Source organism: Anolis carolinensis, chromosome 4 (genome assembly GCF_035594765.1).
Source record: "Anolis carolinensis isolate JA03-04 chromosome 4, rAnoCar3.1.pri, whole genome shotgun sequence".
In the NCBI taxonomy this organism is placed as follows: Eukaryota; Metazoa; Chordata; class Lepidosauria; order Squamata; family Dactyloidae; genus Anolis; species Anolis carolinensis.
The window spans coordinates 237,199,109-237,321,004 of NC_085844.1; the positions used below are offsets into that span (position 1 = coordinate 237,199,109).

Here is a 121,896-nt window from a genome sequence, read left to right on the forward strand (position 1 = left end):
CCGCTAAAAAAAATGGGGCACCGATATGAACAGAATTTTCGTCTTGCTAACGAAAAAAACTGAAAATTTTCGTGCCATTGGCGGCAATGTGAGGACTTCATAGGCTCACCCCCTGCTCAGATATAGGGCTAGAGGGGTGAAAATCACCACACACAGAGGGCATATCGACCCCTTTTAGCCCACCAACTTCTAAAATGTTTATGTCTTACTCCGATTTCTAACTATTTTTTTTCTTTTTTAGAAATAAAACCCCCCATAAAAGCATTCCCCTTTTCTCCCATCTGGCCAGGCCCTCTTTCCTGATATTGTTATTTTTTAAAATTATTAAATTGTATAAATTTTAAAATAAGGGAAGAGCGAGCTCTCTGCAGCCAGCCAGGCAGAAATCACTGTGCCCCAGCAAGGCGAAGCAGAGCAGTGCACTCAAGGGTTGGGGATAGAGCCCCCGGTGGCGTAGTGGATTAAAGCCTTGTGACTTGAAGGTTGGGTTGCTGATCTGAAAGCTGCCAGGTTCGAATCCCACCCGGGAAGAGTGTGGATGAGTTCCCTCTATCAGCTCCAGCTCCATGCGGGGATATGAGAGAAGCCTCCCACAAGGATGATAAAAACATCAAAACATCTGGTAATCCCCTCGGCAACGTCCTTGCAGACAGCCAATTTTCTCACACCAGAAGCAACTTGCAGTTCCTCAAGTCGCTCCTGACACGGAAAAAAAAAAAAGAGTTGGGGATTACAAACCCCAAAAATGTATTTGCTTTCAGAAATGTAAAATAAAACACCAAAGGAAATGGAGGACCAAGGCAGAGGCAGCAGGCAGGCAATTCAGCCAGTGAGATAAATGGAGATGGGAAAGGAAACCCAACAAGGAAAGGAATTTTTTAAAAATAAGACAAGCAGCATCCAGTCCAAATCCCCCCCCCCCAAGCTCCAAATATCCCAGTAGTCCTAGAAGTGCCCTCACCACAGGCAAGCCAAGGCAAGGCAAGCCCAAGTGACACAGCCACAGCACAGCAGCAGCTCAACCCAACCCAACCAGCCCCAGTGTCCAGCAGCGGCAGCAATGGCTCTTTGGGGTGCAGTCCTCCCCTATATACACTCCCTGCCCAGCTCACTTCAGTGATTCCTTGGCCTTCTCTGACACATGAGGAAGTGAATTGCAGGCATGGAGGCCATGTGGCTGAAAACAAAAGCCAGCACGATGACTGTTCCGCTTTCAGTATCGTGTCGCCTATTATTTCATACAAAAATGTCGTCTATCGTTTCGTATAGATGAACAGTTGACATGAAATGATAGCACTAAGGGAATGAAGGAAATTTTTTCACGCACGTCTACTTTTTTGGCACGATTTATTCAGAGGGGGTCTAGCCTTCCTCTGAAGCTGAAAAAATGTGACTTGCCCAAGCTCATCCAGTGGAGTTCCATGGTCGAGAGGGATTCACATCCCGGTCTCCAGAATCCTAGTCTAATGTTCCAACCACTGCACGATGCTGGTTCTCATAGCTTATTCCCCAGTAAGTGTATATCGGATTGACTGCAGACAGCCTTTTTCAGTCGTGGGAGGACTCAACTACAACAGCTGTCCTAAATTATGTGTGTGTATGTGTGTTTGGTCATTTAACACACTCATGATTGGCAATTTCTGAGACAGCTTTATTACATTGGAGTCTTGAGATTCACTTTCCTTGATCAGCATCATCATTAAAATATGGATCCCTACTTGAGTACTGGAATTTCAATTGTCCTGTAAATTTTGTGGATCCTGTAAGCAGTTTTTCTTTCTGGCTTAAAAAGTGAAAAGAGTGAGAATTCCCAAACAGAGATTGCAGTTAGGATTCCTAAGATGTAAGGTGGTTATCCTAATGATATGATGGCCCTACACACACACGTACAATTTTCCACTGAAGATCTGGCTGTAGATGTGTGATCATCTCTCTGATTTTGTGTCTTCAGGTCAACTGTAGAATTTTACAGGCAACAAATATCAGTGGTAATTTGCTCTACATTCTTCTGAAATACAGCCTGCGGCACTTGCTTAGCACTGCAGTCCTTCAATCAAGTACTAACCTGGCCAGACAGGCATAGCTTCAAGATCAACTTGGATTAGGTGCCTTCAGGATATTTAGGAATGTTACTATTGTAAGTATTGAGTGCAATAGGATAGAATATGCATGACGATTTAGAATAATCAGCAAAGACGTGTTTGTTTAGATAAGGGAACAGTGGGACAACTCTGAGATACCCGCTTCCAATTTTTTGAAGATGGGAAGATAGGCCAGATGTGAGAAACAGCTGTTAAAAATATTGCAAATCCAACCCAGTGCCATTCTTTGATATTATAAATATAGAATCTGGAATGTGTTGAGGTCACTTTTCTTAGGGATTCCTTTTGCAAACTCAGTTTGGGAATTCTAGTGTCACCGTTCTCAGCTGTTCCACATGCCAAAGTGTTTCCATGAGTATTATTCCTCTCTTTGCTTTAAATGGAAACTACTCCTTACTTCTTTCTTTTGTGTTGTTCAGTTGACGGAATGAGAACAGACCCAGGACTTCCACCCGGGAAAGCTCCTACCATCTATCAATTCAGGAGTCTGAGAAATGAGTCTGTAATACTAGGCACTGATTCTGGGAACCTAGCATGTCATATTCCTTTGTATGAGACATCTCTCAGTTGAATGTGCAAATACTGTATTGTAGGAATGGGGGATGTGGGAAGCCTGAAGTTGGACATAGTAAAGCAAGAAATGGGACATATAAATATTGCAATACTTGCAGTGAGCAAGCTAAAGTGGGCAGGAATGGGATGTTTTGAGTCAGATAATTATGCAAGAAATGAAAATCTAAGGAGATATGGGATGGCAATAACAGCAAGGAGAGATATAGGAAAATGAGTCAAAGGCTATACAGTGTTCCCTCACTACTTCGCGTTTCACTTTTTGCGGATTCACTGTTTTGCGGTTTTTCAATTAGCTCTAAAATACTATTATAAATCATAAAAAATTACAATTTACAGCCTAAGGAAGGGAGCAAGGAGAAGCCGAAGGGAGAGAAAACGAGCCCAAGTGGCAATGGGAGGAGAAGGAGGTGATTTATCAACACACAATTTGTTGATAAAGACTTAAAATAGTGTATAACTACTAAAATAATATATAAATATTAAAATAAATATAGTGCCCCTACTTTGTGGATTTTCACTTATTGTGGGTGGTCCTGGAACGTAACCCTAGCAATAAGTGAGGGAACACTGTAATGTGAAATTTAACTGATTCATATCAATAAGATTTCATGGAAAACATATCAATATAACCAGAATCCAACTTAATGCTCCAATTACAGAAGAATAAATTAAAAGTTTCTATTCTGGAACCCAGGAGGAAATTGATTACACACCAAAATAGGATTTGTTACCCAAAAGCAACTGGAATGCAAAAGTAAGAGACAGTGAGATCAAAGATTGTAAGGAAATTTGGCCTAGGATCAAGGAATGAATTAGAAGAGTGACTGATTGAATTTTACGGGACCAAAAATTTGTTCATCACAAACAAGCAATGAAAGAGGTTACTGTGTTTATGGTTATCACCTGATCTCCATTACAGAGAAATCACATAGACTCCATAATTAGAAGCAGAAGACAGATAAACCCCATTCCCTCTGCAGGAGCAGATTTTGACACAGATGAACTCCCAGAGAATGAGAGTCTACCACACTCCGAGGAAGCAATTTCCACTCTCGAATAGCTCTTAACATCAAGAAATTTCCCCGAATGTTTAGGTAGAATCTCTCTTCTTGCAATTTAAATCTGTTGTTCACAGTCCTAGTCACCTCTAGAAATATATGTCTCCACTGGGAAAGACCATGCAGATCCAAAATAGGTCACCACCAAGACTCTATCCTTGGAAGATAATCATACTTGGCCACGAGCGATTGCCTACGATGATGAGTCTAGATCACTAGGAAACATGCTTTCTTCCTTCTTAATATTACATCAATCCAAATAATTTAACATAGCTGTCATGCGCCCTCTTAACCTTCTAAATATAGCCAGCTCCATAAGCCACTCCTCATAGGGCTTGACTTCATGATGTTTTACCATTTTCTCTTCTCTGGACACATTCTAAAGGTAAAGGTAAAGGTTTCCCTTGACGTTAAGTCCAGTTATGTCTGACTCTGGGGGTTGGTGCTCATCTCCATTTCTAAGCCAAAGAGCCGGCGTTGTCCATAGACACCTCCAAGGTCATGTGGCTGGCATGACTGCATGGAGCGCCGTTACCTTCCCACCGGAGCGGTACCTATTGATCTACTCAATAGGCCCGGGCTGTGGCGCAAGCTGGTGAGCAGCCAGCTGAGACCAATCACTCTGACCAAGAGGTCATGAGTTCGAGGCCAGCTCGGAGCCTGCATTTGTCTTGTCTTTGTTCTATGTCAAGGCATTGAATGTTTGCCTATATGTGTAATGTGATCCGCCCTGAGTCCCCTTCGGGGTGAGAAGGGCGGAATATAAATGCTGTAAATAAATAAAATAATAAATACTCACATTGGCATGTTTTCGAACTGCTAGGTTGGGAGGAGCTGGAGCTAACAGCGGCTGCTCCCACCGCTCCCGGGGTTTGAACCTGGCACCTTTCGGTCTCCAGCTCAGTTCTTTAACACATTTCGCCACTGGGACACATTCTAGTTTGCCAATAATCTTCTTGAATTGGAAGGGTCTGACCAAAGCAGAATAGAGTGAAACTATGGCTTCCTTCAATACAGATACTATACAGACAGCCCTCAAACTACAAACAACTGACTTACTAATGACTCATAGTTAAGAACAAGATTGAGACAACAGGAAGTGAGAGAAATCTACCCCTCAGAAGGGAAAATCACTCCTGAAAGAGTTATCATGGGGAAATGTGTCTCCACTTAAAGTTTCTCACCAGTCCTTGTTTTCACAGCAAACTGTCCCCCCCCCCCCCCAAAAAAAAAACAAAAAAAAAACAGGTCTCACGGGGACAGAAACTGAGGTGAAATCTTCTGATCAGAGGTAAAGACAGCAAAACAAAAACCACAGGGTTGGTAACCCTTTCCTATGCTATCCAAAGCTGTCTGAAACAACTGAAGAGCCAAAATTTGCCCATGCCTGCTGTAGTCTCATGTTCAGTCTGTGATCTGCTAAGACTCCTATGACCACAGTAGTAAAGCTAAAGGTTTCCCCTGACGTTAAGTCCAGTCGTGACCAGGGCCGGCCGGAGATATTTTTTGATGTGAAGCGGGGGTGCTGAAAAGCGCCCCCGCCACCGGCGCCCTGGCCCCGCCCAGCGTGCCCTGGCCCCGCCTCCCACGCTGCGTGGGAGGCGGGGCCAGGGCGAATAGTGAGGGGGCGGGGCCAGAGTTGGCCCCGCCCCCCGCCCAGCGTGCCCTGGCCCTGCCTCCCACGCAGCGTGGGAGGCGGGGCCAGGGCACGCTGGGCGGGGGGGGGGGCGGGGCCAGAGGTGGCCCCGCCTCCCACGCTACTCCCGCTCGCCCGTCTGGCCTTTTCTAGAAGGCCAGACTTCAGCGGAGGTCCCTCCAGGCCACAATCGCGGCCTGGAGGGACCTCTGCTGAATTCTGGCCTGCTAGAAATGGCCAGACGGGCGAGCGGGGGTAGCGTGGGAGGCGGGGCAAGCTCTGACGCCGCTCCCCCCCCCCCGCCCAGCGTGCCTTGGCCCTGCCTCCCACGCAACGTGGGAGGCGGGGCCAGGGCACGCTGGGCGGGGGGGCGGGGCCAGAGCTGGCCCCGCCTCCCACGCTACCCCCGCTCGCCCGTCTGGCCATTTCTAGCAGGCCAGAATTCAGCGGAGGTCCCTCCAGGCCGCGTTTGCGGCCTGGAGGGACCTCCGCTGAAGTCTGGCCTTCTAGAAATGGCCAGACGGGCCAGGGCGCACTGGGCGGGAGGCGGGGCACCGTCAGGGCGGTGCCCCGCCTCCCGCCCAGCCTGACGGCGCCCCCCCGGGCCTGCGCCCGAGGCGGCGGCGTCAGGTGCCTCAATAGTGGGGCCGGCCCTGGTCGTGACCAACTCTGGGGGTTGGTGCTCATATCCATTTCTAAGCTGAAGAGCCAGCGTTGTCTGTAGACACCTCCAAGGTCATGTGGCCGGCATGACTGCATGGAGCGCTGTTACCTTCCTGCCGGAGCGGAAGCTATTGATCTACTCACGCTTGCATGTTTTCTAACTGCTAGGTTGGCAGAAGCTGGGGCTAACAGCGGGCGCTCACTCCGCTCCCCGGATTCGAACCTACGACCTTTCGGTCTGCAAGTTCAGCAGCTCAGTGCTTTAACACACTGAGCCATCAGAGGCTCCGTTGCCTTTGAAACAATGGAGAAAATCTGGGCAGCAGATGCTTCCCCCTGTGAGCTGAATCCAGCAGCGAGCTGGGCAATGTGGGGCGTGGGCTTTCCATGTCTCCTGCCCAGGACTTTGTCATGATGCCTGGCAAATCCTATAGCCAAATTGATATGGTCCTTAGAGCCCTTTCACATGTATGGTTTTCAAGCCTGGAATCACTCCTCCTGTATCTCTGCGTTTAATTGCAATCTTTGGTAAGTGATTACAACTTGTCTGTTTAATTATCTGCTCTAGAATCCTTCCTGCTATTGATGTCAGGCTGAGTGGATGATATTTGTTTGGGTCCTATAATTGTTTGGGGAATCTTTATTAATATTTCACATTTGCTGTTTCACGTGGATTTTTATATTTGCTTGGTCTTCTCCCTCCCAACCAGCTCCCCTGTAATTTGGTCACCAAAATGGAAATTATAAGAAAGATAAAGGGTGAACAAAAGCATCATTCCTTGATACATTTCAGAAGAAGCCTTCAAATAGTCTCTAGAAGATTCAAAGTATTTTTGCTTGTTTATGGAAGTTTTACGGGCTCAGTTGTTTCATTTCACATGTGTGTATTGTTAGTTTTGAATAAAAAGTTTGGGGAAACATGTGGAACTGCTCTTCTTCTTTTTTATGTGATCCAGGAATCTTTTCCTATTTTTTCCACATTATTTCTGCTTCTGGTATGCTTTGATTGTGCTTTTCCTGCATAGCAGGGGGTTGGACTAGATGGCCTTTGCGGTCTCTTCCAGCTCTATGACTCTATGATTCTAAGTTTTCTGTTGAAGAAGTAATGCACAGGAGCACAACTTGGTTTGCTAAGATATATTTTTACAAGATGCAGAGCTTGGAAATTATTCATTTTGGAATTCCCTAAACAGAATCAGACCCGGAGTGGGCCGATGAAAAGGCAACCTGGCAAGGTGGCACTACCTGGATGAATCCTCCACCTTGTGTGACTGTGGAGCAGAACAAACAACTTTCCATATGTATGCTTGCCCTCAATGTCCTGCCTCATGTACAAAGGAGGAGTTGTTTAAAACTACGGACAATGAGGTTGCTGTTGCCCGCTTTTGGTCTAAAACTTTTAGCTGCTTGTGATTCCTTTATTTTATCACTTTTAAACTTATTTATTATGCAATGCTTTTGACATGAAATAAATAATAAATAAGTTTTGGATTACACTTTCCAAATTTTCTAGCTCACATCACCTCTTCATAACTGAGTAAAACAAGGGAATGGATGGATGCATGATTACATCTTCAAAACTAGGAGATTTTGTCTGAGATTTTTTTTTTTTTGTAAATCTGACTTCGACAGTCAACCATTCCAATGAATACTAGTTCATTACAGGATTAAATACATCAAGAAGCTTAAATTTTGCACTCTTAGGGAGGGCAGACTGTTGTCATAACAGAAAAAGACCCAGTTCTGTTGCTGGCTTTCCTGATACAAATAAGGAAACATCTAATCCCTGAACACATGGAGATGGGGATCACCATTCCTGGGGGATTTAATAGTTCATCAGCTACTTGGAACAACTGTTCATAATCAAATCAAGCAAACACCCCACCTCCTTGGAGATAAGTATGACCCTTTCTGGGAGTTGTCACATAACCTATGAAATTCAGGTAAATTAAGAAACAAAAGTAAAAAACCCCAACAACCTGGATAATGTCAATAAATGGTTCTTTCTGTGAAAAATTAAATTGTTAAATCATACACCTTTATTATACACATGTGTGTCCATCCATTGTGTGGATGAATTACTTAAAAACTCCAGGCAAGGAGCAGAACTGCATCTGGTGTGAATGGGCAAAACATTGTAGAAAGAAAATCGGTAGCCAGGCATTGGTGTTTCATAGGTTGATGAAAATCTTGTAAACAAAAATACATATGAATCATTGGAGGTGTGTTTGGGGTTACTGTATTGTTGTTCTGGGGAAAGATTTATTTCATAGTTATCTAAAGTTACTCTTTTTGGACCAAAACTTTCAAAATGCCCCAGGTAGCACGGGCAGTGATCATGCTGACTGGAGGATTCAGTTGGATTTTTAAAAATATGTTTTGTAAGCTCTGAATGCAGTTAGGTATTTATAGGATCAGTGAAATCAGAGGGGACTGAGGATGCTGCACAATCAGTTGAAAAACATTGCATGGCAGTAACAATCTACAAACTCAAGCCTTTTTGGGATGATGCAAAAAGGGGAGCCATAGTCTCCAGACCCAAATCATTGGATGCTGGGAAGATTCATAAATTGATGAATTTAGTTATTGTCCTCAAACTTTTTAAGCCGAGGGCCGGTCCACAATCCTTCAGACTGTTGAGGGGCCGGATTATCATTTGAAAAAAACAAAAAAACAAATTCCGATGCCACTGTACATGTCTTATTTGTAGTGCAAAAACAACAATGAAAGAACAATACATTATTTAGAAATAAAAACAATTTTAACCAACATACATTTATCAGGATTTCAATGGGAAGTGTGGCCCTGCTTCTGGCCAATGAGATAGTCAAGTTAATTAGGGTTGTTGTTGTTGTTGTTGTTGTGTGCCCTCAAGTCATTTCAGACTTTGGGTGAGCCTAAGTCTAAAATTTATTTATTATTTATTTATTTACTGCATTTATTTACTACATTTGTATCACACCCTTCTCACCCCAAAGGGGACTCAGAGTGGCTTACAAATTATATGTACATACAATATATTATATTATTAGCATAGCACAATATTAGCATTATATATTACTATATTGAACTATACCACTATACTGTAATATTATTAGTAATATTATATGTAATATAGATTATATAATTAATATTATTATATGGTATTATTATTAGTGTTATATTGTATTACATTATAATATTATTATCAGTATTATATGTATATACAATATATTATATTATAAAACTGAGGGCGGGGGCCAGGTAAATGACCTCGGAGGGCCGCATCCGGCCCCCGGGCCTTAGTTTGGGGACCCCTGCTCTAACCAAATGTCTTTGAATCAACAGTGAAATGAGAAATGATGACTTCACAATAAATTGAACACAGATTACTTACACAGTAAGAGCCGTGGAGGTGCAATAGGTTGAACCCTTGTGCCAGCTGAACTGCTGACTTGAAAGTTGGGTTGCTTGCCTGAAAGTTGCTGGTTCGAATCTGCGAGACAGGGTGAGCTCCCATCTATCAGTTCTAGCTTGCGGGGACGTGAGAGACGCCTCCCAGCTAACACATCTGGGCATCCCCTGGGCAATGTCTCTGTAGACTGCCAATTCTCTCACACTTGCAGTATGTTTGCAAGTCACTTATGACACGATAAAAGAAACTTACACAGTGGTTCTGATTTTTGCCCTTTTACAGTTTTCATTTTTCTCTCCAAGCCATTGATACACATTTTAACCCAAATCTAAAGGCTGGCAATTTGTGATTGTTGGACTGCAGCTTCCATCAACTATATCCATCAGAGCTGATGGTGTGGAATGATAGGAGTTGTAGTCTAACAACAGCTGATGGCAAAGCAAGTTACAGTACATATTCATGACTCAAATCATCATATTTTAAATAGGTGTGGTGTGTATTTTTTCCTTTAAGAAGGGAAAAAACCTAGTCCTAAGACCCACCTGATGTAAAATAAATATTTAGACAAAAAGAGTTCTGAGAGCAGGGATTTGTTTTGAATATCAGAACAGAAATGAGCTCACAGTCCGTCAACATTAAAAGCTGCTACTTTTTAATTCAATTCAGCACAGCTAAGATCCTTCATGATCTGCTCCAAATCACCCAGAGATGTACCAACAGAGTTCTGTCCACTCTGTCCTAAATAACACACTCGTACACAGTTTTTATTCCTGGGTTATAAATGTCATTCCCTAATTGGTTCTGACATAAAAACATGGAGAAAATTTATTAAATTGCAAAAATTGTTTTTGCAAGATAGCCTGCAGCACATTTTGCTATCGTTTTTCAATGAATATCTCACAGAGTTTCCACCAATTCAACATTGTTTGTGGCAGCCACAAAAAAATTCTGGAGTATAACAACTACTTTTAAAGTACATTCTGCACGATTAAACAGAAATAACACTTTCAAATCAGGAACAGATTTTTTTTTCAAATTTTGTTACATAGTTTAATATAACTGTGAATAAAGATTCTTTGTTTCCTACAATTCTATGGTTATTGATACAATTCATTCGAAGTTAAGCTCTTTGAAGTCTTGCTGGTTTCGGTGGAAGAATGAAGCATATGTTCAAATTTCTCAAATTATGGTGACATGGGCACAGCTTCCAGGTGCTAAACTTTGGCTGAATTATTGCTCGCCTGCTTGATGTTTTGTTCCAGCGGCATTTTTCCTAAAGAAAAAGCTGTAGTTTTTGTCATTTAGTTCTCTGCTTCCCTTATCCAAAAAACACTGATTATGCATGCTATTTGTGGGAGTTATATATCAGAAACTAGCAACCTGTTAACAGACAGAGGTAGAAGGCACAATCTGAGCAAAACGTAGCAGTTGATCACAAAAGGGGAAATCCCTCCACACTTCAATCAGCAGTGCAAATGGATCCCACATGCCTCTAACCGTTCCCAAGCTGCGGTTCACATTCATCTCCCAATAAGCAATCTAAGATCCCTGTCCCTTAAATGACATTCAGAAATCGGCTTTGATTTAAAGCAGCTGCCAATGTTTTATATTAAAATGTGGCTGGTTTATTATACCGCCCCCCACCCCGTCCCCCAATTCAGGCTCCATTTAGTTAGGATTAAATCAAATTGAATTGAAGGGATGAGACTTTTGAACAGACATGTGAAGGATTTGTCCATAAATCCATTTGCATTAGATATCAAAAAGGATGTTGCCAGATAAAAGCCTGAGCTTTGGATGTTTCATTTTGAACTTTGGTTGCTGCAAATTAGGTGGAAATGCGTTTTATTACTGCATGCATTGGCTGACTTTGCACTTGGTGCAATTAAGAAGTGTTCCTGGTCTCTTAGGTATATGAAGAAACATGTGCGAAACATTTATTACTTTATTAATAGTTTCTTTCTTAAGTTTTTTTCCGTTCCTGCCCCTTTTCTATGGGATTCTGGACAGAACAGAACAGTATTCAGCAGAAAAATATTATTCAGCAGCAATGTAGTATAAAAGCATAACTACAACTTAATTTTAATGAGAAAAAATTGTATATAAATAACAAATAAAACCAAGAACAACCTTGTGTCTGTGCAAGCATGATATAGAATGATGGGCTATGTTTTTGTGTATGAACTAGTGTATATGGTGCAAGAAACATAATTTTCTACCCCAAGGCAGAAAAACTTGTGTGAATGAATGTCCCTGTCTTAAAGTAATGAAGTGTAAAGAATCTTTTACTTGCTTTTCTTTCACTGCACAATTTCTTCGTGCCCGTGTTCTGGACACAATTGGAAGCACTTTTTAAATTATCAATTAATCACATATTCTCCAATATCTTACAGAGGAACACATCACAGAATAGTAGTCTGAAAGGAAGAGCAATTTCCATCATTTTGCATTGCCTGAACCTACTGGGAAAGGCAAGATTGCTCCTCACCAAAGTATTATCTGGGACGTCCCTTACCATACTGGGACAGTTAGAACATATGGACTGTGTTTGCCAGATAAATTTTATCTGCATGAAGTGGATTCAAGTCTATGAATGTTTATGCTTCAATAAATGTAGCCGGTTTGGATCCCCATTTACTCATACTTGAAGGAGAACTACTACAATGAGTCACACCAACTAAAAACTACCAGGTAAAGGCATTTTTATTCAATCAGGCCTTTTGCATCTAACTTGGTTTTCATTTTTTTTTAAAAAGGATACATTTTGAAATGTATTTTAACCTCTTCCCTGTATCATGTTTTAATTGTATTTCTTGTTTGTTTGGATGTGATTGTTGTCTGCTGCCTTGAATATCCTTTTCTGGCACAAAGAGAGGAAATTTACAGCCCTCTTATGATTTTTTTGCACAGCGCTAATGACTAATGAACCTATTCTACTGATTTCTATAGGTCTGCTCTCAATGTGACTGATCATATTTGTTGTGTTATAACAGTTTAAAAAGCCTACTCTTCAAGAACTGAATCAACAAGCGTATACAAGAAAATGATAAAGTGGCTCTCAGATTATTTTTATTGTGACTACAAGGGAATGAAAAGGCTCTTTTAGTGTGATGATTGCTTACTTACTTAGGTGATCCCTCGTTGTCAGAGTATGATGGCCTTTCAAGTGCAGTGTTTTGGCAGTGGATATGTAGGTGACTGTGGGGCCCTACTCTTGACCCTCCATTCGTGCCTCTTCAAATTCCACAGCACTGCTGGTCACAGCTGACCTCCAGCTAGAGTGCTCAAGGGCCAGGGCTTCCCAGTTCCCGGTGTCTATGCCAGAGTTTTGAAGGTTTTCTTTAAGCCCATTTTTAAATCTCTTTTCCTGACCACCAATATTCCGTTTTCCGTTCTTGCATTGGGAGTATAGTATGTGATGATTGCAGAACCTTGTTAGCCATTAGAATCACTCACAAGGAAATCTTGGAAATTTCTTTAATGCTATGTTATGAATGAAGAAAAGTTCTTAGCTCAATCTCCCCAAAAGCCCCATCCCCTCAACTCCCAAAAGTCCTTCCATACAGCCTCCAGGTCTTCCAGTCTGAGCCAGTTCATATTATCAGGCTCTTTCCCACTCAAAGCTCCAGATATCTCCACTCAGTTTTCATTCCTCAACTTTGGCAGTGAACTGATGGCATGGAGGTATTCTAGTGTCTTGAACTTGCTAGATAGAGAGTCCATGACACTTAGAACATTTGAAAAGAACATTAGATTCATTCCTAATTTTAATAAAAATGTCTCATTTCCTGCAGTGATGAGTTATATCTGGCTATTATCTTTCATAAAGAAGTGATCTTTCTTGAAGCTGCAGACCACTACATCTTCATGTAAACTGGAAATGATATGAATCAGTGCGGTCTGGCTTGTCATTGGGATATAAAGCGCAATGACTTTGGGTCTGGGAAGTTCTCCAGACATTTCCAAACATGAAGTCTGGTGAGAGGTGTTGGCATGCAGCCTGACAACTGCGAATAATATTGAGTGCTGTTTAAACAAGAGCAACACATATATACAGATTGTTCTTAAGCAAAAACTCTTAGAGGTGAAATCTATCAACACCACTTTTATATAGTGTAAATGATTTACCAGCCATGGATGGCAGTTTATTGTATTATTGCTTGCAATAATTCCTTCAAGCCAAGGCAGCCATTCTCATGTCACACAGACTTGTACTAAGTGAAATCTTATTAACTACAACAGTTATAGTTGCCGCTTCTCAGTTTACATAGATGTCAGTTTTAATTTATTCATTGCTGTGCTATGAGCTGTGCAATGGTCCAATATTTTACTCCCAGCTTTACAGAAACATCTATTTTTCTTACCACAATGTACGAGTTTAGAGCTTCTTCATATTTTATCTCCCCCAAAGAAGCAAAAAAGGAAGGGTGTCCATCAGCCAACGTATCATCAGCCTTTCTTGTGATTCCTTTTGTGTTGAGATGTACCAAAATGTTTTAAATTGGTGCTGAGATATTGCTTTTCAGCCAAAACAAGGAGGCAGTAATGCTGTCAGACTGTCTTGGAGTTTTTCAAAAATCCTTTGGGAATACTAGCAACTATAATTGGTTCAGCAGACCCTAGCAAATGGGGCATTGATTTATGGTGTATAACAGATTTATAGCCTAAACGTTAAGTATAGTAGGACCTAGCCTAGAGGTAATGATCATACTTTTGCTTTGACCACCAACAGAGGTTTCTGCCTTTGACTGACTCTTGACCTATTCCCCTCACTGTTTGGAAGCAAGACTATTGACTTCAAAAGCAATTACTTGGTAGACACCATTTGTGTGGGGAGAAAGGGAAGCTAAATATATCAAATTTTTAAAAATAATAAATACAATGAAAATCTGTAGTTAAGAGCATCCCACACAGAACATGTTCTGACTATACAATCGACCCTCTGCATCCACCAGTTCAGTTAACCATGGTTCAAAAATATTTTGGGGATGGGGAAAAACCAAAAACCAAACTTTGATTTTATTGTGTGTTGGCCATTATTTAGGCAAAGCTTGTTGAAACCTACTGCTAGTTCATAGATCCCATGGCTCTTTCCACCCATTTTACATAAGGGATGCCAATTACTACACTATTGTTTATATCCGAACTTGAACATCCATGATTTTGGTATCTGAACCCCACTGGATACTGAGGACCAACTGTACATATTTTTTTAAAGGAATAAAGTATTGTTCACTCCAGTAGGCAATATCATATTACAGTGGATTACATGCTAATTCCATGCTAGATTGATGCAGCCTTATTTGCTGTCTCTGGCTGCCCAATTCTGACATCTTTGGACTATATAGTCTTGGATGTTATCCCTGAAGCCAGAAGCAGAAGATTGGGATGCTGTAGTATATTTTATTTGTGCATCTCTTTGTGTGTTTGTGTTGAACTCTGCTTCTGGGGATGGCAGGTTTGTGTTTCAGTAAATGGTGCTTGGCAGTGTTGCCAGGCCATCAAAAGCCCTCCTTATGGCCAGAATCAATCCCTTTCAGGTCTGAGGAGCCTGGTGGCTTTGAGCATCCCCCTGGTGTGTGCCCCAGTCTCTGAGGCTATGACCCAACCCACCACCCTCTTCACTCACTCCAGTCACAGAAAATTAGCTGGAGGAGTGGTAAATGCCCCTATTTTCCAGGGGAAAGTGGTGGTCATGGGGAGACTTCTGCAAGCTTGTTTGTTCTTCCTCCTTAATAAGCTTGGCCATCTTGACCACACTCTTGAGGTTGCTTAGTCACATACTTAGTCCTGGTTTTCACCTCTGAAACACTGGAGAGTATAAATACCCTAAAGGCATCAGATCCTCTCAAACAGACAAGAGTTCTTTCTCCCACCCTGGACCTTCCACAGATATATAAACCCCACATGCCTAGTTTCCAACATACCTCACAACCTCTGAGGATGCCTTCCATAGATGTGGGCGAAACGTCAGGAAATAATGCTCTTGGAACATGGCCATACAGCCCAGAAAACTTAACAGCAACCTTGTCTGTCCTTGCTCCTTAATAAGCTTTGCTATCTTGACCACATTCTTAGGAATGGTGGGAGTTGGAGTCCAAAACACCTGGAGGGTCCAAGTTGGCTCATGCCTGATGTAAATGCACCTTGTGTTTGTATGTGGAGAGCTTGGAAGGCACAAGTCAATAGACCAGGCGTAGGCCAACTTGGGCCTTCCAGGGGTTTTGGACTCCAACTCCCACAATTCCTAACAGCCTACCGGCTGTTAGGAATTGTGGGAGTTGGAGTCCAAAACCCCTGGAGGGCCCAAGTTGGCCCATGCCTGGTCTACCGACTGTTAGGAATTGTTGGAGTTGGAGTCCAAAACCCCTGGAGGGCCCAAGTTGGCCCATGCTTGGTCTACCGGCTGTTAGGAATGGTGGGAGTTGGAGTCCAAAACCCCTGGAGGGCTCAAGTTGGCCCATGCCTGGTCTACCGACTGTTAGGAATTGTTGGAGTCCAAAACCCCTGGAAGGCCCAAGTTGGCCCATGCTTGGTCTACCGGCTGTTAGGAATGGTGGGAGTTGGAGTCCAAAACCCCTGGAGGGCCCAAGTTGGCCCATGCCTAGTCTACCGACTGTTAGGAATGGTGGGAGTTGGAGTCCAAAACCCCTGGAGGGCCCAAGTTGGCCCATGCCTGGTCTACCGACTGTTAGGAATTGTTGGAGTTGGAGTCCAAAACCCCTGGAGGGCCCAAGTTGGCCCATGCCTGGTCTACCGACTGTTAGGAATTGTTGGAGTTGGAGTCCAAAACCCCTGTAGGGCCCAAGTTGGCCCATGCCTGGTCTACCGACTGTTAGGAATTGTTGGAGTTGGAGTCCAAAACCCCTGGAGAGCCCAAGTTGGCCCATGCCTGGTCTACCGACTGTTAGGAATGGTGGGAGTTGGAGTCCAAAACCCCTGGAGAGCCCAAGTTGGCCCATGCCTGGTCTACCGACTGTTAGGAATGGTGGGAGTTGGAGTCCAAAACCCCTGGAGGGCCCAAGTTGGCCCATGCCTAGTCTACCGACTGTTAGGAATGGTGGGAGTTGGAGTCCAAAACCCCTGGAGGGCCCAAGTTGGCCCATGCCTGGTCTACCGACTGTTAGGAATTGTTGGAGTTGGAGTCCAAAACCCCTGGAGGGCCCAAGTTGGCCCATGCCTGGTCTACCGACTGTTAGGAATTGTTGGAGTTGGAGTCCAAAACCCCTGGAGGGCCCAAGTTGGCCCATGCCTGGTCTACCGACTGTTAGGAATTGTTGGAGTTGGAGTCCAAAACCCCTGGAGAGCCCAAGTTGGCCCATGCTTGGTCTACCGGCTGTTAGGAATGGTGGGAGTTGGAGTCCAAAACCCCTGGAGGGCCCAAGTTGGCCCATGCCTGGTCTACCGACTGTTAGGAATTGTTGGAGTTGGAGTCCAAAACCCCTGGAGAGCCCAAGTTGGCCCATGCCTGGTCTACCGACTGTTAGGAATGGTGGGAGTTGGAGTCCAAAACCCCTGGAGGGCCCAAGTTGGCCCATGCTTGGTCTACAGACTGTTAGGAATGGTGGGAGTTGGAGTCCAAAACCCCTGGAGGGCCCAAGTTGGCCCATGCCTGCAATAGACGAACAATCCCTCTCCTGAAAAAGGAGGCAGCCCCGCTCTGACCAATGAAAGGAAAGGCAAGAGTCCGCGGGGAGACCCTCGTGGAACCTGGACCCTCCCTCACTCCCCGCTCCCTTCCCAGCAGTCACCTACGAGCCAATCGCTGCCTCTCTTTACCTCGATATGCAAATCCAAAGTGGGTGGGGAGCCAATGGGGGCCAGGACCGTGTTGTCTGCCACGCCTCCTCCTCCTCCCCGCAGGGACCCCCTCCCCTCCCATTAAGACCCCCGGCGAGGGATGGCTCGACTTGGCCGGAGTCGCCTCGCCTTGCTCGGCTCCTGCCCGCCTTTCCCAAGCGGCGCCTTTCTCCTCCGGCTCCTTCCTTCCTCCCGGTCCACCTGGGACACCATGGGAGAGCCAAGCGATAACGGATTTAGCTCTGTGCAAGAGCAGACGCAGCGAGGCTAAAGCGAGGCATGGACCCGGTGCTGAGCCTGCGCCCCTTCCTCCTCCAGGACTAAAGCTCCACCAGCAACAGCAACAACGACGTTATTAGCGCCTTCCAGACGCCCGGAGTAATTTTGCAAACTGCAGAGTTTTGTTCCTTCTCGAGTGGACGGGTTTTGCCTCAATCAAGGTGGAGGAGGCCATTTGGAGTTCATGGAGCCGGGATTTCTGCTGTTTGTTGGACTTTCCATTTTCTCCAGCACAGGTAAAGGGGGAAAGGAGGCCCGTTGGGCTGGGTTCGCGGGTACAGAGGGATCCCTTTGGGCGGAGTGGGATTTCTGTGACTGGGAACACGTGGATCTCCCAGCGAATTCCCCCAGAATGGGAGGAAATCCAGCCCTCAAGGCACCAGGTTCAGAGTACATTTGGGAGCTAAGCAGGGCCGGCCCTGGGTAGTGCTAGGATGGGACAACCAATCCCAGGTGCTGTAGGAATTCAGGAATTTTATCCACATTGTGTAGCTTTGGGACAGAGATAAACACAGGAACTTTCTGCACAGAATATCAAGGCAGAAAATCCCACAGTATCTGCATGGATGGGAGGTGGACAACCAATCCCAGGTGCTGTAGGAATTCGGGAATTGTATCCACATTGTTTAGCTTTGGACAGAGATAAACTCAGGGCCTTTCCACACAGCCATATAACCCAGAATATCAAGCAAAAAATCCCACAATATCTGCATGGATGGGAGGTGGACAACCAATCCCAGGTGCTGTAGGAATTCGGGAATTGGATCCACATTGTTTAGCTTTGGACAGAGATAAACTCAGGGCTCCTCCAACACAGCCATATAACCCAAAATATCAAGCAGAAAATCCTACAATATGTGCTTTGAACTGGGATATCTGAGTCCATACTGTCATATATTCCAGTTCAACGCAGATTAAAGGTAAAGGTTTCCCCTGACGTTAAGTCCAGTCATGACCAACTCTGGGGGTAGGTGCTCATCTCCATTTCTAAGCCGAAGAGCCAGCGTTGTCCATAGACATCTCCAGGTCATGTGGTCGGCATGACTGCATGGAGCGCCGTTACCTTCCCACCAGAGCAGTACCTATTGATCTACTCACATTGGCATGCTTTCGAACTGCTAGGTTGGCAGAAGCTGGAGCTAACAGCGGGTGCTTACTCAGCTCCCGGGTTTCGAACCTGCGACCTTTCGGTCTGCAAGTTCAGCAGCTCAGCGCTTTAACACACTGTGCCACCGGGGCTCCATTCCACACAGCTATATAACCCAGAAAATCAAGCAAAAATCCCACAGTATCTGCATGGATGGGAGGTGGACAACCAATCCCAGGTGCTGTAGGAATTCAGGAATTCGATCCACATTGTCTAGCTTTGGACAGAGATAAACCCAGGGCTCTTCCACACAGCCGTATAACCCAAAATATCAAGCAGAAAATCCTACAATACCTGCTTTGAACTGGGATATCTGAGTCCATACTGTCATATATTCCAGTTCAACACAGATAATCTGGGATTTTATTCAGCCTCAGTTTTGAGGTGCTTTGCATCTTCAGGAGGAGAATCCAAATATCCCCTTGCAACACCCCAAAGGAAAATGCAGATGCCTCCTCTTGCATGCTGTCTTTGCTACCCTGCTTGTCCCATGAAAAAGCCCCTGAGTCTTGAAGATCTATCTCACGTATGGGCAAACTTTGGCCCTCTGGGTGTTTTGGACTTCAACTCCCACAATTCCTAACAGTAGGCTGTTAGGAATTGTGGGAGTTGAAGTCCAAAACACCCAGAGGGCCAAAGTTTGCCCCTGCCTAGTCTAACTTGATGCATTTTGCACAGGGAACTTGAAGGGCAGCCCTAAAGAGTAGTCTGGCAGAGACATAGCACCAATTGCATGCCATGCCAGTAGCTTCAAGGCAAGTGAATATCTGCAGATTTCCATGCAAAGCCTGACATTTTCCTATTTTGGATTACAACTCCCAACGATTGTGGCCCACTTGGCCACTCCATGCATCTGACAAGGTCAGAATTGCCATCTGGGAAAACCTAAGTGTGTTTGTTTTTAAGGTGCCACAAGACTCCACCATAGATTTAACAGTTTTAAGATCCCCATTCCTGGTTAAAATTGTAGCCGCCCTGGTTTAAAAAAGTATCCTTCCCAAGATCTGCTTAAATGCACTTGCCTGGGAGTCTAAGTTGAAGAGCCGGCATTGTCTGTAGACACCTCTAAGGTCATGTGGCTGGCATGACTGCATGGAGTGCCATTGCCTTCTTACTAGAGCAGTACCTATTGATCTACCCACATTTGCATGTTTTTGAACTGCTAGGTTGGCAAAAGCTGGAGCTAATAGCAGGAGCTCACCCTACTCCCCAGATTCGAACCGCCAACCTTTCGGTCAGCAAATTCAACAGCTCAGCGATTTAACCTGCTGCATCATTACGGGATTAATGAAAATCAACTGGGTTAAGATTGGGATTTAAATTGATCACTCAATCAATATATCAATCAAATAGTGGGTGATCTCTAGTTTCCGATAGATCCACGCTGGTTGCTTATTCTCAGCTAGTGATTCCAGAAAGGAACAAAGAATAAACAACCCAGTGGGAACACTTGGGGTGGGGTGGTGGTGGTGGAACCAGAAATTGATTTTATGCATCTGTGAGGATTTTTCAGTTTGGATGTGGTGCAGAATAGCAGCCCTGCAAGACAGTTTTGTGCATGCCATTGGCCTATGATGCTCGACAACGATCTTCTTGAGCCATTACTTTGGATCTAGCTTCTCTTAGTGGACTTCAGGGTGGTGAAGCAACAACAATGGTATATTTCACAAGACTGAAGTCTATCCAACTTTCTTGGTCAGTGTTGTGAAAAATGCTGGTAGATCCAGAAAGTCTACTGCTTTGCTTTTAATAATGCAATTACTTAAATTGCATTATGTGTGAAAAACAAATTTTTGTACAGTAGAGAGTAAGATAAGAACAACAAAACCTTAGTTCAGGCATGTCATTTCTGAAAAATGTGCATCTCCTGTCTTAAAAAATACTTTGGTGAAAAAAATTGTTAACATATTGGGCTGCAATGGTTATTTATCTTAAATAAAAATCTCCATAGAGTTTTTTGTAGTCCATGAAATAGTGTCAGTCAAAATACAATAAAACTTAGGACATTTTTGAGACATCTTATTAGACAAGTGTCTTTTAGTGGAGTTTGGTATTTTCAGGGCTGAACAGAAGCGAATCAATTTTTTAATACTTGGCTGTGATATTCAGGAATGACTCTTGTCCAAGTATAATCTCTGGCAAAAGATTGTGTCTCTAGAAAAAGTAACCCCCCCCCCCCCAAGCTTGATATTGGTTAGAATGTGATATTGGGACATTGTCCTTTACCAGATATGGGGATTAGCTTTGGAATGATTTTAAGCACTTTAACGATGTAAAAAAGCCCCACAATATTAAGCCCAATAAAGATGTCACATTTGGCACAGTGTAAAAGTTGCACACAGGTATTATAGGGTGCAGTGTCTCAGAGAAGAAGATGCTGGTGTGTTGCTTCACTGATGCACTTAAAAATATGGTTGCAGTTTTTCTTGTGTAGATAAGCTGTCTCGTTTGCTTATTTCCTCCCCTTGCTGATTCTTTGATTAACTATTGCCATTGTTAAATAGGTTGACAGCTCCTGATTTGTTATCTGTTGAGGCTGTCACTCTATATGTTAAGTGCACAGATGCACAATTTATTTTCAAGTCCACATGCTGAGGATCATGAGCTTCAAAGTGGTGGGGTCATACTCCAAAAGGCAGGTGGTCTGTCTTTGAATTTCTCCCCAGATGTGGCCCATTTTCATCCGGAGCTGCCCCTTTCTGACTCAGTGTCTTTCCCTCCTTGACCTTTAGGCTTCTTGTTGCCCGTCTCTCGACCCCTGCTGCCTCCCAGCGGCAACGGCAGTGGGCTGAGGTCACCAGGGCTGCAGGAGAGAGTTGGCAAAGAAAGCGAGGCAACAACGGCAAGAAGGCTACTCTCGGTGACAGAAGCTGGCCCGGCGGAAGTGCACCGCCGACCCAAACGCTGCACTTGCTACACCTACAAGGATAAGGAGTGTGTATACTACTGCCACTTGGACATCATCTGGATCAACACCCCAGAGTGAGTGCGGAGATGTTGTTCTTGGTTGAGAAAAGTGGCCAGTGTTAAGTTCAGTGGAGCAGGGGAAGGCGTTGCTTGGGTCGAATCCCATCCAAAGGAAATAGCAGAACCTCTTTCCAGCTTTGAAAGTGCTTTGATCTTCTATGATTGACGTTTGTTTTTTGCTGTAGTTGTGTGCCTTCAGGTTGTTTATGATCTATGGTGACCCTAGGGTGACTCGTATTGGGTTTTTTAAGGGCTGAGTGTGTTTGACTGCTCCAAAGTTTCTTAGTAGGTTTCCATGGCTGAGTGGGTCATTGAACATAATAACATGGACCAATGTTCAGACACAATTTATCACAGAATAGAAGGAGAAACAGTTACAGGGTTGATTTGATTGCTTTCTGGAAACAGTTGGCTACCACTGGAAACAAAGTACAGTAGAGTCTCACTTATCCAACATAAACGGGTCGGCAGAATGTTGGATATGCGAATATGTTGGATAATAAGGAGGCATTAAGGAAAAGCCTATTAAACATCAAATTAGGTTATGATTTTACAAATTAAGCACCAAAACATCATGTTATACAACAATTTGACAGAAAAAGTAGTTCAATACATGGTAATGCTATGTAGTAATTACTGTATTTACGAATTTAGTACCGAGATATCATGATGTATTGAAAACATTGTCTACAAAAATGCATTGGATAATCCAGAACATTGGATAAGCAAGTGTTGGATAAGTGAGACTCTACTGTACTTGCTTAGGTGAATCTTTGAGGTGTTTGCAGTGGGTTCCCGATTTTATGTGTCCAAAGGGTATGTTCAGCTATTTTCTCTGTTCCACTGTTCTACATTATTGATACAGTAGAGTCTCACTTATCCAACACTCGCTTATCCAACGTTCTGGATTATCCAACGCATTTTTGTAGTCAATGTTTTCAATATATCGTGATATTTTGGTGCTAAATTCATAAATACAGTAATTACTACATAGCATTACTGCGTGTTGAACTACTTTTTCTGCCAAATTTGTTGTCTAACATGATGTTTTGGTGTTTCATTTGTAAAATAATAACCTAATTTGATGTTTAATAGGCTTTTCCTTAATGCCTCCTTATTATCCAACATATTCGCTTATCCAACATTCTGCCAGCCCGTTTATGTTGGATAAGTGAGACTCTACTGTATTTGTCTTATTTTTATTTATTTTATTCTATTCTATTTTTTGTGTTATGAAACAGTCAGAAAGAGCAGGGAGAAATGTACAAGTGGGAAACTTAGTTATTCCTCTATCCTTCTGTGTAATATTGTTGCAGTGCAGCCACGTCTCTGCATGGTTAAAGCTGTCCTTGATGCGCAGTTCATCAGATCTAGAATAATAATGCACTTGTGACGAATAAGAAAATATTGTATGATCAATTATTATTATCATTTCAACATTATTTCTTATTATTTCAACACTTTCTTAAAACTTATAATTTAAACACTTTTTAAAAACATGTCTCATTTAAGCATCTGAGGGCAAACAGATGTAAATTCCTGTAGTAATATTTTGTAGGGAAAAATGAGGCAGTTCTGAGCTCTATCAAAGTGCGGTATGTTCAGTAGCAGAATAGGCATATGAATACAGTTTTCTAGTTATAAGGCAGCGACAAGCAGACATAAGGCTGGCAAGATTAAGTTTCCTTTTGGCTAGAACCCCAAGGTTCACTAGCAGAAACCGAATTTGCAACATGACTGCTGGCTTTTTAATGACTGTTATTACTTCTGGTGTTGCAATTTAATTTTGTCACTCATTTTTAATGTCATTCTGTAATTATTAAATTTTTAAAATTGTTGTGGGGATGTTTGGCCACTTTTTATCTTCTTGGAGTATTTTTTCAAAAATTGAGTATGCCTCCTTAAAACCACTCGCTAGTGCCTCTAACAGTATATACTCATGTATAAGTCAACTTCACGTATAATTCAAAGGCAGGTTTTGGGGCAAAAATTATGGATTTTGATATAACCTTTGGATAAGTGGAGGATCATTCCCAGAGAGGAGATAGCACCAATGCTGCCTCGGGGAGCCAGCCGTCCCTGGCGGTTGTCACTGTCATTTCCAGCCATTCCAAAAAGCCAGAAGTGACACCACCATGGAGAGTGTAGAGCAGGGGTCCCCAAACTAAGGCCCGGGGGCCGGATGTGGCCCATCGAAGCTATTTATCCGGCCCCCACGGCACAAGGGCAGAAGCGGGTTGGACTAAATGACCCAAGGGGTCTCTTCTTCTCTTACAACCCTCCTCGTCCTCCTCCTCCTCCTCCTCCTCCTCCTTCTTCTTAACATTGAGGCTGGGTGGCCATCTGTCAGGGGTGCTTTGCTTGTGCTTTTGGTGCACAGAGGCAGAAGGGGATTGGACTCAATGGCCCAACGGGTCTCTTCCAACCCTCTTTGATATTATTATCGTTGTTGTTGTTTTTGTTTTATTATTATTATTATTATTGCTTGGTGGCCAACTATAGTCCGGCCCTCCAACAGTCTGAAGGATCGTGAACTGGCTCCCTGTTTTAAACGTTTGGGGACCCCTGGTGTAGAGTGTATTGGGTGATTCTTTCAGGTTCTCCAGGGACAAACTAAGCTCTTGCCCTTTTTTGGCTGTACTCAGAGAAGGGAGTGGTTCTTTATTCAATAGGAATTAGGTACAGTACTCACAATTACCTGTGGATAAGTCAACCTAGTTTTTTGGTTGTTTTTTTTGGCTAAAATGTCTAAACTTCTTCATGAGTATATAACAGGCTTAGGAATGGCCTGAGGCTCTTAGGAATTGTGGGAGTTGAAGTCCAAAACACCTGGGGAGCCAAAGTTTGCCCATGTCTCCTATATAGAGTAGTTCTCTAAAGCTTTTCTCTCTTGTCCTTTTGAAAACTTTCTCCACTTTTTTTCTTCCTCCCAACACTTTTCCTGCTTTTCTTAAGCCATATGAGTTGCCAGTGATACATACTGCTGTCAATGGCCTGTATTAGCAATGAGAAAGAAGCTGTCAAGTCCTTTAGTATACACCTGGTTTATAAATGTTTGAAGAGGTAGATGCAGCGGTGGCCACTTGCATGCTCCGTTGTGTGAAAAATGCATGGTGTGTACATTGCTGAGTTGTTCTCAAAAGCCAACATGTTTGTCATCCATACCCTACTGCCCTTCAAAGGAAATCTGCTACAAATAATAATTGTTATACTAACAAATTACTTGCAAATTCTAAGAACCAGGTGCAGTCTCATGGTGGCAGGTTAACTTTTGCTACAAACTGAGGAGGAAAGTGCCTCTAAATGCACGTTTTTGCCCAGGGATTTGTGACTAGTACTGGAATGTAATGGTGAGGTTCTTTTAATGACAATCTACATGTGTTGTTTCCCTTTAGCAATTCTGCAAATATTGAATTTCCACAAAGCCTGCCAATTCCTTGTTTGTACATGGAGGGTGTCCTTTTGGCAATATGGGAGTCAATGTTCACCTGTTAGTTTCAGAAGCAGAGAGAAACAGTTGAGTTCTGACTGGTGAAACTTTATACTTAACCAGATCCATCTAGAACCTCAGCCATCACATATTAAACATGTATCTGCAAATGTAACATTTGAATGTAGATATATCTCACACTCAGGCTAATAACTATAGTTGGTTATATGGCAAATGGGACTGTGAATCATCTTCCATCCTCCCCACACACATTTTTTCAATGTACAGTCCGTTGTGGAGTGCATACTTTAATCAGCATTAGAATACTGAATCGGGAACCGGCTATTATTCCAGAGGACTGAAACGGGAATAAGATATTGCACTAATTCCCATGCATCTATTCTTTGGTGTGTTCTGCAAACTCAGGTCTCATCTGTATTGCCGTAAAATGTAGATGCAGAATGCATTTAACTGTGTTGAACTGCGTTATATGGCACTGTATACTCAAACATCCAAGTTCAATGTAGTTAAATTGGGGAAGTTACTTTTTGTAGCACAGTTGCCAAATTTTGGGAATAGCAGGAACTGTAGTCCAAAAAGTAACTTCAGCTCCCATCTCCTTGTATGAATTTAATTTTTCATTTGTTTTCTTCTCAAGGGAGGGAATGTCTTCAAAAATTACACAGCCCAATACAGTAGAGTCTCGCTTATCCAATGTAAACGGGCCGGCAGAACGTTGGATAAGCGAATATGTTGGATAATAAGGAGAGATTAAGGAAAAGCTTATTAAACATCAAATTAGGTTATGATTTTACAAATTAAGCACCAAAACATCATGTTATACAACAAATTTGACAGAAAAGGTAGTTCAATTCGCAGTAATGCTATGTAGTAATTACTGTATTTACGAATTTAGCACCAAAATATCACGTTATATTGAAAACATTGACTACAAAAATGCGTTGGATAATCCAGAACGTTGGATAAGTGAGACTCTACTGTACATTTTTTCTTGATGTCTTGGTTTTTAGGCCTGTTCCTGGGGTTATTTGGGATGCCGATGCAGAAAATTGCATTGGATAGACCACATTAACTCTAATTTCTTAGATATGCGTATCATTGTTTTCTATGGGTGAGCAGACGATGACTGGTATATGGCTATATCTCAAAAAACTAGAGCCGATAGGGGAAAGCTAGTGCCATTTTTCGGAACCAGCTGATCAAATATACCCAGAAACAGGGCTAACATTTGAGGCACCAAAATGTGTGTTGGCCAATTTTATAGTTTTGAAAGCCTATTTGCAATTCAGGACATTTTCTATTCACAAATTCACACTTTTTTCTTTCTTTCTCAATAAGAAACGGCATGTCCTGTGCAAAAATGCTGTTTTCTGTTCAAAGCAGCTGTGTGTGTTTTTGCACCTAATTAAGTTTCAGCTGTGAAGGTTTTCAGAAGTCCAAGATTCTTGAAAATGTTTGAAAAACTTGTTTTTTTATTTCAAAACCTATTTTTCAAATAACGTCATCCACCCTTTCCATCCCTGGTTCCCATATTTACTCGTATCTATTGCTCACCTTTTTTGGTTAAGTTACATAGCCAAAAATGAGGTGTGCATTAAATTTGATGGCACATTAGGATCATGCATGTAAGCTCACCTGTGCCCCTCCAGGGAAGCCAGTCTTCCCAACTGGTCCCATTCATGATTCCTTCAAAACCTCCCAGCAGGTTTTTGAGGCGTACTGAATGAAGGCTTAGTTGGGAAGATGTCATCCGTCTGTCAGACTGAGACAGGCAATGTCACCATCCTCGGCCTGACTGAAGGGCACAACTTTCCCTTACCTGTTGGCCGTTCCAAGACTGGCAGCAAAATGAGCAATAGGCAAGGGGAAACCACGCATTACATTTGATAACAAATCTTTTTTTTGCAACATGCACCAAGGTACACATTATAACTGATGATGCATCATACTCGAGTAAATACGGGTGTTTGTGTTGATGTTGTACGGACTTTGTTGATACTTTGACTTTGAACGTTGTGCTTCTGTACAGATGTACATAGTTGTCTGGGGTGTGTGTACCTGTGTAGACACAGCCCACATTGCCTCATCCAGGTGGAGTGTGCCAAAAGCAAGTAGCAGAATCAGATAAGATGAGCACACTAGAGGGAAACCTACAAGGAACGAATGGGTAAAAGAATCCCTATGACGGACCATGTACATCAGCTGGTTTAGGAGGCAGACTTTGAGCAGTATAGGTAATCAAGATGACTAGTGTGGGAATTCTTTCTAGCCTTAGCAATGCAAATATTTGCTTTTCTTATCTGGTGCTATATTCTCCATATGTGTGAAAGGCCTTAGGGAGAGTCAGTTTCTCTGGTTTTTACAGTGGTTTTGAGAAGATAAGAATAACAGAGTATAAGACTTCTTTGTGCACATATTGCATTGCGCTCTCTGTATGGAAAGTGGAGATGTATGTCCTTGGTCATTCCATCTTCTCATGAGATCTATTTTTGTCACTGTATTCTCCTCACATCTGAACACCGCAAGTGTTTCATGGATTCTTTGCAGAAATCCACATTTTTGTGTGCATAAATACATATATGTGTTTTCAAAGGCTTTCATGGCTGGGATCACAGGGTTGTTGTATGTTTTCCGGGCTGTATGGTCATGTTCTAGAACATGGCCATACAGCCCGGAAAACATACAACAGCCTCCAATACATATGTGGTTTTATGTTTAAAAGTGTTCTTTATGAGGAGAGATTCTTTTTGTGTGTGCGGAAAATGTTTTTTTCTTACAGAAAACATATGCATCTAGCAATGTAGAATAATTACTTTAGGATGTTAGACTCTCAGGAGGAAACTCATTGCTCTGTAATCCTTCCTTTTGTGGCCAGTAAACGGATAACAGACAGCATTCTTTCCATCCGTGGCAGAAAGCTACCATGTGCAAAGAAAACTGGTAGTATAAGCTTTGTAAACAAAGATTGACTCTGCACTGCAGAATTAATGCAGTTTGACACCACTTTAACTGCCATGGTTCAATGCTATGGAATCATGGAAGTTGTAGTTTGGTGAAGCACTCTTTGGCAGAGAAGGCAAAAGACCTTATACAAAGACAACTCCCATTATTCCGTAGTATTGAACCATGGCAGTTAAAATGGTATCAAACTACATTAGTTCTAAAGTGTAGATTTGCTCTAAGTTACTTTTTCAGTTAGTTCTCTCACTTTGTCTGGAAGGTGCTCCAAGATCCCTTTGAATATAGATATTCCAGAAAGCTAGTGTGTTCCTGAAGATTCTACTTTATCTTTCTTCCCAGTGCTTCTGTGAGCCTTCTATATCTGAAGAACTCTTTTTCATGAGTGTTTTTCTGTCAAGTAAGTGGGGCTGCGAACTTTCACTCCTGTAACCTTAAAGAGCCTTAATAATTAACCACTTGCCTGGAACCCGAAATTGCAAGTGAGCGGTAGGAGCTCACTTTTCTCTTCATCATAAACATTGAGTGGCCTCCACCCATGCAGCAATCTGCCCCACCTCTCATAACCTCCAGTAGGATGGTGATTTCCTTAAGCTTACATACTAAATTGTCACTTGGAATCCTGCTAATGACGCATGCAGTTGTATGTTCTTTTATGGTTTCCTAATGCTGTCCATTGAAATTCTGTTAGTGAGACATGCAGGTACATGTACTTGATGGTTATTGCATTTACAAGCATCCAGCCCCTCCATCTGCACTGATCTTTATCTACTTAATTTCCTTCCCTGTTATCGGGCACTCCCTGTGTCCATTGAGTTCTAGGTTGGCCAGGCAATGTTTGACTGTGTACCTAATGAGGTATGATCATCCCCCTCCTTGCTGGCCTTTCATTCGCAAATTAAAACCTTTCTGTGGAGCCAAGCCTTCCCAGATGAACAATAATAGGCACTGCCAGTTGGATAAATAATTTGATAATACCTAACAAATAACTTCAGTGGCCGGAGGTTATGGATATCTGTAAATGGTGCTTGCTGCCTGTTTTTAAAATTGTTTTATTTGATATGTTAATTGGGTTTTTTATATTAAGATATGATGTTTTAATCTGATTATGTATTGCGGTCGGATGTATTTGTATGCATTTTATATGTTGTATGCCGCTTTAAATCCCACCCACAGGAGAAAAGTGGGATATAAATGAATAAATAAATAAATAATTTCTCCAGCTGAATGCAGAAAGTGGTGGCCATTCTTAGGAGGTCCTGGGAGGGTTATGTTATCTATGTGTGTTACTTGTGATTCAGGAACGCAACCAGCTTGTTTCCTTGCCACTTCCTATTCCCTGTTTGCTAAAAGGCTGGTGTGTTTGTGTGTGTGTGTTCATCGGCAGCTCTGCAGTGCAATATCCACCATCCCTAAGTGATGGTGGACCAATCTGTGCATTTGATGGGTAAAGGTGAAGGTTTTCCCCTGACATTTAGTCTAGTCGTGTCCGACTCTGAGAGTTGGTGCTCATCTCCATTTCTAAGCCGAAGAGCCAGTGTTGTCTGTAGACATCTCCAAGGTTATGTAGCCAGCATTACTTGATGGAGTGCCGTTACCTTCCTGCCGGAGTAGTACTTATTGATCTACTCACATTTGCATGTTTTCAAACTGCTAGGTTGGCAGAAGCTGGGGCTAACAGAAGGAGCTCACCCCGCTCCACTTTTTTGAACCACCGACCTTTTGGTCAACAAGTTCAACAGCTCAATGGTTTAATCTGTTGAGCCACCGGGGGCTCCTTGGGCATTTTATAAGTTTTTGAAAATGAATTGAAAAAAATCCCATTCATCTTCAGTAGGTACAATGTTTCCAGTGTGTTGAAGACAATATTGTATCTCCTTGCTATAATAATAAAGATGTTAAGGAAGAAACCATGTTGTTTCTGCCCTTTTTGTAGTTATTTAGGTGGAGGAGGAAGGAGCCAACTGTGGTTGGATATACAGCAATGTAAAGCCAGACTTTTGAGAATGGACATTGCAAAGTTCTCTACCTGGATGGTTGGGTCTGTCATTTTAAGTTTTCTCACAGTTGCTTTGTTTTAAAAAAAGAGTTTTTGAAGACAGCAAAAAAGAGAGAGGCTATTTTAATAGTGTCCTTATATAAAGGCAAACCAAGCCTCATGTTCCCTTGGCCCTGTTTCCCTTGTAGCCTGAGACTCATTTGTTCGTTTGCAGCCAGCATACTTCTGCTATTAGTTTGAAGATTCATTCCAACTTTCAGGAGAAAGATCCTCAAAGCTGCTCTAAGATTGAGATTATTGAGATGGAACAACATAAAACGAAACCCAAATTCCACCCAAAGACACACAGTTCTGTGGTTGTGAGACCTCTGGCTGACAAGTAGGACCACAGAATCCTTCCTTTCATCCCTTTATTTATGGGGAAATGTTGTGGGAGTACATAGTCATGTTGGAGTGTGGGGTGGAGGAAAGAAGCTCTCTGTGACCATATTACCTATGGAGACACTGGCTGTTAGTAATTTTTGAGTATCTAACTTCAGCAAATATGTGCATCTCTTTTGGACACGGCAGAGAAGTATGTTCTCTGACGTTTATATTCACATGGTCACCCACACTCAGCCATGCTGATTCTTACAAGAGGTGAAGCAATTCAGACCAAAGGTATCTGGATCCTCAGAGCTACTGAGTGAAGAAGTGGATGCATTTGAGAACCTGATCTAATTTTTCCTCCTCAGCTGAGCTAAAGTTGACTGCTTCTTTATGGTCTTAATCCCTCTCTCCCTAATTAATGAATAGGGCTACTATATTCTGAAGGTGGCTCCCGTACCTTTGATGGTTATATAGAAGACGAGATTTCAGCAGGTATTGTTTGCCATGCAACCAGGTAATAAATAACACCTGCTGAAATTCCCTCTTCCACACAAAAGAGATGGGAGCCTTTTAATTATAGGTATAAGAGTCCTTTCCAGATTTCACTCTGATAACCTTATAAAAAACAGCAGCAATGATTGGCAGCTAAGCTTTGAATACCATAAAATCACTCTGGAGGACCTACCAATTCCCAGAGAAGTGTCTTCTCTAGGCATCTAGCATGATTTTATGGTCAGTTTACACCAGAAGTTCTGCTGGAAGTTGACCATAGAATTGTACCAGAGATATCTCCAGATATTTGTTGATCCTTCAGTGATAGTCTGTGGTATGCTTTGGCTGGAAACACAAGACATAATTCATCACAGATAAGAAAAATAGGTTTCCAGATTGTATGTGGAAAGCATTTTACGTGAAAAGTCTGTTCCAGGGTGCTTGTTATGGCAGTTGAGTGCACGACTTCACAAGTTAAACATATTAGAGTGGCCAAGGGAATGCATTTTGAACCAAGTTGTGCCAAGCTTAGATGTTGCTTCCACCACAAGCTCACTTACATCAAAGGATTTCTGATATAAGTGTATGCAAAATACTTTAAAGTTCTGTATAAATATTGAATGTTGCTGTTACTGTGGCACGGGAAAACAGCGGGTTGCCTAAAGGCAGTCATTTATTTGTTTCAGACAGCCAGGGAGCAATTAATTAAAGGATGCATTTGAAGTAAAACAAAAATAGTAATAAACATGCCTGTCAATTTTGTGAACTAAATAATGGCTGAGATCCTGGATGAGGAGATGTATTACCAAGCTCCACAAAGGCATCCCACCTCCTGTCACTTCTCGGCTATGCATTGCTGGGTGGTGGATCAGGGCTAAAGGCAGCAGGTTAAAGGGGAGCTGAGCATGTCTGATTGTTGCTCCAGACACCAAGATTCAAACGACAGGAAAAGACCACATAAACATTAGGGAAAACCTCCTAATAGTAAGGTCTGTTCATTAGTGGAATATGCTACCTTGACCTGTGGTCAAATTTCCTTCTCTGGAGGCTTTTAAGCTGAGGCTGGATGGCCATCTGTAAGGGGTGCTTTCTGCTGTTATTTCCAACATCATGCTATATTAGGGAGTATTCCTTGATTGTTTAATTTTAACATAGGACTTGGATAATTCATCACAAAAACGAAGATAATGATGTGTTGAGGCCAACTGCAATGCAATCATGATGAGAAAATGCTTTTGGACCCACTGCTTATTTAATCGATGCTTTAGTATGCTTTAAAAAGGGACTTTCTAAGCTCTGGCCCAGTGCACATTTCTTTGTTTGATTTCTTTATGTGAATATTTGAAAATAGTTTTGTCTTGGGAACTATCTTGATAATTTCCTATATTATGTACATTTTTTGAAACTGTAAGCCACTTTGAGCACAACATGGAAAAATAGCATACAAGTCAACAGGGAAAACAAACATTTTTAATGTGAAAAGAAGGACTAGAATTCTCGTTGTTGTAATGGAAATTTAAGTTTGATTTTTTTGATGCCTTTCAATTAATTTGTATAATTCAATTAGAATTGAATTAGAATTGCTTTGCAACAGATGCTGCCCTTGGAAAGCTTGTTAGGATATGTGAAGTAATAGTAATATGTGTCATTGAGCATGCACAGAAAGTCTTGTTTTTCTGTCTCTTTTTATTTGCAATGGTAGCACAATGTTTAGGTTACAATCTCTTAAAAATATATACATGAAGTAGCTTTAGCTCCTAAAAACAGGAAAGAAGAGTGCATATTCAAGTGATTTTCTTTTATTCATAATATGTGCAACTACAGCTCAAAGATGATAATATTGAGCTTCTGCAATCAAATATTTCAAATCTCTTTAAAAATTTGCATGAAGGGCTTCAGCATACTTCTGAATTACAGTAACTATAAACTCCTGGTGAAAACTTGTAACATGTCCCCTCCCCACAAAAAAAAGCCAACCTTCCCTCATCCCATACATGCAGTCATCAACCATGAAAAAAGTTTTACCTTCAAGTTAATGTTACATAGTTCTCATTTCCAAAAAAACCAAAAAAAACAAAAAACAAAACAAAAACAAAACACCCAGTCAAAGAGTTCAGTAACTTCATTTACTATTTTGGAACATTTGGGTCATTAATAAGGGATTACTTGTAATTTTCATGAATGTTTTATTCTGATAAATAATGGGGCTGCCAATTGGCTATTAAGCCAATTTATTTTATCTTTTTAAAAAAATCTTCATTGCTTAGTCATGAATTAACTTACTAGGATCAGTTTTCTTGCAAATTCACATTCACTCTGGGTTGACAGCCAATGTGGTGCAATGGTTTGAGCATTGGACTATTAACCTTATCACATGGGGACGAAATCAGCGGCATGTGCTGGTTCGCCTTCTCTGTCAAGACAGAGCCCATCGGGTCCTATTATATGTTGCACTGCAACTTTTAATGGAAAAGGCAAACCAGCACATGCTGCCATGGCGGCAATATGGGAGGCTTCCCATGTTGTCTTCGATCAGTGGGGGTAAATGGGGAGAGGGGAGATGCATTCATGGGTAAGTTGGGTGATGAGGGGCATTCCCCACGCCACCAGACATGCACCACTGGAATTGCCATGATCCATGGTGATTCCTGCAGCACATGTGAAGAGGTCATATGACTCTGGAGACCAGGGTCATCAGTGGCTGTGCTTCAAATTGGAAGGAGGTCTTGAATGGAATGCCACAGGGTTTTGTCCTGGAGCGGGCACTCTTCAATGTTTTTACTGAAGATTTAGATCAGGGGTCCTCAAACTTTTAAAGCAAAGGGCCGGTCCACAATCCTTCAGACTGTGGAGGGGCCGAATTATCATTTGGAAAAAAACCCGAACAAATTCCTATGCACACTGCACATGTCTTATTTGTAGTGCAAAACAGCAACAACAACAATGAAAGAACAATACAATGTTTAAAAATGAAAACAATTGTAACCAACATAAACCTATCAGGATTTCAATGGGAAGTGTGGGCCTGCTTCTGGCCAATGATATAGTCAGGTTAATTAGGATTGTTGTTGTTGTGTGCCTTCAAGTCATTTCAGACTTTGGGCGAGCCTAAGTCCAAAATTATTTACTTATTCATTTACTACATTTATTTATTACATTTATATCCCGCCCTTCTCACCCCGAAGGGGACTCAGAGCAGCTGTATGTACATACAATATATTATATTAGTAGCATAGCACAATATTAGCATTATATATTACTATATTGAACTATACCACTATACTGTAATATTATATGTAATATATATCATATAATTAATATTATTATATGGTATTATTAATATTATATAGTATAACATTATAATATTTTATCAATATTATATGTATATATAATATATTATATTATTTAAAATGATATAAAAATATATTATAAAACTGAGGGCGGGGGCCAGGTAAATGACCTTGGAGGGCCGCATCTGGCCCCCGGGCCTTAGTTTGGAGACCCCTGATTTAGATAATCGGGAGAAGAGAGTTCTTCTCAGATTCAGAGACATTTCAAAACTGCAAGGGGTAGCTACTACACTGAAAGGTATAAGCAGAACTTAAAGGGATCTTGATAAACTAGAGAACAGGGTTGAAATTAATACAATGAAATTCAACGGACAGAAATGAAAATTGTATACTCCAGTCACAAAAAACCCCAAAAGTAAACATATAGGATGGTGGATATTTGACTCAGCAGCACTAGATGTGAAAATAACCTTGGGATTATTGTTGATGATTAGCCTGCAGGATACTACTGCAAACAAAGAAGGCAAATGTCATCTTAGACCCCTTCCACACTGCCCTATATCCCAGGATCTGATCCCAGATTATCTGGCAGTATACTCATATAATCCAGTTCAAAGCAGATAATCTGGGATCAGATCCTGGGATATAGGGCAGTATAGATCCAGCCTTAGTCTGTATAATTTCTTAAGCTGAGGAAGAAACAGTCCCCCTATATTCTGCGCCAATCAAGCCTCATCTGAAGTAGTGCTCTCTGCTCTGGGTGCCTGATTTTAAGGGGAATACAGACAAGCTGGAGCAAGTTCAGAAAAGGGCAGTGTGGATGTTAAGAAGCACGGAGAACAAAACCTATGAGGTGGGCATGTTAAACTTGGCAAAGAGAAGATTGACAGGTGACCTGGTTGCTAGCTTGTTCTCTGCTTCTTCAGAGAGTAGGCTTAGGACTATTGGTTTTAAGTTAGAAGAAAGCAGATTGTGAGTGAACACTGAAAAGAACATTGACCTCGAGAGCAGGTTGGAGTGGAACCATTTGCTGAAAGGTGTTGAGGTCTCCTTTTGTGGACATCTTCAAAAAGAGGCTACCATCTGGGAGATTCTCTAGCTGGAGATCTTGCCTTGAGCAGAAAGCTGGACTTGATTCTTTATGGGAACCCGTCCAAGATTGTACAGTTCTATAATTCTATATAGACATACATTTCCAATTAAAAACTCCTGTGTAATAGCAAGCAACTTCACAAGGCAGCTGCAGATGTTAGCCCTTTAAAAAGGTCTTGAAAATAATATTACTATCCGGCTGCAATATGCACTCCATATGTATTTTCACTGTGGCATTTTTATGTCAGAGGATATAAATCATCTAATTTCCCAAAGTGTGTATGTGTGAAGAGCTACAATGGCACCGAAGAACATTTTTATCGAAATCTCTAAGCTTGGTGTGAATTCTGCTTCCATGCCTCACTGGAGGTTTTGGCTGGATAGATAGTACAGTGTTGAGAAATATGATGCAATACTGATGTGACTCTTATTCCTGATGGCTCACTGTGCAGTTGCTGTTATACTGCCTCTTCCATAAGCTCCAACCAGCATAGCCAATGGTATGATATTGGAGGGATACATGATTCCTACCCTTGCTTACCCTACTTGTTTGCTGCAGTTCTTCAGCAGACTTGTTCAGTAGCTCTTCACCAGACGCACCTAACACAAAACTACAGCAACCATTTCTGTCCCAGGGTATATGGACAGTACTGTGCTGTAACAGTTTCATACCTTTTTGATTGTCTTAGTTTCATCTTAAAACCTCTTGGAATTTGTAGTTTAGTGAGATACTAAGGATTATTTGCTAGAGAAGTCTAATGCAGCCCTCTGACCTATAGACATGAAACTACTCTAAGCCAAGGGACTGATTGTTTTAAGGCACCTTGGGAACTGCAGTTTGGAGCAATGCACTATTTCTCTGTAGTAGAAAATTCTGGTTATCTCTCTAAATTATAAATCTCCAATTTTTAAAGGCTGGAACTATTTATTTATTTATTTTACAGCATTTATATTCTGCCCTTCTCAGCCCGAAGGGGACTCAGGGTGGATCATATTACACATATAGGCAAACATTCAGTGCCTTTTAACATAGAACAAAGACAAACAAACATAGGCTCCGAGCGGGCCTCGAACTCATGACCTCCTGGTCAGAATGATTCATTGCAGTGATTCATTGCAGCTGCTCTCCAGCCTGCGCCACAGCCCGAGATGTGATGGTTAAGGAAATATGAATCTGGTATAATAGTGTTGTACAGGTGCAAAATTGTACCTGTGCAATAATGTGTATGTATCTACTTCTATTGGGCATGTGGTTTTACTATACATATCAAACCCTCAGTGTCCACTGGGTTTGGTTCCACGACAACCTGTGGATACCAAAGTGCCTGTATGCTCAAGTGTAATGATATAGTAAAATGGTGTCTCTTATATAACATGACAAAAACAATGTTTGCTTTTTTGAATTTTATAAAAAAATATTTTCAAGTCAATGATGTTTGAATCCATAAATGCAGAATCGATGGAAGGCCAAATTTTTTTTTTTAAAATTTACTTTATTTATACCCTGCCTTTGTCTCTATGTGGACTCAAGGCGGCTAACAATCCTACGCTTTGGTCACAATTTAAAAGAAAGCAAATACAAACATTTAAAAAACAATTAAATAGTACAAATGTACCTCAACATTTAATGTGTGAAATTACTTTTGAAAACCGAATAATATATTTCCATTTTAAATTCCATTGTTTCTTCCAGAAAGAACATCTAAGAGACAAAACCAAGGAACTAGAACATTTTGTTGGCATACTGGTTTGCTAGTTATGAATCAGAATGCTGAGGTCTTTTTAATCTAATGCAAATTTTAGAGCTGCTTTGAATTAAGAGCTAGATCCATATTGAGCAGGGCTGATGAAAATAATCCTCTTTATCTCCTCCTGATTACATATCCTTCATCCCAAGTGTATTATACTGAAGAGTGGGGAATTTGATGAGTGGGATACATGGTTGGATGGAGGAGCAAGAAGGGGAAAGTTTAGTGAACATTGTTTATTTTGGCCCTTTTCCGCCCACAGAAGATAGGTCTAGATCCATCTTTGAGTTAAATCCAATGTTGTCTAGAGCAGAGCCATTGCACTGGTGAGATTTAAATGCTGACTTACCACCCAACAACTGATTCAGTAGACCACCTTCATTAGGGACTAACAGCAAGATTCAGGTCTATGAGTTTGGAATACGGGAATGACTTATAGGGTTGCCAGATCTCAGGATCTTGTCGTTAGTTTTTAGTTTTCATGGGTCATTTCCAAATTGGGGAAAGTTTCCAGTTTTATTGGGTTCAGATCTGGACTAGAGAAAAGTGCTGTGTGTGTATATCTCCAGCTCAGCTTGTAGATCAGGAGGGTGCTATAGTTTGCATGGCTTAATGGAATTGTTGCTCCATCTTGCAGACATAATTGGATGATGGGTATCTATGTATTTACATCACTTCTTCCCATCATTGTAGCACCAGGGTTTACCATCTACTTTGCTCTGAAACCACCATCTGGCAATGATCAAGTAAACTAGATTAAATGTTCCTTAGCCCATATTCATATAGTGAGTGAGAAGGAATAATCCCATCAATTCACAGGCATCAGCTCTTTTATCTGAGATTTTTGCCTTAACATCTAAACTGGGTAATATGTTACATATATATATATAAAAGGTAAGCTGTGAGCAATTGTGGTTGGTGTTTCATGCATAACAAGTAAACATCAGAGCCTGGGATGGTCCTTGAATTGGCAGACCTAAAGGCTTAGAGTTTGTTCAGAACTCTTTTTGACAATGATTTTTAATATATGGCAGCAACTTTTCTTTGGAAAATACTTACCAGGTGAAGCTAGATTAACTGTGAGTTGTTATGTGTGGCCCCTTTCTTCTTTTGACATATAATTCAGATGTGAGAGTGCTATTACGGCACATATGATGAACATATGTTCCGTTCTGTGGAAACTGTCCAGAAATAGAAAGCTATTAGCAGTGAAGTTGCACTGTATACTCTCTTTCGCTAGGATGGGGCATTTTAGTTTTCCAAAGTCAGGTTTTGTAGAACAATCCAAATAGAACTAGATCTATAATGTAGGCATTCTGTGGCATTGCTACTTGAACAATAAACAATAATTTCCCTAAACCTGTTACTTGCCACACAGTACTTTGTTATTTTAACACAAGCAAGCAAATAAAAAAGCTAGGATAAAATGTGCCAAAAATGTGTCATTTGGCCACTGAAATACCTTTTGGGGATCTCAACCTGTATAAACTTATTTGAATAATAACATATCCCCCCTTTTTTGATGGAGCAAAGCCTGATGCAATGAATATGATGCAGTGAAGCAAAATTACCATATTCCGATTGCCATTAGGTTGACCCATCCTGGATTTAATGCATTTCCCGAATTACCGAGCAAGGGCCATTGCGGTATCGGGTGCCCTCTGGCCCATCATGACACTGGCAGGGGGCATCTTCCTTCCATAAGCCTCCTGCGTGGCAGGAAAACTTCCCACCGCCTGGCCAGGCCTGGCGTGGGTCGGCCCTGGCAGCCCCTTTAAAGCCCTGTAGGGCTGGAGCAGGCATCTGGCCTGCTTTCTTGCTGTTCCATCCCATTCACCCTGCATATTTATTATGTTTGTTTTTCAGTTATCTGTTTTGTCACAACTTTGACGTGTGGCATGGGCACTGGATCTGTCTTGCTTACTCTGTCCCCCCTCATTGATAGGAGGGGGGAGCATCCGGTGGTCACCTGGGGTGCGGTGGTAAAGTTGGCCCGGTATGGTTCCAGTAGCACCCCAGCATGGATAGCGGTATCGGGCAGCAGTGGGCTGCTCGATCCATGATCCAAGACTCAGGTATGACTGCCAGCCCTTGTTCTTGTAATCAATAAACGAGTTGTGGCCAAGTTTATATTTCAGCCCTGTGTTTGTGTCATTTTTGGGTTTTGCCGTATGTAGGTGTGTCACCCATGCACACACAAATTTCTTTTATGGAGATGTATTAGAATTTGTATCAGGGTCAAGAAATACTCCATGATAGAGACATTGTTTCCAATCTTAGCACTAACACAACAGTGTCATTGAGTTTAGAAAATGTGCCAAAATTAACATAATGTGACTATCTGTATTTTAAAAAAACATTTCCTCCTAAGTGACAGCTTATTTGAATTTTAACGGCCTCTTCTCACATGGGAACATTACATATTAGTGCTACTTTTGCATAAAAACAACTGGAAAACCAACTCTTTCTCTGCAGGCTCTTGAGAAATGAATGCATGAATATGTTCTATGATCTTAGTTGCACATGTATACTACATGTGTGTGCATTAAAATACATTAGGTTCTCTAGATTTGCAGGGGTTCTCTGGGATCCCTGGTGGATGCCAAAAAAGGCACATGATTGGTCCCATATTATTAAATGAAAGCGACATCCATGTGGATGCTTTAACTCATCCACATCCACATTACCACCATTTTATGCATAGTATGTGATGATCTTCGGTCACTGGAAATCATGAATCTGGAGCCTATGGATATGGAAGACCCACTGTACAAGATCTCAGATCTTGTTGATCGCTGCCTTGCACTTAGATAATTTTGTGCTTTATTTTTGAATGTTAAAGCATATGTGTTGCTAAATTAGACTGAGCTTTTAATACAATACATATGTGATTGCTAAAATACTTAGATACAGGATGGAGATGCTGATAAAGAAGGTGCTGGGCATAGTGTTGCTGTGTGTGTGTGTGTGTATTTTGTTAGACTTTGATCTCATCTTCAAGATAACTCAGAAGTATAGAAGTATTCCAAAACCACCATTAACAACAACAGCAATATTCAAAAATCAAAACGTTTCTGATCCAAAACATTTCAGGAAAGGGGCACTCAACCTGGATTAACAACCTGAAAGCATTTACTGAATTAAATGGCAGATTCAGGTTTGATAAAAAGGAGTACTTTTAAACATGGATATTGGTTGGGTTTTTTTTCTTTTACTACAGACTATATTTGTGGCTGATGACCTGGATGACTTTAAAAGGAGAATTAGTCTAATTGGTACTGTTCCGTTATCTGTTTTTGAATTCTGGGAGTTCTAGTTCACCAACACTCAGAGAGCACTCTGTACCAAACTGGTGATGGAACTAGTAAACTTGCCACACATACCCAATATGCCAAACTTTGAATACTGGTGGGGTTTTGAAGGGACTGACCTCAGAGTTTGGGAGTTATAGTTCACCTACATTGACAGTGCAATGTGCACCCAACTGATGGATCTGGACCAAACTTGGCACAAATACCCAATATGACCAACTTTGAATACTGGTGGGGCTTTTTTTTTGAGGGGGGGGGGGAACTGACCCAACGTGATGGTAATTGTAGTTCTCCTTCACCCAAAGAACCCTGTGACCCCTAGTGATCATGGATCTGAACCAAACTGGGCACACAGATCCACTGTGGCCAACTGTGAACACAGACAGTGTTAGGGGGTGAACTCCCTGGCATATGGGAGTTGTAGTTCACCCATATCCAAAGAGCACTGAACTCAGCTGACGACGGATCTGGACCAAACTTGGCACACTACCTATATGGCCACTGAGAGGCCGGCCAGTCACAGCAGGAGGGCTTTTGGTGGGAGGATTTGGCGTCTGTTTCCAAAAAGGAAGAGAAGGACAGGCGGAGAGATCTTCAGCCTTCTCTGCCAAAGGGGTTCCTAAAACCATCAGAAATATGTGTTTTCTGATGGTCTTTGGTGACCCCTCTGATACCCCACTCGTAACCTCTCCAGGGCTCCCGACTCCTAGGTTGAGAAATGCTGCTCTAGTGTATTTGCTTTAGTCACACCTCTTTTGATAAATGTGCTAAAGACAGGGAGGTGTGTAACTTCGCTCTGTTTTTCATCTCCTGCAAATGTCTTAATATTATGCATAGCTGGTATAATGCTGTTGCATTGGGTTTAGCATATAGAATTTTGGACTTACCAGTAGGTTGTAGTGATCATACCTTTTTGGACGTTGCAGCTGCTACTGTTGTAGTATGACTTCACCTTCAACTTGTTTCCAATTAAGGGATACCTCAACCTGTCATAGGGATTTCTTAGGCTGAGAGTGTGCAACTTGACCAGGGCCTCTTAGTGGGATTTGAACCATGTTCTACAGCAAGCGTGGGCAAACTGCCCCTTCAGGTGTTTTGTACTTCAACTCCCACAATTCCTAACAATCTACGGCTGTTAGGAATTGTGAAAGTTGAAATCCAAAACACCTGGAGGGCCAAAGTTTGCCTATGCCAGGTCTATAGTCCAACACTGAAATTACTATGCCTATAATTTCCTTAATTTCCCAATCAGAATGCCTATTGGGAGGTATAGTTCAAGAAGTCACTTTTCTAAGCTCTGTAAAAATCCCAGGGCCAGATGTTGTTGCAGCTGAATAGGCAAACATGAGTTAGTCACTACACTGTTTCCACTTCACTGTTTGCAGTGGAGACCACATTGGAAAATCACGTCAACCACCCTCAGCTCCTGGGAAATATGAATGTAATTAATAATTAATCAAAGAGATATGGGCTTTGTCTCTTCGCCCCTGACATCCAGCTCTGAAATAAGTATGTTTTTTGTAAGAAGCTTTCCTCTGTTGACAATGGTATAAATGAGAGTCCTGGTCTTCATCCTGTCCCTCCCAACCATACTTGTGGCTGCTTTGAAAGGAACTCTAAAGAGCTAGAACAGACATGAATCTTCAACATATTGTAGTCCATAACTTTCTGTGTTCTAAACTCCTTGACTCCTTCAATTTTCGGATTTTTAGCATGGTTCAATTAGTCATCTCCTCATTTCATGGCACCAATGATACAAGTAACTGTTTGGTTTTTATGGCATCCAGTGTTCACCGAAAGCTTCCTATCAGACATACAAATGGGATTGTTTCAACTATATCTTGAAACAACTTTGCACAACAGTTCCCTCCTCATAGTGTGTAGAAATGGTTCAATATTACATATACATAGAATGGTTATTGTTATAAAATATATCCTACATACATTGTCATCTTTAGAGAATGGGAAATAACTAGGTCAACTAGAATGGGAAATTCCTTTAAATGTGTTAATATGCAGACACAATGGAAGCAGAACGCATGTGTTGCTTATTGGGCAGTGTTACTCAACCAATTGATTCCGCCAAGTTATGTCTTTTCGATGTGCTCTGCTGCCTTAGCAACATAGTGAGAAGTAGCTGTTTAGTTTGCATTCTAAAATTCTTTCCACCTGTTTTTATTCCAAAAGCTCAAACGGGATGAGGCCTTAATTCATGAGGGATTTAGGTACACAGTGTAAATCAATCAAAGGTGAAGCTGGCCTCATTAATTCTGGCAGCCAAGTTGCCAGTTGCCAATCTGTCAGACTGCGGGACTGATCACTTCCCAGAAATGCATAGCACAAGCCTTTGTTTTCATTTCTCTTTTCATAATTAAAGGGGAAAATTGGGAAAGAAACAAAAGGACTTATAAGACACAACACTGAATAGAAGAATGTGTCTATTCCTTTGAGAAGTTCTGACATGTCTGCTTTACAGTGGGCCTTCCGGATCCTACGGAGTTTAGTTCTAGGACCCCCCTTTCCTCCATGGATACTAAAATCCATGGATGCTCAAGTCCGGTTACATATAATGGTACACTAAAATGGTGTACCTTATATAAAATGGCAAAGTCAAGGTTTACTTTTTGGAATTTTGTTTTTGGTGGGGAATATGTACAAGCTGTGGATAAAGAATCTATGTATATAGAGGGCAAATTGTATTTGTCACCATAGGTATGACTTCTGAAAAGTCATGGCAAACTAGAAAATTTCAGTTAGAATTGTATAATTGAAGTGCTCTTCTGTCTTCTGTAACCTTTTTCTAATTCTAGAGGAAATTTGTTCTATTGTCATAAACAAGCCACAGAGTGTGCTGATTTCAGTCTGTAAATAGAGTGAGCACGAGTGAATTAACATTTGTTTTTATGTGACTGTTACTAGATTAAAAAATGAGACATGTGCATAATCTTTATGCATTTAAAGCAGGGGTGAGAAGCATATGGCTGTCCAGATGTTATTGGACCACAAATTCTAGCAATCCTAGAATTGGATGAGGAGAGGATGGCAGTGCCTAGTGTGGACAGCCGATCAGTTTGATCAGATCCAATCCTGGTGACCACATAGTGCTGAAAGCAAGGGGCTGCTCAGGAGTCTCAGACAAATTCTAGTGCACCCCTTGCCTTTTTTAATACAGGGCTAAACTGGATTACCAGCCAGAATGGAATACACGGTGAGTATGGATTACTAGGGCCTCTGTAGATGAGCCCTTAGTCAATCTTATCTTCTGTTTTCTGAGCAATTCATGTATCTCTTACTCTCTTATGCTACTCTTATGACTACCCAACGTGCTAGAACTTAGGTTCAGAAAGTAAAACTGAGGACTTTCACTTGTCTGAAACAGACATAAAAACACTGGCACTGATATGGAGAGAAGAAGAGCAGAGGCAATAATTATGAAAAATTTCAGCTTGCAATTGTAAGCTCACGCAATTCATTATCCTTCTTTATGGAAACAGCTCTCTCTGTGTTATGTTAAGGTAGAGCATTCAAAGATGTTAGCCTTGCTTCCTCTCCAAAACGGATGTTCATTTTAATCACTTTCATGAGAACTGTAGCTGACACCAAGAAAGTAAGCTTCTACATGTACAGGAGGACTGCCCTACATTATGCAGCAGTTATAGGAAGTTTGGGAAAGCTTACAGCAGGATTCAATTCCATCCCATCTATTTTATTCCACAAACAGAACTAGATACGACCTGATGACTGAATTGTAGAATACAAGTAATATTTAGTAAGGTGGTACTACCAGCAAGTTATAGACATGCTTTGATTTCATCTACAGTTGGTGTTCTACATTTGCAGTGTCAAGGACAGAACGCCGCAAGATAAGATATAACAAAGTTTATTGGAGTTACAGAACCAAAAATGCCCGTAAAAAACAAGGGCTAGGCAAACACTGGCCTTAAAAGTAAAAAGACACAAGAAAAACGCTCAAAAGATAAACCAGATTAAACCGGAGTTTAATCCGGGTTAAACCAAAATAGCTTACTTCAGCCTGGGACTTAAACAAACAAAAGCTGGTGAACAAAAGATTCAAAGGAATGCAAAAAACTGGCAGCAGATGCTTCTCTGCTGCCAAAAGCTATGTTTGAGTAACTAAGAGGTTACTCCTCCACACAGCAAGCAATTTCCCGATACAAACACAGCATTCAAGGGCAGAAGCGGTCAGCGAAGTTCCAATCCGGTCCGAAGGTCGTAAGGCAGGTACAGACGTTTGTAGTTCACCAGGTCCAACGATAATCACAGGAAGGAGAGTCCGAGGCCGTAGTCAGTCAGTCCGTAAGTCCAGAGTAAACAGATGGCGTCCGTCAAGAAGACGACGGAGGTCCAAGCTAATAAGATTAAGCACAGGTTGCACAACAAAAGCCCACACAGTTCCTCCCGCCGTCTATGCCCAATGTCCTTGGTAACTTACGTAGTCAGCAAACGAATCACACCCGTCTTCAGGAATATCCCACACAGAGCCCAAGCGTTCGTCCAGATTACCTTGCCCAACGCAATTAGCCATTGCTTCCAAACCCCATTTTATGCCAGTTTACAACTCCTCATCACTATCAGCTGTTACCCTAATTCCAGGCGTTTCCTCATCACTTTCCTCATCAGAACTGAAACACCTTTGACTACGCCCCACAGCATCCCCAGCTGTGGATCCCGTCCCATCCCTCCAGCTTGTCCACGGGTCTAATCCTGAAGGTCCCCAATCGCCTTCCATACTATCATTGCCAGTGGCACCCAAATCCTCCCTCACACGAGTCCATTCCATGTCATCCTCCTCTGAGCTAACCATCTCTTCCTCCATTCTCTCAGTAAAACCCTCAAAGGAATCCTCGTCAGATGGTTCTGCAAAGATATCCCGCAGCCGCTTCCTTTCTCGCTCCTCGAGAGTATCTGACTCCCGAGGAGTCTTACGACCACGTCTCCCAGTAGCGGAGCCATAAGGCTCAACCATAACATGCAGGTTTTAACTTTGGTGGATTTGATTACTCTCAGATTTGATTGAAGTGGTTCTCTTTAGGAATCTCTAAATCTTCCAGTTAAAATCTGTGTTTAGCTTCCGAGTTGCACTGGAGGACCTAGAGAATCCTAGAGAACATTTAAATCAAATCTGCAAGGACTGTCAGATTCCTAGAAAGGTGTTATCTCAGATTTTAAAACCAGCATTTTAATGTGTGGCTTTTCACTTTCATGGGAGTGGAGATGAATGTGGAGGGCTGACTGTACCTTCAAATTCAATAGGGTGTGTTCAAAGAGAGATTTCTATGAATCTGCTAGGTTCATGATATGAAAATTATTGACGTCTTCTTGGCGTTTATGACATTGTAAACCAATGTATGTTTGTGCTGTTTACAGTCGTGGCAAATCATAATAATCATATTCCCAGGAGGAGAACAATGTCATAGCTTTGCCATCAGAATAATTGAACAAACGGAGCAAGCAGCATGGTCACTGCACATTTGTACAAGAGCATGGTACTTTGTGGGATGGGCTGTTCTGGCACAGTGACAGTACAAGGAGATGGGAACAATGGCCCGCAGTAGAGTCACAAGGCATTGGTAATCTAGGACAGAGGGCACTGGTGAAAATGGGTATCCTGAACCTGGCTGGAAAAGTATCTCCACCTTTCACAGTGACCTGATGTGGTTGTGTATCATGTCAGCAATGTAGCTCCGTCATTGTAAATTTACTTCTTGCAGCCCGTAGTGACAGAAATTGGCCATATTCTAAAAGGTTATGTGGGATTGCATAGTGCCATTTTTATTAGCCCCAGCATAGATTGAGAATATGAAAGTATAACACTAGGTCACCAAAGGATATGGTAAGCTTTCACCAACAGAGTTTTATGCTATTAGGCCCCAGGGAATACCGACATATCTCTGGTTGCAAAGATGAAGTCTTTTGGCCACATCATGAGGAGTCAGGAAAGCTTGGAAAAGATCATGATGCTGGGGAAAATGGAAGGAAAAAGGAAGAGAGGTCGACCAAGGGCGAGATGGATGGATGGTATCCTTGAAGTGACTGGATTGACCTTGAAGGAGCTGGGAGCGGTGACGGCCGACTGGGAATTCTGGCATGGACTGGTCCATGAGGTCACAAAGAGTCGGAAATGACTGAGTGAATGAAGAAGAAGAAGGCCCCAAGGAAGTACATTTGCCATGGGGCCTCTGGGGGCTGTGCCATAGTTTCCCCTCGTACAAGTAGAAGCTTACACATATGGTGTCAGTCCTGGCCCTCATGAAAGTGATTAAAACCCACATCTAGCTTGTTCCATTTTGGATAGTAAGCAAGGCTAACATGCTTGAATGCTCTGCCTTAACTTAACACAGTTTTCTATACTAAGAGAACTGTTCTCATATAGAAGGGTAATGAATTACACAAGCCTACAATTTTGGAATTAAATGGTGCGTAATAATTGCCTCTGTTCTGTAAAAGCAGCCGCTCTCTACATCAGTGCCAGTGTCTTATGAACCATTTCAGCCAAAAAACTCCTATCTTAGGCCCCTTCCACACAGTTGTATAAAATCCATATTGAACTGGATTATGAGACTGTGGGGATGCAGATGATCCAGTTCAAAGCCGATATTGTGGATTATCAGCCTTGATATTCTGGGTTATATGGCCGTGTGAAAGGGCCCTTAGTTTTATTTTTTGGAACGTAAACTCTTGCATATTTTCTCATTTTTTGTAAATAGTAGAATTTGGCACCCCCTAGTTACTTTTTTATGGAGCACAACTGTGACTACAATTTATATAATCCCAAACTAGCTTGGCCACAGTGGGATCAGAGGAGTTGAGGTGCAAAGATTACTTTTCCAAATTCTCGATGTACTGGAAATGCAGAGCTGGGGAAAGAGCTGTTGTTTTCAAATATATAGAATCCCTCTTGGCATTACAAAAACTCTGTTGGGTGAAGATTCTGGGAGTTGCAGTCCAAAAACAACTTTTTCCAAACTCTGAATCCAAATTGGTCCAGGACAGGATAAACTATTTTTAACAATATTTTTTCCTAGATTCTCTTTGATTGAAAAGCTTGTAAAAGGAAACATAGATAAAAACAATGAATAAAGAACTCTTTAAAACTGTATATATTCACCTGCCAGACTATGTATATGTTATGTAGCTAAAATAATATGATACTTGTAAAACAGTGCATTTAAAAACAGAAGTTTCCTTCCTTTTCACACATCACTTACTTAACAAATGGCATTATCTACACTAAAATATGGTGTCAGTGGTTTATATAGCCTGAAGCTGTGGTTTAGACAATTTATGTAATGTTAAGAGCTTTTAACTGTAAAAGTTGTATAAACATCCATGCTGAGAAGCAGATAAAAGTTTTCTGCAACATCACCGCAGTACAGCACAGATCAGTCTGCCATGTGCACACTAACACTGCAAATATATATTTGATTCTGCAATCTTGAAGTTAATATGGCTATATTACATTGAATAAAAATGTTTGACTACCTCCACTGGGGAACCTATACATACATAAAGGACCAACAGTACGTTGACTGTTTATTTGGTGACAGAAAATGTAGAGTTTACCTAATGTATTTCCAAATATTACACCTTGGTTATACAGTAGAGTCTCGCTTATCCAACGTAAATGGGCCGGCAGAACGTTGGATAAGTGAATATGTTGGATAATAAGGAGAGATTAAGAACAGCCTATTAAACATTAAATTAGGTGATGATTTTACAAATTAAGCACCAAAACATCATGTTATACAGTTATCTCTGGGGTTAGGTTCCAGGACCACCCGCAATAAGTGAAAATCCATGAAGTAGGGACACTATATTTATTTTGATATTTTGATATTATTTTAGTAAGGTAAAAAAAATATTTTAAGTCTTTATCAATCAATAATGTGTTGATAAATCGTCTCCTTCTCCTCCTGTTGCCGCTTGGGCAACCTTTCTCTCCCTTTGGCTTCTCCTTCCTCCCTTCCTTAGGCTGTAAATTGTAATTTTTTATGATTTATTTTTAGAGTGTATTGAAAAACCACAAAACAGCGGATCCCCTGGCCCCGGAACCTCCGCCTCTCCCAGTAACATCCCTCTTGTATAGAGCAAGGTGCTAATGGTAGCAAGTGTCTAAGTGCACCCCTCCTCCCTCCTCCCTCTAGCAGTCCTCCCCCCTCTTTTGGCCTCTTACCCTTCCCTTATAGGTCTTGGTGAGTTTTGATTTTAATAAGCGCTTAGATTGCAACAGCCAGATGGACCTAAAACACAACTAGAAAGGGTCTCCAGGCGGTTGGTTGACAACATTAATAAAGAGTTAATGGGGTGTGGGGGGGGGGTAGTCATTATCTTCTAGAAGCACTATAAGAGTGTCCTCAAATTCACATTTTCTCAGAAGGGTATTAGGGTAAATCATATGGAATGCCACTGAGACACCCATCAGAACTGTAGATCAATGTACAACCTTGAATACTCCCACTTGTGCCTGATTTTGGAAGCAGGGTCAACTTAATACCAGGGATCTCCATGTAGAGCTAAGAGAGAATACTGCCTAAATTCCTCACTCTTATCTAGCAGAATTGACAGTCCTGGGCTAAAAAGACCAATGATTTACTTAATGTAAAACAGTGTGATATGTTCCTAATTCAAGGGAATGAATTGTTCCAATTCCTTATTCATCCATCAAAAGTACAAAGAGCTATCTTCATGTCAACACAAAGCCTGAAACTAATTAGAAAGGATCTAGATTATCAGCTTCATTCAAAAATGTCTGGAGTTCATAGAAATGTAGAACTGTAACACTGGAAAGCACCAAGGAGGTTCTAGTCCAAGCTCGCTCAATGTAAGATTCGTTAGAGCTCTGCAATTTTTTTTCAACCACCATTGTCATGTTTGCAATCCTCTTTTTCCACCTGGCCACCCTAGATCTTCCTGTTCTATTGCCTGTCTATTGAAATAAAAACACTCTAAATGGGTTCCTGAGTCAACTCAAACACAAATGACCTCCTATATATACAATTGAAAATGAATCAGTTCAGTAAATAATATATCTGGCAAATTAATATACTGTTTAAATTCACAGTAATATCGAACACCATCAAATGGATTGTCCCATATACATAGAAATGCAGTCGGCGTTAAATTTACAGTAATAACAAGCAGCCTCAAATGGATAGTCCAATATACATTGAAGTGCAATCGGCGTTGTATATTCTATTGCCGAGAAGAGTAAGTTCGCCACGACCGGTTTCGGCCCTGCATCAGGCCTTCCTCTGGTGGTCTGAAAATAGTTACGTACACTAACATAAGTAACAAAATATATCCATAAAACATCATCCATTGCCTAATACTAACATGGTTCCAAACTTAACACTTGTTCTCTTTAGAGATACATGTCATTTACATTATGAAATGTATATCAAAGACACCAATAGTTACATACACAAAATATAAGTAACTACCTATCCATTGAGTAATAACTATAAACAACATTACAATATACTTACATAGTTCCAAATTTAACACTTGTTCTCCTTAGAGATACCTGTTTTTTACAGTGGAATCTAGGTCAAAGGAACAAGGAGTGGCCATAAGCATTAAAGAGTTACAAACATCCAAACATTTGTTTTTAAACAAATTGTATATTTCTAAAACAGTATATACTCACGGGATACTCTGCTGTGTGTTAGGTTCTAATTGCGAGTATGAAAAGCATCAAGGGGTTGCCTCAATTTAAAGGGGAAGATGTTAAAGAAACAGAAAGGTTTATATGCAGATATAGAAGAAATACCACCAGATGGTGCTATGAGTACCCTTATTGTATTGGGTGTATTCAATTAGGGATTTATAGTATGCTAAGGTTCTATATATAACAACTGTATGAATTTTGTTCATTTAAGCCCTGTGGATGTTCTGTCCGTAATCTGAAAATCCAATATGTTTCCCTTTGCAAAAGTTTATTATTGAAGTCCATATGTTTGGATTGTGATACTACTTCTAGTATGTGGTATTTGAATGATTCAGGACTATGCTGTAGATCACAGAAATGTTTGTACAGTATGGATTCTCTGACATGATTTCGTATTTTGCTCCTGTGCTCTATAATTCTGCTCTTAATTTCTCGACGAGTCTGCCCCACATATGATAAATTACAATCACAAATTATCATGTAAATAACCCCTTTGGTTGTACAGGTGGCAAAATGGGGAAATTTAAATTCGAATGATAGATGTTGGTGTGTCAAGATTTTGGTCTCTATCAATTGGCTGCATACTGAACAATGATGGCAGCGATAGTTGCCCACCAGATTAGATTTTACAGTCCGGGGCCTATTGGTTATGTTTGAATGTACCAATATATCCCCAATATTCCTTGTTCTTTTATATGCTACCAAAGGGGGTCTATCACATCCAGGGATGTCTCTTATTAAGTTCCAGTACTTTTTAACAGTTTTGATGGCTAGATTGGACAAACTTGTAAGTGTGAGTGGCCATATCAATCTGTCTACTCCTGGTCTAATTTTGTCCTCTAGGAGTTTAGATCTAGGAATACTGGCAACCTTCGAGTAGGCTGATTGTATTATGGACTCTGGGTAACCTCGATTTCTGAACCTGCTTTTTGTCTCTTCCATTTCCTGATTGAAGTCCTGTAGGGTAGAGGAGTTGCGTTTAATCCTGAGCATCTGTGTAAAGGGTAAATTATTTTTTAATGCCCAATGATGGCTTTGCTTTGTCATGGCTGAGTGGCAACAAGGATTAAGTTTTGATGATAAATTTAAGGAATCCTTAATCAAAGACAGATCATTGTTTGAATCTGGGGAATCTACTTCTGGTAACCCCAACACGGCAACAGGCATAAGGGAGTATGAAAAACTGAAACGCAGAGAGATTAGATTAGATTTACATGCTTCAACATTGGCAGAATATATCAGAGCTAACAGAATTCCTAGGGGATTACGGATTTTTAAACCCCCAGGAATGTTTCATGATGATGAATCCTTTAATCAAAAATGGGTGGCAATTCTCAATAAGTGCTCGCAGGATTTGATGCTCTTACTTATTGCACGCTCCAATGATGAAATTGCCAATGTAAGAACCCAAACTCAGGTTATATTGGAGAGACTCAACTCTGAGGACCAGTTTAAAACTGATTTGGACACCCTCACATGTAAACTTAAAGAATTTTCCCAACAACTTAGATCTTTCAAACTTAAAAAGTTTGAGCGGGATGAAAATGATTACAACAATAACAGAGTTTACCAGTGGCTATACTCTAAACGCCAATATTCTAAAAAACAAGTAAGGTTTAGTGAATATACTTCTGAAGAAGACACAGAATCCATGTCAGACAGTTCAGGACGTAGCATGGCCTCTACTAGGAGTGATAACATTCGGGTACCCAGACGTACGGGGCGTACTAGGAATAGACCCAATCGTTTTTTTCAAGAGGCTCCAAATGCCAAACGGAAGACCTAGTCGTGAATTTATCTAGAAGAGTTCTAACCCCTCAAGAGAGGGAGGTTGTCAACAAAGGTCTATCATTTGTCCCTAAACCTAAGTATAATCCATTTAGGATGCGAATAGAATTAGCTAGGTTATTTCGCACCATTAGATTAAGACATCATTTTGGAACCAAAATAAACCCTATTACCTCCACTTTCAAACCACGGAGTAATTTTTTTCCTACGACTGACCATATTGGCCTCAGAGTTTTTGAGAAGACAGTATCTGAAGAATTATGTTGTACAATTATAAAGCAAAAAAGATCATACAGTACAAATTTTTCCAGTAAGGAATGGCACATCCTTCACAATTTAGCTAATGACAAAGATCTGGTTTGGAAGCCAGCTGATAAAGGTGGAGCCATAGTGTTAATGAACCGCACTGATTATATGGATGAGATCCATAGACAATTATCTGTAAGAGAACATTATCTCAATATAGAACGGGACCCTACACACCATATCCAGTCAATTATAAGAACGGTGACATTGGAAGGGCTGGCACTTGGATATATATCAGAGGATGTATATAAATTTCTACATACACCATGGCCCAGAATCCCTGTACTATATACTCTACCCAAAATACATAAAAACATTAGACCGGTACCTGGCCGTCCTATTGTATCCGGATCGGGCTCAGTCTTAGAACCACTAGCTAAATTTGTGGACCACTATTTACAACCTTTTGTGAAACAGACTTCTTCCTATGTTAGAGATACAAAACATTTTATTAACATTATTGAATCCTTGGTGATCCCAACAGATGCAGTCCTGATGTCTGTAGATGTAATATCACTGTATACCAATATTCCGTTAGAGGAGGCACGATATATATGTGAATCAACCTTGAACAGGAGGCCTAATCACCACCCTCCCACCTTTTTTTTGTTGGATCTTCTTGATATTATTCTTGAAAAAAATTACTTCAAGTTTGATGAAAAATACTATTTCCAAATACAAGGTGTAGCCATGGGCAGTCCTGTCGCGCCAGCGATAGCCAATTTATTCATGGATAATTTGGAGAATGAAACTATCTTGAATCACACAAAGAACCCTGTAGCGGACGGCATTATCAAATATTGTAGATTTATTGATGATATCTTTATCATTGTTAATTCACATCAGGAGGCAGTAACGTTATTATCCTGGATCAATACAATTCACCTCAAAATTAAATTTACAGGAAACATCAGTTCTACATCCTTGATTTTTCTAGATGTCGTGGTTACAAAGGAAAATGATCGATTGAAAGTAGTAACCACCGAAAAACCACTGATAGAAACTCCTTGTTACATTACAACAGTTACCATCATTGGGCATTAAAAAATAATTTACCCTTTACACAGATGCTCAGGATTAAACGCAACTCCTCTACCCTACAGGACTTCAATCAGGAAATGGAAGAGACAAAAAGCAGGTTCAGAAATCGAGGTTACCCAGAGTCCATAATACAATCAGCCTACTCGAAGGTTGCCAGTATTCCTAGATCTAAACTCCTAGAGGACAAAATTAGACCAGGAGTAGACAGATTGATATGGCCACTCACACTTACAAGTTTGTCCAATCTAGCCATCAAAACTGTTAAAAAGTACTGGAACTTAATAAGAGACATCCCTGGATGTGATAGACCCCCTTTGGTAGCATATAAAAGAACAAGGAATATTGGGGATATATTGGTACATTCAAACATAACCAATAGGCCCCGGACTGTAAAATCTAATCTGGTGGGCAACTATCGCTGCCATCATTGTTCAGTATGCAGCCAATTGATAGAGACCAAAATCTTGACACACCAACATCTATCATTCGAATTTAAATTTCCCCATTTTGCCACCTGTACAACCAAAGGGGTTATTTACATGATAATTTGTGATTGTAATTTATCATATGTGGGGCAGACTCGTCGAGAAATTAAGAGCAGAATTATAGAGCACAGGAGCAAAATACGAAATCATGTCAGAGAATCCATACTGTACAAACATTTCTGTGATCTACAGCATAGTCCTGAATCATTCAAATACCACATACTAGAAGTAGTATCACAATCCAAACATATGGACTTCAATAATAAACTTTTGCAAAGGGAAACATATTGGATTTTCAGATTACGGACAGAACATCCACAGGGCTTAAATGAACAAAATTCATACAGTTGTTATATATAGAACCTTAGCATACTATAAATCCCTAATTGAATACACCCAATACAATAAGGGTACTCATAGCACCATCTGGTGGTATTTCTTCTATATCTGCATATAAACCTTTCTGTTTCTTTAACATCTTCCCCTTTAAATTGAGGCAACCCCTTGATGCTTTTCATACTCGCAATTAGAACCTAACACACAGCAGAGTATCCCGTGAGTATATACTGTTTTAGAAATATACAATTTGTTTAAAAACAAATGTTTGGATGTTTGTAACTCTTTAATGCTTATGGCCACTCCTTGTTCCTTTGACCTAGATTCCACTGTAAAAAACAGGTATCTCTAAGGAGAACAAGTGTTAAATTTGGAACTATGTAAGTATATTGTAATGTTGTTTATAGTTATTACTCAATGGATAGGTAGTTACTTATATTTTGTGTATGTAACTATTGGTGTCTTTGATATACATTTCATAATGTAAATGACATGTATCTCTAAAGAGAACAAGTGTTAAGTTTGGAACCATGTTAGTATTAGGCAATGGATGATGTTTTATGGATATATTTTGTTACTTATGTTAGTGTACGTAACTATTTTCAGACCACCAGAGGAAGGCCTGATGCAGGGCCGAAACCGGTCGTGGCGAACTTACTCTTCTCGGCAATAGAATATACAACGCCGATTGCACTTCAATGTATATTGGACTATCCATTTGAGGCTGCTTGTTATTACTGTAAATTTAACGCCGACTGCATTTCTATGTATATGGGACAATCCATTTGATGGTGTTCGATATTACTGTGAATTTAAACAGTATATTAATTTGCCAGATATATTATTTACTGAACTGATTCATTTTCAATTGTATATATAGGAGGTCATTTGTGTTTGTATTGAAATAAAAAATCAGTTACTTTTGCCTTTGAACAGTGAATAACATTTCATACAGCTGTTGTTGCACATATGTTCTTTGTTGTAGATTGTAACATTTCCAACTAAAATTGTCTGCCAAAGCCACAAATGCTGAAAATTCTTCCCATTACTACCAGTCTTATTTCACATGCTATCGCCAATGGCTTTTTTTGGTATCATTCCTTAGAAAAATGATTTTTGATGCTTTGTACTCATATATCGCCTTGCTATTTTGTAGATGGGTATGGAAGAATCTCTTCCTTTTGAATAGGGTTGAAAAGTTAGAACTCTGGGCTTTTTTTTTTTTGAAAGGATGTTAAAGTTTGGAAGCATTTTCTTAATAATAACTTTAATAACTTTATTTATAATTCTTGTCTGTTCATAAACTGTATAGTGGGCTGCTGTGTGACTTCCTTGCACTTGGTTAACTGCTTCAAAGCACTGACCTAGGACTCTATTCCATGGTGTGTGTGTTTGGGGAAGCATCATATTACCGTAATATTATGTCCTATAGAGTTATAAAAGGCACCCTTCCATTTCTCATTCCTCTTTATACATTGTCTTTTCTTGCCAGTTTTACTGAAATGATCACTTTTCAGATTTGTCCCTACCAAATGAAGGGGCAAGGATGTAAAAGATGTAAAAATACTCCTCAAAAGCAAAAGGCCCCTTTTCTGTGAAGAGGGCGAGGAAAAACACCACAAAAGTTGGATATTCAAACTGAAAAAGAACTATTTATTGCGTGGCCATAGCAATGTGACAAATACATGCATACATGCAATCAAAGGATTTGTCTGAATTTCCAAAATGGTTGCGAAGGTTTTATCACCTCCACAGAAATTAGCAAGCATATCCTTATTGGCTTACAAAGATCATTTACCCCATTTGTCTAATGTTGTCTATGTCACAAGCATATTAACCATCATGCAATCCCATTGGTTTTCTATGCTGTAACAACATGTGATTCTTTAGACAATGGTGCTTTCATGTTACTGACCCTAACTTGTTGCAAGTATACGCTCGAAATCGAATGGGAACCGGTTCTGACTTGATGTATTGTTATTATTTGAAAGTAACTTCTTTTCTCTGGAACAACTATTTTCCCAAGCATCAGCATTTTCTCTCAAGCGCAGGCCTTCCTCAAACATAGGCCTTTTGCAACTTAGGTCAATCAAAACATATGGGACTTATAGTCATTACAAATATTTTTGAAAAATTTTTTTAAACCCACGTCCCTCTCAAATGTAGTCTCTGCCCACTGAAATTTTTAAAAGAAAAAAAACTTGGGAAAAAGCTTATGAGATACTTGACTTTCCCCCTTCTCCTCTGGAGTAGATCCAAGCAGTAGAGATGGGCTTTTGGGACTTACCTTGTTCTGCTTCGTGTCCTGGCTTTCGTCGAGGCCCTGACCCGTTTTGTCCGACCTCCCAAAATTGGGAGGTCAGACATTAGTTTTGTTTTTGTTTTGTGTTTCTTTTTTGGGGGGGGGGAGACGCTGGCCATGGCCATAGCAGCAGCCAGTGCCATTCAAATGTCTGGTAAGGAGCTGGGCAAAGGGAGGGGGGAGGCACAGGACGACTCAGCCACCCCAACCTCCCCCCCCCCCCCCCGGCCAGGCCTGTGCACGTAGGCCCAAAGCCTGCACCCATAGCCCGGATGCCCAGGCCTACGGGTGCAGGCTTTGAGCCGGGCCTAGCCGGGCCTCACAGGACTTACAGTCAAGTGCTGAGTAAGGATCGTTCCTTGTTCAGGACTTGACTGTAAGTTCTGCGAGGCTCAGGTGCCTAGGCCCAAAGCCTGCACCCGTAGGCCTGGAAACTTTGGGTCTATGGGAGCTTTGGGCCTATGGGTGCAGGCTTTTGGCCTACGCACCCATCCCTGTGGGGCCCGAGTGTGTAGGCCCAAATCCTGCTCCCATAGTCCCAAAGCTCCCAGGCCTATGGGTGCAGGCTTTGGGCCTAGGCACCTGTGCCTCATAGGACTTACAGTCAAGTGCTGAATAAGGAGCGATCCTTACTCGGGACTTGACTGTAAGTCCTGTGAAGCCTGGCTAGGCCCAGCCCAAAGCCTGCACCTGTAGGCCTGGGCATCCGGGCTATGGGTGCAGGCTTTGGGCCTAAGCGCACAGGCCTGGCCGGCGGGGGGGGGGGGGGAGAGGTTGGAGGTGTCTGAGTCATCCTGTGCCTCCCCACTCCCTTTGCCCGGCTCCTTACCAGGCATTTGGAGACCCCCCCCCCAAAAAAAACACAAAACAAAACTAATGTCTGACCTCCCAATTTTGGGAGGTCGGACAAAACGGGTGAGGGCCTCGACGAAAGCCAGGACACGAAGCAGAACAAGGTAACTCCCAAAAGCCCATCTCTACTGCTTGGATCTACTCTAGAGGAGAAGATCCTATGGGTGCAAGCTTTGGGCCTACACACCCGGGCCCTGCAGGGCCTACAGCTGATCGATCCGAAAGGCATGCTTGGAGCTGATATTCATCCCGCCTGCCTTTTGTTTTGAGGCAGTTTTTGTTTCATTGAGGGTCTTTCTGTTTTGTGCCATCTGAATGGACGATATGAAACAGAAACATGAATGAAACAAATTTCACGCACACCTCCACCAAGCAGCTGATTTTACACTCGACCCCGCTTGAGAGGAAACCTGACTTTCCCCGCAGATCCCGATATTCTACAGTAGACCTAAGCAGCTGATCTTACATCAGACCCCACTTGAGGGGAAACTTAACTTTAAAAAATTACCATGCCATGTTCACAAAGCAGGATTTTGGGAGAAAAATTTGAAGGTTTGCTAGGGGTCACCTCTTACTCCCCATCATTGAAGCGATTAAACCTGGGCAAATTTGATAGCTCCTATTCCATGTGTTTTTGGGTGTTTTCTCCAGTTATATCCCGGTTCCTGAGTCTGGAATATGATCTCTGACCATCTTCCTCCCTCCCCTTTTTTATGACTATTTCTGACATTTCCTTAACAAATCCTGACATTGCTGACAGGAAGTTCCCCTGCATTATGGGAAGAGCTCTGTCATAAATCATACTCTCAATGAATTAGAAATGTTTTAATGGGAGGGGGTTGTGGTGGTAATGGTGGGATGAGATTCTTAGATATGATTACAATTGTGTCCTTTTGCAACAAAAATGCTAGCCTTCGATACAATTATACAATGCAGTGAATGGAATATGAACTCTTTTATAGCATCCTAATCAATGGTGAAGAATGGGTGTGTCTTTAATGGCCCATTAAAGCCATATTAAACTAAAACAAACCATGGCAAAGCACACTTGAATATGTCTCCAAAGGTATGATTACAAGGCAAAGGTATGATTACTAATGTATGAAAACACAGATTAGAACTGTGGCCAACATTTAGCTGTTCATTTGCATAGATAATATGGGCTTCAGGACACTTTGTTCTGAGTTGTTTGCAAGGAGGGAAGGACTCCAATAAAATTTCCAGATGTGCAGATTCAGTTGTAGAAGCAGTTGGGGAACCTGTTGCACAAGCAGTTGAATAACAGCTGCATGACCACAGACCACAGAAACAAGTACACCAGTGGAACAACCAGTGGTACTTCTCTAGCATGTGGTTTTTTCTGTGCTAATATTAGTTTGGATTTAGGCTACTGTTTAATTTTGAAGTTGGCTCTGTCAGAGTAGAACAATTTAAGAATTCGCCTTCCAAGAATTGGTGTTATAGTATCACTCTAGTATGTCTGGGACATACCTTCTTGGACTTCATGTGGATATGTGAAACTGCAGATAATAGTGAATTCTATTGAAACAAAAGACCTATGACTCAAGAATATCATAGAATCCTACTGGAAAATGTCCAGAGAGTGTTGGGAATCACCCTGGACTACTCAAGTCTAAATGTAGTCAGATAGATGATAGAGTTAGATTGAGGGAATCCTTTCCCCATTTCCAAAGCATGCCTAGATAGGCTTTACTGTGTTTCACTCTATCCTGTTTACCAGGCTTGAGCAAATTTTTCGTTAGTTCGTTAAATTCATTAAAAATTCGTTTCGCAAGTACTTTTGAATTGACATTTGAAACATCTGCTCACTGCCTTACAAATATTACGAATTTGAATAAAAAAGTACCTTTTTTCGTTTGTTTCTGATGTCTTCGGATGTAGCTGTAGCCTCTCTGAGAGGAGAAGCCATGTTGGCATGCCTCTCAGCCAATCAGAGCGGAAGAGAGAGGGCGGGAGAGGCATGGCCATCGATCTGCTAGCATTTTTAAAAAACGTTGCTTTCATAATAGCTTTCAAAATGCAGGAGAACAAGCCTCTGAATTTTGACCATTCTTTTAAGTGGAAATGAAGCAAGTCGCCATTATGAGCCAAAAACTCCATTTCCCAGAAGCCTTAGCAAGCCAATCAAAGTGGAAGGAAGAAAGACAGGGAGGCGTGGCCATCGATCTGCTAACAGTTGCTTCAAAAATCCCCAAAAATCAATGGATGGGTCAAACATTATGAAACTTGATAGGCAAAGAGTACTTAATTTCTGCTTCCATTCTTGCAAATTTCATCATAATAGCTTTCAAAATGCAGGAGAATGAAGCCTCTGAATTTTGACCATTCTTTTAAGTGGAAATGAAGCAAGTCGCCATTATGAGCCAAAAACTCCATTTCCCAGAAGCCTTAGCAAGCCAATCAAAGTGGAAGGAAGAAGGACAGGGAGGCGTGGCCATCAATCTGCTAACAGTTGCTTCAAAAATCCCCAAAAATCAGTGGATGGGTCAAACATTGTCATAGCATTAACTGTCATAGCATTAATACAAACTCTCAAGCAACCAGAGACGACTCTCAGTTATCCGACATCGGCCAGTAGCCGGTTAAATGAGAGTCAACTGTCATAGCATTAATACAAACTCTCAAGCAACCAGAGACGACTCTCGGTTATCCGACATTGACCGCTCTCCACGGGTGCCAGTTAAATGAGAGTCGACTGTCATAGCATTAATACAAACTCTCAAGCAACCAGAGACGACTCTCAGTTATCCGACATCAGCCAGTAGCCGGTTAAATGAGAGTCAACTGTCATAGCATTAATACAAACTCTCAAGCAACCAGAGATGACTCTCGGTTATCCGACATTGACCGCTCTCCACGGGTGCCAGTTAAATGAGAGTCGACTGTCATAGCATTAATACAAACTCTCAAACAACCAGAGATGACTCTCAGTTATCCGACATCGACCACTCCCCTCGGGTGCCGGTTAAATGAGAGTCGACTGTCATAGAATTAATACATACTCTCAAGCAACCAGAGATGACTCTGCGTTATTCAGCATCAACCACTCCCCTCGGGTGCCGGTTAAATAAGAGTCAACTGTCATAGCATCAACCACTCCCCTCGGGTGCCGGTTAAATGAGAGTCGACTGTCATAGAATTAATACATACTCTCAAGCAACCAGAGATGACTCTGCGTTATTCAGCATCAACCACTCCCCTCGGGTGCCGGTTAAATGAGAGTCAACTGTCATAGCATTAATACAAACTCTCAAACAACCAGAGACGACTCTCAGTTATCCGACATCGACCACTCCCCTCGGGTGCCGGTTAAATGAGAGTCGACTGTCATAGAATTAATACATACTCTCAAGCAACCAGAGATGACTCTGCGTTATTCAGCATCAACCACTCCCCTCGGGTGCCGGTTAAATGAGAGTCGACTGTCATAGCATTAATACAAACTCTCAAACAACCAGAGATGACTCTCAGGAAATAGCACTTTCAAACCAGGAACTGATTTCCTTATTCAGAGGCTGATAGCCATCTGTCAGGAATGATTTGATGGTGTACTATGATTTCTGTTCCTGGGTGATAAATGTCATTTCCTAATTGGTTCTGTCATAGAAACATGGCAAAATCTATGACACTGCCTGAACTTTGTGCAAGCGACATGGATGGAACATATTATGGTTTGGTCCACCAATTTGACAAAGTTTCAGCCACAAAAACAAAGTTTCTCAAGTAGAACAATGACTTTCACAGTAAAGACAACCCAATGAAACAGGAAATAAGACTTTCAAACCAGGAACAGATTTCTGCAATTATTAAAAAATGGTTTATTATAAAAGCTATGAAAATTTGCCAAAAATCAGAGGATAAGGGGAACGTTCCGAATTTTGGTGAGCTATCAGTGTTAAATGTGTTCTACCACTGTACCAAGTTTGAAGACGATCGCTCAAAAAATGAGGGCGGGAGAGTCCTGTAAAGTCTCCCCCTCCTGCTATTTTTTTTGCTAGTGCGCATGCGTGTCCGCCATTAACGAATTACTTTTGAAACTAACGAATTTTCGTTAAATTTCGAAAAAAAATTGAGGGCAAAATTCGGAAATGACATCAGAAACGAAACGCTAGCGCCCCCTACTTTTGAAACGAGTTTAGAATCAATTTTTTCATGGATCGCTCAAGCCTACTGTTTACGTCACATCCCTTACTTTGAAGTTAGCAAAAATGTGAATCTCCAGGGACACTAACTTCTCATTGATCAGAATGTTTTATGGCCCCAATAAACTGGACCATGAGGTTGGAACCATTTTGGTTCTTCTCTTCTCCCTTTGTTCTTCTAACTAACAAACAGCATCTTGCTGTCTCTCCTGGCAAGATGTAACTATTTAGATGTTTGTTATTTTTCCTTTCTTATTTTTCCTTAGAAATCAGTCTAGAGTAGACTAGACAGCTCCCAAGCCTTTCTATCTACAATGGAGTTCTTTTTACCTGAATAAATGTTTTTGAACTTTTATTGAGCCTCTGCAATCGATTACCATCCTAAGCTGAAAGGCTACTCTTTGCTCACCGCGTGTAAGTAACTGCTGCATTTGAAAGTTTTGCTTTTTGCTACTCTGCTACATTTTGGTGGAATCTCCCCCAGAGAGGGTTAAATTGAGTCTAACCGCCCAGAGATTACCACAACAGAGAGTACATTCATTGATTCACTTCAATGGGCCTTGATGTGACTCAATGAAACCATGGATACTGCTCCTGTAGATCACACTACATTGCAATGCGACCTTTGTATGGACCTCATCTGATGGCCCTTCGTAAAGCAGGGGATAGCGTGAGAATTTGTGGGGTGGTGTAGAGAACCGGTCTGGCTGTGTTCCCTACCATCAGGGTCCGTCCTCTACCTTCCCACAACGTTTCCCCGCAGTCTCCCGCCTACTCTTCAGCTCTTTTTTGGATGCCGACATGCTGCCCACACGGAGCTCCACGGAGCTCCGCTGAAAGTAGCCCTGTGTCATGTGATGGGCTCCGGGGAACTCTGTACCAGGAGCACAGAGAAGAAAAGAGAAGATGCTTCTCTGCCTTAATGCTGAGAGAAGGAATTATTATGCTTTAATAGTTTTTGTTATACTAGGCTGTTAAGTTCATGGAAATGCATGAGGAGACCCCAAAGTTATTTATTTTATTCATATCCTGCCTTTTCCCCATGACCTGGATTCAAGGCAGCTTCCAATATATTTAAAAAGCTATTGGTGAGGAAAAAAGCTACCAGTGAAACCCAATGATTTCAATCTCAGCTAGTTCCATCGAGAGTAGACCAGAAAAGTCAATTGGATTTACTTATGTGTTAACTCACAATTGAAGGATTGAGGCAGGAGAGTACAGTACGTCTACTTTTCTTGGAACTAACCCACAGGATTCTGGCCAATAAGTTATAGATATTAAAATGCACATTAAACTGTTCTTAACCTAAGTGAAAACAGTTTAAAAATTCCTCAGGAATAATGAATAAAACATGAAAAAATCCAGCTCATCTCTCTCTGTATGAAACAGTATTTGTTGAAGGCATATCTGAATAGAAAAGCCAGTTGGAAGAACAGTGGGGAAAGAGCTCATTCATCTTTCTTTAAAATGGACTTGTATAGTTTGACAGTGACTGCTCAAAAGACCATTTCTTGGGTTCTCAACAATATCTGAAGGAAGTGAGACTGAAGGACTGAAAGCCCAGGCAAGGTTGATTCAGAGAACGCCATCTTTCAGATAATTTCGGACCAAGTTGTCTATTCTTTGTAGATTGTAAATAGCCTTTTGAACTAGCCCTCATACTCACCCATTTAATGTGGTATCTCTTTTGCTGTTAGTCTCCATCTGCCAGCTCTAGTCCTTAAATACAGTATTTGGTGGAAATGTGTATGATGACTTAAATTTAATTATTGTGTGATGACTTTGGATATCTGTTTCATTTGTGGTTGGATTTTTTATAAGAGAAAAAAACTCAGCCAAGCTTTGCTACCCATTCTAAAGAAAAATACAATATAGACAGTCTCCAAGTTATGAACAACATAGGTTCTGCGGCTTTGTTCTTAACTTGAATTAGTATGTAACTCCAGCCATATATTTTAGCTTTGGATAGATACTGAAGGGTTAACCCCTGTGGTGTTTGTTTTGCTGTCTGTGCCCCTGTTCAGAAGATTTCACCTCACATTTTGTTTGTGTGATAATTGGATTTTGAAAAAAAAAATGGCTTGTTGTGGAAACAGTGGAGACACCTTTCTGCAGGGTAACTCTTCCAGGAGTGGATTTCCCTTCCAAGGGCAGATTCCTTTCACTTCCTGTTATAGATTCCTTTCATTTCCTGTTGTCTTACCTCCATTTGTAACTATGAGTATTTGTAAGTTGGATGTTTGTAACTCAGGGACTGGTCTAAAACTGGATCTGGATCATTCCTGTTGCACCCCAAGGCAGCGCGAGCACTCGAAAACCAGGCAGGAGCCAATATAACACACAAGCTGTTTATTGAAGCAGAGTAAATATATAGGTCTGTGCACATTTAAGGTGGAAAGTCAAAGTAAGAAATAGTCCATAATATATAGTCTATTGCAATTCAGAAAGAGTTTATCAATGTCCAATTTGTAATCCACAAGTGAAGCTCGATAGCTTCCCTTAGATATCAAAGTTTGTCCATGAAACAAGAGCGGAAAACAAAGCACTGCAAATCTTCTTGAAAAGTCCCATAGCAAAGTCAAAGAAACAAGGTAAACAAAGCAGAGTCACTCTCGATTCCCTATACCATCAATTCCCTTATACCATCATAGAGGTTTTGGGAATGCCCTTTCTCCTCTTTCCCCTTTCCAGATATGCTGTATCTTCCTGTTCTACCCAATGTTGCATACTGGCCAGAAAGATGGAATAGAACGATTATACCAAATCTGGGACGTTTCTTTATTTACTAGTTTGATATGATGATTGGTTGTTGTTGCGTGCCTTCATATAGTTTACAACCTATGGTAACCTCAGGATGAAGTTGTTTAGTTAGTTTGGAGATATAGGGTTGGTGAGAGAAATTGTGTAGTTAGTTATGTAAATATTAGGAAAGTAGTTTAAGTATGTTTGTGTTTTTGTATGTATGAGTGTTATTTTCTTTGTTTCCTTCTGTTAAAATGAATAAAAATCCATAATAATGGGTTTTTCTGGAAAAGATTTATTCCAACAGAGTTTTCCTTCTTCTCCATTTACAGGAGTGTGACTTGTCCTAGGCTTCCGTGGCCCGGGAGGATTCAAACGCTAGAGTGGCAAATGGGCTGTTAATATGATGTGATATTTTTGTTGTGTCCTGATAGGATATCCCTCCACCCACATCTGGACTTTGCAAAGTTGTGCTTGGAGTTGTTGTGCTGTGAATGGTGAAAAAGCCATCTCAAGTTTTTGTATTTGGTTATGCAGGTTGTGGATGACAGGAGTTGTTACTTAAAACTTCTGGAAGACACTGGGGACAGGGAAGGCCGAACTGCACCTTAAGATTGTGCAGATTCAGAGGGCTCTCCACCTGATCCTATCCTACCTCCTGAAAATAATTTGATTAGGCTGTAACATCTGATTTAGGACCTTGTTAAAGTATAGTGCTTTTTGAGAGAGACTTGCGTGAGAGAATTCAACAGGACTGGGCTGCCTCCATACATGTGCGAGTTGCTTCGCCTGAGAGAGAGACGGGTAGAAGGATTAAGAGTGTATGAAAGTCTCAAGCTATTAAAAGTGAATAATGAAGAGATTACAGCTCCAACCACTGATGGAAAATACCGCAGGCAAAATAGACAGAGGCTAATCCTTTTTGGAAGCTACTAGTTCTGCCTGTCCTGAGACAGACTTTATTTGACATGTTGCATGCAAATTGTAATATTTGGTTCTTCTCAAATGTTAGGGAAAAGGATAAAGTGGATGAGGTTCAAAACTGAACTTTGTAGTTATGAAACGAGGAATTCCTGTCCCAGTTTTTGCAATGGAAAAGTGTGGCTGTGGTTGTAGATATAAGGCTAGCCTGTGGCCAAAATGATCGCTAGAGGTGATGTAAGAGTGTGAATTCTGATAACTGTGGTTAATATGTTGTTAAAGATGGAGGGACACTGGAAGGACTTGGAGTCTCGAGAGGGGAGGTCTATGGCAGGGGTCCCCAAACTAAGGCCCGGGGGCCGGATGCGGCCCTCCAAGGTCATTTACCTGGCTCCCGCCCTCAGATTTATAATATAATATTTTATATCATTTTAATATTATAATGTTATACAATATAATACTAATAATAATACCATATAATAATAATTATATGTTATATATTACATATAATATTACAGTATAGTGGTATAGTTCAATATAGTAATATATAATGCTAATATTGTGCTATGTTAATAATATGTTGTATGTACATACAGCTGCTCTGAGTCCCTTTCGGGGTGAGAAGGGCGGGATATAAATGTAGTAAATAAATGTAGTAAATGAATAAATAAATAATTTTAGACTTAGGCTCGCCCAAAGTCTGAAATGACTTGAAGGCACACAACAACCACAATCCTAATTAACTTGACTATCTCATTGGCCAGAAGCAGGCCCACACTTCCCATTGAAATCTTGATAGGTTTATGTTGGTTACAATTGTTTTCATTTTTAAATATTGTATTGTTCTTTCATTGTTGTTGCTGTTTTGCACTACAAATAAGACATGTGCAGTGTGCATAGGAATTTGTTCTGGTTTTTTTCCCAAATGATAATTCGCCCCCCCCCCCCCCCCCCCACAGTCTGAAGGGTTGTGGACCGGCCCTCTGCTTTAAAAGTTTGAGGACCCCTGCTCTATGGTATAGAAGCGTGGTTTGGGGGCCAGAATTACACCAAAATATCATTGGGTCAAAGTCTGCCTGTCCTTAACTGAAGATGGGTTTTGGTGAGTTTGTCATTTGATTTTTTGGGCAATTTGACATATGGACTGAAGACTAGTTTTGGTGTTTAAAGAAAACATGGTATTGGTTAATATTAATATTTTAATCTATTGAAAAGCAATAGATTTTTTTGCACAACTTGGGCTTTGGATTTGGTTTTTTTAGGGGCAGGGAAACGGCTGAAATTCAGTGAAATTTTTTTTACAACTTTTCATGGAAGATTTGGGAAACTGATATGACTTAGCCTGGTGAGTGAGTATTATGCAATTGTAGCTCAGTCTTGCAAAAAGTTCTGCGCTGGCCTTTTCTGTAATATATTGAAATCTTTGGTGGTTTTATTATAGCCGTGAAACAGAGTCAATTGCAGATGAATTAAATGGTTCTTCCATATTCAGAAAACAACTACTTGGTTTAAAAAATAAAACTCAAACATCACTCTCAACAAAAGTTGTACAGAAGAAAGTAAACCTTCCAAAAATATTGGAACCACAGAAGAAATCGAATGCTTTAGAAAAAAATGAAGAATACATGCTTTATAGGTTGAAAAGTCACTTTATAGATTTAGGAATATAAAATGTACAATATATAACTTGACTTGGCATAAAGTCATTGTGTTTGATATTAAAAACATACTTGATTCAGAATAGAAGACCTGGAACTATGCACAAATATCTTTTTCTTTTAGAAATGATTTTGGGGCAGTAAATAGGGCAATACATATTTGGGCATCCTGTCTCAAACATTGTATATTCATCATTGTCAAAGAAAACATTACAAAAATTGGATTTTTTCCCCTGGAAATAAATGTTTTCAGCTAAACACATTTTTCTTAAATTTTTCTGTGTTTTTTTTTAAATATGTCTTCACACTTCTATTTGAAGAACAGTTTGCTTTCCAAAAAATCATGTGCTTCGTTAGAGGGGGGGGGGGAAGCTATAAACCACACACAAATATTTTTAAAAAGTTAAATGATAATAAAAGCCAATTGATAAGAAAGAATTTCCAAACATTCATATACATGAAAAAATAAGAGGTTAAAATTGCAAAAGGATCACAAACATCACAAAAGGATAAAAGAATTGGTTCTCTAAGGAAATAGGTTGGGATCTACTGCTAGATCTCTGGTGATTTGCAGTAGATAGTAAAGGCTTTTCGATTTCCAGCTATTGAATAAGAAAATAATTGTTCAAATGAGCACTTTTCAATTTCCAAAACAAATTCCCAGGCTCAGAATTCTTTAACTCTGCTATGAGACACAGAGAAAATAAGAGTCTGGCAGTTATGCAAGCATTCCTGCTTTGACAAATGAATTGTTTAAACAGTCACTTCATTAAATGTAATTAATCTGCTAACAACAATATACTAAAAGCAAATACAATGAGAAATATTTTCAGTTCAATACCATGGGGAGGGGGCCTAAAAGAAATAGATCACTTAGTATAAGCGAATAATTGACACCTTAGGGTGTCAATAGCTATCTTAAAATTCAAGGAGACTTCTTGTGGCTTAAATAGCAAGAAAACCAAAATACTAAAATGTAAATTAAACAAGTAATGGAGTGGAAAACTGAATGCAAAGACAATAATATTTGTCTGTTTCAATATGCAAAGGATCGTATAGAACCGCTGAGATGGAGAGAAAGTAATTTGGAGCATAAGCTTTTACAGACTGAATTTACTTCATCAGGTGCATAGTCTGAAGTGCCTAAGGTTAGATATTTATTCTCATAAATGAGTAATAGTAAAGCAAAATGTGTAGGTATGATGAAGTGTTGACCAGTTTTAACTATGATAAAAGGTAAATGTTTCCCCTGATGTTAAGTCCAGTCATGTCTGACTCTGGGGGTTGGTGCTCATCTCCATTTCTAAGCTGAAGAGCTGGCGTTGTCCGTAGACACCTCCAAGGTCATGTGGCCAGCATGATTGCATGGAGCACCTTTACCTTCCCACCAGAGTGGTACCTATTGATCTACTCACATTAGTATGTTTTCGAACTGCTAGGTTCGCAGAAGCTGGAGCTAACAGCGGCCGCTCATTCCGCTCCCGGGGTTTGAACCTGGAACCTTTCGGTCTGCAAGTTCAGCAGCTCAGTGCTTTAACACACTTCGCCACCGGGGCTCCTTTTTAACTATGATAAGGAGGTGTAAAACCGGGAGGAAAGGTATTGCCGAAAGTCTAGATGGGTAAATCAACATATGAATCATGGAGGGAGTTAGGTGGCCTTTCTCCCCTTCGCAAGCCCCGGGGAGGCTTGTGGGAACTGTTTGTTCCCTATCAGCACCGGCAGGCCCCTTGCTCTTCTTCTTCCTGCACTTTTTCTTGCTGCTTCCCTACCCGCCAGCTCCTGCTGTGCCCTCCTTCTTGTTGGCGTCCGGAGTGTTCTGGCTGGAGTGGTGTTCCTTTGTTCCCTGGTTGCAGGAGCAGAGGCAGCCAGAGCAACATGGCGAGCACAGATCAAATGGGCAGCCCTGAGGAGGAGAAGCAGCAGCAACACCTCAATGGAGAGCTGCCCCTGGACCCTGACGAGAGGGGGGGCACATGTGTGAAAAGGAAACGGAGCAAGTTGATGTGTGGACAGAGTTGGCATCTGGATATCTGGCAAAAGGCTTATAGTGAAAGAATTTGTGAAAATGTTGGGGGGTGTAGTATAAAACACTTATGGGTATGTAACTGAGGTTCTTTTCTGGCGGTGTGGAAGGACATGTTTGCTGCCTTCTTGTACATCGTCCATTGCCACAGCAGCTCTAAAAGTGCTTGGAGCAAGGTGCTTGGCCATGGACCTACTGGTTAGTTGAAGGAGGGGAGATGCCCAGCTGCAGTTCTCCAGCCATAACAAGAAAGGTGACCTTGCCCTCCTTGCTTTCCATCAAGTTGCTGAAGATCCAGGAGGATGACCTCAGCCCTCCTCTACTGGCTGCAAACATCATCCAGATGTTTCCCCGTCATTTTTCTCCTTAGCTGTCCTTATGGGCTAGCATACAGCTGTGGCAACAAGCTTGAAGGCTGGCCACTTTAAAGCTGTCTCCGAAGACAACAAGGATGTATAAATGCACGGATTGTGTTCACAATATATTATTTTCAACTCAGTTGCCAGGGATAACAAACAAAACATTCACTATATAGAATGTTCATAACACAATCTGAAAGTAGCATAAGATAAAGCATTGTTTCAAAGAGAGGGGAATGTCTTAAGTAGTCCAGAAAAACATGAGCACAGTTGCTTTAAAAACCAAAATCCCAGAAGGCAGAAAGATAGTTTGTTTAACCCCAGTCATTGTTTTTGCTTCAAACTATGCTGTTTAATTTTCAGTAACAAAGAGTAGCCACAGTAGAGATGAAATTGTTTTAAAATTATTTTTGCAGCTCCTTGGTTGTGTTTTTAATTACAGCTATTGTTCAGCTGACCTCCAACAGTCTGAGGCCAAATAGGAAAGCATTTTTAAAACTCTTTGTAGTGGTTAGCATTCTGTTAGTGACATGTGTGTGTAAGTCCTGCTGTTGTGTTTCTTCATGTTATTTCCAACTTACAGTGACTTAAGGCAAACCTATCATGAGGGTTTCTTGGCAATATTAAAAAAAGGGGCTGCCATTACCATTTTTCTGGGGCTGAGAGAGTGTCACTTGCCCAGTGTCATTCTGTGGGTTTCCATGGTTGAGCCGCAATTCAAAACATGGTGTTCAGAGGCAGAGTCCAATGCTTAAAGTATTATACTACACTGTTTCTTTGGAGATGGTAAAGATGAATATTCTCTTGCCCTTGCACCCCCATCCACTTCTTATGTCTTTTTTTAGACCATAGAGACACGTATGTCTTAACCTAGAGCATCCAGATCATTAAGAGAATCTTTGTGTATTTTAATATGTATTTTGTAGAAATATGTTTAATATGTGTATTTTGTAGAATGTTTTTAGATGATTGTGTGTTTTTAGTGATGTTGTAACTTGCCTCGAGGAGAGTTGGGTAAAAAATAAAATGATTATTATTGGGTTGCTGTGAGTTTTCTGGGCTGTATGGCCATGTTCCAGAAGCATTCTCTCCTGACGTTTTGCCCACATCTGTGGCAGGATATGGGTGAAATGTCAGGAGAAAATGCTTCTGGAACATGGCCATACAGCCCAGAAAGCTCACAGCAAACCAGTGATTCCAGCCATGAAAGCCTTTGACAACACATTTATTATTATTATTATTATTATTATTATTATTATTATTATTATTATTATTATTATTATTATTGACACAACGACATAGTCTGACACAGCAAACAAGATAGATATGCTGGATTTCGTATCACAAAATCACAAGTCAAACACTTCCCAAGATTTAGGACTCTGTGATGTATCATCATCATCATCATCATCATGGTATGATGACACCCATGTTTATAGGAAGTATCAGCAAGTGTCTTATAGTTTATAGAATTCATTGGGAGAAACTCATGTTGATGGCTTTAACAACAGTTGGATGGGTTCTTGGAGACCCTCTGTCAAAAGTGAGCTGAAAGAAAAAGGAAGATTTAGAAAAAACTGGTTCCAGTTTAGGGGGAAATGGGACTAATATATGTCCAACATGGCCTAATAGTTTGAGCGGTGGACATGGACTCTGGGAGGCCATGGTTTGACCCCTGACTTGGGCATGGAAATCCACTGGGTGCCCTTGGGCACATCATTCTCTCTCAACCTCAGAGGATGGCAATGACAAACTACTTCTGAATAAATCTAGTCAACATAACCCCAGGTAGGTTCACTATAGGTTTGCCACAAGTCAGAAACAGCATGAAGGATATACAAGAGCATAGTTCTGATTATCACATGAAGAATAATTAGAAACCAGGATGACTGTGTTCCCCACACTCAGACTCAGTTTGTGACAATCTCATATGGACCTTTTGCTGATAAAATCCAGAGAAAGATGGTCAGAATGGCAGGACATTTGGGTTCAGCCATAAAATCTAGTGCAAGATGGAGAAAGCAGTCTATATGTGAGCCATACCATTTTGTATTAAATTGCAAGATCATTTCCAACCAGTTTCTACATCAGTCCATGATATATTTTGAATTGCATGATATATCTCCCTACCAATTTTCCTAAATGTTTGCATTTTGGTACACCACTTTGCTTAAATTTTATGCATTTTTGTATAGCACTAACGTACACTTTTTTGTACATAATGACGAGCTAAAAGCTGCACTGTCAAATTCAGAGATGTGTTCTTTCTTGAAGGATGTTCTAATTTCCATTTTAGAGTGTAAATTAGGTCCATTAACTTAAAAAATGCTGGTCAAATGAAGTTGTTCCCCTGCCTTTTAATGTAACAATGGCACATTCTTTTTCTGATGTGGCTGAACATTATTGTATAGGAAAGTACCAAATGTTGCTTTTCAGTATGTTTTTTTTTAAAGTCTTTAGTGGTTTGGATTAATATTGTGTTCATTGTTGAAACAAAAGCTCTTCTTTATTTCATATTCTCCCTTTTCAGATTGATACTTATTGAAGCCCAGCATCCCCTCCTTCTCTTCTTTTGTATTACCGGAAAATCTGTTACTTGTTTTATGAAATCCAGTGAGACAGAAATTAATTTCTTATGCTTTGAGCCAGACGTTGGAAACCCAGAATTGCATGTGGGAGGCTGAGTGACAAAGGATGGGATGTGTATATAGAACATAGGGAAAGCAAGGGACTAGGAAGGAAAGACATTTTGTACTGAGATCTTTAAGGTTTCCCATGTAGTTTTCAGTTCAATTAGCTCTGGTTTGAACATTCAGCATTTTCCATGCTTCCCTATTTTAAAAAAAACAGTCGACTTGTGCTGAGAATAATCGCACAAGCACTCTCATGGTACAATCCCAGAAGGTTTCTGGTCATAATGCCTTTGTTTCACTGGCTGTCGGATAGTTTTTGGGCAGAATTCAAAGTGCTAGTTATGACTTACAAAGCCCTGCAGAGCTTGGGTCTAGATTATCTGAAAAATATAACTTTCCATATGATCTGACCTTTGGGAGAAGACTTTCTCTTGGTCCTATCGTCTTCATAGTTTTTTCCCCCACGTGTCAGAAGTGACTTGAGAAACTGCAAGTTGCTTCTGGTGTAAGAGAATTGGCCATCTGTAAGGACGTTGCCCAGGGGACGCCCGGATGTTTTACCATCGTGTGGGAGGCTTCTCTCATATTCCCACATTTTTAATTTTTTTTAACTTCATTTAATCTATTTATTATGTACCTTATTTTTTATCCTGCCTTTAATAATAATAATAATAATAATAATAATAATAATAATAATAATAATAATAATAATAATAATAACAACAACTTTATTTATACCAGGCCCCATCTCCCCTAGGGGACTTGGAGCAGCTTTCTCCTGATATGGGGACCCAAGACGCCTAACAATAAATATAAAACTATGCCTATTAAACCAATGTGGATGCACTGAAATCTGAATATGAAATACTAAAATGCATCCAAATTCCACATATGGCAGGATAGGATACTACTCAAAATGGAATGCTCTGTTTTTACTTTGTATGTTTTTAATTATGTCTTAAATGCATGCTTCTAATAGAACTGGTGTTCAGTTCTTTTATTTTTATTTTTGTAATGGTACATTTAAGCTAAACTCTTTGTTGTAAATGTCATCAGCCCACTTGGGTCGTTTGGCAGGAGAAAGGGAGAGTATAAATCGAACAAATAAAATAAATAAACAAATAAATATGACTTCTTTTGCAAAGCGAAAAAACAGAACTTAATTTGGAGAGGAAAGCCTTTGTCCCTGTACATCACACTGGGAACAAAGCAATTGTCATCTCTTTTTAGGGTGATGACAATGGTATAAAACTCTGTTGATTTTTCATAAATGAGTATCTGTGTTTTGTGAATCTTCTCCATGCACCAGTAGTTGTTGGCAGATTAATCCATGTTGCTATTCATATTAACACTAATATAACACTGACATGGATATGCTCAATTGGTGAGAAATCTAGGGGAAGAAAAGCATGCTTTTATAGTAAAGGTAAAGCTTTCCCCTTGACATTAAGTCTAGTTGTGTCAGACTCTGGAGGTTGGTGCTCATCTCCATTTCTAAGCTGAAGAGCTGGCGTTTTCCGTAGACGCCACCTAGGTCATGTGGCCAGCATGACTGCATGGAGTGCTGTTACCTTCCCGCTGAAGCAGTACCTATTGATCTCACATTTGCATGTTTTCGAACTGCTTGGTTGGCAGAAGCTGGGGCTAACAACAGGAGCTCGCCCTGTCCTGCGGATTCGAACTGCTGACCTTCCATGCTTTTGTAATGAGAAGTTTATCTTTGACTTTCTAGTAGATTTGTTCCTAGATTAGGGTTATTTTTTACTTTTGTGATTTCACATGATATAAGTGTACATTAGGGTTGTCCAAAGATTCGTTATGATTCTTATTTCGGAATTGTTTTGGAATGTTCTCGCTTTTTGAACAGAGTATTGAAACGTTGTCCCTGGGCGCAACTGGCAATGTAATTCGAACCATCGTTGGCCCATTCTCTAATTGTGTCTTAATGTTTCGTTAAATTTTTTCCTCCAAATTTTTTTTTATATTTTAAAAAAATATTTAAAAAAATTTTTTTTGTTTCTGCAACCTAACTTGAATGGGAGCCTAGTGCAGCCTAAAATGGCCGCCGCTCCCTGGCCAATCAGAGACTTCCACAATGGCTGGAAAAGGTGGGGGCTAGCGTCCTCCGCGTCCACATGTAAGATCTCTATTAAAAAAAACCTCCCCAACCCAGGCAAGCCATTCGGGGCTGGGTTACCGAGCAGAGAGGGTGGTTCGCGCTGCGCTTGGAATCAAGCCGCCTGCATTGAGGGGAGAGAGGGCTAAGTGTTCTGGGGGTTGGGTCTGTTAAGGGCTGGCTGTTGTTGCTGACTGGATATTCTGTGGTTTTTTTTTGGGGGGGGGGGAATTGGCTTGGGGCTTGTGGGATCTGGCAGAGTCCTTGCTGTGGCTTTAGGCAATTTTTATTTTTAAAAGGACGTGGGCGCCAAGGCATTGCTTTCCTGACGCTCCATTTCTAAAGACCTCTGCCTTTTTTTTTGAATTTAGCAATCACTAGATCAGCCCTTCTTAGCAATCCTAAAAGGGGGGAACATTGGAAGTTAGAGTTTCCAAAGGACGTGTGCGTTCCTGCGAGGGCATTGCTTCCCTCACGCTCCGTTTGTAATCCCAAGCCTCCGGGCTGAGCGTTATTGCGTCAATCACAAAGACACACATTGTTTTCAAACCTAAAAGGGTACATTGGAAGAAATAGTTTCCAAAGGACATTGCCAATCCTGTCAAGGTATTGCTTGGCGTGTGCTGCATTTCTAATCCAAAGTCCTCGGCCAGAGTTTCATTTTGGCAATCACAAGGTCAGCCAGTGGCACCATAGATCAAAAAGTTCCAAGGCAATTTATAGTTTTCAAAGGATAGTGGCACTCCTGCCAAGGCATTGCTTGGCATGTGCTGCATTTCTAATCCAAAGTCTACACAAGTAGAAGAGGGACTTTCACAGTAATAAGAACCCAATTGAACAGGAAATAAGACTTTCAAACCAGGAACAGGTTTCTTCAAATATTGAAAAATAGTGTATTATAAAAAGTTATGAAAATTCACCAAAAATCATAGGAGACAGGAAACTTTCTGCAATTTGTTGAGCAAAGAGTGTTGAATGTGATCTCTCACTGTACCAAATTTGATGAGGATAGCTCAAGAAATGAGGGTGGGAGAGCCCTGTAAAAGTCCCCCCCCCGGTTTCCTTTTTTTGGGGCGATTGCGCATGCGCATCCGCCATTTTAGAAACATTAAGAATCATTACGAATTTTTGGAAATATCTGAAATTTTTGGGTGAAAAATTCGGAAATACTTTCTATATTGAAGCGCCGGCACCCCCTACTTTAGAAACGAGAATTGAAACATTTTTTCCATCGATCGGACAAGCCTAGTGAACATCTTAACAAGACGCTACAATAAATTCCTTGAATGCCTGTTAGGAAGCTAGCAATTTTTGACACCTCTGATTGCCCTTAGATGCGCTTCAGGGAATGTGGAAGGCATTTCCAACATGCTGGGAGGTCTCACAGAGATCAAATAACAATTTTTAATTTTTTTCAAATTTCTTTTCCCACAAATGACCTCTAGGTTATTATTGGGACATTTCCACGCTGTTTTGGCAAACCCAGGAGAGTTGCTCTCCCTTCAGGTGTGCAACTATAGCTTGCAGTGCTTCTTTTTATTATCTTGTAAAATTCTTAGCATTATAATACTTGTGCATAAACTGATGTTATCCTGAAAAATAGTTTACGATGATGGCTTTGTTGAATTACAATAATTTCTTCATATGGTGTATACAGTGAGCCCTTAGCAACCACTGGAGTTTGGTTCTAAGACTCCCACTGGATACCAAAATATGGGGACACTCAAGTCCCATTGCATACAATGCTGTAAAAATATTGCCCTTTACATAAAATGGTTTGTTGCCTTTTAAAGAATATTTTCAAGCCATGAATGGTGGTGATATCCATGGAGGCAGAAATTATAGACACAGAAGGCTGATTGTTATATAAACCTAGTCATGTTCCCTAGTTGTGCTTTGATTCTAAAACCTAATTAAACATGTCAGCTTGTAATAAATGTGATTTAACTGCCTGCTAATTTGCAGGCTGAAGCACAAAAGTAGGATTACTTACAGCATTGATCTGTTCATCGGAACCAGATCTTGTTTTTTTGCATTACTTTCCTTTCACTCTTTGCTTCCATGAACTCTTGTGAGTCTGCACACCTGTTCTCTCCTGTGCTGCTTTCTCATGTTGCCTTGTTTTCCCCATTTTCCCCTAGGATCACATCTCATTTGATTCAGTGTTTTCAGCCCATTTACATCTTCAACTGTCAAATTCTCTGTCTCCTCCTCCTGGTACACCCATTGCATAACTGTATCCAGTTGGCCCTGCCACTCTCTGTATTATTAAGTATTGTGGATTTATGACCTTTTGCAGCATCTCCTTTGGCCCTCTAAGTAGGATAGAAATGTGCAATGGTTTGCAATGCAGCCAAAGTACATATTATAGGCTGCTCTGTGCTTCTATTTAATTTTTAAAAAATGAAAAGCAGTTCTTGTGAAGCTTAAATCAGAAGCAGAGACAGAAAAGAAGACTTGCTTAATCTTTCAGTTTCCTGATGTTTGTCCACTTAAATATATTGTTTCCCTAGGGTTTCTTGTCTGCCCTTTCCTATGGGTGTCTTCAAATAATCCGTCAATGTATGGCAACATTGTGAATTTCATGTGCTTTTCTAAAGTAAAGAATATTCAGACTTGGTTTGCCATTTCCTTCCTCTGAAATATAGCCTACAGTACCCAAGACCCATTCACACTGTGCAAGTATAGCAATTTTGTTCTACTTTAATGATTATGTTTCCAGCATATGAAATCCTGGGGTTTGTAGTATGTCGAGGCATTGGGGTGTCCTTGGATGAGAATTCTAGATGCCTCTCCCCCCAAGCTGTCAAGGCCAAAATTTCGTAGGATAAAACCATGGCAATTGAAGTGAAATCAAAGTGGTATAAATCTGTAGTATAAATGGGCTCTCGATGTTCCTTGGCATCAAAGTACTAACCAGATCTGACCCTGATTGGCTTCCAAGATCATGATTTGATGCCCTTTGTAAGGAACAACATTTGTCTTATTTTTATCCAAAGGTTCTGCATGCATGGATTCATCCAATCATAACTCAAAAAATATTTTGGGGGAAAAATCTGAAAAGCAAACCTTGATTTTGCCATGTGGTGAGTACTATGCTGAAATGTAGGCATACCCTGCTGTAGCCTCATGCCATTTCTTCAATTCTTAGACTCTCTTCAGGTCTTTCTCAGATCCTTACGCTCTCGCCTTATGGTGTCACCAGCACTTGTTTGGCTTATTTGCAATTTTACTACTGCTTTGTCTAGAATACAGTGGTTCCCAGCCTGTGGGCCTCCAGGTGTTTTGGACTTCAACTCCAAGAAATCCCAGCCAGCTTACCAGCTGTTAGGAACTGTGGGAGCTGAAGTCTAAAACACCTGGAGGCCCAAAGATTGGGAACCACTGCTATAATAGGACTTGGCCATGTACAGATTTTAGTATCCACAAGTGTCCTGGAACCAAAGTCCAGCAGATACCAAAGGTCCACTGTATATATTTCAGAGCACTATTTGATGAAAGAATATGTTTCAGTAGATAAGGTGACAAGAAAAGATTATAGACCCCCTGCCCTCATTGGTTTATGGTTGCAAATTTCAGATGGTTCCTAAAAAGGTGGATTCAGGGGAAACTTGAACAAAGCTTCCCCTGCAAATTTGGAACACAATATTTCATTTATAGGAAGAGATGTGTACGGTGAAAATAATTGAAATTGAAAAATTGTGGGTGTTGTATTTCAGAATCATGCAGACATGTATGTCAGAAGGTGATACAACAGCAAGATGCATGACTAGTTGTTAAGTACACATATTTCATATAATCAGGAAAACAATGCTCCCCCTCCTTGGCCCCAGCAATGGTGGCTATGTGCTTCTTTAGACCCTGTTTTGTGTTTTGGTTAGAATGAGGCTATGCCAAATCTAGAAGTGCTAGTGGAACAAACAAGATAAATAGAAACCTTCTGTTCTTCTGTGGTGATAAAAGTGTTCAATGTCTAACTCACAGTTTCGAGGAAGTAAATTTATGAATGGCTTGAAGTACAATTTATTTAGGTGACAAATGTGATCTTTTAAGTTTGGGTGAATTCTGTGTTAGGGAGTGTGTATAGCGGAACCAGCAGCATCCAGTTAACACCATGTGCAAAAGACTCAGACCAGGGAGAGGAATTAAAAGAACAAAAGGAAACTTTACTTGTTGAGTTGAAGTCAAATAAACAGTTCAGCGATCGTACAATGTCCTTGTAGTTGCATAGGATCAATAACTAATTAATCAGCATTCAATGTATACAGCATAGCATATTTAAACTGCTACTTGACCGTAGCCAGAGAGCCTGTCAATTTCTGTGCTCTCCTTGCAAGCTCAAAATCCCAACTGACATTCTCAGCCACCTGCCAGCAAACAGATACATTGTTTTAGGCGTGGCTTTGCCTCTGCAAAGCTGAGCTCTTTTGCAGAGTTCCCTTGCAAACTAACTTTGCAAGGATTTCTTTACACACACACACACACACACACACACATATAGCAATTTGGCGCAATATTCTGCACTACATTATTTCTGGGTTGTAGTCTAGCCTTGTTGATCTCTCACCCAATCCATATGTTGGGCATTATACTTTTGAGAAATATTTGATACAAACCCCTGGCTTCATTTCAACACTCTTTCACTGATCCATGGTTCAGGCTTTAAAGAAGGATGGAAAGAGGCTCAGACCACTGTGTAAGATGGACGGAAATATAAGCCTCCTAAGCACTTGAAACACATAAGGAACTTTTACATTTGTGGTCTATATATTTGGAGTTTATGCTTAGTAATTCTGAACAGATCCAGTTACATGGTAGGACTTGACTCTACACAATGGATTTTCTGTTGTTTCCTCTTGTATCTAGCATGTATATTGATGTAGTGTGTTCACTAGATTTCATAAATTGAATGAAATTTGCATATGTTCATTGTATAGTTCCACAGGAAGTGACCTTGTCCCATGGACTGTCTGGGTTCTGGCTGACCTTGTGGTGAGAATAATTGAAACTATGGTAACATTTCGGTAGAGTGTTCTGTCTCTGAACCTGGAAAAATGTATCATTAGTGGTTTTCAGGTAGTTGGTGAATATGTGCCGAGAAAGCATTTTTCTAACCCAACCATGAAGATACTGGCTCCTTAGGCGAACATATATACTGGGGTCGGAAAGTCCAACCTTGGACCTCGACCTTTGCAGCCCCTAGCAGTCTTCTAAATCTCAGCACATTTTCCATTTAAAAAATGTGGTTTTGGGGCACTTTCTACCTGAGGATCTTCCCATATACATTAACAGAATGTACAGATACAGTCATTTCCACTCCGTTTCCAAAACACTTTTCTAGGGCTTAATACTAAGAAATAATGATGTGTGGAAGTGCCTCTATGGTACTTTTGGTGTGCCATCATACACCAGTGTGGATCATGGGAATGGGACAAGGGGCAAAAAGGTGCATGCACCCACCTCTTACACACTGAAACTGTAGTGTTTGTCTACACTGGGGTAAAGATGTTATCTGTGGGAAGATTACTGAATGCCTCTGTGTCAAAATCTTGCTAAATGTAACAATAGGTGTCGTGATAGGAATCCTACTAAACGCAAGTGGCAGTGCAGATATTTGGTGTGGTGTACTGCTGTCATGCTGTGAAGCCATGTGAATATCCATAGCAATGCAGCTGACTTGAAAAGATGTTGTTGTTAACTGCCAACAAGCAGACTTTGGCATATGTCGATTCTATAACTAAAAGCTCCAAGTCACCTTATCACCACCAAGACTGCTTGCTTGAGTGTCTCATTATAAAGGTCCATGGATTCACTATGCATTGTGGCAAAGCATGGCGTGACTTGCCTTTCCCCCCATTGCTAAGGCAACATGGGAAGGCTCCTGTATTGCTGTGCCGGTGTGATGACTCATGGGCCTTGTAGTCCTGTTCCTAGTACTATTGTGGCAGACGAAGAGGAAAACATGGGGTTTTCGCCGGTTCAACAAGAGCCGGAGTCTCTTCACCTGCAGGATGTTGATGTTTGCCCTCAAGAATTCAGCCAAACAGGCCTTGGGCAGAACTCCCCTCTGTTTCCCAGGAGGGAAAATTATTCTAAAGACAGGGGAGTCAGGGAGGCTAATCGGAGAAGCCTGAGAATCGCTGCCAAACAAATGGCTGATTAGGTCTGCTTCCCTTGGGAAATTCTAAGGAATCTTGCATCTGGACAGAGTTGGGTTTCGTTTCCCGTTCTCTAGGGAAAGAGTTCTGTTGGCGGGAAAACGAGACCCAATATAGGTGTTTGGCGCGAGGGATTCTTTGCGGAGTCAATTGATCAGCTTGAGGAGAGAGATCGTGTGTGGACTTCGTAATCCCAGTTCCTTGCTTCCTGGATCAAGCTTCAAGCCTTGCCCTGTCTCACGGTTTTACCACGGACTCTGTTTCATGCTTCATGTTTGCCTTGTCTCCAGTCACGGATCTAGCCAAGAATCAAGTTTATTTCCAGCCTTGTTGTCAAGCTTCATTGGACTCTAAGACTCTGCTATTTCCCCACACTATTGCTTGGCAGAGTGTGTGTTTCGGTCAAGTGGATTAAAACTTTGAGCTCTAATATCTTATATTGGACAATACATTTCTGGACTATATTTGACCTCATCTGAAAGGTCTGCTTCTGAACTATATTCTTCACTTGTTTTTATTGATTTTATATATTTCTTTAATAAATATATTAGATAGAGACTGGCCTCTGTGTAAGGTTATAGGTGCTCTGCTGCCAGGGTTCTGAGAGTTTGACTTCGCCCCTTAAGCACCAAACAACCTAAGGCCAGAATGTCTACAGGAACCGGAGCGGAGGCTCAACCACCCAGTTACACCATTTCCCAGGATGAATTCAATCGAATCCGGGACACACTCCGAACGCAGGAGGGAGAAATACGGGGCTTGAAGGAACGCGGAGCCCGTCTCCCTGCCCTAGCGCTACCAACCAAGTTTTCTGGAGAAGCCTCCAAGGTTCATGTTTTCCGTCGCCAGTGCCAGGCGTACTTAGAAGCCCGCCAAGCCGAGTTTCCCCAAGAAGATGTCAAAGTGGCGTGGATCTTCAGTCTCCCAGATGGGCCTGCGGCCACTTGGGCGACGGCGCTATATGATGCGGGTTCCACGCATCTAAACACCGCGCAAAATTTCTTGAACCACCTTAGAAAGACCTGGGGGATCGAGGACGACGAGGAGGCGGCCGGCCATAAACTCCGGCGTCTCTTCCAAGGGGACAGGCCGTTGTCCCGGTACATAGCCGAGTTCCGGGTGCTGGCTCAGAACACCGGCTGGAACGATATAGCCCTCAGAGGACAGTTTCGCGAGGGCCTCAACATCGAGATGCAGGAAGAAATCTCTAAGGTGGATCCCTCAGGGACTCTTGAGAGACTCATCAACCAGTGTTTACGAGCCGAAGTCTTGCTTGCCAACAAAAAACAGTGGCTCCGAGGCCAGAGTGGAAGAGCCGGAGTGAAACCCCCCGCTTCAGCCAGTGTTCAGCCACGTCTAGTATGGAGATCCCCACCGCCAGCCCCAAACCCCATGGGAAGCGAGGAGGAGCCGATGCAGTTGGGCAATGTGCGCCCCAGACTAGATGTTGCCGAAAAGGCCCGCCGCCAACGTTTGAATCTGTGTTGGTACTGCGGGAATGGGGGCCACTTCGCCAGAGAATGTCCAGCCAAAAAGAAGCCCGCCGCCCGCCTGGCGGCAGCGTTCTCCGCGGAGCAGGAGGCGGCCGAGGCGGCTGGAGCGAAGCCGGCGGGGGAAGCCAGCGACCGGGCGTAGAGAGGCTCGCCAACCCGGTCAAAAACCCCACTCAAGAGCTGCAAACCGGGGTCCTATTTCTCCTGGTGGTCACGCTGTGGTCAGTGAAAAAGGGACCCGTCATGATCCATGCCATGATAGACTCAGGGGCAACAAACAATTTCATCGATAGAGAGTATGCCGACTCTCTGGGATTACAATATCATGATTTCAAGAATGCCTGGGTGGTGCAGGCCATAGACGGCCGACCCCTAAAGACAGGTCCAGTAAGCCAATGGACTGAACCCACCAGAATGTGGATAAGGGAACACATGGAAGAAATTTCTTTCTTCGTTACCGAGGTTCCCCACTTCCCTGTGATTTTGGGTATTCCATTGCTGACACTCCACGACCCAAACATCTCCTGGTCCAACAGAGAACTGCAGTTCGCCTCAAGATATTGCCAAAACCATTGTCTAGTAGCCAAGGTCTGCCATGCCACAGACGCAGAGCCCATCATCACCTTGCCCAAGAAATATTCGGACTTTTGGGATGTTTTCAATGAAAAGGAAGCCGAGAAACTACCCCCACATAGACCCTACGACTGTGCCATTGACCTGGTGGAGGGGGCCCCAATTCCGCGAGGACACCTCTACTCCCTGACTGAACCAGAGCAAGAAGCTCTCAGGGAGTTCATAGAGTCAAACCTCCGCAAGGGGTTCATCAGACCCTCTCAATCCCCAGCAGCTTCCCCAGTGATGTTTGTGAAAAAGAAGTCAGGGGACCTACGCTTGGTTGTGGACTATAGAGCATTGAACAATATCACGAAGCGGAACCGCTACCCCCTGCCTTTGATCTCGGACCTATTAGACCGGCTCCGAGGGGCCAAGGTTTACACCAAGCTGGATCTCCGCGGGGCTTACAATCTAGTTCGCATAAGAGAAGGGGACGAATGGAAAACCGCCTTCCAGACCAAATTCGGATTATTTGAGTCCCTAGTCATGAATTACGGTTTATCCGGAGCTCCCGCAACATTCCAGCATTTTGTCAATGATATCTTCCAGGATTATCTAGATCGGTTCTTGATCATATATTTGGACGATTTTTTGGTGTATTCTAGATCACAATCGGAACACGAGCAACAGGTCAGAATGGTGCTACAACGATTGCGGGATCATGGACTATATGCCAAGTTAGAGAAATGCGCCTTTGATCTGCAAGAGGTAGACTTCCTGGGATACCGCGTCTCGCCACTAGGGCTCTCCATGGACCCGGCAAAGGTTTCAGCAGTATTGGAATGGCGGGCGCCAACCAACAAGAAGGAAGTACAGCGCTTCTTGGGGTTTGCAAACTACTACCGCAAATTCATCCCAGACTTCGCTCGCTGGTCTGACCCAATCACCAGCTGCATCCGAGGGAAACAGCCTTTCCGCTGGACGGAGCAAGCAGAGAAAGGGTTCCACCAGCTAAAGCAGTTATTCACGACCCAGCCAATTCTACAGCACCCTGATCCTAAAACCCCTTTTGTTGTGCAGGCTGACGCCTCGGATGTGGCAATTGGGGCTGTACTCATGCAACCAGTGGGAGAACATCTTCATCCTTGTGCCTATTACTCCCATCAACTAACAGCCCCAGAGAGAAACTACACTATTTGGGAGAAAGAACTTTTGGCCATAAAGGTAGCTTTTGAAAATTGGAGACATTGGTTGGAAGGGGCCAAATTTCCCATTGAAGTTCATACTGATCATCGAAATTTAGAGCACCTAAGGACCGCACGAAAGTTAAATCAAAGGCAGCAGCGCTGGGCTTTGTTCTTTGAACGTTTTGACTTCCAGATCCATTATGTGACCCCAGCTCAGACCAAGCAAGCAGATGCTCTATCACGGAAACCAGAGTATGCTGCAGGACGCAGAGAGACCTCAGAATCTCGATTGCTGCAACCCGAAAACTTTGCCACGCTCACAATAGGAAACACCAAATCCACTCCAATTGAACCAACTCCCTCTAACCCAGAATCCCTTTGCACTCAAGAAATTAGAGCCAGTCAACAGACAGATGCCTGGGCTCAAGAACAGATTCGCCAAGGACTACGTTTCCCATTCTCACGTAAGGATGGGCTACTATGCTACAGGAATCATGTTTACATTCCTCCAGGTCCCGGCAGAGAAAAAGCACTTCATCTGTGTCATGACAGCAAGCCAGCAGGACATTTTGGACTATTTAAAACCATGCACTTGATCCTACGAGATTTCTGGTGGCCCAAGATCCGCAAGGATGTGGAGAAATATGTCAATACCTGTCCTGTATGTCAGCGTTCCAAGACACGAAGGGAGAAGCCGTCAGGGCTACTGCATCCCCTTCCCACTCTTTCTCACCCATGGGAGATAATTTCCGTGGATTTTATCACTGACTTACCACCCTCCCTTGGATTCACCACGATTCTAGTAGTGGTGGACCTTTTTACCAAGTTGGCCCATTTCATCCCCTGCGATGGTCTCCCCACGGCCAAAGAGACTGCAGATTTATTCCTTCAACATGTTTTCCGACTACATGGATTGCCCAAGAGTTTAGTCACTGACCGTGGATCTCAATTCACCTCTCGTTTCTGGAAAGCACTACAAAAACTATTGGGCATAGACTCTCGTTTATCTTCAGCTCACCATCCCCAAACAGATGGACAAACTGAGCGCACCAACGCCACTTTGGAACAATACCTTCGCTGTTATGTAAACTACCAACAGGACAATTGGGCTTCCCTATTACCTCTGTCAGAGTTTGCATACAACAATGGTGTCCAGGCTTCAACTAAAGAAACCCCGTTCTTTGCAAACTACGGTTTCCATCCACGTTTCTTTCCTTCTGTCATTGAAACCTGAGAAGTCCCTGCAGCGGAGGACTGGCTGCAGGAACTCACAGCAGTACAAGAACTTTTACACCAACAACTGGATCAAGCCAAGGAGGACTACAAACGCCACGCTGATGGCCATCGCCAGCCGGGCCCCGAGATCAAGGTAGGAGATCGGGTTCTGTTGTCCACTCGCTTTTTGCCCTCCCACCGTCCCTGCCGGAAGTTAGATGCCCGTTTCATTGGTCCCTACCCAGTGGTGGCGCAACTTAACCCTGTGACTTTCAAACTCCAACTTCCGCGCTCCATGCACATTCATCCGGTGTTCCACCGTTCCCTGCTCCTTCCGGCGGATGGTGTACGCCCCGAGGCGAGTCGGCCGCCCCCCGTCCCTGTTCTAGTGGACGGAGAGGAGGAGTTTGAGGTTCAGGACATTTTGGATTCTCGCTTCCATCGCCGCCGCCTTCAGTATCTCATTGACTGGGTGGGTTTTGGCCCCGAAGAACGCTCCTGGGAAGATGCTTCCACAGTCCATGCCCCCGACTTAGTCCGCCGCTTCCATCAGGCCTACCCTACCAAGCCGCGGCCTCACGACTCGAGGAGAGGGGCCCTGTTTGAGGGGGGCCTTGGGGGCGGGGATAGTGTGATGACTCATGGGCCTTGTAGTCCTGTTCCTAGTACTATTGTGGCAGACGAAGAGGAAAACATGGGGTTTTCGCCGGTTCAACAAGAGCCGGAGTCTCTTCACCTGCAGGATGTTGATGTTTGCCCTCAAGAATTTAGCCAAACAGGCCTTGGGCAGAACTCCCCTCCGTTTCCCAGGAGGGAAAATTATTCTAAAGACAGGGGAGTCAGGGAGGCTAATCAGAGAAGCCTGAGAATCGCTGCCAAACAAATGGCTGATTAGGTCTGCTTCCCTTGGGAAATTCTAAGGAGTCTTGCATCTGGACAGAGTTGGGTTTTGTTTCCCGTTCTCTAGGGAAAGAGTTCTGTTGGCGGGAAAACGAGACCCAATATAGGTGTTTGGCGCGAGGGATTCTTTGCGGAGTCAATTGATCAGCTTGAGGAGAGAGATCGTGTGTGGACTTCGTAATCCCAGTTCCTTGCTTCCCGGATCAAGCTTCAAGCCTTGCCCTGTCTCACGGTTTTACCACGGACTCTGTTTCATGCTTCATGTTTGCCTTGTCTCCAGTCACAGATCTAGCCAAGTTTATTTCCAGCCTTGTTGTCAAGCTTCATTGGACTCTAAGACTCTGCTATTTCCCCACACTATTGCTTGGCAGAGTGTGTGTTTCGGTCAAGTGGATTAAAACTTTGAGCTCTAATATCTTATATTGGACAATACATTTCTGGACTATATTTGACCTCATCTGAAAGGTCTGCTTCTGAACTATATTCTTCACTTGTTTTTATTGATTTTATATATTTCTTTAATAAAGATATTAGATAGAGACTGGCCTCTGTGTAAGGTTATTGGTGCTCTGCTGCCAGGGTTCTGACAGCCGGTGGCATATGCCGCTTGCTCTCCCTTTTCTGACAGAGCCCAGCTGGAATTACACATGCTTCATGTAATGGGCTCCACCCTGAAAGGAGAGAGCAGGTGGCATAGGACGGGCTGAGTAGCGCATCTGATGAGGTTGTATCTCTCTATAATGCGATCTTCCTTTTTTCCGACTGCCTTCATCTTGCCAAACATTATTGTTTTCAATCATGTTTTCTCATGTTATGTCCAAAGTATGACAATCAGTGTGATAATCTTACCTCCTAGGGAGAGCTCAGACTTGATTTCCTCTAGGACCCATTTATTTGTCTTTTTAGCAGTACACGGTTTTTATAGAAGTCTTCTCCAACACCTCATTTCAAATGAATTGATTTTCCTACTATCAGACTAACCTTCACAACCATACATAGACATTGACAATACAACAATTATAACTTTAGTATTCAATTATATATTTTTATACTTCAGGATCTTGTCTAGTTCTTTCATAGCAGCCTTTCCAAATCCTAATGTTCTGATTTCTTGACTGCAGCCTCCATTCTGATTAATTACTGAGCCGTGTGGAAAATCCTGAAGTATTTCAGTGTCTTCATCATTGAATTTAAAGTGATGTAAATTTTACGTGGTCACTGATTTTTCTCTCTTTGAACTTTTGTCTATGCTTATTGGAGAGTAAAACCGCTTCAAGTTAGTTTGAAACATGGGGTATCTACTTCTCTCCTTGTTGAGCTGAAATATTGTGGTTTAAATTTGAGACTTCAATAGTGCCCAAGGCTGAAATAGCACTTAGCATGTTTGAAACATTCCAAGTGAAGTATAACTAAAAGGAAGGTTTGATTCCTGAAATCCTGTCTCTGGAGCCCAAGGGTATATGCTGCTCCTGTGTAATTACTAAAAGTGTGCTTTGTAATTTGATTTTGGTGTAAAAGCTCTCTCATTTTGGGACAGAATTGATGGCAGTGGTAGTGAACTGTGTGAAGTTTGATTTGTTGGCAGGTGATTGATTTTGTGTCAGCATGAATCCACTCTAAATTCTGTTCTGTACTTTAAATGTGCTAGAGGTTCGACATCATGGATCACTTTAGTAATACTCTGAGTAAAACAACAAAAGATTTAGAATAATTTGAATTGGCACAAGCCATTTATAGAAAGCACTTAACTATTTCTGAAGAATTGCGTTGTCCATTGCCATTCTTGATCAACATTTGTTTCCTTTAAAGAGAAGAAAAGAAGCAAAGCTTGGTTCATTTTGGAGCTAGTCGGGAAGTGGAAAGGTTAATGTTGGAAGCTTTCCTGATTGTGATTACATAGATAATTAAACCAGTTTCTTTAATGGAAATTGTGATGACCCATGGGCCTTGTAGTCCTGCTCAGGACATTGTAATTCCTGATGAAGATGAAAACTTGGGTTTTTTACCTTCCCAGTCTGAACTGGATTCCTCTCAGCCAGATCTTTCCCAGGCAGATCTGGGAACCTTGCACCTGCAAGAAAGTTGTCTCCCAGAAGTATGTCAAACAAGCCCAGAGCCTACTTCTCCCGTATTCTTGCGCCGGGAGTTTTGTAAACAACAGAGAAGTTTGGATTCAGCTTCGCGCAGGAGTGCGAGGATTGCAGCTAAGAATGTGGCCAATTAAGACTGCTTCTCGTGAGAATCTTTGGGGAGTCTCACATCTGGTCTCTGAGTTAGCTTTCGGTTCTGATTCCCAGAGAACTGCTTCGGCGGGAAAGCTAGACTCTATTTAGGTGTTTTACCCGCGTAGTAACTTCGCGGAGTCAATTCGTCAGCCTACGGAGCAAGTTGTGTCTGGACAGCGCGCTCCGGTTCAAGCCTCGCTCCTGCTCAAGCCTTGCCTTGCTATCCAGCCTTCGCCTTGCTTCCCAGCCTTTGTTTATCTACGGACTTTGCCTTGTTTCCCAGGATCAATCCTTGCCTTGTTCCACGGATTTATCAAGTTATTCCACGGACCTTGTTCTTGTTCTTAGTTACCTTGTTCCACGTTCAAGCCTTGTTTTAAGTATCAAGTTACTTCCTAGCCTCGCTCAAGTTTCATGGACTAAAGGACCTTGTCATCTCCCCTCACTTTGCTTGGCAAAGTGAGTGTTTCGGTTATTGGATTACAACTTTGGACCTTAATATTTCTTATTGGACATTGCTTTTTTGGACTAATTCTGACCTTTCCTGAAAGGTCTAATTCCGAACTATTTTCTACACTTGTTTTTATTAACTTTATATATTCCTTCAATAAAGATATTAGATAGATTCTGGCCTCTGTGTATGGTTATTGGTGCTCTGTAGCCAGGGTCGTGACAGTTTGACTCCGCCACCCTAAGCACCAATTAACCTCGGCCAGAATGTCTACCGGAGTCGTACCTGGGCCGAGCGGCCAGCCGATTACCTACACCATCGACAAGGAAGAGGTGGACCGAATCCGCGATAAGCTCAATGCACAGGATGGAGAAATAAGGGGTTTGAAGGAACGCGGAGTTCGTCTTCCGGCCATGGCGTTGCCAACCAAGTTTACTGGAGAAGCTTCTAAGGTTCATGTCTTCCGTCGCCAATGTCAAGCTTATCTGGAGGCCCGTGCTGCCGAGTTTCCCCAAGAAGACATCAAAGTGGCATGGGTTTACAGTCTTCTAGACGGGCCAGCGGCCAGCTGGGCGACGGCACTGTTCGACCAAGCCTCTCCACACCTAAGATCAGCGCAACACTTCTTGGACCACCTCAAGGAGACTTGGGGAATCGAGGACAATTTGGAGGCAGCCGGTCACAAACTCCGTCGCCTTTTCCAAGGAGACAGACCTATGTCTCAGTATATAGCCGAGTTCCGAGTGCTGGCCCACAACACCGGCTGGAACGATGTAGCCCTCAGGGGACAATTCCGGGAGGGTCTCAACATTGAAATGCTGGAAGAAATCTCCAAGGTGGATCCTCCCCAGACCCTCGAGGCACTCATTGATCAATGTTTACGGGCTGAAGTCATGATTGCCAACAGAAAACAGTGGGTTCGAGGCCAGGGCAGTAGAGCCGGGGCAAAACCCCCCGCTCCCGCCAGCGTTCAGCCACGTCCGGTGTGGAGACCCCCACCGCCAACCCCATACCCCAGAGGAGGCGAGGAGGTGCCGATGCAGTTGGGCAATGTGCGTCCCAGACTAGATGCCGCCGAGAAGGCCCGTCGTCAACGCTTAAACCTCTGCTGGTACTGCGGGAACGGGGGCCACTTCGCCAGAGAGTGCCCAGCCAAAGGGAAGCCTGCCGCCCGTCTTGCGGCGGCGTCCTCCACGGAGACGAAGGCGTCTGAGCCGACTGGCACACAGCCGGCGGGGGAAGCCAACGACCGGGTGTAGAGAGGCTCGCCAACCCGGTCAAAAAATCCATCCAAGAGCCGCCAACCGGGGTCCTGTTCCTTCTCGTGGTCACATTATGGTCAGCAAAAAGGGGACCCGTCATGATCCACGCCATGATAGACTCTGGAGCTACCAACAATTTCATCGATAGAGAGTATGCCGACTCTCTGGGATTACAATATCATGATTTCAAGAATGCCCGTGTGGTGCAAGCCATAGACGGCCGTCCCCTCAAGACGGGCCCCGTAAGTCAGTGGTCGGAACCCACCAGGATGTGGATAAGGGAACATATGGAAGAGATTTCCTTCTTTGTTACCGAGGTCCCCCATTTCCCTGTGATTTTGGGAATTCCATGGCTGACTCTCCACGACCCTAACATTTCCTGGTCCAACAGAGAACTGCAGTTTGCTTCACCGTACTGCCAAAACCATTGCCTCGTAGCCAAGGTATGCCATGCCACAGACACCGAGCCCATCATCACCTTGCCAAAGAAGTACTCCGAGTATTGGGATGTATTCAATGAGAAAGAAGCCGAAAAATTACCCCCACATAGACCTTATGACTGTGCCATTGACTTGGTGGAGGGGGCCCCGATCCCGCGAGGGCATCTCTACTCCCTGACTGAACCAGAGCAAGAAGCTCTCAGGGAATTCCTAGAGACAAACCTTCGCAAGGGATTCATCAGACCCTCTCAATCCCCAGCCGCCTCCCCAGTGATGTTTGTGAAGAAGAAGTCAGGGGAACTACGCTTGGTGGTGGACTACAGAGCATTGAACAATATCACCAAGCGGAACAGCTATCCCCTGCCCTTAATCTCGGATCTACTGGATCGGCTTCGAGGAGCCAAGGTTTACACCAAGCTGGATCTTCGGGGGGCTTACAACTTAGTTCGCATCAGGGAAGGGGACGAGTGGAAGACCGCCTTCCAGACCAAATTCGGATTATTTGAGTCCCGAGTTATGAATTTCGGTTTATGCGGAGCCCCCGCAACGTTCCAGCATTTTGTCAATGACATTTTTCAGGACTATCTAGACAGGTTCTTGATAATCTACCTGGACGATTTTTTGGTGTTTTCCAGATCACAATCAGAACATGAGAACCACGTCAAAATGGTGTTACAACGATTGCGGGATCATGGACTTTATGCCAAGCTGGAAAAATGCGCTTTTGATCTACAAGAGGTAGATTTCCTTGGTTACCGCATCTCGCCTCTAGGGCTTTCCATGGATCCAGCCAAAGTTTCAGCAGTATTGGAATGGCGGGCGCCAACTAACAAGAAAGAGGTGCAGCGTTTCTTGGGGTTCGCGAACTACTACCGCAAGTTCATTCCAGATTTTGCCCGCTGGTCCGACCCCATCACTAGCTGCATCCGTGGAAAGCAGCCTTTCCGCTGGACTGATCAAGCAGAGAAAGGGTTCCAGCAACTAAAGAAACTATTCACCTCCCAGCCAATTCTACAACACCCAAATCCTGGAACCCCTTTTGTGGTGCAAGCGGACGCCTCTGATGTGGCAATTGGGGCTGTACTCTTACAACCGGTGGGAGATCACCTCCACCCCTGTGCCTTTTATTCTCGTCAACTAACCACACCAGAGAGGAATTACACCATTTGGGAAAAAGAACTACTGGCCATAAAGGCAGCCTTTGAAACTTGGAGACATTGGCTAGAAGGGGCCAAATTTCCCATTGAAGTCCACACTGATCATCGTAATCTAGAACATCTAAGAACTGCCCGCAAACTAAATCAGAGGCAGCAACGTTGGGCTTTATTCTTTGAACGTTTCAACTTTCAGATCCATTATGTGACCCCAGCCCAAACCAAGCAAGCAGACGCCCTGTCACGTAAACCGGAATACGCTGCAGGACGCAAGGAGACCTTTGAATCCCAACTGCTACAACCTGAGAACTTTGCCACGCTCACGGTGGGGAACACCAAATCCATTCCCATTGGTTCAACTTCCCCTACTCCAGGACCCATCTGTGCTCAAGAAATCAGGGCTAGTCAGCAAGCAGATGCCTGGGCGCAGGACCAACTTCGCCAAGGTCTGCATTTCCCCTTTTCGCTTAAAGATGGGCTGCTCTGCTATAGAAATCATGTTTATATCCCACCCGGACCGGGCAGGGAAAAAGCGCTTCGTCTGTGTCATGACTGCAAACCAGCAGGACACTTCGGACTATTTAAAACTATGCATTTGATCCTAAGGGATTTTTGGTGGCCCAAGATCCGCAAGGATGTGGAAAAATATGTCAACACCTGCCCAGTATGCCAGCGCTCCAAGATACGAAGGGAGAAGCCCTCAGGACTTTTACACCCCCTTCCTACCCCATCTCGCCCATGGGAAATAATTTCCGCGGATTTCATCACTGACCTACCACCTTCCTGTGGATTCACCACGATCTTAGTGGTGGTGGACCTATTCACCAAGTTAGCCCATTTCATTCCCTGCGAAGGCCTCCCCACGGCCAAGGAAACTGCGGATCTATTTCTTCAACATGTTTTCAGACTACATGGATTGCCCAAGAGTTTAGTCACAGACCGTGGATCTCAATTCACCTCTCGTTTTTGGAAGGCACTACAAAAACTATTGGGCATAGACTCTCGCTTATCTTCAGCTCATCATCCCCAAACAGATGGGCAAACGGAGCGCACCAATGCCACTTTGGAGCAGTATCTTCGCTGTTATGTAAACTATCAACAGGACAATTGGGCTTCTCTGTTACCACTGTCTGAGTTTGCCTACAACAATGGAGTTCAAGCTTCTACAAAAGAAACGCCGTTCTTTGCAAACTACGGCTTCCATCCACGTTTCTTCCCCCCTGTCATTGAAACTTCAGAGGTTCCCGCAGCAGAGGATTGGCTGCAGGAACTCACAGCGGTGCAACAACTTTTGCTCCAGCAACTGGACCAAGCCAAGGAGGACTATAAACGCCACGCTGACAAACATCGCCAGCCGGGCCCCGAAATCAAGGTAGGAGATCGGGTTTTCCTGTCCACTCGCTTTCTGCCCTCCCACCGCCCTTGCCGGAAGTTAGATGCCCGTTTCATTGGTCCCTATCCAGTGGTGGCGCAATTAAACCCCGTGACTTTCAAACTCCAACTTCCGCGTTCAATGCGCATTCACCCCGTGTTTCACCGTTCCCTGCTCCTTCCGGCGGATGGTGTGCGACCTGATACAGACCAACCGGCCCCCCCTCCTGTTTTGATGAATGGGGAGGAGGAGTTCGAGGTTGAGGACATTTTGGATTCTCGCTTTCACCGCCGCCGCCTACAATATCTCATTGACTGGGTGGGTTTTGGCCCTGAGGAACGCTCTTGGGAAGACGCCTCCACAGTCCATGCTCCTGATCTAACCCGTCGCTTTCATCAGACCTATCCCACCAAACCACGACCTCGCGCCTCGGGGAGAGGGCCCCAGTTTGGGAGGGGCCTTGAGGAGGGGGATAGTGTGATGACCCATGGGCCTTGTAGTCCTGCTCAGGACATTGTAATTCCTGATGAAGATGAAAACTTGGGTTTTTTACCTTCCCAGTCTGAACTGGATTCCTCTCAGCCAGATCTTTCCCAGGCAGATCTGGGAACCTTGCACCTGCAAGAAAGTTGTCTCCCAGAAGTATGTCAAACAAGCCCAGAGCCTACTTCTCCCGTATTCTTGCGCCGGGAGTTTTGTAAACAACAGAGAAGTTTGGATTCAGCTTCGCGCAGGAGTGCGAGGATTGCAGCTAAGAATGTGGCCAATTAAGACTGCTTCTCGTGAGAATCTTTGGGGAGTCTCACATCTGGTCTCTGAGTTAGCTTTCGGTTCTGATTCCCAGAGAACTGCTTCGGCGGGAAAGCTAGACTCTATTTAGGTGTTTTACCCGCGTAGTAACTTCGCGGAGTCAATTCGTCAGCCTACGGAGCAAGTTGTGTCTGGACAGCGCGCTCCGGTTCAAGCCTCGCTCCTGCTCAAGCCTTGCCTTGCTATCCAGCCTTCGCCTTGCTTCCCAGCCTTTGTTTATCTACGGACTTTGCCTTGTTTCCCAGGATCAATCCTTGCCTTGTTCCACGGATTTATCAAGTTATTCCACGGACCTTGTTCTTGTTCTTAGTTACCTTGTTCCACGTTCAAGCCTTGTTTTAAGTATCAAGTTACTTCCTAGCCTCGCTCAAGTTTCATGGACTAAAGGACCTTGTCATCTCCCCTCACTTTGCTTGGCAAAGTGAGTGTTTCGGTTATTGGATTACAACTTTGGACCTTAATATTTCTTATTGGACATTGCTTTTTTGGACTAATTCTGACCTTTCCTGAAAGGTCTAATTCCGAACTATTTTCTACACTTGTTTTTATTAACTTTATATATTCCTTCAATAAAGATATTAGATAGATTCTGGCCTCTGTGTATGGTTATTGGTGCTCTGTAGCCAGGGTCGTGACAGAAATATTGGAAGACAAAGGACATTAAAATACAACCTGAGAGGTCATCCAAGTAGCTAGCATTTATGTTATTTTTGTCATCATACTTATTGAATTGAATTTAAGAGATTCTAGTTGAGTGGTGGTTAATCCTTTTTGGAGCATTGTTCATTTTACGAATCTAATGAAAGTTTCTGACAACTTCATCATCTATACACATAATAAAAGTGAAATTCTGTATGTGTGTATATGGCGGAGGTGTCCACTTACATAGACAACCTCCTGCCTTCACAAACAGCTGCAGTTCCCAGCACTAAGGAGACACCAATAGCCCTCCCTCCACTGACATGCAGGTTATAGCGAACACCATGAACATGTAGCCCAAACCCTGCCAATGTCCTCCCCAAACACTATGGCCCACCACCCAAGGAATGCTTTCATTTGGGGACCATTTCAACCTCGATTTGATGTATTTCCTCCAGCATAAGCAGGCATCCCAGGGTTCCTTTCTCTCTCAAATGTTGTGGAATTTGCATGATCACGCCCAATGCCTCTCCCTTAAAACTTTCTTACCCTTCCCTTGGCACACAGCAAACAGAGGAATTGATCAGCAACTGAACAGACTGGAGGGGTTTTGGGGACTGACTGAACAGGATGGAAGTTGTAGTTCACCCTGCATCAAGGCAGAGCACTGTGACCCCCACCAACAATGGATCTGGACCACATTTGGCACACAGAGCCCCCATGACCAATAGAACATTCTGGAGGGATTTAGGGGGAATTCACCTAGATTTATAGCCGTTGTAGGTACTGGGATTTATAGTTCACCAGCAATCAAACAGCACTCCAGATCCCACCAACAATAGACCTGGAAATCACTTGGCACTTAGAATCCTCATGACCAGCAAAAAATACTGGAGATCTTTGGAGAGATTTATAGGAATTGTATTTCACCTAGAACACACTATGAACCCAAACAATGATGTATCTGGATCAAACTTGGCATGCATACTCGATATGCCCAAATTTGAATATTGGTGGGTTTTGAGGGGAATTGGCCTGTACATTTTGTAGTTGTAGGTACTAGGATGCATAGTTCACCTGTAATCAATGAACACTCTGGACTCCACCGACGATGGTCCTGGACCTCACTTAGCACACAGAACCCCCCCGATCAACAAACAATCCTGGAGGTCTTTGGGGAAAATTCACATTGATTTATATGAATTATAGTTCCCCTACACCCAGAGAGCACTGTGAATGCAAACAACAATGGATCTGCACCAAATTTGGTACTCATACCCAATATTCGCAAATTTGAATACTGGTGGATTTGGGGTGGAATTGGCCTTGACATTTGTTAGTTGTAGGTACTGGGATTTATAGTTCACTTGCAATAAAAGAGCACTCCAAACCCCACCAATGATGGACTGGACCAAACTTGGCTTCATGGCCAACTGAACATATTGCTGTGGTTTGGGGGAACTGACCTTTATTTTGAGAGTTGTAGTTCACCTGCATACAGAGAGCACTGAACCCGGCCAATGACTGATCTGGACCAAACTTGGCACACAGACTCAATATGGTCAACTTTGAATACTGGCAAGGTTCGTGGAGGATTGACCCACATTTCTGGGAATTGTAGTTCACCCACACCAGACTGAGAATACCTAACATCCAAAAACAAACAATGCATTTTTCAAATAACCCAGGCATTGCCTGGTCCCCAAGCTAGTAAAAATATAAAAAAACAAGTGCACAGATTTTGAATACAGCATATTTATATTGGATATAATTTATTCATGTAGAAGATGGGATGAGTTTGTTTTCTGCTGCTCCAGAAACTGGAACACAAACCAAAGGTTTCCAATTGCAAAGCAGATTCCATCTAAAGATTAAGTTTAGATGTTTCCATCTAAACATTGACTGTAAGAAGCTGTTTGAGAGTGAAATAGACTGCCTTGGAGGTTGGTGGACTCTCCCTCTTTGAAGATCATTAAACAGATGCATTTTCTCAGAGTATTTTAGTTGTATATCAGTATAGTAAAACTGGAATAAAAAGGGAAAATAATTCTCTGTATACAGTTCATTAGACCTTTAGAGACTTTCTATGGGCCCGAGATTAAAAGACTGCTGCAGCTGTTTAAAACAATCTCCTAAAATGTGGGGTTGATGAGAAAACTGAACATTTATTTTCTGCTGGGTTTCCTGATTAACTTTTTTCACTCTTTTAATACACTCCTATCCTGTGGTTTGTGTTTTCAGAAATAAGTCACGGGGAGTTCAGCCAGTCTTTCCCATGCAGAAGATGGCAGGCTTAGTCTGTAGTGAATTAGTTCGCGATCTCTTCTTTTAGTTCACAGGATTGATTGAAGGGGAATGGTAAACTGAGGCTAAACTTTGTTGACTTGTAAAATCGTTTAAAGCTCTGTTGACTACATCTCAATTCAGTATGTCATAAATCTAGTACTTGACAACAGCTCTCATCCATATGAGAACTGTCCAAAGTAGTTTGGGTTGTTTTAAGGGATTTTAAAAATATATATCTTCTATTCCAGGAGGACTGTTCCATATGGGCTGGCTAATTACAGAGGAAGTTTCAGAGGCAAAAGGTCTACAGAGCAGCATCGCAAGAGCTTGCAGTCATCAAAATGGCCTTCGCTGCGCTGCTCCTGTGCAGATAGATGTGACAAGTCATGCATGAATTTTTGCACGAGGACCCAGGCTGGCCAATGGTAAGAGAAGTGTATTATATCTGTAACTGAGAATGGTGTGCACCAGCCTTCTTTCTTGGCACCTTCCAAATATGCCAGATCGCAACTTACATAAGTGTTCCTTGAAGAGATGAAAATATTAGAATAAAAAACAAAATTAGAGGGCATGCATTCTAAACTAAATGTAGCTAAATATTGTGGATAGAGGAATGATATAATGGCTCATACCAGTTAAGCATCCCTTATCTGAAATGCTTGGGAGCAGAAGGATTCAGTATTTCAGATTTATACAGATTTAGAATATTTGCATATACATAATAAAATATCTTGGAGATGGGACCCAAGTCTAAACACAACTTTTATTTCTCTTTCATATACACATATACATAGACTGAAGGTAATTTTGTGTCTAATATTTTTATATTATTGCATGCAAAGAAAGTTTGTGTACATTGAGCCATCCTGAAACAAAGGTTTCACTTTGTCAGCCACTCACATGGAAATTTATCATTTTGGAGTAAGAGATACTCAACCTGTCTAAAGATGTTTTGGCTTCTGCTGCTCAAAAAAAAAAAAAACCCTCACAAAATTGTACCCCTTTTGTTGTATTTTCTGGTGTATAAGACTACTTTTTAACCCAGGAAAGTCTTCTCAAAAGTCAGGAGTTGTCTTATATGCCGGTATCATCTTATAGGGAAGGTGCTAAAACTTCCTAGCCGGACTGGAGAATCTGCGGTCGCCGCATATGGTGGGGGGAGCTCAAAACATCCACGGCCGTATTCCCGTCATATGTGGTGACCGTATGAAAGCAGCAAGGGCGGCACTGTACAAGTATGGTAGAAGAAAATCCACTCATAAGGATTTGTGGAAAGAAGTGACATAACGTGGTCCCGATGACGAGGTGAGGGAGTGCCTCACTGGGAAGGTGTAAGTGAAGGGCGGAGCAAGCTGCAGGCGTCCGGAACGCCCGGGGTATGGAAAAAAGAGATAAGAGCCCAGAAAAACATGCCTCTTTCACCCGTCTGGCCTGCCCTTGTATCCTATTAACCTACTTTCTTCTCTGCCTCTCAGATCTCGCTTCTGAGGACTGCAGCGAAGAAGCATAGATAGGTGAAAGAGGTGCTACCACTCTGATAGTCTTTTTAACTTGGTGTACGTTGGAAGAGGGATAGTCTTATATGGCTAATATATCCCAAACTCTATATTTTAACTGGAAAAGTTGGGGGTTGTCTTATATGCCCAGTTGTCTTATACGCCAGAAAATACAGTATATACAGATTGTTTTTTTGTTTTTGTTTTTTTCAAAGACAGAGGTTGAAATGCCTTACCAAGTATTTCAGTTTTGTTAATCAGTATTATAACTATTTTGGTCAAGATTTTGCATGGCCAGTGATAGCTACAGTGCTGGAATCCTAGAGCTGTAACTATTTTTGTCATGTCACCCTCAATAAAACCTACCTTTTATGTCATTTCCCAACAATGGGGTGCTGAGAAATGATGGCCACATACTAATGTGAATCCCAGAAATTATGAGATTGTGAAATCCAACTTTGTTGTTGAGTGCCGTTAAGTCATTTCTGAAGCAATCTTGGGGTTTCTGGAGCCGAGAGTATGATTCTCCCAAGGTCAACCAGTGAGTTTCAATGAAAGAGTAGGGAATTAAACCCCGGTCTCTAGAGTTGTAGTCCAAAGCTCAAACCAATTCACCAAGATTACAGTCATGCAAATACTGAACAGGATGCCAGCCAAATATTCTTAAGTGATGCACTGTTGTTGTCAGAGATCAACAACAACATTGTCTAAAGTGATGTTTGGTGCCTTAGAAAGCTTCTGTCTGTCTGATCTAATTCAAATTAAGGAAAAAAATGTTCTATTTCCTTCCACAGTAGTAAAGAACAACTGGGCAGCACAGGAGAAACAGAACCCCCTGGAGAAATGGAGCATGTTCTCACTTAGTAGCTCAGGATAATTTGGTAGCTCCTAAGGAAAGAGGTATGTCTGTATTTTAATTATAGATGCATGTAGAGGAAACATTTGGAGGAAAGAAACAGTGTTTTAGTTCATTTCGAGTCAATTATTTTCAGGGCTTTTTTAAAAAAAAGGAAGACTAGAAGCATGTAGCAAACAAGTTTTTACCTGATCGTGTGCAATTTAAAGGAGTTTCTAATCCCACCTGCTCATTTGGCCAAAATAGAATAGAATTTGCCTTGAGGTAGGAGTGATATCTATCTTTGCCTTAATTCAGAAAATTTCATTCTAATGGTGTTGTAAAGTAAACTAAACATAAAAGAATTTGATTACTATGGGATAATTTTAAAAATTGAGCATTAGATGGGCTTCCAGGTGGTAAATTCGCTTCATATACATTGATCTATAAAGGCATAGACTAAAATGTTAGAAGATGTGTGCAGACCGTAACAACTCCAAGAACATTGCTTTGTAGTTCCTCTCCTAAGCAATTGCCAAGCTCTGCAGAGCTGCTTGTATGACTACTTCACAACCATTTTGAAGGCAGGAGGTGGCTGTTGGGTGGGAGAAGGTGGTTATTGGCCACTCCCAATATCCCACAGATTGCTAGACAGTGAATCAGAAGAATGATGATTATGCATTCCTCAGTCTCTCTCTCTAGCAAATTTCAGGGGAGATACTCCTTATCTGATTCAGGGAAAGGTAATCTAATGCCCTTGAGTGCCCCAAATATTTGGCCCTTGATTATGCTGTCTTATGTTGATGAGCTTTATAGTCCTAAATACCTGAAAGGCACCAGTTTTCCTAACCCTAACCTCTATACCACACTGTCACTCTGTTTTTGTTGACTGAATTGACAAAATCATACAATCACAGAATCCTAATTTGGAAGAGACCCCAAGGACCATCCAACCCCCTGCCATATAGGAATACACTTTCATTACTATCTACCCACTCAAACTTAAATGTGTTTCTTCTTTCAAAGGTACCAAGTTAAGAAGCTATTACCTAAGATATGAAGCTCATCCAAGGTGGATAAATGTGCCCAGATTCTCAAATGGATTATCTAGCAGTAGGTCCTACCTTTTCTGGAACTGATGCCATCCTGAAGGCGGAAATTTCTCCTCTCTGGAGAACCTTGTACTTTCCTGCAGTGTTCTGGTATGTCATAACAGAACGTGGCGACTTCCATCCATTTTGGAAAGAAACCGTTTTGCCATTTTCAAAGTCCAAATAGCAGTCACTACCAGCAAGTTCAAGGGATAAACTTTCTTACTTGATCAACGCATGGGACAAGTGAGGGAAATATTGTTTAACCGGCTTGTTTTTTTAAATAATAATAACTTTATTTTTTTATATCCTGCCTCCATCTCCCCGAAGGGACTCAGGACGGCTGACATGGGGACAAACCCAATCCAGCAAAGATTAAAACCAAACACAGATTAAAACCTATCTAAATAAAATCAATGACATTACAAGAAGACAATAACAGCAAAACATAAATATCCCTGGTGCTTCACTGATTGGATGCTAACCTGTATTTGAGGCATGGGCAAACTCAATTTTCTTAATTTTCCAGTTTTCTGCAGACAGTTGTGATTGGTACTTTAGAAAAAAAATTACTTTTGTTTGATGATGTCACTTTTATATTTAAAAAACCCTTTCTCCCTAATGTTATTCAAACCTGTCTTCATATTGTAATTTCAGCGGCAAAACATGACAATATCTATGCAGATTAAATATGAATGGCTAATATTACTATCATTATAATATATAGCAAGCTAACAGTATACTGTGAGTATTTCATAGATTGTCGGGTTTTACGTGCCAACTATCTCTGCACTGAAATTGGCTTTTGAAAGAGAGATAAGAATAGCAGCTAAGAGACATAGTGCTGGTGACTTGTTCTTGCCAGCCAACAAAATTGAAAACTTCTTTAAGAAGAAACTGTAAAATCTCAAAAATACGTGAGTTACAGACACTGAAAGGCTTGTGTTAGTGGTTAATTATGAATTGTATAAGATGGATGATTGGAAAGACTTGGGAGGGAGCAGTTATTTGCAATTATGGAAAGTGACTCTGAAGATCGCAAAATACAGAACGACTGGATATGTTTCAACACAACTGAGGACCATATGAATGAGTTGGGGGCAGGTTTGGCTTAAGAAGAATTTTAGAAGAACATTCTCCCTGTGTTTGCTAATCAAACAGGGAAAAAAAACCAGGGGAACCATTTATTGATGCTTGGAAGCCTTTCAAAGGATGCTTTGGTAAAAACTGTGGGGTTTTTTTCAATAAAAGCTTTATATTTTACTGGGATACAAGTTTGAAGACAGCAGTTAAGGCTGTAAGCCGAGTACCTTAGCTCTGCAAATGAGCAACCCACAAAACCAGCCAAATAAAATTTGCAAAGAGGTAAAGGACAATGTCTTAAGCAAGAAAGGAAGAGAACTTTTGTCAGACAAATTATAAATATATATATAAATATATAAAATATATAAATATATTACATAAATAAATTATTCAACCTATCAAAGTGAAATGTCTCTCCAGTATCACATTTTGTTACTTTTCTATAATTTATTGCATTTTATGGAAATGTGGATTACTTCTTGTATTGAAAAAATATGGTTCTTGTTTACTTTGCATATTTCTTTTAATTGAGTGGGTTGAGAAGATCAGAATTTTCTTAAAGGAAATAATCTTTTCTGTTGATCCTGATTTTTATTTTAATCGCAATAGGTATGTGCAATTTGTGAGTGATTCTTTTCAAAGCAAGTCTTGCTGCTCAAACTAAGGCTCCAATCCAGCTGTATGTTTGTCTGTTGTCCACATGTAAGAAAAAGAAGCCATAGATCTCTGTGGGTGTTTATTGTGGACTCCATTATATGTTCCTTGTACAAATTCCAGAGAATCAAAAAATGAAACCACCCAGTACTATTCTTGTGTCAAGCACATTCTTCATCTAACTTGTAATTAATTATTTTGTGGTAGAAACTGAATCCATATACATTCAGTACCCAGTAGCCCATAGTACTACATGACAAAGTTGTTATAGGGTCACTTTATCGGTTGGAGTGGGAATGCACTGAGGATCAGCAAGCCATTTTCAGCTTCTCCTGAACATTGGAAGATGGCATCTAGAAGTTACATTTCTCGTCATAGTCCTCAACAAGAAGTCGTTTGCATTGAGCTTTGGATAGATTTATCTGCATTTATATATTTATCTCTTTCTATGTAGTACTGACCAAAACACACCAACTAGAGCAGAGGTAGGCAATATTGTTTCAACCAGGGTTCCCCAAGTTTCAAAAATATTTGTTCCCCCCCCCCCCCCCCACACACACCCACTGAATGTATTCCAGTGATATTGGAGCATTTTTTGCTACATTTCTGCTCCCCAAGGCAATTTTAGGCCAACAAAAGGCCAAGAAGGAAGGGAAGAAAAGAAGAACGGGAAGAAGGAGAAGGAGGGGGAGAAGAAGAAGGACTGCAGAAGATTTCAGGGCCACTCCCTGTTCTTACAAAAAGGACTGTTCTGGTCTAAAATGGCTGTGGGGAGGAATGTGGTTAAAATGTTCCCACACTGCCTAGAATAGATATGGGACACAAGAGGGAAAATGGGATTGTTTTTATGATGTGGAGCCATTCCAGGTCTCCTGGAGGGCCAGTATAGCCCCCAATCCTTGACAGTTGCTCATCCCTAAACTATATATTGGGCTGGAGGGAAAATGCAATTAAAAATAAAGTTTGGGGTTTTCTTGGGAGACCAGATGGCCATAAAATATAAAATCCTTACTTTGCCATGAGGATAGCTGATGTAGGTCAGGTTGTTCTAAATGGAAACTAAGGAGGGTCAGCCTCAGTTAAAACTTGGGTGGGAAACTATCTACAAATACTACTGTAGCATAATAATAATAATAATAATAATAATAATAATAATAATAATAATAGTAATAATAATAATAATAGTAATAATAATAATAATAAATATAGTTTTATTTCTTACTCGCCTCTCCTAGTTGTTTGAGACAGGTTACAGCATCGGTAAAAACACATAATCATCTAAAAACATTCTATTAAATACATATATTAGAACATATTTCTACAAGATACATATTAAAATACACAGAACAAACATTAAACATAAGATGTAAGTTTAAAATTCGTGATTAAAACGGGATGGGTAGGTCTTCCGGAAGAAATAGGTCTTCAAATGAGTTTGACATTCCGACAGCTCATTTAGTTGTCGTAACTCTTCCGGCAGGTAGTTCTATAGTCTTGGGGAAGTCGATGAAAAGGTCCTCTGGGTGACAGTTACCAGTCGGGTTCTGGTGGGCTGGAGTAGCTGCCTCAGAGGACTATATTCCAGAGAAAGAAATGGACAAAACCACTTTTGAGTATTCCTTGCCTTTAAAAATCCTATGCAACGAGGCCAACATATGCACATATACCAGTGTTATTTAATTTTTTTCACATATTTTTGTTTACTGATGAAATTTTCAAAGTGGCAGCCCAAAATTTCACTATGCATGAAATTTTCAGGATATAATGCTGAATTGTAGAAACTTTGGTCCGGAGTTCTGCGCCAAAAGTCCCTTACCATCGCCTGCAATGGCTGGAACATTTGGGAGGTGAGATCCAAAACATCTGGAGGGCCAAATGTTCTCCAGACCTGCTGTAATGGAATCTTTCTTATCACGGAATCAAGGAATGGCATTCATGTGTGTATCACTAGTTTATTGCTGATATATGACAAGAGTATCAACTTTGCCAAGATGCTACACAATCCCAGATGTCTAACAACTAAAGAAAATACTTTCTGTAACCCAGGTGCTTATAGTTGAAACAAAAATTCAGTCACATGAAATAAAGCAATGTGTAAACCTAACCCAACAATTTAGTCATGCATTTGGCCATAGTCAGTTGTGACCATTTTGTTTTATGTAAGGGCAGCTATGTCAACCCCCTGCAGATAAAACAGATTTATGGCACCTGAAAGAAAGAAATAAAAGAAGAAAGAAATTTTTATGATGCCAACAGATATTTAATGTGTTATTGGAAAAACCCTGACAGGGTTTCCATAGATTGGAATTGACCTGAAGGTGTATAATAACAACAGCTGTAGTCCATGGGTCTCTCTTGGGGTGTGTGTTGCGTGCACATCTTCTGCTTTTTAAATCAAGGAGAGAACTGTTTTTACCTCAAGGGCTGTATCAATTTTGGAATAATTCCTGGGGCAACATTCTTGTCCTGGGTGGGACCAAAGGCAAAGGATGGGACCGACATTCCAGTGGTAGGTGGGACCAAAAATACAGCGGATTTCAGTTTGAAGTTTCTGCTGCCAATCACTAAGTCTCACGAGATGCATTTTAATCTTTTAAAGTGAGATGAAAGTTTACAAAACATGGGAAACCACCATACAATATGATAATGGAAAAGGAGGTAAGGCCATGTGGAGAACAATACTAGAATCTAAATGGATGGGATTCAACTCTAGGGCTGAAGGTTTCCTATCTATTCCACACATTTGTCTGTTAACATCGTGAAAACTGATCTGCTGTGGATGTAACCAGACCTAGAACTTCAAAGACATGTTCTAATCTGTGGAGTAGCAGAAAACAGTCCCCTGCAATGTGACATCCTTTCAGATATTTAGACATGTTTGTTTATCATGTCCCCTCTCTGACTTCTTTTCTCCAAGCTAAACCGACCCAGCTCCCTAAACTGTTCTCATGAGGCTTGGTTTCCAAATCTTTTATCATTTTGGTCACCCTTTTCTCGACATTTTCCAACTTGTCAATATCCTTCTTGAATTGTGGTGTTCAGAACTGGACACAGTGTTATTCCAGGTGAGGTCTAACCAAAGCAAAATAGATTGGTACAATGACTTCCCTCGATCTTGGCACTATACTCCTATAGATACAGCCTTGAGACACATTGGCTTTTTTAACCTGTTCCATCATGCTGTTGGCTTGTGGTCTACAAAAACTCTTGGGTCCCTTTCACATTCTGGCAGAATCAGTGGGATTCACAGGGACTAAACCATTGCATCCTAGCAATATATATCAGGAAATAAAATGCTGCATTAGAAAATCATTCTGCTGTCAAGAATATGAACGGGCTCCCATTCTATCCATTCTTATGTCTATTTGTTTGATTTTCACAGTAGGTAAAGGTAAAGGTTTTCCCCTGACATTAAGTCAAGTTGTGCCCGACTCTGGGGGGTTGGTGCTCATCTCCATTTCTAAGCCGAAGAGCCGGTGTTGTCTGTAGACACCTCCAATGTCATGTGGCTGGCATGACTGCATGGAGCACCGTTACCTTCCTGCCAAAGCTGTACCTATTGATCTACTTACATTTGCATGTTTTCGAACTGCTAGATTGGCAGAAGCTGGGGCTAACAGCGGGTGCTCACTCCACTCCCTGGATTCGAACCTGCGACCTTTTGGTCCGCAAGTTCAGCAGCTCAGCGCTTTATCATGCTGTACCACTGGGGCTAACACAGTAGGTGGGCTATTTTTGCTCTTCTCCATTTCTCAATAGTGGCATGTTGGTGCCAGAAAGATCTATATATTTACAATAAATTAAAGCAGAGTTGCTGATAATGTCAACTGCTAGCCAAGGGGAATCTTGTTTCTTCCTTCAGCTCAAGCTCAATATTTTTCCTTCTTAAGAGTTCAACCAGGCTAGGAATGGAGGGGGGAGAATCATTTGTTTTGAAGGGCAGTCACTGAGCTATTAAAGTATCCCCATGTCTCTTGTACTGTTCGTTTCTCCAGTATATAATATAGAAGAAAAATATGCCACAGCCATGTTTCAGGAGGAAAAGATGGTAATTCATTGAAAGAGATTCCTGTTAAATGAGATCAGTGTGAAATGGGAATATAAGTGTTCACATTTTCATTCTTACACATAAAAAGAGCAGCTCCACAAGCTTGCTGTCCTTTAAACAAAGCTAAAAGTGCTTCCTGAGTTTTTAAACAAAATACTTTTTGTTTCAGAAATTTCACAGAGAAGTGTTTTTTTTTTGCACAACATACTTTTTTTTTTGCTATTTATGTTGCTGACACAAAAACATTGGTCTTTCCCCTTTTTCATTGATTGACATATTATCCCAACTTATCCCAAATAAGATTCAAGGAAGTATAATAATAAAAAACCCTATTAATCCAGAAACATGTTTTCTCAATCTGTGTTCTATGTAAAACATACAAATTAATAGTTTAAAAACATTGTTAAAGCTTTAAAGAAATACAATATCTCCTTATTAAAAGCTGCGTCTCCCGCAACAAATTAAAAACCAGATGCCTGCCTGACTCAAAAAAGGGAACAGGATGGGGCCCAAGCACACTTCCTGGGGAAGGAGACCCACAATTTTGGAGCAAGAAGCCTCTGTCCCGTGCCACCACCACATGTGCCTTCAATGGCAGTCGGACTGAGGGAAAGCCCTTCCCAGCAGATCCTCTTCTGTGAGGTCAAAAATCTTGTAAAGCTCAACCCTTTCCCCTCACATGGTATTGTGCTAAGGTAGAGCCAGAGCAGGTCTTGATTTTTTAAAAAATTAACATGGTATAAGACATCACTTGTCACCCTGTTCTCTCAGAGCTTAGTTGTAATCATCGTAGGAGCTGGAGAGAATATGTATTTTCTGAGCAACTACTGTGAGTTATTCTTGTAATCCAAAGTATTTTGAGTTGGCTTTGTTTTTGACTGCTCATTGCAATTAAAGAATATTTTGATATTTTGGAATTTAATTTATCTATTTTTTAATGAACAACTACTTTTTACGGTGGCGAAGTGTGTTAAAGCACTGAGCTGCTGAACTTGCAGACCGAAAGGTCCCAGGTTCAAACCCTGGGAGCGGCGTGAGCGCCCGCTGTTAGCTCCAGCTTCTGCCAACCTAGCAGTTTGAAAACATGCCAATGTGAGTAGATCAATAGGTACCGCTCCGGCGGGAAGGTAACGGCGCTCCATGCAGTCATGCCGGCCACATGACCTTGGAGGTGTCTACGGACAACGCCGGCTCTTCGGCTTAGAAATGGAGATGAGCACCAACCCCCAGAATCAGACGTGACTGGACTTAATGTCAGGGGAAACCTTTACCTTTACTTTTTTTAAATGATAGATTAACACAGCTATTTGCATTTTTGGTTTGTCCTTATGTGTAAGCTTTACAGATGTCATGAAAAGTGCATGATGAGGAATTTCCCAGTGCAGCATTGATGGGATATCTCAAAAACACCTTGTGGAATATGAGAATATTTTTATACAGTAAACTCTCATTTTCTGGTTACTTTAAAGCTACTATTAAAAACAAGCCTAATTAATACTATACCCCATGCTACACCATACCATGACTTGATATGGATATGTTTTGTAATGAGGTGGCACACAGCAACATTAAAACAAGAGATAAAACTCTGGATTCTGTACTCAAACAGACTTGAGCCTCAACTGTCTTTTAACTCCTAACACTGGCTTCTGTACTCAAAGACATACTCAGAGTTTAAGTACAAGTTAAAATCCACTGATAAAATGCAGATTAAAATTCAAAACTTAAAACTGACATGGTAGACCTGCCAGAAGAGATGGGTTTTCAATTGTGCCTTAAATTCTGACAACTGATGTAGCTGTTGAATCTCTTCCAGCAGGTCATTCCAGAGTCTTCTTGGGCGATTGATGGAAAGGTCCTCTGAGTGCTGGTCACCACTTGGGTTCTGTAAGGATGGAGTAGCTGCCCCACAGAAGACCTAAGTGTCCAAAGGGGTGGATTGTGCAGGAGAAGGAGATCCAGTAGGTAACCTGGACCCAAACCATGTGGGGCTTTAAAGGTCAAAAACCAACACTTTGTGCTTTGCCTGGAAACTAACTGGCAACCAGTGGAGTGACTTTAGTATGGGTGTAATATGCTCACTCCTGAATGTTCCTGTCTTATCAGTCTGGCTGCTGTGTTTTGACCTAATTGGAACTTCCAATCTTGGTACCGAGGTGGCGCCATGTACAACACATTGCAGAAGTCCAACCTTGAGGTTACCAGCGCGTGCACTACCACATTTAAGTCCTTGGATTCTAGGAATGGGTGCAACTGACATATCATCCAAAGCTTAATTCTTAAATAATTAAATGCAAAATGAAGACAATATAGACAGCTGAAGGTAGGACAGTTTTACTGTGTTATAAAAACAGTTTTGTGAATGCAGTATGCAGTTTTACTTATTTTTTTTCCAGTTGTTGGAGAGTTCCAGTTGCTTGAGTTCTGGTTAACTGAAAGACTGCTGAATTTCTATGATATTGTTTCCATTACTACTATGAAGGTAACAATATGAGAGTCTGTGGTTTACATTTGAAAGGATGAACAGGCAAGTGATGTAGTAATGTAGGAAGGGATGTTTTGATAGGAAATAGATATTTGGAAAGGCAGAAGTTCTCCCGTATGTGTTTGGAGCTTGATTCTGTTCTCTTTTCTTAAGTGTGAGTATAATTTATAAGCCAAACTTTTGAAGGGTGCCTTACATTTTAGCTCTGTTATAGTGCTGTACAAATACCCAGTGTTCATTTTGTTTTGGATATGAATAAATCACACTCCTTTAATTCAGATGATATGAGTTGACTGCTTCTTTGTTCTTACTCAACTATTTATGAGATATTGGAGCGGTAAATACTGACTGCTCAATATGAATAGTATACAGTCAACCCTCCTTATCCACATATTCTGTATCCATGATTTCAACCATCTACGGCTTGAAAATATTTGTAAGACTCCCGTCCCCAAATAGTAAATCTTGATTTTGCTATTTTATATACGGAGCATCATTTTGCATCAACATTTTCCCAAGGACAAAAACATTATACAGTAGAGTCTCACTTATCCAAGCCTCGCTTATCCAAGCTTCTGGATAATCCAAGCCATTTTTGTAGTCAATGTTTTCAATATATCATGATATTTTGGTGCTAAATTCGTAAATACAGTAATTACTACATAGCATTAATGCGTATTGAACTACTTTTTCTGTCAAATTTGTTGTATAACATGATGTTTTGGTGCTTAATTTGTAAAATCATAACATAATTTGATGGTTAATAGGCTTTTACTTAATCCCTCCTTATTATCCAAAATATTCGCTTATCCAAGCTTCTGCCAGCCCATTTAGCTTGGATAACTGAGACTCTACTGTACTTATTTTTGGGGGAAGAATTTGTGAGAAGATAGAAGGTAGCGATCAACATCTACCAAAATAATAAGCTTGAATATTAAGGGTTGCATAGCATAATTAATGCATAGTTCCACTGAATGAAATGACCACTTCTGGAAGCAGATGCTGTTCTTGTAACCTCTCTAGTTGTTTCCTTCTTTTTGAGGTATGGACTGTAGATGCCACATAATATCCCTGGTGCTGGTAGCTGGTAGCTTCCATGCCAATATAGTGGTCAGTCTACTTCAACATTCAGTATGACCTTTAAAGGAGCTATTCATTATGCTGTCCAAGGTAAATCCAAGTCTGTCCATTTGGGAGATAGGCTTGGATTCACCTTGAATTCATATTTCTGAAGGATAGGCTTGGATTCAGCATTTATGTTTGAATTAAAACTTGGACTGACTTCACAACCTCATAGATATGTAAGCTACCAATTACCACTATTTCCTGGACTCTCTAAGTCAGACCACTGTATCTATGCAATGGAGGACCCTGTTTGATTACCAACGTTGATCTGATAGCTGCTACAAGAAAGGAGATTTCAACCAAATATTACCAGAAGGCAAAAGCTATTCAACATAGACTTTCCTCTGTTTAAATTTAGATAATTGGCTTTTTGGGATGCTTTAGCAATTGAGCTAGATAGCCTATGGGTTCTCTTCCATATCTAAGATCCTTTGCTAGTTAGTACTTGTATATGGACTATGGCAGGGCAGGGCTCCATACGCTCACCAGGTAGATGTATGGAGCCAGTCCTGGGGTATAGTTATACCAAAAGCAAATCATGATTTTCCCATTTTATGTAAAGGACACTACTACTATGCCATTTTGTTACCGACTTGTGGTCCTGGAACCAAACCCCAACAGATACAAATGGCCCACTGCATAGAACTTAAGGTATTGAAAATAATTCACACCAAGGACTCTTACGTTTCTTGGTGAACTGGCCTGCATCTTTTTGGATACCTAAACTGCATCTCTAAATCATGTTTTGAATTACTACAATGCTAGAAATTTGGAGAGTGAAGGAAAATTCACGAGGGAAGGGATCAGAATTTTAATTTTTTGCCCTTTCTGGCATAGCTTTATTCCTGGCCAGTCCTGTCTCCCATTCCTAATGAGAATGTTATTTCAGTTTGAAACAATATTTGATGAAGCCTGACCCCTCCCTAGTATTTGCAGCCCGCTTCTTGAAAGCCCCCCCCCCCCCCCCAGGCTGCCCAATCTACTCAGAAACATTAGGAACTTATGTAAGAACAAAGCTCCTGAAAGTATCAGATCAGCCAGTAAAAGTGCCAATAATAAACTGTGTAAACCAATGCAAACTTTTTCCCGTCATCAAAGGCACAACATACTGTTTCCTGGTTTGTAAGCTTCAAACCTTTTCAGATCCATTTGGTGGAAATTGCAAGGAAAGCAGTTAAGGAATGGGAACAGTTGAGACACAGGAAACAAGATCTGTTTCTGCTGTTGCCCTAAAAGCAGGGGGAAAAGAAGAGTGATACACTTCTAATCTCCTATGTATGGAAAGGTTTATAGTACTGGAAAGTCTTTCAGGATTAAGGGGCTTACTATATATCAAGCAAGTTAAACAAAGAATATTGAAATTCTCTGTTTATATTATCTTGGTATTTAGCTGAGCTTTCTTTTTTTTCCGTTTTAGAAAGCACTTTCTCTTAATAAAAATCTCTACTTGAAGTATGTGTGTTGGGGCAGGGGACTGAAGAGAAATGAAATGTTTTGGGGTTTTCAGTCATACTTAAACCATGGCAAATTGGGTATATTTTCATTAAGAAGGCACATAGAAACGTCTTTGTGATGTACTATGAAAAATTAAAATGATAGGTACTCCCTGGTACTGTTTAGCCAAACAGAAAACAAAAGGGCAAGTGGTGTACTAGCACAAAGTTTGGAAATTTTCCTCTGTTGGACTAAAACTCTTAGAAATCCTAGCCAGTGTGTCTTCTAAAAACGTTTCATATAAAAAAGGCAACTTTTGGAAGCTCTGTTCCAGAGAAAGCATCAGCAATGGCTCCTCTGAACACAGTATTGGGACCATGGAGTTCTGTAGTGCTTTTCAGAAGTCCACCAGTCCAAAATGTTAAAACACACTGTCCCCTTGAAGTCTCATGCATGAGTAAGTCCCTGTATGGAAATGGATGGACGTTTTAGGTGGATGTGTGCTATTGCTTTTATGTTAAGTCACTTTGAGTCTCCTTCGGGAGAGATAAAACAGGGTAATAATAATAATAATAATAATAATAATAATAATAATAATAATAATAATAATAATAATAATAGAAAAATCAGCTGATGATCAAAAAATCAGCTGATGACCCAAAATGCAGACTGTGCAAGGAAACCGACGAAACCATTGATCATCTCCTCAGCTGCTGTAAGAAAATTGCACAGACAGACTACAAACAGAGGCACAACTACATGGCCCAAATGATTCATTGGAACTTATGCCTCAAGTACCACCTTCCAGCAGCAAAGAACTGGTGGGATCACAAACCTGTGAAAGTATTGGAAAATGAACATGCAAAGATACTGTGGGACTTCCGAATCCAGACTGACAAAGTTCTCGAACACAACACACCAGACATCACAGTTGTGGAAAAGAAAAAGGTTTGGATCATTGATGTCGCTATACCAGGTGACAGTCGCATTGACAAAAAACAACAGGAAAAACTCAGCCGCTATCAGGACCTCAAGATTGAACTGCAAAGACTCTGGCAGAAACCAGTGCAGGTGGTCCCAGTGGTGATCGGCACACTGGGTGCCGTGCCAAAAGATCTCAGCCGGCATTTGGAAACAATAGACATTGACAAAATTACGATCTGCCAACTGCAAAAGGCCACCCTGCTGGGATCTGCGCGCATCATCCGAAAATACATCACACAGTCCTAGACACTTGGGAAGTGTCCGACTTGTGATTTTGTAATATGAAATCCAGCATATCTATCTTGTTTGCTGTGTCATAATAAAATAATAATAGTAATAAACATCCATGCTCAGTTCATGGTTGAAGAAGCTGGTTTGCATAAATGGGACCACTGCAGAAGTGTGTGTTGTGCATGGAAGTGCATGTGCATCTCTTTGTACATTTGGTTACATATTTGCTTTCTTGGTTCAGTTGTTCAATGTTGCCATTCAACACAAGGGTTGTATAACACAATTCAAGCCACATATGGAAATATATTCTACATGAAGTTGGATTTTGGCCATCGGGCAAACATCTCAATGTGATAAACAGATGACTTTTCAACTTTGGACCAGTGTTTTCCTCCCCAGGATGGAAGATTCCCTTCAGCTTGTAGATTGTGATCACTGGAGCATGGAAAAGTGCCTGATCCAATTGTAACAGAGGTCCATTTTTGCTGGAATAAACTGAATATAAATGAGGAACTGGCTACTTTTGTCAGAATTCCTATGCAGAGATCAAAGTTGATTTAATATATGGGCTTATTTCATTATCCTGGCAAAAAGGACTCAGTAGTACAAATTTTCCCCAAAAGTACACATATACCCTTCACCCTCACTGCTAAGCTATTTACATTGCTTCTCCTATGATTAGACTTGCAAATGATCCTTCTTTTGAAAACAATTTGCTAAACAATATTAAAACTGCCCAGGACAGCAGAATGGGTCCAGAGTCATTGAAAACAAAAGGATGGTTCACCCACAAAAAGCATGAGTGAAAGGGACTGTAAAAGATCACATCAAAAGAAGAAACCAACAAAACTACTGATATACATCAGTATTTAAATCCAGCATTTCAAACTAAGCTATTGGTTCCACATGGAGGAACAAAGAACAACTGCTATAAAGTAGCCTGTATCTGTTTTTTAATGAAATATATTTCAGAAATTTGCTAAATTTGGTTCCAACATGAAATTTATAAATATACTAGATTCAATTAACCAAAAATGGGTTCAATAGTCCAGTTGACACTGAAATGCCAGAGGTGCTTTACTGGATTAGACTAAAACTGGGATTAGACCTTTTGACGTAATTATTCCTCCAATTTTCTGAAAAGTCAGAGGCTTTCATTATTTTCTACACATTTTGTTCTTTCTGTTGGTGTTTTTTTTGGGCGGGGATGCTTTAGAATTTGTGTTAGTGCTGTATTCGTGCTCCCTTCAGTATTGTAAGGCACTGCTTCTTTAACATTGGGTCCCGAATCTAAATGGGGTCCCCTTAGCTCAGTCGTGGGATTTTGAAAAATTTCGTAACAGCAAGAGGATTCTGAATGCCACCCATTTACATAAATCAGTTAGCAACAACATATGGGGTTTACAGTGGACTTTGCAGAAAATGCTGCATAAAAAGGAAAACCAGTTCATTTTGCAAGATCTGCAAATCTTAATTTATTATTAGTACATTTTTTATTTTCATACCTGTTTTATATACCAATGTACCTGGGATTGTCTAAACATTTCTCATGTGGAAAGCATTCACATGTGGAAAAAGATTAAGAAGCCCTGTTCCAAGGGACTGAGGAAACTGCCTATTTTCCCCTCTTTTATTTGTGCCATGGTTTTGACGCATACTGATCAGTCTCTTTCCCCAGTAACTTCTTCAGTCAATATCTCCTTATACAATGGGAGGAGATAAAAGATAAATGCAGGCAGGATAATTGGTTACTATGGGGAGGCTTGTCTAAAAAGCTAACAGAATGGAAGAGTAAGGAGAGTCCAGAAACCGATCTGGATAAAATAATAAAATGGAAAGTAGAGAAGGAGAAAGGAATCATGGGATTCATATACAAAATTATCTTGGAAAAACAATATCATACAAAACACACCCTGATAGAAGTCTGGAAGGAGGAATTAAATTGCAATGAGAGAGAAATAGACAACTGGATAAAATCAATTAATAAAATTAAACATTTAAAGATTAAGGAAATGCAACGGAAAATACTTACAAAATGGTACAGAACTCCTGTGCAATTGGCTTATATAACGGAAACCTACCCAAAACAATACTGGCATAATTGTGGGAAAACTGGAACCTATACCCACATGTGGTGGGAATGTGAAAAAAATCCAAAGATTCTATAATATAATTAAGAAGGAAATGGAAGAGCTACTGGGGACAAAAATAGACTGGAACAAAACACATTTTTTTTGTTCAAAAAATGGAAGGTAATGGGGAACTTAGAGAATGGGAGGAAATAATAAAACATACGTTAGATGCGATTAAAGCCTCAGTTGCCCTAGGATGGAAGGACCAAAAAATGGAATACAAAAACTTGGTATAAATATTTAGCCGACTATCTACTTCAAGACTATATTAGTGAAAGAAAAAGCTACTATAAGTTGGGTCAAACCAAAAAGACCTGGGAGGCAAAATGGAAGGGCCTCATTTCCAGGATAAAGGGGAAAGATAAATATAAGGAATTAAATAAGATTATCCTCATGATTGAACAACTATAATAAGCATAGTAAGAGCAGTAAACTGTTCCCAGGGGGAAGGGGGAGGGAGGGTGGGAGGGAGAAAGAAAGAGGGGGACATTTACATGCTTAGTTATACTTAGGTATAAATATTCAATAGTATTTCTGTACCCTCGTATTATGTAAGAATAAGTTCATGGGTGATTGTGGAATATCAAGATTGCATGTCTCTATGTGTGTGTGTGTATGTATATGTGTGTGTGTGTGTATATATGTATTCCACAATAACATTTTTAAAAAGGGAAAAAAGTCAATATCTCCTTCTGCAACTGAAGTTGTTGCAGAAGGCAATATCCATTTTTCCTTGCGCTATGCCATTCCATGTCATAGTATCTTGGCCCAATCAATGCCCGGAGTGGGCTTCTAGGCAACATCTGGCATGTAACTATAGCCAGATGGTTTTCAGGAGCACCCTTTCTGATTGTTCATAGGGATGTACCTCATTGACATCCAGCTGCATTGCATATTTGGAAACTGAATGAATGCCCCACAGAGCAGTGTTGTTGGGATTTCATGCCCCTCCGATTTTCAAACGAGATCTTGGCCTATGATTCTTGCTCCAAAAATGTCCAAAGACTTCAACTGAAGAATGGAAAGCTGCTGGCTGTCACAGAAATTGTAGTATGAAGACAGAAACCTTGGCACACATGCACACATCTTGTGGTTTCTCCACACACCACTTAGCCACTTTGTAAAGAAGGTATGTACAAGATGCCGGCACACCAATACTAAGAATCTTTTATTTTTATTTTTTCGATGTGTCTTTTTTTGGAAGAGCGCCAGAAAGAAACCATATCTTTTTTGATCAAATTGAATGCAGATTGTTTGAAAAGAAATTGGGAAATAGCTTTCTTTACTCAGCACATCTGCCAGCCACATGATATTGGGGGATTGTCCCCAAATCTAAAGCTTTCTCAGTGGATAAAATGCCTCTATGTTAACACAACTTTGAGGTACTTGGACGTAACTTGGATTTTCCTTGTTAGGTCATGCATCTTGTGGCTCACACATGTATTGCTCACTGAAAGCAGCCCCAAGTTCTGACATTATATAGCGATTAAGATGTTTTGGCAGGAGCCATTCTCATCCATATCCAGCATTTGCCTGTAAATTGGGCTGCATCAAAAGGAGTATGGTGTCCAGATCAAGGGAAGTCATGGTGCCCTTCTATTCTGCTTTTGTCAGATCATACCTGAAATATTGTGTCCAAGAGATATTGTTGACAAGATAGAATGTTTCCAGAGGAGGGTAACTAAAATGATCTAAGGTCTTGAGACCATGATTCTTTCTGAGGAGGAGCTTAAAGAGCTGGGTATGTTTAGCCTGCAGAAGAGAAGGTACGGGAGACATGATAGCCATGTATAAATATGTGAAAAGATGTCACAAAGAGAAGGGAGCAGGCTTGGAGCAATGGGTTCAAATTTCAGGAAAGGAGATTCCACTTCCTGATCATAAGACATAAGAGTTGTTCAGCAATGGAACTCTCTGCCTCAGAGTCCAGTGGAAGCTCCTTCCTTGGAGGCTTTTAAACAGAGGCTGGATGGCTACTTGTAAGGGATATTTTGATGGTGCCATTCCTCCATGGCAGGAGGTTGGACTAGATGACCCATGTGGTCTCTTCCAACTCTATGATTCTATGATTCCATTATCTCTAGGCCCAATCTTGAAAGTGCAGTCCAGGGGAGGTCAGAGAAAATATTTTTTGCCACACTATTCCCATGCAAGCTGGAAGATTTTAGTAGGTCCCCTGGCTGCCTCCGAGATCAGTATGTGTTGTGAACAAAGGTCCATAATACAAAAGCTTTAATTATGTTTTGTTTTTATATGTATATATTTTAACAGATTGTATCATGTTTGCTGTTAGCTGCCTTGAGTACCTGTATCGGGAGAATGGAAGGATAAAAATAAAGTAAAATCAATCAATGCATCTGTATTGGAGGCTAATAGACATCTTTAGTTGAGTTAGCTCATAGAGATCAGGAACCATGCCTTATCACCGTTTGCTGATCTATGAAATTGCTGAGAAATTGAGAATGCCTGGGATGCACATGTTTGCACATGGTCTGTCCCCTCTTTAACCCTGTGTACTGTGCAGATGAACACCTGCATGTGTCTTTTGAATAATCTCAAGTATGTTTTTATCTAAAGCTCTAAATTACAACTCAGTTGCTTGTCAGCAGTTGTTGAGCAATCTTGTAGCAGGCATTTGTGTATAAAACAGATCTTAGCAATATGAAAACTTGGAAGGAAAACAGCTTGAACCTGGGGATTTGCACATTCATTCTTTCTAATGTCTTTCTTTAAAATGTTGACCCTGTGTCCAGCAGATGTCGAAATGCAAATATTACACCAGGGATTAATATGAGGAAAAGGGGATTGAGAATTTTGGCCAATATCCTGGATTATGGAGATATAGTATAAAGGTCAACCAAACAAAAAATACCATATTGTTTGTTAATCATTTCAAAAACCTACCTTTTATTGGCTGCAGTCTTCACAACATGGCCATTTACTGCCTAGTAGAAAGGAAGTGGTGGTAGAATAGCAGAGAAGTGTTTATGTATTTTTCTGTGACTTGGACATACATTGGTGGGGTCACCCTGAGACCATCCTGGGATCACCTAAGGTCCCAGAGATGGCATCACTGGTGGCATCACAAGCCACATAGTTGGATGGTTTGCTGCTGCCTCCCTGCTCTCCACTGGGCAGTAAATGGCTGAAGGGAACTGCTTCAAATTGCTATTGGAGAATTGGGGGAAAATTTTATTGTGTGGTTAGTAGAAAGATCCAGACTTCAATTGCTTAAAGGAATGACTTACATGGGTGGACATATGTCTGTGGAAATTGCTAAGGAAAAGACCAGATGAAATTCCCAACATATACATTCACGGGGTGATCAGATTTGGAAGACTGTGTACAATTCTGCACTGGAGCTAGAACAGTTTAAGAATAATATCATGAGAATGGGCCATTTCCCTTTCAAAGAAATATAATTATGTTTGCGATTTTGGGTGAAAACAACAACAACAACAAACAAGTCAGAAAAGATGGGGATAATTGGACACAGAGAAGTTCTTCTGTCTTTTTCGTCAGACCTCATCTGCAATACTCTGCCCAATTCTGGACACCACAATTCAATAAGCTTATTGACAAGTTAGAATGTGTACAGCCGGGAGCAACCAAAATGATAAAAAGTCTGGAAACCACAAATCTTTGGCTGGGTATGTTTAGCTTGGAGAAGAGAAAATTAAGAGTGGGTATAATAATCATGTTTAAATATTGGAAAGAATGTATAAATGAAGATGGAACCATCTAGCATTCTTCTGCTCTAGATTCTAGGACACTGAAGAATGGATTCAAGCTACAGAAAAAGAGATTCAATTTAAATAGCTTGAAGATCTTCCTGATGGTTAGAGCTGTTTGGCAGTGAGATATGCTTCCTCAGAATATGGATGCCCATCCATTGCAAGTGATTTGATTATGGATTTTTGCAAGGCAGGACATTTTGATGGCCCTTGCAGTCTCTTCCAACTCAATGATTCTAAGATTCTTTATAATGCTACATCTGGAAGGAAGTGTTATGAAACTGTTAGGAGATTTAACCACTACTTATATATCAGCCAATATGATGAAGCAAAGAAAACCAGTACATAGCTAGATTGCACTGTGTTCTTGGGTTGAGCCCACCATGGATCAGAGTTTACATATTTTTAAAAATAAATTTAAGTGCTTTTGCTAATGCAAAGACAAATATAATTTGTCAGCTGTTCACAGCTGACTTATGTACAGATAATCTAAACAGAGACCATTGTGTTCCAAAGAGGCAAAAAACATTCTTGGTTTCCTTAAGAAAAGCAGTTCATTTGAGAGAACACCAAAAGAGATGAAAATATATTGGCGCTTATTCAGACATTTACTGTCGTTCTAGACAACTCTCACATCAGGATATGGCTGGGAAACAAAAAATTGCTGGAAGGCACTACCTGTTCCCCCTGGAGTGGGTCACAAAAATTAGAATATATTCATTTTGATGGTTTTTTTGGGATCTGTCTTTCTGATATAGTTAGTCTCTTTGCATGCCAATCAGCATCAGGCATTAGGCTGCTTCCAAAGAATCAATATTCTGGTCGGGACCATTCTACATCCAAGAATCACCGGTGTTTTGAATGTTTCATAATATCACTGAGTTAGCATCACTCTTGGATGCTGGAGCAAACTTCAAAATCTGCCTCCATCTTTGCTTTCCACTCCAGTGCTATATATATATATAGTACTGCCATCAAAGCCAAATCAGCCTATCTGTGGGCAATATCCTCCCAACCTTTGCTGTGTAGAACATTGGGTAATATCCTATTGAAATGAAGGACCAAGAATATCAAAGAGTCCAATGGAGGACTTATAAAATGACTAGAGAGGACAAATTTGGTCAGGTATAGATATTTTAAACTGTAAATATCAGTCTTGGAGGCTCAAATTGTAAGAGCAAGACTTTTTTTTAATTTTTCAGTCCAAAGGCAATAGTGTGATTTCCAAACCTTAGATAAGATGATGGATTGATGGATGAGATGCCTATGTGCCCTACCAATGGATGCATGGTATTTGTGTTTCATGCAACAAGTACATTTCCATATACTTAAGACCATTTAGTACAGTAGTTCTCAACCTTCCTAATGTCATGACCCCTTGATACAGTTCCTCATGTTGTGGTGACTCCCAACCGTAAAATTATTTTCGTTGCTACGTCATAACTAATTTTACTACTTTTATGAGTTATAATGTAAATGTCTGATATGCAGGATGTATTTATATTCTCTGGACCAAATTTGGCACAAGTACCCGATACGTCCAAATTTGAATACTGGTGGGGTTGAGGGAGTTTGTTTTTTTCATTTGGGAGTTGTAGTTGCTGGGATTTATAGTTCACCTACAATCAAAAAGCATTCAGAGCTCCACCAATAATGGAATTAAACCAAACTTGGCACAGAGAACTCTCATGACCAACAGAAAATACTGGAAGGGTTGGGTGGGCATTGACCTTGAATTTGGGAATTGTAGTTGACCTACCGTATATACTCGAGTATAAACCGACCCGAATATAAGTTGAGGCACCTAATTTTACCACAAAAAACTGGGAAAACATTGACTCCAGTATAAGCCAAAGGTGGTAAATTTCAGAAATAAAAATAGATACCAATAAAATTACATTAATTGAAGCATCAGTAGGTTAAATATTTTTTAATATTTACATAAAACTCAAATTTAAGATAAGGCTGTCCAACTCTGATCAAATCATTATTCTCATCTTCTTCAATGTAAATGTGCTTATGTATCCTTTTAATAATAATAGAGTAAAATAATACATGTAACAACAACAACAACAACAACAATAAATACAGGAAAATAATACATGTAATAATAAATAGAGTAAAATAATAAATGCAATAATAATAATAATAATAAGATCAGAGTGATGCGGCTGCTAAGAAAGCCAATAGGATTTTGGCCTGCATACATAGGGGTATAGCGTCTAGATCCAGGGAAGTCATGCTCCCCCTCTATTCTGCCTTGGTCAGACCACACCTGGAATACTGTGTCCAATTCTGGGCACCACAGTTGAAGGGAGATGTTGACAAGCTGGAATGTGTCCAGAGGAGGGCAACTAAAATGATCAAGGGTCTGGAGAACAAGCCCTATGAGGAGAGGCTTAAAGAACTGGGCATGTTTAGCCTGCAGAAGAGAAGGCTGAGAGGAGACATGATAGCCATGTACAAATACGTGAAGGGAAGTCATAGGGAGGAGGGAGCAAGCTTGTTTTCTGCTGCCCTGCAGACTAGGACACGGAACAATGGCTTCAAACTACAGGAAAGGAGATTCCACCTGAACATCAGGAAGAACTTCCTCACTGTGAGGGCTGTTCGGCAGTGGAACTCTCTCCCCCGGACTGTGGTGGAGGCTCCTTCTTTGGAGGCTTTTAAGCAGAGGCTGGATGGCCATCTGTTGGGGGTGCTTTGAATGCAATTTCCTGCTTCTTGGCAGGGGGTTGGACTGGTTGGCCCATGAGGTCTCTTCCAACTCTACTATTCTATGATTCTATGATTCTATGAAATAATAAATGTATTAATAATAATAAAAATAGAGTAAAATAAATGTAATAGTAGCAACAATAATAGAGAAAAATAATAAATGTAATAATACCAATAATAATAGAGACCCTCACCCGAGTATAAGCTGAGGGGGGCTTTTTCAGTCTTAAAAAAGGGGCTGAAAAACTAGGCTTATACTCGAGTATATACAGTACATCCAGAGAGCACTGTGGACTCAGACAATGACAGATCTGGACCAAAGTTGGCGCAAATACCCAATATGACCAACTTTGAATACTGGTGGGGTTTGTGGGGGGACTGACCCAACATGATGATAATTGTAGTTTCTGATAGTCTTTAACAACCCCTCTGACACCCCCTCATGAGCCCCCCCCCCCCCCCCCGCAGGGGTCCCGACCCCCAAGTTGAGAAACGCTGATTTAGTATATTGCACCAAACTTGGAAACTTTTCCAAGTGTTGTGTTTCTGGGTGGAAAATCATGCTAAAATCCCCCACGAGGGTGCAATTCTACACTGAAGGAAACCAGCGGCAAAATGTCTACTGATCTTAATGCAGCCAGATTCCAGTCTAGGGAACTTGCCTGCTTGGTTTAATTTTGCTGCTTAAACAGTAGACGCATGCTACAGACCTACATCTGGCAGATGAACTTATGAGACCTTGCTGAAGCAGGACCCAGGGGAGCATTTGTGGAACATGCAATCAGATAAAGCCCAAGCTTTGCTACAAAATCAACAGCCCTCAGGGCTAGGGAACTTACAATAGCCTAGATATGAAACATGCTGAAGGAAAATGTGTGAAGAATGTCAACAGCCGAGGTTTTCAAGGCAAAGTTATTGCAGTGTAGGGCCAACGGAGCCTTTTAACTGCAGAAATGACATCTGTGGTCAACGTGTTGAGACAGAGGAAGGCTGTAACTCTGAAGAAGAATCACCCAATAAAAAGATCACAGATATATGCAAGATCTCCAAATAACATATGGACCAACATTAGTAAGAAGTGACTTGGAGTGGATGAAGAAATGTATCTTTATTTGAAGGGTATGTTTTATTAAGACTTACAATAAGGAACGGTTCAATGAAAGGGGAAAACATGGCTCACACAAACTCAAGGAGCAGTGGGTAAGGAAAAACGCAGATAAGCAAGACTATATGCTATGAGGAGGACATTGAGTAGACTGAGAATTGGCTAACACTTTTCCAAAATGAGCATTGAATTTTCATACGTTGATTTCCCAAATTAATAAAAATTGTATCTAGTTAATTAATTAATTTTATTTATTTATATCCCACTCTTTTCACCCTGAAGGGGACTCAGGGTGGCTTACAACAAAGGCCCAATTTGATGCCTTGAACACATGTCAACATAATAATAATCATCATCATCATCATCATCGTCATTATCATCATCTTTATTTTTATACATAACATAAACAACATAGGAGCCCCTGATGATGCAGTGGGTTAAATCGCTGAGCTGCTGAATTTGCTGACCGAAAGGTTGGCAGTTTGACTCTGGGGAGCGGAGTAAGCTTCCGTTGTTAGCCCCAGTTTCTGCCAACCTAGCAATTCAAAAACATGCAAATGTGAGTAGATCAATAGGTACTGCTCCGATGACACTTCATGCAGTCATGCCGGCCACATGACCTTGGAGATGTCTACTGACAATGCCGACTCTTCAGCTTAGAAATGGAGATGAGCATCAACCCCCAGAGTCGGACACGACTGGACTTAATGTAAGGGGAAAATCTTTACCTTTACCTATAAACAACATATACGAACTTTAAAGTACATCATTAAAACATGTCAGTTAAAACAATTGCTTAAAATCGCACAATCCAAAAACATATGTCAGGGGCCATTCCAATTGTCAGCT

The 121,896-nt window shown here is 41.4% G+C and overlaps 1 protein-coding gene across 1 annotated transcript; it reads left to right on the forward strand.

Moving 5' to 3' along the window:
• Positions 1-17,308: 17,308 nt before the first annotated feature.
• Positions 17,309-100,806, forward strand: edn3 (endothelin 3). Its single transcript, XM_062978993.1, has 5 exons — positions 17,309-17,741; positions 21,385-21,634; positions 96,141-96,317; positions 98,183-98,288; positions 99,250-100,806. Exons 1-4 carry the CDS (start codon positions 17,690-17,692, stop codon positions 98,250-98,252), a joined length of 549 nt encoding a protein of 182 aa, XP_062835063.1. The 5' UTR covers positions 17,309-17,689; the 3' UTR covers positions 98,253-98,288; positions 99,250-100,806.
• Positions 100,807-121,896: the final 21,090 nt, after the last annotated feature.

Bases quoted from the DNA above. Each gene is read 5' to 3' on its own strand.
- edn3 (XM_062978993.1), top strand. From the start codon at position 17,690: ATGGAGCCGGGATTTCTGCTGTTTGTTGGACTTTCCATTTTCTCCAGC. The intron at 17,742-21,384 runs GTAAAGGGGGAA...CTTGACCTTTAG, and splicing joins TTCCATTTTCTCCAGCACAG to GCTTCTTGTTGCCCGTCTCT. The intron at 96,318-98,182 runs GTAAGAGAAGTG...TTCCTTCCACAG, and splicing joins AGGACCCAGGCTGGCCAATG to TAGTAAAGAACAACTGGGCA.